At 43.5% G+C, this 144,179-nt stretch overlaps 4 protein-coding genes across 4 annotated transcripts in view; 2 read left to right on the top strand and 2 right to left on the bottom strand.

Moving 5' to 3' along the window:
• The window catches only part of ZBTB25 (zinc finger and BTB domain containing 25), a 9,159-nt gene extending 1,944 nt beyond the window's left edge, over positions 1 to 7,215 (top strand). The window contains exons 2-3 of the mRNA XM_034770553.1: positions 1,433 to 1,612; positions 4,390 to 7,215. Coding sequence (XP_034626444.1) covers positions 1,433 to 1,612; positions 4,390 to 5,515 — 1,306 coding nt within the window. The 3' untranslated portion in view covers positions 5,516 to 7,215. The remainder of the gene's footprint in view (positions 1 to 1,432; positions 1,613 to 4,389) is intronic.
• Positions 7,216 to 23,214: 15,999 nt separating this feature from the next.
• Positions 23,215 to 30,070, bottom strand: AKAP5 (A-kinase anchoring protein 5). The gene is made up of 2 exons (XM_034770042.1): positions 29,992 to 30,070; positions 23,215 to 26,325 (listed from the first exon to the last, which is right to left on the bottom strand). Exon 2 carries the CDS (start codon positions 25,681 to 25,683, stop codon positions 24,190 to 24,192), a length of 1,494 nt encoding a protein of 497 aa, XP_034625933.1. The 5' UTR covers positions 25,684 to 26,325; positions 29,992 to 30,070; the 3' UTR covers positions 23,215 to 24,189.
• Positions 30,071 to 33,179: 3,109 nt separating this feature from the next.
• Positions 33,180 to 103,403, bottom strand: MTHFD1 (methylenetetrahydrofolate dehydrogenase, cyclohydrolase and formyltetrahydrofolate synthetase 1). Its single transcript, XM_034768052.1, has 28 exons — positions 103,247 to 103,403; positions 90,401 to 90,485; positions 82,582 to 82,641; positions 80,472 to 80,525; positions 79,967 to 80,103; positions 79,644 to 79,744; positions 79,105 to 79,241; positions 77,548 to 77,659; positions 72,912 to 73,039; positions 70,768 to 70,865; positions 69,589 to 69,762; positions 68,728 to 68,864; positions 68,317 to 68,363; positions 66,295 to 66,402; positions 66,114 to 66,188; positions 64,155 to 64,257; positions 59,920 to 59,996; positions 59,014 to 59,154; positions 55,113 to 55,181; positions 50,514 to 50,625; positions 50,254 to 50,393; positions 49,046 to 49,087; positions 47,932 to 48,032; positions 46,855 to 47,032; positions 44,677 to 44,784; positions 43,619 to 43,771; positions 34,416 to 34,524; positions 33,180 to 34,209 (listed from the first exon to the last, which is right to left on the bottom strand). The coding sequence occupies exons 1-27, from the start codon at positions 103,285 to 103,287 to the stop codon at positions 34,435 to 34,437; spliced, it is 2,808 nt and encodes a 935-aa protein (XP_034623943.1). The 5' UTR covers positions 103,288 to 103,403; the 3' UTR covers positions 33,180 to 34,209; positions 34,416 to 34,434.
• Positions 103,404 to 135,699: 32,296 nt separating this feature from the next.
• The window catches only part of LOC117876997 (coiled-coil domain-containing protein 170-like), a 12,397-nt gene continuing 3,917 nt past the window's right edge, over positions 135,700 to 144,179 (top strand). Inside the window, exons 1-4 of the mRNA XM_034769657.1 lie at positions 135,700 to 136,036; positions 137,082 to 137,267; positions 138,085 to 138,402; positions 142,773 to 142,973. Of these exons, the coding sequence (XP_034625548.1) occupies positions 135,893 to 136,036; positions 137,082 to 137,267; positions 138,085 to 138,402; positions 142,773 to 142,973 (849 nt within the window). The 5' untranslated portion in view covers positions 135,700 to 135,892. The remainder of the gene's footprint in view (positions 136,037 to 137,081; positions 137,268 to 138,084; positions 138,403 to 142,772; positions 142,974 to 144,179) is intronic.

Here is a 144,179-nt window from a genome sequence, read left to right as displayed (position 1 = left end):
TGTAGACAGCGCAAGGTTAACAGGAGAATTCTCCCGTCAACCTAGCTACCGCCTCTCGGGGAGATGGATTACCAATTCCAATAGGAGAATCCCTCCTGTGAATGTAGACAGCATCTTCACTGACATGGCACAGCTGCAGCCGTACCTCTGCTGTGTTTAAAATATAGACAAGCCCTTAGATTGGGGGGGTTAGAAGGTCGCCATCCCCATTCATCAGGCTATTGTGAACCGCTGTGGGTTCAGTGCAATTCCCAGCATCTGGTCAAATTCCTTGTAAAAGGCAGGATGACAGAAGTGCAGTTTTCATCCCTGGTTTTCCAATAGTCTGTCTTGAGCCATGCGATCCGCCCCTCTGCTTCAATCCATTGAATCCCCAACACAGCTGACTTATCCAATATTTCATGGTACACATGGTCATTTCTGGTACTCTTCCAGAAATCAAATGTCTTGTTTGTCTCAAACGAGAGATTTACCAGAATCTGACTATGGTCCCATGACCATTGTGCTCAGCAAAGGACCACTTCTTCTCACTGGTCATAACTAATGCAGGGAGGGAACAGTTAACTCTGTTCAGTTCAGAATGAAATGGAAGGGTTAAACACTGAGCAGCTGTGAAGGTGGGGAGGGAGGTTGCGTTTGTTTCCTGGGAGTTGATTGGCTAATCTTGGGATAGAAAGGCAAGAAACACTGGCCCAGGGGATTGTGAGGTACTGTTTGTCGGACTCTCAGAGCACAAGTCTGGAGATCTGGCCTGGAGCTGCGTCCACACTGAAAAATGATAAAGTTTGGACCCGACTTGCAGTGGGACCCTGCCCTCCAGCCAGGGCCTGGGTACTGAAGGCTCACTGGTCTGGAGTCAGCCCAATTTGTGTGTGGACAGATGGGGGTTTGTGCTTAAATCTGAATCTGAGCCCAGGCTTACATTGTAGTGTAGACATACTCTTAGTGGAAGTTTTGGTTCCACAGAGAATGCAGCATTAGACCTTCAGTGAATAGAGGTCACTGACTTGGATAAATGGTTTTCTTATTCTATAGTAGTTTCAGTTCTGGGGGAAAGGTCAGAAGTCAAGCAGAGTCCATTTGACATTAAGGTTTGGTAACTTTAGACTGTTTAGATGAAGCATGTTCTTTTTAACAAAAAAATCTGGAGTTTCTACCCAGCACAAAGGAAAATAGAGGATCATTTTTCAATTTCAGTAGACTGTTTGGGGCATTCCTAATGATATCAGTGGGAGAAGTTACTAAATTGTGGTGTACATACCACCTGGCAGATGTTAACATACTGCACTGTCAGAGAACCTCGTTAGGTTTTGTATGACCTCCACACTATGCGCCTTTATAACTTCCTTAGTGAAATAAACTGGTCTTTGATACTACTTACAATTATCTTCACTTCACCAAGAACTCAAATTTTGTCCTCTTTTGCCTTTAGAAACGCCATGGATACAGCTAGTCACAGTCTAGTCCTCCTGCAGCAGTTGAATATGCAGCGTGAGTTTGGTTTTCTCTGTGACTGTACAGTTGCAATAGGAGATGTTTACTTCAAGGCCCACAGAGCAGTGCTAGCTGCTTTTTCAAACTACTTTAAGATGATATTTATTCACCAGACAAGGTAAGAACATACATCTTTTTCTGCATTTAAGGCAACTTTTAAAATTTATTCTTCAAAGGGAATTAAATTCTGAAGGAACATTAGCAAGGGATTAGATGACTTGGGGTTGGTTACATAAAACAATTATGGAGTTGTAACCTTCTAAAACCAGTTCATTTCCAGCCTAGAATGTAGTGTCAGAAAGTCCTTTTGATCTTACTTGTTTAATCAGCATAAGCCAAAGTTCAGGTCCAACATCTGGCATTGCTGCACATTTAAAGAGGGATGAACAGAGAAACAAAAGTTGAAGAAGTATCACAGCTTTCTTAAGCGGCAAATGCCTAGAATTTTTCACTGAAGTTGTGTGTACATAGAAATAAATACAATACTTTGGCTTACCATTTGGACCAACGTTGAAGTTTTAAAAATAAAATTGAGTTCAGAGTTTGTGTTTACTGTTGACCTGTAAGGCCTGGGAACTAACTTTGTATTTATCTACAGAGTACACAGAGCATGCCTGGTGGCTGGACAAGCTTCCTCCCACACTGTCACCAAATGGCTCTGGGGAGACCAGTGTAGTCCAGTTTCCAAACTCACTCAGTTCATGTCCTTGCTGTTGCAACTACTAGCAAGGGTGACAGTGCAATATTGTGCTGCAGACACTTAGAGTTAACAGACTGCACTGAGACCATCAATTCATTTCAAGTGTCGTAGAGCCTTGTATATCAGCAGGACCGGCTCCAGGGTTTTGGCTGCCCCAAGCAGCCATAAAAAAAAAAAAAAAAAAAAAGCTGCGATCGCGATCTGTGGCGGCAATTCGGTGGGAGGTCCTTTGCCCCCAGCGGGAGTGAGGGACCGTCCGCCGAATTGCCGCCGAATACCTGGACGTGCCGCCCCTCTCCGGAGCGGCCGCCCCAAGCACCTGCTTGCCAGGCTGGTGCCTGGAGCTGGCCCTGTATATCAGTCACCTCATGGTGACATTCAGATGCTGCACCGCAGTTGGGTACAAAGTGGTCAGATTTTGTAGTTACACGGGATAGCTCCTGAGTTCTAATCCTGCCTCTGACATGGAGTTGCTGTCTACAGATTTGGTCTCTGTCTGTGTGCTCAGTTTCCTATCTGCAATTACTCCTTCAGCGATGTTGAAGTCTCTGTGATTAAAATTTGGAAATTGGAAAGTGCTTTGATGGCTGGGAGTGAGAGATTAGTGCTGGGTATTCATTATAATCAATACCATTTAATGACATTGGGACATAAAGCTGATAAAATATATACCTAATGTAATGCAGAGTGGATAAAAATCAATGATTTTTAACAATATATATATATATATATATATATATATATATATTATTTAAACTAAACACAGGTTTATTTTAAAAGAAACCTATGCAAAATTAGTTTTGAATTTATGACAACCTATTTTAATGCTTAACTTACTATAATCTATTAAGGCCAATTAAATACAATAAAAAAATATTAAGCAGTACATATTTGCTGCCATGTTTTAAAGTCAAACCACTGAACTGGTAGAAGTCACTCTCTAAGCATCTGGACCCAGAGTTTGCTGAAGTGCTACACTAGCTTTTGACAACAGAAGCCTCCTCTGCAGGTGCAGAGAGAATATTTTCTTCATTTCAGTTTATTCAAGTCGCTCAGTTCAATGACTAGTTCATTCAAAGTTAAGAAAAACAGGAAATACCATCTTCATTTTCTAAACTATGAATAAAAACTAGGTGTTTAAGGATGAGATCTACTTGTTCTAAAATTTGAAGGACATGGTGACCAGAAACAATCCGTTCAAGTCACTAACTACAGAAATTTCTTCCTTTGTTTAATAAATTAGCAAGTTTTTAATATAAAATATGTTTTGCTAATTTTAATGCACTTTTTTCGTATGTATCCAGCACATTTAAAGTAGTTGTATTTAATTAAATTTTTAAAATGTTGTTTATGTGCATTTTTAATTGAATTTGAATATCCATCCAAATAGAGCTTGACACAAATCACAAGTAATCATCTAGTAAATAGGAAATGCATCATTCACCACGTTCTAACATAATAAATGTAATAATCAAAAATCTGAATAAATGCAAGTTAATCTATCTAATTGCTTAAATAAATGTGTATAGATATAGTGTATCCTCCTGGTTATCAAAAAAAATAATGACACTTAGTGAAAAGGCTATATTTAGTTGCAAATCAACATGTTTTAATGGTTGCCAAGCAATGAAAATTAACCTTCCTTTGGGAAAATAGCTAAAAAGTACAAATGCAAACCATGTTTAAAATTGATGATTTACATCAAAGTTTCCTCTTTGCTAATTTAAATCATGCTTAAGATTGATGGTTTAAATCACTTTGATTTAAATCAGTCCACCTCGTTGAATTCATTATTTAATTATTGAATTTAATAATGAATTATTATTTAAATATATAGCAATAGACTTAGGTCCAGATTTTCAGAATCACACACAATATGTGAATTCATAATTTGCAAACAATTACCGCAGTGGCATGCAAAGTTACACTGCATATACAAATGAGTGAGTGTATGGCTAACTGGTCACATTCGTGCCCAATTAATACAGTTATGCACGCAGTCACTATAATTGCACATGTAAATTATGCCCATGTCCGTCTCTTTGTGCATGTGTCAGATTTATTCTGAATCTGGGAAAGGTAGCTAATGTGTGTTCTCTCAAAGTAAATGATGGGCCACATGAATGCTTAAATAATGGCCAGAATTATCGTTTGGAGAAACAGATATATTTAATCATGTGTTTTGTTTTAAACAGTGAATGCATAAAGATTCAGCCTACAGATATCCAACCAGACATATTCAGCTACTTGTTGCACATCATGTACACTGGAAAAGGTCCAAAGCAGACAGTCAACCCCAGCCGGCTGGAGGAGGGCATTCGATTTCTCCATGCAGACTACCTTTCCCATATTGCAATTAAAATGAACCAGATACTTTCCCCAGAGACGATGCAGTCTTCAAACTTATATGGAATTCAGATCTCAACTGCACACAAAGCAACAAAGGAAGGTCTTGGAGCAAAAGAAAATCTGACAAATGCCAGCAACAGGTCTGCTAACCAGGGCGATCACCCACAGTTACAGCTCTCACTTGCTATTGGACTAGATGATGGTACCCTCGAACAACAGATCACCCATCCTTCCACCCAAGCAGCTGTCAAACCAGTGGAGGAGCTTCAGAAATCATCTGTGTCTATAAAGCAGGAGAAATGTGACCCCGAGCCAGTGGTGTCCCAAAGTCACACGTCGCCCTCTCCAGATGTTTCTAAAACTAATCTCAAAATGCATTTATGTCATTACTGTGGGGAGCGTTTTGATTCCCGTGGCAATTTGCGGGAACACCTGCACACTCACGTCTCTGGCTCACTTCCCTTTGGCGTCCCAGCCTCCATCCTGGAGAGCAATGACCTTGGTGAAGTGCAGCCTATTACTGAAAAGGGGGAAGCTATTGAAAGTCACCGGCTCGGTGCCTTCCTACTGAAAGAGAATGAGCATCCGTCAGAACATCCAAGCCATAGTAACACAGAGCCGTTACAGTATGGCCAGTTGTCGCTAATCTCCAAAGACACTGAGCCTGTGGAGTTAAACTGCAACTTCTCTTTTTCAAGAAAGAGAAAAATCAGTTGCACAGTCTGTGGCCACAAATTTCTCCGAAAGAGCCAGTTGCTAGAACACATGTACACACACAAAGGGAAACAATACAAATACAACCGATGCCAAAGGTTTGGTAACCCAGTAGCCCACAGGTTTCATCCTTATTGTGACAGTTGGTCTGATTGTACAGTAAAAAGTTCCAGGCTCTCTCAAGATCACCTAGATTCATCATGTGCATTGGAGTCTGATCTTGCTCCAGAAAATGTTGATGCAATCCTCGTAGAATAGCTTTGTATGTTGCCTCTGATGAGCTGAAAGCGTGAATGCTTCAATTTGTTTGTGTCCTTCATTTTGCTGAATGTTCTGGGTACTCTTCTGAAGTTTTCTCTTCACCTAACAGCTCTGTCTTCAGCGAGATGAGACTGTAACAATTATGTATACCCTTTTACTTGGATATTTAAACCTTAAAATCCAAGTTGATTAGAGAACAAGCTATTTGTCGGCGGTGTCCAGATAACTTAGATCCATCTTTCATAAATGACCACTTAATTGACCTGTGTGTTACCCAAGATGAGATTGTAGAAGTTAGTGAGTGTGGGGTTTAAGCATCTAGTATACTGAGCAGAACTTTAGGACTGAGTGTGTGTCCTTAGAATTATTCTGAAACCAAAGTGGGTGGAATGTGTTCAGAGGATATTGCTTTTCTTGATTAGTTTTTTTTTTTTTTTTTTTTTAGGTTAATATAATTCCCTAGAAAGAGAGAATAACCCAAAGTACAGAGGACATGTGGGAAATGAACAAGCTACAGCACATAAACCTCAGGCTGTTCCCTTTTCCTGGTAATCCCAGGGGTTGATGTAGAGACAGTGGCCCTGGTTCAGCAAGCATTTGCAGTCCCATTGACTTGGAATACATTCTTTAAGTGCGGCATCTACTTAAGTGCTTTGCTTCAGGAGGACTAATGTGCATCCTTCCCCATTCCAAGCCCAGCAGGCCTCCCCCTGCTTGATCAGTCCCCTCCACAAATGTGGAACCAAATCCTACTGAAGCTCTTCAAAGGGTCCCATTAATGAGACCCTGTAAGATGGAATGAGATCCAGGTGAAGAGTCTCCTCCAAGAGGATCTAGGGTAGGAGTCTGCGGACTCCCTGCCCTTTCAAGGGGGCCGCAGCCCCCGCAGCTGAAGCCCCGATCCGTGGCACCCCCTACTGGGCTGAAGCCGGGGGAGGTGCAGGACTGAAGCCCCGATTCATGGCCCGTGACCCCTACCAGGCTGAAGCCAGGAGGCGTGGGGCTGAATCCCCAAGCCCTGGTGCTCCCTGTGGAGCAGAAACACTGAACCCATGGTGGGCAGAGTTGGGGACATGGAGGGCATTGTCCCCTCCCCCCCCACAAACTGCAGCCCAAGATCAAGGCAGTCCTGGGGGCACCTCCACATGTCCCCCGAGTCCCCCCTCATCTCCTCTTCCCACCCCCGGGCCAGGTTGGAGGTGGGAAGCCGGAGCCGGGCAGTGCGGGGCAGCTGCGGCTCTGGCTGGTGCCATGGAGCAGGCAGCTGCAGCGTTCCTTCCTCTCCTGCTCATGCCCCAGGTTGAAGCTGCTCATCAACTCCCAGCCCCCTTTGCTCCTGCAGAGGCAGCCAGTAAGGGAAGGGTGGGAAGACCCAGCTCCGTGGCTGTCAGACCCCTCCAGGAACAGGGACAGCAGGGGAGTCCTCCCAGCACACAGCCACTAATACTCCTCTCCCTACACCCTGAGTCCCTAGTGCCCCTCTCCCTGCCTGCACACAGCCCCTAATACTCCTCTCCCTACACCCTGAGCCCCTAGTGCCCCTCTCCCTGCCCACGCACAGCCCCTAATACTCCTCTCCCTAGACCCTGAGCCCCTAGTGCCCCTCTCCCTGCCTGCACACAGCCCCTAATACTCCTCTCCCTACACCCTGAGCCCTAGTGCCCCTCTCCCTGCCCACACACAGCCCCTAGCTACCACCTGCCTGCACTCTAAGCTGTTTTCAAACTTTTTGAGCTAAGCCCCCCACCTTTGAGTTATAATTTAAATATATAAACTCCCTCCCCCCCTCCCTGGACCCCACCATGCAGAGGTTGCTTGAGCCCCAATGACCCCTGACTCCCCAAATAGAAGTCAAACTACACCTTTTCCCAAGGCCCCTGTCCCGAGGCACCCCCCTGCCCCTGCTGGGCCCTGGAGTTTTTATAGCCTGTTGAGGGGGGCCTCAGAGAGAAAAAGGTTGAGAACCCCCTCATCTAGGGGACCCCATCTCTTAAAAAAAAATCCTTTTCCCTACTGCAAGTTATTTCTATATATGAACAACTTTGAATCATATGCTCCTAACTACTAGGGTGATGTGAACATGAAAAACCCATAGATGAGGAACATTGTCTCTTCTACAACCGTAATACTGTTTAAATAGAAGTTTTTTATGCCTTTGTTATCATGTCCTGCATATCTCAAAAATGTATTCTTCCAAGTCAGTTACAAATGTGCATTCACATTCATTCTGACCTCAGGTTAATATTTTGCTCTTCTATAGCGTTATTTCATCTGAGCATCACAAACCACTTCCTGCAATGCGGGGTATAAAGAGCGCCCAAAGAAGTGTACCTTTGCGGGGGAGGGGGAGGGAGAGGGGAATCGGCCAACAGCGAAATGGAGTAATTCTGATATAAAGAACAGTTTTTGTATATGTACTGAATAGATGCTGCGAGCTGCTCCACTCTGCTGCTCAAAAAATGTGTTAGGCACTTTTCCAAAAATGTGCGTTAAGACTAGCAATGAAAGCCTTTGCCCGTCCGTTACCATGGGATTGCGTCACTAGGATGCACAGTGATGGGGAAAATCTTTGAACAATGGTGAGAAAAATGCCTGCCAAAATTCCTGGTCCAAATCTCTTTTGAAGTCAGTAGATTTCACCTCTCTCTACTGAGATGGGATCAGGCCCAGAAAAAAATCTGAAATCAAAACATTTTTGAACTACCAAAGCGTCATATGCTAATTATTTTTAGGACTGAGCTCATCTTGATTTGATTTCTTTATATTATACTCAGTAGAGAAGCCAAGAGCTGCATGGACAGAGGCTTGACTTTTCTTAGAGGGGGTCTCTGCACACCAGAGTTGAAGCACCTTCCTAAGGTGATACAGGGATGCTCACGCAGCTGTTTCTTGTTGGTTGAGCCTCTTTCGCAAACACTGACGCTTAGAAAAAAATGACTCTGAATGGGCAGCCAAGCCAATTTCTGCTTTGTTCCCCAGTGTAACTTCAACCTAGGAAAAAAGGTGTGGTTTTAACATGTTCGTTAATATGCGCTAAAATCCTACTGTAGACAAGGCAAATTACCTGGTCATGCTGAACCTTAGACTAGGGTTTACCTCAACTAGTTAATGTGTTTTAAACAGCAGACCATGAAAACAAAACCAAGGATTGATGACAGTAGGACATACAGACACAACATGCTACAGGAAAGAACAAATTAGGATATACATTGTGGTCTTTAGTTGTGCTAAGTGTAATTTTTTTAAAACATTGCCAGAAGGATACTTAAATGGGAACAATGAAACTGAGCAGAAGTCACATCTGCATGAGTTATTAGCTAGCTGTGATGTTTTTATATAATAGTAGTGACTATATCATATTGAATGTGAAGAGGAATTTACTTTCTGAAATTGGTAAATAACTGTTTTGTGTTCATGCGTATCTTTTAAAACTAGTGAGCATAAAAACTTAAATGTTCTTCTTCAAGTGCTTGCTCATGTCCATTCCATTGTAGGTGTGCGTGCGCTGACATGCGCGGTCGTCGGAGACTTTTGCCTTAGCGGTATCCATAGGGCCGGCTGTGGTGCCCTCTGGAGTGCTGCACTCATGCCACGGTACATCAGGTGCCGCCGTCCCTGCGCCCTCTCAGTTCCTTCTTACTGCCTGTGGTGGTCAGTCGGAGCACCTCTGTCCCTTTCTTGCAAGCAGCCAGCGGTTTCCCTTCTACCTTAGCCTTGTGCTTCTAGCTGTAAATAGTTAATTGTTTGTTAGTTAGTTGTGAAGTACCTGTTAAGTGTTCTGTTCTCTGCAGGACAGGGACAAGAGCTCCCCGTCAGACACCTTCCTCATTCTGTGGTGGGGAGCGCTGATGTACGCCTTCCTGCCGGTGCCATTGATCCATGAGGTCTTGCTAAAGGTGAAGCAAGACAAAGCGGCCATCATCCTCATAGCCCCAGCGTGGCCTCGGCAACAGTGGTTCGGCACGCTGCTGAGTCTGTCGGCAGCCACCCCGTTGCAGCCACCTCTTCGGCCGGATCTCCTGTCCCAGAACCATGGCAATCTGCTGCAGCCGAACCTGGCAATGCTGCACTTGACAGCCTGGCTACTGCGTGGCTGAGTGGGGATGAGTAGCGGTGTTCCACTGGTGTCCAGCAAGTCCTGCTGGTAGCAGAAAACCCTCCACCAGGCTGCATATGTGGCAAAGTGGAAGCGGTTCACGTGTTGGGCCGCAGATTGTCACACTTGTGCGGCGGAAGCCCTGCTGCAGGACATCCTGGACTATTTTGCTGCACCTTAACCTCCAGGGCTTGTCGCTTTCTTCAGTCAAGGCACACCTGGCAGCCATTTCAGCATTCCACCCTCCGTTTCAAGGCAGGTCAGTCTTCACCCATCCCATGACGGCATGGTTCCTGAAAGGCCTGGAGCGCCTTTACCCGCATATCCAGGAGTGGTTCCCCCTTGGGACCTGAACCTGGTGCTGTCAAGGCTCATGGGTCTCCCCTTCGAGCCTTTGGCTTCCTGCTCCCTTTTGCTTCTCTCCTGGAAGGTCTCCTTCCTAGTCACTATAACTTCGGCCCAGAGGTGTTCAGGGTGTTCACATCGGAACTGCCTTATACAATCTTCTATAAGGACAAGGTCCAGCTGCATCCACGCCCGGCCTTTCTGCCCAAGGTCGTCTCCCAGTTCCATACTGGTTGAGACATGTATTTACCGGTCTTCTGCCCTAAGCCTCATGCATCGGATGAGGAACGCAGGCTGTATACCCTGGATGTCAGGCGGGTACTGGCCTTCTACACAGATAGAATGAAGCCGTTCCGTAAGTCAGCGCAGTTGTTTGTTGCTGTCACAGACAGACTGAAGGGTTGCCCAGTGTCTACCCAGAGAATATCATCGTGGCTCACTGACTGAATCTGCTACTGTTATGAGCTGGCGAAGGTGCCCCCGCTGGCAATCATAATGGCTCGTTCAACTAGGGCGCAGGCATACCCGGCATCCTTCCTCGCTCAGGTGCCGATCCAAGAAATTGTCGCTGCGACCTGGTTGTCCGTCCACACATTCACTTCACACTAGGCGTTGATCCAGCAAGCCCAAAATGACGCTGGTTTCAGCAGAGCTGTGCTCCAATCTGCAAGACTGTGAACTCTGAGTCCACCTCCAAGGGCACTGTTTGTGAGTCCCCTAGAATGGAATCGACATGAGCAAGCACTCAAAGAAGAAAAACGGTTACCCACCTTTTTGTAACTCTTGTTCTTCAAGACATGTTGCTCATGGCCATTCTATTACCCACCCTCCTGCCCCTCTGTCGGAGTTGTATGCAAGACGGAACTGAGAGAGCATAGGGCTGGTGGCATCTGATATACCGTGGCATGAACGCGGCACTCCAGAGGACGCCACAGCTGGCCCTATGAGTACCGCTAACACAAGAGTCTCCAATGACTACGCATGTGGGTGCGCGCTCTACAATAGAATGGGCATGAGCAACACATCTCGAAGAACAACAGTTACAAAAGATAGGTAATCGTTCCTTATTTTCTGAAGGGCTTACTAGTGTGTTCTCCAGTTAACCTTCCTGGTACAGTCATCTGTGACTTGAATACATTTCACGTCTTTGAAATGCTATATACTTTACAAAAGGGTTTCCCTTGAGTATTTCTATAGAATGTCTTTTATATACCACCGTGAGTCATGCAGCATGTGTAACAATCGATTTAAAAAATAATTTTAAAAATTGTAATTGGATTTTTCTTTTAATTAAATTCACATTTGTTTTTTTAAAAAATCTATTTACAATTTGAATTTGACAACCTATATTAACTTGTAAACTTATAATTATTAAAACTGTTTAAATTAAATAAAAAATATTAAGCAGTACATATTTGCTGTCAGATTGTAAACAAAGTCAAACCACTGAACTGGTGAAAGTCACTGGCCAAGCGTCTGGGTCCAGAGTTTGCTGAAGTGCTAAACCAGCTTTTGACAGCAGTAGCCTCTTTTGCAGGTACAGAGAAAATATTTTCTTCATTTCAGTTTATTCAACTAATAATAGTGCACTGGTTCCCAAACTTTTTACCTCGTGCCCCCCGTTACCCCTGTCTCCACCCCCAGGAGTGGGGCCATGGCTTCAGGAGGTGGGGACGCAGACACGAGTAAGGGGGGCCAAGGCTGGGGCCATAGCTGAGGGCAGGGGCAGGAGCAGTGTCTCGGTCAGGGGCCAAGGCCAGCAGCTGGGGCCCTGGGTGTGGGGCCAGCAGCTGCGGCCAGCAGCCGGGACCCCGGTCACGGGGTCAGCAGCCGGGTGGCGCTCCCTCCCCGCCCACTGTGGGGGCTGGCCCAGGCCCCAGCTGCGCTTCCCCCGAACATTCCTTCATGCCCCCCCAGAGGGGTGCATCCCATAGATCAGGGACCTCTGTAATAGTGACTGAACTGAATTAGCTGAATAAAGTGAAATGAAGAAAATATTCTCCCTGCACCTGCAAAAGAGGCTACTGTTGTCAAAAGCTGGTTTAGCACTTCAGCAAACTCTGGAGGCAGTAAAGCACCATTTTTAGTATAAAGTCTATATTTACTTGCTAATCAACATGTTTTGGTTACCAAGCAATGAGAATCTTTCTTTACCAAAATAACTGAAAAGTACAAAACCATTGATTTCAATGCTTCCTGATACCTATCATGATTAAAAGGGGTGATTTAAATTGCAGCGATAGAAATCAGTCCACCCTGGATGAATGCAGCTGAAAAAAGCTAGCGAGACAGAAGTACTGTCAAATCTAAATAGGGTTAACTGGAGCCACTACTAAAAATATCTTAATTATAAAAAATTTTCAGAATAAAATGCAAATCTTGGAAAAAAGCGACATTTCCAAGTAATGACAGTAGGCATGACAGCCACTCATGGCTATGTATCAATATACTTTTTATTATTGTATTATAAAATATTCGGAGGAATGTATGTTTGAATTTATGTGTACCCTATTCTTTTAAAAAAAGAACCTGTGTAGGCTCTACAATTGAACTGAAAGCAATGCATTTCATGTATTTTATTGATAGAAATAAAATCACTTGACACAATAAGCAGAGGAACTGGGTACCGTTAATTACTCCTAAATATCTGAAGTTATTTGATCAACACAAAAACAGATCAATTCAGAGAGCTGAAAAAATGGTCTGTAATATGAACTGAGGACACTGAAAACTTTTATAAAAAAATAAGGGAAAAGTTTTAAAAAAAATATCATTACCCTTTTCAGTGAAGCCTTCTTTGAAATACTGGTATGTAACCTTTCCAGTTTTCTGAGCTGGGGTAGTGATTGAGGTTATAATTTTGCAATTTAGTACGTTAAAACTAGTGGTGACTGGCCAGTGCAGGTACTTGTTATGGCAGGGATCCAGATAGTGGATAAAAATGGCTTGGAAAAAGATTTGAAAGCCAGCATTCCTTAAGGGAGCTGAGGAAGGGGTGTTTGAGGCACCAATGTCTGGTATGGGGGAGCTGACTGTACTGGACATCCACCACCAGTTTTAAGTACTAAATCGCAACATTGTAAGTTATAACCTAAATCCCTGTCCCAGTCCATTGGGTCCCAGACCTGTGGTGGGGAAGGCCAAAAAAAAAAAAAAAAAAAAAGAAACCACCCACCCCTCCCCACCTGGCCTTGGCCAAGGTGGTGGTGAGGGAAAATATATTTCTTTTATATCCCTTTATATGAGGGGAGAGTGATAGCAAGGGACTGGCTGGGAGAAGGTTGCCGATTATGTGGCACTGATTAAGGAATGAAGATGAGGTGCACTATACAATTTATTGCTGGGTACCTTCAGATATTTGTAGGTGACTAAAGTTGTGGCCTAATTAAAACAAATTAATTGCCTCCTATCTTCTGGAGTGGCCCAACAAGTGCCTGGCTCGCTTCAGTTCCCAAAGCCTCTTTCATGTGTTCGGCATAAAACAAAAAACTAGGACTGGTGTTCCTGTCAAAGGCAGGCACCAGGAAAAACACTTAGCGCAATAAAAACTTGGAGACAAATGTAATGAAGCTAGACTATGGCCTGACCTTCTTAGGTACTGAGCTTGTAGCCATCCCCACGTCCTCCCTCTAAGCCCCACATTTTGTCCCATCTTAAAATTAATGCCACCTTGAAGCTGGGGGATGACCCAGACAAGGGTAAATGTACTGCTTTGGCAACTTTGCCTGTGTGAGGACTTGGTTGGCCAGAAGGTGGTACTGATGCACAACTTGACAAGTTTCTCCCTTGCCTGAGCTAAATTAACTGTTCAGGCTCCGCTTAGCTGGGATCTCTGACTTGGGTTTCACTATTATCGTCCCTCAGCAGTGAAGAGATCTGAGTGCAGCTGTCATCCTGCTTTTCCAGCTTGAACACGGTCAAACAAGCCTGTTACAGATTTCACATGCACATGCATTATCTTGGCATCTGGCTAGGTCAAGGCTTTAAACACAGACAGCTTCCTAAGATTTCTTCTAGATTGGGAATGGGGGTGGGGTAAGCAAGTGATGTTTCCAGCAAAACTGGGTCTTTCCACTTCAGAGACGCAGCACACATACCCAAAGATGTTAAATAAAATGTGCAACAAACATACTCTTTCAGAAGGGACAATATTAGTTTTACCAACATGGAGTGACCTGAAATTATTGACCCATAAAATTGAACTAGCAAACCATTAAAAACAAAAAACATCTTGAAATGTACAGAAATGCTGTGATGTGGAGGCTGACTGCAATTATCTAACATCACTGTGGATACAGACTTGCAAAACCTACCTAAACATTCTTTCAGCTGTGTGTGTGTGTGTATCTACAATTTAAAAAAAGTCTTCTGGTGAGCAACCACCAATTACAGCCTTTTCCCTGTCCTGAATCTTCAGCCAGCAATAAACCTTGCCAGTCAGAAATTAAACTCCTATTTCCTTTTACAGGGAACCTGAAAGCGATAACGTCAATCACACAACTCCAATTTGATTTTTCAATCAAAAGAACACCATTCCTGCTCTGAAGCTGGCTGTGTCAGAAGGGCCTGTTACTGACTGGTGTTCCTGTCAAAGGCAGGCACCAGGAAAACCACTTAGCGCAATAAAAACTTGGAGACAAATGTAATGAAGCTAGACTATGGTCTGACCTTCTTAATAGCTGGCGGTTTATGAACGACAACAAGCCAGAGCTTAAAGCACCGAAATGTAATTACATCATTTATAAGGCTCTGATGTGTTTCCACTGAGCAGATAAACAGCCAATGGCCCAGCTTCAAAGATGCAGAAAGCCTCTCCTAATTGTGAAATTGCTGTTTCCGCTGCACAGTGTAACCAGCCGAATGGCTCCTCGACGTAAAGGGGATGAGCGAGGGGCCTAGTTTTTCGTTTTATGCCGAACACATGAAAGAGGCTTTGGGAACTGAAGCGAGCCAGGCATCATGCCTGCCCCACAGAATGGGGGTTACTCAGCTTTATGGGCAAATCTTTCTCTAGACACCTGTTGAGCAATTACTTGAACAACAGTTCCTGCATTAGGGACAGGTTGTGGTCCATGCAGGGGAGGGAGGTGGGATGTAAGGCCTGCCCCCAAACTCCCCTATACTTGACCCCTGCATTGTGTGTGAAGCCCCTATTCCAGCCTCCCCCGGCACAACCACAGACAGTATGGTGGCCACTGGCCACTGCAGTTATAGCAACACGCTCCGGGAAGCAAGCTGTGCTAGGCATAGAGCTGGGGCCGATTGTGCCCCCTCTTGCCCCCCCAGACGCCAAAGCAAAGGAGGAACAGCAAACCAGATTGTAAAATCTTTTATGAGGGAACACCCCTGTCCAACCCTATATTTATTAACAGGTTTTTCCCAGCAATGGTCAGATTATTAATTTTCCTCGTGTGCCTGTGATAAAGGCCTCCTTGCCCTCACTGGCAAGTCGAGCCTAAATTCAGCAGCACACGTCGGCGTGCCTGCCTCACTGCCCTTCTCCACCAGCCCTGATTCTGGCAGCCTGTTATGGCAGACACCCTGACTCATTGATAGTTCTGCGGCAACTTCAGGTCGATACAAGAAGAGAGGCTTGCATTGCGTTCAGCGTGCCCTGAATAGTACAGTCAATTCAGCGTTTCTTGGGCTATTGATTTGGATATTTAATTCAATGAAATTTTAATTTCAGAATGTTTCTCCATCATTTCGCCTGCCGCCAACCTGTTCAGATTTCAATGCACGATGGCAATGAGCCACCGCTGCTTTAGAGAAGCTGTCAAGGGAAAAGTGGGCGCTGTAGGCACTCAGAAAAAAAGCAGGGGGCTGAGTTTTTGTAGCAACAGGGAGATGATGCATGCTTCCCTCTCCCTTGTGGGCAGGAATGGAGATGATCTGAAATGGGGGGGGGAAGGGGTTGAACATTTCACTTCTCCTCCCCCCCCACCTGCCACTCAGCAATATCTCCTGCTACAGATCTATCATTGCTGAGCACAGTGACAGACACGCACCTCATCTAGAGCTTTCTGCACACCCATTAGCAGCGAGTGTTCAAATTTTGACATGTAAATTGTCAGATTTCAAGGTTAACATTCTGAGATCCACTGTTGCCCTTAGCTAATGTGCGCACAACTTCCAATGTGCGTCCGCTGAAAGAATTCGGCACCAGTGCTAGCTCCACAGGGGGATTTAGGCACCTAACCCAACATTTAGATTCTCAAAGCTGTGCTCAGCTGCTGCCCAACCCTGTAGGTGCCTAAACTCCCTAGGCACCTGAGTTTCCATCCGTAAAGTCCCCGAGGGGGCTCCATTTCTGCTGGTGTGCACTTACAAAACTGCTCACATCCTGATGGTGCTGAGAAGCTGAGCACCTCACTCATTCACAGCAGAAACCTCAACCCCTCTGCCTTGCTCAACTGCAGGCCCAGGCCAATGGGTATTCGCAGCGTGTGCCTAGAAGTGGTGGGGGTAGGGCCACCTTACACCAAAAGCACTCCCCTCGGATGTGGGAGAACCAGGTTCAAAGTCCTTCTCTGCCTGATGTGGAGCAGGGACCTAAAGAGAGGTATCATCCCCTCCCAGGGAAGTGCCCTAATCACTGTGCTGTAGGGTATGCTGGGGTGGGTTTCTCTCACTCTCTGCTGTTGAAGGGGTCAGGTCCCAGTCCCTGCTCCCATTAATATTTCATACAAAGTGGAACATACAAATTTGAAACCGGGTCTCCCACATTTCAAGTGAACGCTCTAATCACTGGGCTCTTGGGTAGGAAGGGGATGCCAGCTGTATCATCTCTTCTTCCATTCTTTGCAAGAAAGGAAAGACCTGGCTTAGGTGCCCAACTCCAGGAGAGGGTTCACAGCAGTGAAGCAGAAATACAGGCCTCCTCCCCAGCCCAAAATGAGGCACCTTTGAGAGTGGGGCATAGCTCCTGCCCCTCTCTTAGCCAGTAGAAAAGGCCAAAGTTCAGCAACTCCCTGCTCAGCGTGCTGGCTTCTATGAATCCCTTCCTTAGGCACCTAGTTCTCCCCACACCCAAGGGCCTAACTTGTGGCTGAGGATTCCAGTAGGTGAAAGGGGGCCTAAAACTGGCTCTTTAGTGCCTCCTTTGTGGATCTAACCCTTGGTTTAGGTGACCTGCAAACTTAGGCTGACAGTATTGCATTAGTTGGTGTTGAGGGTTGTCTTTGCAACCATGTGGTCTAGAAATGGGGGGGGGGGGGGGAGAGGGGAAGCAGGGGGGGAAGTTGAATTAAAGCTTATATTCTTCAGTGGGAATGGATTCTACAACTAATTGCACAACCCCAGAATTGTGGAAAATGTGCCTACTATAAAACATTACGTGCTCCCCCTGAAATACTCAGACCCCTTACACAGCTCGCAGAGGGCTGGGTGGGAGGCGGTGAAGTCTCGTACCAGCTAATAAAGTTTAGCTTGGGACTTTTGGGGAAACTTCATTATATCAGCTTGCCCAAGGTTATTCTTGTCTTAACACGTCTATTAGACAGGTAATACCAACAGTGACTGAGTGGTGACTAATACGGTCAATGAGGGGTCATGTTTTAAAGCCCTAACCACACCAGAAGCCAGTGTAACACCAAGGACACAAGAAACTTTAGGATACACTGGTCATTGACTAGTTTCAGAGTGGTAGCCATGTTAGTCTGTATCAGCAAAAACGAGGAGTCCTTGTGGCACCTCCGAGACTAACAAATTTATTTGGGCATAAGCTTTCGGGGGCTATTATTGAGTGGCTTGCCTGTTTTTTCCATGCTTTTCAAGCCCAGTTCAAGTTCTCTCCCCCCTTTGTACAAGTTGTGCTGTACACACCTTAGAGCTTATGTGCTCACTGATTTTCCAGGAGCGATGGCTTGTTCACCAGCAGTATTGCCCTGCTGTTGACTTCTGCAGCAGCATCTCTAGAGGCCTCCTAAGAACATGGTGAGTAGCTAGCCCAGATAGGTGCCTGGACACTGGTGCCCAGCTCGGACAATGAGATATGGCTGCAGCTAAATTCTAGGATTCAGAACTGGACTGTGACTCTCAGAACTGCCCACCTTTGCTTTCACAAGCTGCACGGAAACTATCAGTGGCCTAGACACACCGCAACAGTGCTTCCCGAGCCTACAGCCCTGTCCCACATGTGACTCCTTTCTTGGGGTATTAGGGATAGGGCAGCGGCATGGGGCTTCCTTCTCTGCCCCAGGAGTGACAGCAGGTCCTCTCCCACCCTCTGTGGGACCAGCAAGGACCTGCACTTCTCTTTCCCTCTCACCCCATGAGAGAAGGGGGCGGTACTTACCTCAGTAACCAAGCTGAGGCTGCTTAGGTGAGTGGGCCAGGCCTACCGCACTTTGCTTCTGCCACACGGTTCTTTGCTGGGGTGGTGTCCGCAGGTCCCCCAGAGCAGTGGGTCTTCGAGTTGCCTGCGGCAGCTCACACCTGTCAGTGCTATTGCCTCAGGCGCTCTGCAGACATGACTGCATCGGTTACTTGCTTTTATTAAAATGAAAGGTGAGATTCTGATATAATCACATGACTCCAACGGCTGGGGCCCTTGGCACAGGCAAACACTTCCTATGTCTTAATCCAGCCCTGTTCATGAAGCAGCACTCCTATTGTAATATGTAACCAGAGAGCAGCTATTAATTTATAAATTATGAATGGTCCCAATCATCTCCCCCTTAAAATTCAAATTATTGTTATGAAAAGCCAAGAGAATCCAGCAAAAAATAAATAAGAATCACAGTTTGAAGATGAATACAGATGATTTCAAGATGCAGTACACCCCAGCTTCCCTGACTCACACTGGCGGTCAGAAGTAATTACAATAACCTAAGGATTACAATAGCAGAGAATTGTTTCAATGAAAATACGCCTTCCTTCTGTCACGGTTGGGTTTGAAACAAACAAAGGGAAACTAGAATTCCCAAATAGCTGGCTAGTGTAAAACTGATGTAGCGCCTCGCTCTACTGAGAATCTGTCCACATCTTTTCTCTAGAAAAGATTTCAGACATCACCTAGTTCCGTGTCATTTTGCTACCTACCTGCCTGTGTCTTAAATCTGTCCCGCCCGATAAAGCCACACAACCCTCTGAATCAGAACTACCGCGCACAAAAGTGTAATGACAAAGGGCAATCTGGAAGTTTGTGTTAAAGAGTTATGCTATGTTACCTACACTAAGTTTTATAAAAACCGATGATTATTTTGAGGAAAACATAACTGCTGGAAAGTGAGTTTTTGGATCCATCAATTAGGTCAATTTTCCATTTAGCTTAAATACCTACCCTCCCCCCCCCCCCCACACACACACACTTTCTCCTGGATTAGACAGTTTGATTAATTTACTTTGTGCATTTGTGAAACAGTTCTTGCACTTTCATAAAAATGATCAACAATGTCCAACTAGCTCTGTGGACTTCAGTGGTGCTACATGGATTTATAACAGCTGGGGACCTGGCCCCACACAGTTCATTCATTTTAGTGGCCTACTTGTTGAACCCTTTACTAGCAGTTTTCACAAGGATCATTTAAATTAACACAGTTGCTTTCTGCTCACTATTACCACAATACAATTGTGCTAGGATGGTGAATTGTTCTAAAAGCTCTTTAAGTTTGTATTAAAAAATGTATTTAAATACTCTTCCTTCTTTGTTGCTTATATTAAAAAAAGCTGTGAGAAAATAAAATATTCAACATGACATTGCAAAGTACGAATGGGCAAGAAAGAGGAGTTGTCCCTGCCAAGGGTCATGCTGGAAATGTCAGGGGAGAGAAGTAGGAAGGAATGCAGAGTGACTGGGGGGGGGGGGGGGGGAGGAAAAAAAAAAAAAAAAAAAACATTCATTCAGACAAACGCCAGGCAGAAACCACTTCCACAATTCAAAGAGGCAGCAGACTTCTGAATCAGAAGCAAGATGGCTGGAGAAGAAAGTAACATACGTGCTCAAAGTCAGATTGTAAGCATTAGAGGTTAACTAGCATACTAATTTCTTTTAACCACCAGTGAGAAAACAGTTTTAAAAAACCTTCCACAATACCTTACATCTGCAGCTTTTGCATAGCCAGGCAATATTATGCTTATGGGTTTCATAGACGAGTTACACCCACACAACTATAAAACAAACTTACTATTCTTTATTCAAGAGGCTACCATTCTCTCTCTTAGTAGAGAACTAATAACCCTTATGTCTGGTCTGAACAGAGGGAGGCTCTGAGGCGTAATTAATTCATGTTTATAAAGTTCTATGTTCTTTGTGATGTCCTGTGATAAAAGTGCAATGAATGAAAGTAAAGAAAAATTACAAATATTTACTATTACACACTGTAAAATACTTATATGAAAGATGCTAAATAAAGGAAGAAGGGTGCTAAGGTTTGTTTGATCTAGAACACAAATTAATCTCATTTGCTACTGTTAGCACTACAAAAAGTCTGAAACATATAAGAACAGTGAGCCAAACGCAGGTCTGTGTAAATGGGTGTAATTCGACTGACTTCACTGGAGTTGCACCTTCTTACACCAGGACTGAACTTGGCCTAGTATGTCTGAAACCCACACAGCCTAGTGAAATTATTCGTCAAAATGAAGCCACACTAATTATATCTAACATGTTAAAAATGGGTGACACTTGCTTTGGCGCACAGTAATCAAAGTTAAAACTTAGTGAAAAGGACACATTTGCTTAGATAGTCTCAAAAGTTCTAGCAATGTCTATAAAACCTGTTTCTACTCACCGTATGGATGGATGCCTGAGTGGCTAGAAGTATTCAAATCTGGACAGGTGATCTTTATTGTAGATTAGTCTTTCAATGTAAAAATCTCTGTTTCCTGCATAGCCACCCAATCAATCACAATGCAAGAAAACAACAGGTGTATTCATTTTTAATGAAGTGCTTGTTAGTTATGTAGCCAGTTATAATGGAAGGAAAAGCTAGCTACAGCGCAAAAGGATGGCTAACACAAACCTGAGCATATCTCAGTAGTGAACACCTATAGGCCCATGGTTGGAGCACAAGTGTATTTTTGTCACTCTCTAATTTCCTAATCACAAGTTTTGTATCATTTTCTTCTAAATATCTACACTGGCCAATTCCTCAGCTGGTGTACATCAACATGAAAGCCACCTGAAATTGATCTCAGTGGAGCTATGCTGACTCACACAAGCTGTCCCACTACAGGAGTAAACTTTTATCCATTTCACAGAACACATGACATTCTCTTCCACAGCCAACAGACCTTCCAGAATTACATTGTGCTGCAGGGGGGAGGGATAGCTCAGTGGCTTGAGCATTGGCCTGCTAATCCCAGGACTGCAAATTCAATCCTTGGGGGGGCCATTTAGGGAACCGGGGTAAAAATCTGTCTGGGGTTAGGGTCCTGCTTTGAGCAGGGGGTTGGACTAGATGACCTCCTGAGGTCCCTTCCAACCCTGAGATTCTTTGATTCTCCTCCATCCAGCAATGATCTATCAAGACATATAGTGCAAGTCCATTAGCTCAAACAAGCCTCTTCCTGCATGTCTATGTTGTGCCTGAGAACACTGCAGGAGTTCCAAAGTTGCATAAAGTCCTGAAGGGTCATCATTTTTAAATTATGCCACAATGTTTACAGCAAACGGTATAAAGCACTAATTCATTAATATTACATATCCTGGATCAGTGATACTCTGATCCAAACTACAGTTGAGCAAATATATTCATAGAAAAGAAAGTTTTCACACCTCTAGATTTAAGGCTGGAGTTCTACACATATACGCAGAAGCGTGTTCATTGCTCATTTTCAGTGTGTGCCATTGAGTGTGTACTCTGCTCGGATTCTCTACCTCCAATGTTTAAAATGTGACTGAGTTCTAGTTCCTAGGAAAAACTATAGCCTTTGTATTTTAACACAGGATCCATATGCTGTCCTGGGGAAGAAAAAAAGATTCCCAAAATTGCAAATGGTCAATGCACAATTGCCAAGTGAGGTTGCTATTTCTGCATCAGCTCAGAAATATGCACAAGAATACATGTTTTCAGGAGAATATGGTCGTTTATTTGGCTGCTGCACATAAATCATAGCCCCATGACCCACATTCATTCGTTACAGATTACAATCAAAAGGCTTCTTTTTAAAGAGCTGGTAATGAACAGGGCAAATGATACACACACACTTATTGTATATATTATACAATATACACAAAAACTAACAAAGCATTTGATATTTTCTGTCAATGACAAACCTGTTTCAGGATTCAACTATGGCAGGTGTTTAGGGCCTAATCTGAGGTTTTTCTGATTACTTCAATGGGAGCAGGACTGGGCCATTCCAGCTCAAAGCAGCAGTACCCAGCAGTTAAGAACATAAGAAAGGCCATACTGGGTCAGACCAAGGGTCCATCTAGCCCAGTATCCTGTCTTCCGACAGTGGCCAGGTGCCCCAGAGGGAATGAACAGAACAAGTGATCCATTCCCTGTCGCTCATTCCCAGCTTCTGGCAAACAGAGGCTAAGGACATCATCCGTGCCCATCCTGGCTAATAGCCATTGATGGACCTATCCTCCATGAATTTATCTAGTTCTTTTTTGAACCCTGTTATGGTCTTGGCCTTCACAACATCCTCTGGCAAGGAATTCCACAGGTTGACTGTGCGTTGTGTGAAGAAATACTTCCTTTTGTTTGTTTTAAACCTGCTGCCTATTAATTTCATTTGGTGACCCCTAGTTCTTGTGTTATGAGACGGAGTAAACACTTCCTTATCTACTTTCTTTATACCCATCATGATTTTACAGTTCAGAATACGATGCCAATGATAGTGTAATTCAAATGAAACTGCAAGGAGAAATTAAGTGGCATAATGCAGTTACACACTGGTGGGATGGATTTGTTTGCTGAAGTTTGGAAGAGCTGTGAAGCAGAGGGAAAAACCCTAAGACATATTAAAAAAAAAATGCTGGCTATAGTCAAAGGTATTAGCAATAATTAAACATAAATGCTCAAGTTAAAACAGACTGATTGGAAACCATTGCAATTGCAGGAACTATGTTAACCCTGGGGAAATATTTCACCACTAGAGCTCTAGCAGCTCATTACTATTTATAGTACACACTACATATTAAAAGTGTGCTAAAGCAAAGAGTTGGCCTCAGCACTACAATGTTATAAAAACAAAGGAAGGTGTCAGGAGACGAGAATACAGACGCTCCCCAAGTTACGGAAACCCGACGTACGCAAATCTGAGTTTGCGGAAAAAGTTTTGTAAGCTAGAAATAGGAGGGTTTTTTTTTTTTTTTTTTTTTTTTTGGAGTAATGGTCGGAGATACGTTTCCGACTTGCGCAAAATTCGAGTTATGCAAGGCATTCCAGAACGGAATGCTTGCGTAAGTCAGGGAGCATTTGTATCAGTAACTTGTTCACTTAGGCCCAAACCTGCAGTACTGATGTAACTGGAAGTTTTACCATTGACTTGAATGGATCAGGGCAGGCCCTTCAACAAGTTAAGTGGCACCATTTTCTTGGCAACCCCATGGCCGTGAGTCAGATACACTTGTGCTTAGTGCATGACTTCAACGCGGTCTGAGATGTACAAGACATTCTGGGCAATGGAATAGGCCAAATGACATGCTGCCCTCTATATACCTGCCTCATTTTATACAATAATAGCATTGCCATGAAAGTTTGAGATTGTAGTAGTTTTTAAAACAGTATGTGCATCTTGAGACATTGACCCAATCCTGCAAGGTTCTGAACATGCTCAACCTGCACTGAAGTCCAATGGGCCCAATCTTGTTGCCATTGAAATCAATGGCAAAACTCCAACTGATTATGACGAGTAGAGGACCAGGCCCAATACAGTTGAGAGTGCTCAGTAACCCCTGAGGCCTTTGACAGATACTGTATAATAAATAAAATGTAAACAATAGGAAAAAAATCTAAAATATAGAGTGACATAATAGAGCCCCCAAACTGCAAGAGAGAAACTGAAATACAACAACTTACCTTTTCCACAGCTATCAACAATCACAATGTTTTAAAGCCCAATCCCATGAGCCTGTCAACACTTTGCAGGACTGAGTCCTTATTCTTGGATCTATTTTACAGACACACAATGGCATACCCAGCATGCAGAAATACACTACACACAGACCCCAAATACCTAAGGAGTTAAGACTGTTTCTAGCCTTTCATCTTGGTGCTAAACAATTTTAAATTGCTGCTGTTGAGTCATACTATATTTTGGGGCATTCTTGTCATTACAGAACACTGTTATGTTTACTATGGTCCAAAGCCATTTCATTAACCAGCTGTTCTATAGATGACTGAATCGCTGCCTTAACAAGTGAAGCAGCAGTTTCTATCAGAAGCAGTTCATACTGTTCTGAAGTGCCGTGCTCCTGATCACTGAGACCATTGGGTGACCGAGCAGGAGAACAGACTTTAGCCTCTCTCCTGTGGCCACTGCCTGCTACTATGCCCTCTTTGCGATTAGAAAGTTGACTGAAATTGAGGTTCCCACTTATTTTTTTATTCCCCTTTTGCTTATGTTCACATGTAATTGAGGACAGCTTGCAGTCCAGGTTTGACTCCTCTTCATCAGGCTCATCGTCTGCTTCAGTAATTGTAATCACAATGCTCACTCCGCTAGTGTCCTTGTTTTCTTCTAATTTCAATTGTTCACTTGAACAGCTCTGCACGCTTACTGCATCATCTTTAAATGCTGACTGATTGAAACTCATTATTCTCTCTCTGGATTGACAGTCTTCACTAGCATTTATGTTCCTTCCAGACTCTTTATATTCAAGCCCTGCATCATCGAGGTTATTTGTTTCTTGTACCTCTGTGGCTTCAGCTACATTATCTGGTAGGTCCTTAGAAACATTAGCACTAAGGCTGGTTTCGAGATCAACTCCCTTGTTTGCTACAGGTGTATGTTCAGGAGTTTCATGTAGGCTCTTCTGGTGTAGCTTTTCCTGGAGCATTATAGCAACTGCCTCTGGATTTGTTATTTCTGACTGAACGATGCACTGTGTGTGTTGATCAGTGTCTGGTCTGGACTCTACCAAAAGCGCATTCTTCCCAGTGGAATTAAGTGAGTTCCTGTCACTTTTTTCAGAGGCTTGGCTGAAGGATTGATCCATGCTAGATTTGACTGTTACTGCCAAATCCTCTGGTTCACTGTTAGCTTTATTCAAAATGCCCATCAGTTCATTTGCTTTAACACTGCAATCTGATTCTTCTGTTATTTCAGAATGGCTGGGTTTTTTCTTGCCTCTTGAGAACCGTATACAGGGAATTTTAAGCCCAGAACTAACCCGATTCTTTGGAAAACTCTGCAAGCCAGGATCCTCGGTATTTATCTCCAGTTGCACTTGAGAATCCGAGTGTGTCTGCTTCCTTGAAGATTTTGACCGTCTCTTAGGTGTCACTAGACGTTTTATAGTTGCCCAGGCTCCCCTTGATGACTGAGATTGGTTGGAAACTTCCCCTTCTCCAGGGGCTGAATTGATGGATTGGCTTGTATGTTTCAAGGTTACAGAGTCTTCTTCACAGACACCTTTCATCTCCAATGTCTTCTTACATGACTTCTTTCTTTTCTTAAAACAAAACATTGTGAGTTTTTCTTCCTGTTCTTCAGTTGAAGGGCACAGTTTTGCTGCACTAGGATTTTCTGATTGTCCTGTGTTTTCCACTTGAATTTCTTTAGCTGCCTTCTCCATATTTGTGGTCCTGCCTTCTAATTTCTTCATATATTTTTCTTTTCTATTAACCCATCAGATAAATTAATTGCAGATAAGTTCAGAGTGCAGTTCTTTGAAATTTCATCCAAAAACATGAAATTACTTTTGTGAACAGATGAGGTGTTATGCAAAGAAATGTTCTGTAGTGTAACAAGTCAATCATTTATATTTCCACTATGATTTATTATTTTTTTTCTTGCCTATCCTGAGAGAAAGGCTGACTGGATAGATTTTAAGAACACACTATCCTGTATTTTATTGAATAGGTTCAGTTTAATCTCTGGGATAGTCAACCTGAAACACTACTTGATACAATGATATTATTTCAGCAACAGTTTGACATTTTTTTAATGGATGTTAAATCAAATCAAAAATTGACCGTTTTCATTTTATGATGGGCACCAATCAACAACTGCTACTTGCTAATATGTTCATTATTTCACATTCTTTGAGCAATTGGATTGAAGTGATTTTACAAAAAAAGAGCCAGACACACCAAGTGGCCTTATTTTGCCTCCAGTGATAGGGTCAGCTGTTTCTCTGTCTTTCCTTCTTTGCATTTCATTTGCTTTCCATTCATATTGCAAGGTTTGCCATTTATGTTTAAAAATAGGGTATAGGTTTTCATCTCTCGAATTACTTCATATGTATCTGCAACAAAACAAACAAATGATGAAAAACAATGTGGTAAAAATGGAAATACAATTTGTTTTTATAAGAACTGGGTAATTTTTCAGTTTTGTGAATTTCATTTCTAAAATTCCAGATACACCCTTGCAATCAGTGGGAGCAGTGTTTCAATATATGAAGGCAAAACAGGGTTTCAAGAGTGCCACACTAGTTACATAGGAGAACTATCACATGAATCTTGCATATATATGAATTTTTATGTGAGTAGAAAGGGAAGTTTATTTTTATATTTCACTTGTTAGGAAAATATTTTTCCCCTGAGAAACCCTTTCCCCCTCTGACCTATACGCACTGTGACAAAGTTCCTCCTCTATCTTGGTGGGTCCTGGGCTTATTGGCAGATTTTCTTGCCTCAGAGATTCACCATGCCGGTGGGGAACAGCCCAGAGACCTTCCCCTCTGGAAGAACCCACAGTCCAGGTCAATTGGGAGGTTTGGGGGGAACCCAGGACCACCCTCTATTCCAGGTTCCAGCCCAGAGCCCTGTAGACTGCAGCTGTCTATAGTGCCTCCTGTAACAGCTGCATGACAGCTACAACTCCATGGGCTACTTCCCCATGGCCTCCTCCAAACACCTTCCTTATTCTTACCACAGGACCTTCCTCCTGGTGTCTGATAATGCTTGTGCTCTTCAGTCCTCCAGCAGCATACCACCTCACTCCCAACTCCTTGCACCTCTTACTCCCAACTCCTCACACTCCCACCACAAACTGAAGTGAGCTCCTATTAAAACCCAGGTGCCCTGATTAGCCTGCCTTAATTGATTCTAGCAGCTTCTTCTTAATTGGCTCCAGGTGTCCTAATTAGCCTGCCTGCCTTAACTGGTTCTAGCAGGTTCCTGATTACTCTAGTGCAGCCCCTGCTCTGGTCACTCAGGGAACAGAAAACTACTCATCCAGTGACCAGTATATTTGCCCTCTACCAGACTCCTGTACCCCACTGGTCTGGGTCTGTCACAGCGCTCATAATTCCCTTAAGGGAAATTCTAAATTGAGATAGCAGATGTTTTTATTCTTAATGCATAAGATAATATGCAGCTACATGAAACATAAAAAGGAGGGTTTGTGAGTTATAAAAGATAAGCTTCCTTCAGACAGTTTGGTTTATTTACAGTGTGTGCAAGGCTTCCATGGCAACCCCACTCTCACAGAACACATGTTCATCATAAAATGTATGTAACCCTTCAGAACATTCCTGAATATAAAGACGCAAACCCACATTATAGCACACTGACATACTTCTCAGGGAATACCTGGGATCCTCTCTTCTTGGATAACTTTGGGAAATGCTTTATAAATATTTTCTTTTATGTCTTACTTTTTAAAAAACATTATCGTATGTATGTTTTAAAAAACTAAAGTAAATTATTGCATTTAGAAGTTATCTAACATTATTTGCTGTGGCTTAGCAATGCAAGAACATATAAAAATACAAGCAAAGCAATGCACGGATATTTTATTCCATGCAATCAATCTGTATATGGGTAAAAAATAATGTTTTGCTACAATTATTTGTCAATCTTTGCTTTCCTAAACCTTACTCTTGAGATCATGTGTGCTGTGGAAACTATCTGCAATCCAGAATATGGAATCTGTAACTGACACAAACACTGATTTTGGAAATGAGACTCAGACAAGCATTCCTTAATCATCATTAGTTTCCTCCTGCATCGACATCACTGTATTTCTGGCTGGAAAGACAAGGAAATGGATCTGTCTGAAGAAAAGAGCCAAGAGAAGATTCGGTGTCTTCTCTAGTCTCGCTCTCTTCTTTTATTTTTTAAAGCAGGATGCCCTGGGATCACTTCATCACATTGCTCACATCACTGTGCAATTCTAGATCAAATGACACAATAAGCATCACATCTCAGTGCTTTCACCTCTTGTACACTCCATGTCCCTGGCTATTTCTTGAATGGCAGAAAAAATGGATGCTGATTATTAGCAGTCTTCAGGCTAGTGGTGTCTGAAATTGCACAGAATGACAATTACAATGTGCTTAGTACCTTGCTGAATTGAAGCTTTAATCAATAACCCCTTTTCTGAATGAATCTTTCTCAGTTAATGTTTTTAAAATAGAAAATAAAGGAAGTAGAAATGTTTAAATTACAGAAAAAGCCACAGGGTATCCATGCCAGCCAACAGACCAAGTCACGGGCACCCACAATGCACGTTTCTTTATATGGCCTCCAAATCTCTGGAGGTTTCCTAAACTATAGGAAATGGAAACATTTCTGGTAGTCTGCAAACACACCGTTTCCCAACAAATAGATTCACCTTACATAGGACTGATTCTATGGCCAACATTTTCAACAGTGGTGCTAAAAGTTCAGCTCCTACATCATTATTCAGACAACTACATGGGTGGGCTGACTTTCAAAGGTGCCAAACACTCCCAGCTTCCATTGTGATCAATAAGTGTTGTGGGTGCCATTTATTCTGAAAATTATGCCATTTATTTTAGAATCCTAAACATGGATTTATTTCTCTAACTTTAGCCCCATGTTTGAAAATGTTGGCCTTTGTCTTTATGTTGCTACAGTACTCACCAAATCTTCAGCCAAAGCTTGCATCAACAGTGATGTGTTACCCTGCCATACATAGACGGGGAAAGTCTTTCTAGGGAGCGATTGATAATGAAAAGCCTGGATTCCAGCACACCAATGCAAGAGATCCATTAGTAATAATCTGCTACATACTGCAAGTAGGGTATGACAGAGATTGAAAACTTTTGCCTGTAAAGAGATCTATCAGCTCCCTTGTGGGAAGGAAGAGAGGCTGTCGCAATACAAGTCACCTGTCTCCTTCATGTGCCAGGCACTGTAATGAAAAATGAAGCTCGAGACAAAGAAGTAGATGGGGGGCGAAAAAAAACACCATTCTCCCTCCGATTTTCCGTGTGAACAGTTCCATCATCCAGAGCCAGGATCTGAGGCGCACAGGGCTGGCTTGGCAGCAGAGAAGCTGAGCCCCAGTGATTCGTTTCTGGCTTGCCCCGTTTTCAGTCTTCTCCCTTTGTGCCTGTTGCCTTCAGATTTGGCAGGGAGCTGGGCCAGGAAGTGGTGGGCACCGTGAGACGCTCGCACCCTCTCCATCCCGCAGTGGGACATCCACCCCCCTCCCCGCCTTCTGCTCCAGGGACAGTCACACCTGCACCCAACTGATCCAGACCAAGGGAGGGCTGCAAAACCCTGCGCAGCCCCCCCACCCCGCGAAGGTAGATACCCATCCGCTCCCCGGCGGCCAGGGCAGTCCCCTCCCCGTGCCTAGGACTAGGCAGCTCCCTAGACGCTGCCCCCTACGCGGAGGAAGGTACCGCGGCGCTCTCCGGGCGCGGAGCACAGAGGGACCCTCTCTGCACAGGGGCCGGCCGGCTGCTCCGCGACTCCCCGCTAAGCCGGGGGTGCAGCACTAACACAGCCCAGCGCCGGCCAACTTTGCCCCCCAGGCCCGGCGCCCCCAGCACGGGCCGACGCTGCCCCGTTCTGCCCACGCGGAGCGCGAGGTGCACGGTGCCCCCTGCCCCATGGCAGCGTGGCTGGCTCGCTCCCCGCACCCGGGCTGGGCGGCTCCCTGACCCACGCAGGACAGCGGACCCGCCCCAGCCCACGCCCGCTCTCGCTCTCACCTGGCGCCCACTGCCCGCCGGAGAGAGGCGCCTGCTGCCGGATCCGCTCGCTGCTGCTGCGGCTAGTGCAGCCGCGGGGACCCGCCCAGCCGCTAGGCGGGGAGCAGGGAGCCCGGCCCCGGGGCCACGCCCCGCTCCAGTCACGCCCCCTCCCCAGCGCGAGCTGCAGCTGGGGGCGCAGAGCAGCCGCGCGCAGGGGCTCCGGGCTGGGAAGCGCCGGGCAGGACCGTGGCCCGGCCGGGAGAAGCACGGGGGCGCTGCAGCGGCTGCCCGGAGACGCACCTCGGCGGGCAGGCACCTGGCATGCAACCTGCTCCCGCCGGAGCCCGGCTCTCCCCTCGCGCCCAGCCAGAGCCGCAGCTCTCCGCTACGGACTGCGGGGACGGCCCCACCTGCCCCTGGGCTGCACCGCGCCGTGCACACCCTTGGCAGGGCAGCAATACCAACCGCACAGCGAGCTCTGGAAGGCGAGCCAGGCTGGAGTGAGCAGCGGCCGGGCTTGTCCCGGTGGAGCGGAGCCGAAGGGAAGAGCTGCTCTCAGCACACCTCGCAGGGAGAGCTTGCCAGTAACTGCCTACAGTATCGGGCCGGGCTCGGCTGCAGCAGTTTCGGAAGACTGGCTCTCCTGCCTGGCAGCCCTGACCTCTCTGCAAAGGTGCCCGATGGGACAAAGGCTATTTCAGGAGTGAGTGTCAGGACTGTCGCCCAGCCAGGGCTTGGAGTTAGCCAGGACAATCTTCGGCCAGGGCCCCTCCTTTTTGCTGCCTTCTCGTTCTCTAGCATCTAAGTTTCAATTTTATATAGAGCTCCTGCTGGTATGGTTGCATAGACAGCCCTGAAAATTCAAATCAAGTGCAACTGATGCACTACATGAAACTACGTTGGGAGAGCTGTGAACTTCCCCATTCATCTCCATGGGGGCTAACGCTGCTGCCCCCTGATAATTTAAAAAAACTATTTCACTGCTCATTAGAGCACGTAAGAAGGGAGAGGGAGGAGTATAGTTCAAACAGCTGCACAATCTGGGAGGTTGTCTAACGTGGGCAAGGCTTAGAAAAATACCACTTTTTGTTTTGCGCCTGAGGCCCCCAGATTATTATGGAGTAATATTGGCAGGGTTCCCTTCTGGGCCCACTCAGTCCTTGGCTGAGGTGCTCACCAGTACGATCTGGCTGTAAAGCAAGCCTAAAGTGCTCTTGGAATTCCACTTGCCCTTTTCATTCAATACTTTCATCTATGTAGCAATGTACATTTAGCCCAGCAACATCATACGGATCCTGATTTCAAAAACTGTTACTGCTTATGAACAGACTTGAGTTCACACATTTCTTGGGGACTAATACCCTTCCATACCTGTCCTGGGTAGGATATGGGTTCAAATTACAACACAATTCCACTCCCCTGTAGTTTAGCATTGCCTGTCAGTACTAAGGTATAGTGAGTAGGAGGCAAGAACAAGGGAATAGAGAAGGTGAGGCAACAAAGGCAGAGGGTCACTAATTCAGCTACATCACTTCAGGTTCAATGATATAAGTCCTCCTTAAATGAAGTTAAATACCCTGCATTTGGAATACTGTAGGGGAGACAAGATTTTGTTTCTCATGCAGCTTCATCAGAGCAAGATGATAATGCAAGGGAATAATTTGCCAAGGGATCAAAGGCTGCCGTGGATGGGCATGGATTCAACATCGGTTGTTCAAGCTTTCTTGCTTGCATGAGGGTCTTGGTGATGCAATGTGTGGTATAAGCTTCTTTCTGGTTTCACAGTAAGCAAGATGTTGAGGACGTGGGAAGGGAAACTTCAAGCATGCACCCTAACTCAGTGCACACTGCTGGCCATCATTCTGCAAAATTAGGTGACATCCTAGATCCTAGGTCTTGCATCTGAAGAAGTGAGGTTCTTACCCACGAAAGCTTATGCGCCCAGTACTTCTATTAGTCTCAAAGGTGCCACAGGACCCTCTGTTGCTTTTTACAGATTCAGACTAACACGGCTACCCCTCTGATACTTGCCATCCTAGATCATGTTACAGAAGGATCTCTCCATATAGTTACATCATTTAGGTAGCTAAGGACATGATAAAATGTAGTGCTTCGGATCCACAAATGCTCTATGGAGAATGAATGCCTCTATTATTTGTCAGATTAAAGATATTCTTACCAAAAGTTTGCTTTCAGCCAGTCTTTGTCCAAGAAGGACAAGGCAAGCTTTTAGTTTTGAAAGAAAGGCTGTACAAAAGAACTGGAAGGGCATGTTGGGGCCAGGAGAGGAAAGAAAAAGAGAGGCTGAAAGGAACAAGATAAAGTTTGTAGAATGGAAGACTGCAAGAGGGAGATGCCATAAGAAGTGCAGCCACAAGATGAAACAAGTATTAAATGTAGAAACTGACACAAGTTAGTCAGCCTCTAACTATCTATTCTGGCATCCTGGCTCCAGAAGTGGCCTGTCCAGGATGCCTTAGATGAACAAGCTGCTAGGGTGCCTAGCCATGTGCACTATTAAATATGGGGAGAAAATCCTTCCTGACCCCATGCAAGTGGTCTGGCTTATGCCGTGAAGATTAGCTGTTCTCATTGGAATGATATTATATAAAGGAAAATTTAAATGCAGCTCTTACGACAATTTAAGTTACTCTAACTTCACTCTTGTGACAGCCATGTAATTGTTACATAATTATTCTCCTTGCTAGCTTGCTATATATAGCGTATGTGTATTACCAATAAGCCCATGTACTGGAGCATACACCTACATCAACTCTTCTTCCAGTCAGAGCAATTCTTTAACATATGTTAGGTCCAGAACTAACACAAGCATATGGGCCTTGCAGTTTTATGTGGAAAGAATTATCCAAAAATATTTAGCTGCTTGCATAGGCAAGTTATTCTAGTCAATAGATACACTGAAAGAACTGGTGGTCTCATGTCAGATCTCTTACAGTCAACTGTGTACATCCAAATCCACTGAATAATTCAGGTCATTTATTTCCCTACAGATGACATGCAGTACCCAGGAAAGGAAACCGGATTAAATTTGAGAGACCGTGGTGCACTGCAGGCTCGACAGTATTACTGCAATAATCACTTTTACTTGTCAATACTGGGACTGCTGCCCTGTACAGTCCCCAAATTCATCATAAAAATAACTTCTACTTCATTCATCTCAATGCATATATTAAAACCCAGGGAACTCTTGAAGGATTTTAGCAATTTATTTGTGTTAATTACAAGTCTGGCTGTAACTACATTTTCACATTATGAAGTGATTTTTTGGCCTATTACGGCAAACCCTGTTACAGACCATTTGATTCAGTGGTTGTGCTGTCTTTGCTCACCAAAAAAGGGATTTCAACAAAAGTTGTTACGTCATTTACAAATCTCATCCTCGCTCATCAGACATCTTTTAAAAACCACATATGGAACAGCTGCCCGTCCCCAGCCACAGCATGGAGAGCCGGGCTCCAAAAAGGCAAAGTCTATATGCTCCACTTCCATTAACAATTCAGTAGGTAACAACAGAAACACAGATAATCACAGGGCTTTCTTAAGAGAAGACTGGATAGAGTGCAGGCGCCCGCAAGAAAAATTCAAAGCAGAAACTAATGGTCAGAAACATTAGGGGAAGAACAGAAGCATAGAGATTCTTCCCTACTGCCTACTTTTCATTGAATTAGTGCAGTCTGATGGCACATTTTCTCTAGCTAGCAATGGATTATAGAATTAAGTGCATTAGGAAGATACAGTGCTCAGACATTAAGGGATAAGGTGTACCTGTGCTCTAAAACACATTTAGAAACAACCAATTAAGCCCTGGATTGTTGTAAACACTGTACCAATCAAGAAACTGCAATTTTATTGTTACATTTTAATAAGTAAAAATCACAGAGCTAGACAGAGGGTATTAAAAACAGGTTTTGTATTTTGCTCCATCTGCAATTATGAAGGGTAAGAGCAATAGGTTCATGAAGGCAATATAATTAAAAACATCAGAGTATAAGATTTACAAGTTCTTATGCTCACTGAACTAAAAGTTAGCCTGAAATAAAATATTTTTTTAAAAATTTATTCAGATTAAAAAAATAAATGCATGTATTTCATTCGTTTCCAAATGCTCCTTTCTCCCAGTCACTTCATGTATTGCATTTTCTCAGCCATATCTTCTTTTGTCTTAAATCAGGGTATAACTGAGTTTGCATTACTCATCAAGTAATCTTCTGGTAGCTAGAAAGAAAAATGAAAACTTAATTACTAATAAATATATAGATATAGATATCTATCATATCAAAGGCAACTTTTAGGAGGAATTATAACCAAATACCATTTGAAACATATGGCTTCATAGTTAGATGGGAGTAAATCCCTTAACTCAGGAGTTAAAAGTACAACCCAAAGATTTGCAAGGCTCCTAGCCCACGTAAGAGACTTACCTTTGGTTAACATTTCTTTTCAGAACAGCCCATTCACCTGTTCTGACATTGGATCCAAGTCAATATCATAGAAACAGGGGCGAGTAGGAAGTCCTGGCATAGTACTCATCTAGCAGACAGAAGGAAAAGTGTATTAGTGGATAGAGCCTGGGATTGGGAATTATGAGGGCCTGGTTCTGTTTTTGGCTTTTCCATTGACTCAGTGAGACTTTGTACAAACGATTTAGCCCAAGATTCGGCAAAGCACTTAAGCATATGCTGAAATTTAAGCATGTGCGTAGTTCCACTGATTTCAATGGAACGACTCATATGCTGGATGAGGCAATAACGGTGCCACGGTTTCCCTGTTAGTAAGATGGGGATCTCAATACCTCACAGGACTGTTGTGAGGCCTTCAAGTATGTCTGCATGTCGAGCTGGATGTGTAAATTCTAGCTTGTGGTGACACAGCTGCACTAGCTCCGATAGAGCAAGTGGGCTAAAATAATAGAGTACAGCGTGACAGTGTGAGGGGCTAGTCACCGTGAGTACATACCTGTCCAAGACATACTCAGCACAGCTAGCCTCTCTCGCTGCTGCGGCTACATTCTATTTTTAGCACACTAGCTCCGATCATGCTTGCATGGTGATGTCTCCTCAAGCTGGAATTCACACCTCCAGCTCAGTGTAGATATACACATAATGAACACGTCGGAAGTGCTCTGAGAGCCAAGGATTGAAGGCACTACCTAAGTGCCCAGTACTGACTTGAAAAAAAGAGATGGATTTTAAGACAGAAGCTGGGCTTGCACTGAGGAGGGGAGGGGCAACTCACTTTCACTGGATGGAACAGCCAGTCACATAAAACTGTATGGAAGTTCTGAGAGCTGTTTTAAGTCAGGACAGCGGTGCACTGGCCGAACAGAGTGGGAAAGCTTGCACTAAACCTGCCTTACCAAGCTAATGCCCTCGCTTGTTCAGTTGTCAAGCACCAACATTCATAAATCCATAGAGTTTTAAGGCCAGAAGGGGCCATTAGATCATCTAACCTGACCGCCTGTACCTGACAGGCGTAGAACCTCACCCAGTTACCCCTGTGCTGAGCCCAATAACTTGTGTTTGACTAAAGCGTATCATCCAGAAAGGCAACCTGTCTTGACTTGGAGAGCTCAAGAGATGGAGAATCCACCACTCCTTTTGGTAGTTTGTTCCAGTGGTTAATCGTCTTCACTATTAAAAATCTGTGCCTACTTTTTAATTTGAATTTGTCTGTCCTTGGCAGCCAATCGTTGGTTCTTATTACACCATACTCTGCTAAGTTAAAGAGCTCTTTCATGGGAATTAAAAACCGAGTACCAAAGTACTTGTGCACTGTAATCAAGTTACCTCTCAATCTTGTTTTTGCTAAACCAAACAGACTTAGCTGTTTAAATCTTTCTCTGTTCGGCATTTTCTCCAGCCCTCAAGTCATTTTTGTGGCTCTTTTTTGCACCCTTTCCAATCTTTTTTAAAGAGTTAACACCAGAACTGTGTGTACTATTCCAATATCAGTCACACCAATGCCCTATACAGAGGTAAATCACCTCCCTACTTATACTCATTCCTCCTCCTTTTGTACATTCAAGGACAGCATTCGCTCGTTTGGCCACAGCACTGCCCTGGGAGTTAACATTGAGTTGCTTGGCCACTATGGCCCATAAATCCTTTCCAGAGAGCCACTGCTTTCTAGGATACAACCCTCTATGCTGTAGGTATGGCCTGCATTCCTTGTTCCTCGATGTATTACATTGCACTTGGCTGTATTAAAACAGTCTGTTTAAATGAGCCAAGGTTACCAAGCGATATAGACCACTCTGTATGACTGCTCAGTCCTCACCATTATTTATTTTTTTGCCAATATTTATGTCATCTGCAAATTATCAGCAGTGATTTTATACTTACTTCCAGATCACTGATTAAAATGTTGAATAGTGTTGGACCTAGAACTGATCCCTATGGGAACCCACTAGAAACACCCCCATTTGATGATGATTCCCCACTGTTGGATGCTTTTCAAGACTGATCAGTCACCCTATTCTTATTCCATTTAATGTGCACTTTACTGATATTTCATAGTGCTTTAAAAGAAAAAAACAGACTGTCATGCAGTACTAAGTACAGTATCAGAGAGGTAGCCATGTTAGTCTGGATCTGTAAAAAGCAACAGAGAATCCTGTGGCACCTTAAAGACTAACAGATGTATTGGAGCATAAGCTTTCGTCTGACGAAGTGGGCATTCACCCACGAAAGCTTATGCTCCAATACAACTGTTAGTCTTAAAGGTGCCACAGGACTCTCTGTTGCTTTTTACTAAGTACAGTAACTCCTCACTTAACGTTGTAGTTATGTTCCTGAAAAATGCGACTAAGTGAAACGATGTTAAGTGAATCCAATTTCCTCATAAGAATTAATGTAAATAGGAGGGGTTAGGTTCCAGGGAAATTTTTTTCACCAGACAAAAAAATATATATTATATAGACATACACACAGTATATGTTTTAAACAAACAATTTAATACTGTTCACAGCTATGATGATTGTGAAGCTTGGTTGAGATGGTGAAGTTAGAGGGTGGAAGAGGGTGGGATATTTCCCAGAGAATGTCTTACTGCTAAATCAGTGGTTCTCAAACTTTTGTACTGGTGACCCCTTTCACATAGCAAGCCTCTGAGTGCGACCCCCCCATATAAATTAAAAATACTTTTTTATATATTTAACACCATTATAATGCTGGAGGCAAAGCAGGGTTTGGGGTGGAGGCTGACAGCTTGCAACCCCCCAAGTAATAACCTCGTGACCCCCTGAGGGGTCCCCACCCCCAGTTTGAGAACCCCTGTGCTAAATGATGAACTAGCACTCAGCTGAGCCCTCAAGGGTTAACACGTTGTTAATGTAGCCTCACACTCTACAAGGCAGCAGGAATGGAGGGGAGGGGAGATAGCATAGCAGACAGAGACAGACACACACCTTGTGTGTGGGAGAGAGAGTGAAATGCACACTGCCCCTTTAAGTAAGCTGACCCACTCTTAAGTGCATTGTCTTTTTAAGTGGATCAGGAAGTTGAGACAGCAGCTGCTGCCCCAGGCTCTCTATCTCTCTCCCTCCATGTCCCCACCCTGCTCTATATGGAGAAGATGGGGTAAGTGGGATGTAGGAGTGGGGGGGGGACACCCTGACATTAGCCCCCCTCCACAGCAAGCAGGAGGCTCGGGGAGCAGCTCCAAGGCAGAGGGCAGGAGCAGCACATGGCAGTAGGGGGAGGGACACAGCTGAACTGCTGGCAGCTGCTGCACAGGGAACTTAGGGGAGCGGGGAGCCGATAGGGGGCTGCCAGTCCACCCTGGTTCCAAGCCCCCACCAGCTCGCTGCAAGGGGCTGCTCTTCCTGCAAGCAGTGGACAAAGCAGGCGGCTGCCAAACGAAGTTAGAAGGGAGCATTGCGCAGCTTTAAACAAGCATGTTCCCTAATTGATCAGCAACGAAACAACGTTAACCGGGACGACTTTAAGTGAGGAGTTACTGTAAAACACTTTACAAATGTCTAGGTATATTACATCTACACAGTTGTCTTTGATCAATAAGCTTGTAATCTCAAGTAAACACCTCTTGTAAAGGAAAAACAGAAACCCCCCATATACTGTTGAGCATAAAGTTAATCACAGTATTAAACAAAAATTACACTGTATCCTGAACACAACAGCCTGTGAACTGCAAAAACTGTACATCTCCACAGCAAACCATTTTCTCCATCACATGGATTAGCATAGAAAGATGGGAATGCATGCAGGATACCAGCTGCACTTACTTCTGATCTGTGCTTCCTAATATCATAGATCTCATTGGCTTTAAATGATGCCATACACTTGTCCACGTACACTGAACTTTGTAGACAGGGTGGATGACAAGACGGCTCTGAATTAATGGTTTCTTTAGTGTGTGTGACATTAATTGCTCTGTTTCTTCCTTGAGAAGGGCATAAAAATCTTTGAGTGCTGACTCGACACCAGAAGATTTAGAAGATGATTAAACTTTCCTTTCAAAGCTTTGTCCTAGTTTATGATGATGTTAAAAGGGCAGCTTCTTGTTTAATACAATAAATGAAAACACTAAAGGGGTGTTTTAAGAAGGTTACAGATGTGGCAGGGGAAAACATTGGGTCCTTGATCCTGCAATTGACTGTGCCTACATAAACCCCTGGAACGTCACATTGAAGTCAGTGGGGCTCCGCACAAGCAGTTGCAGCATCAGGGCCTAAAATAATTCACGCCCTGATGCTCTAGAATTCAAGTAAATACTGTAGCTAACTTTCAGCATAACAATCATTTGCTATCTCCTAAAAAGGCCTCTTCTAGAACAAAGGTTACTGTATGTCAAATCACTGTTTGTCTACTATTCAGCTTCTTACAAAACTAAATTCACCTTCCAAAATGATATATAAAGAATGTTATGCATCGGCAGTGTCTTAATCCTGAGAAATTTACAAATCCAAGTTTTTTTTTTTTAAAATAGGAGATCCTAGCCTGATTTTGCCATAAAATTCAGCATCTTTTAAGACACTTTGCATCCTTACACAGTATATTGTAATCTCATTTTAAGAGAATGATTATCTCTATGAATGTTCACAATTATTCATACATTTTTATTGTCATTCTGCTGTTCTCAAAACTAGATGTAAATGAGGGTGTGGGGTGTTTTCCTTAATGGAGGCACTGAAAAATTGAAGAATGCAGAGTGATTATCATTGCCTAGTTACGCATGGAGAGGCACTAAATCCACCCACAGGATTAAAAATACAAACAAAAACAAAGAAAGGCCCAACAATCAAGCACCTATTATATATTACAGGCAAAAATTTTCAAAAGCACTTAGTAACCTGTTTTCAAAAGTGACCTAGGCCAGAAGCCAATGTCTCACTGAAAGTCAATGGCACTTTGGCTCCTAAGTCACTTAGGTTCTTTAGAAAATTTCACCCATTTCTAAGTACTTATCAGGCCCAACATTTTATTATCTAAGGCAGTGGTTCCCAAACTTTTTACCTCATGACCCCTCCTTACCTCTGTCCATGCCCCCCCGCACTCCCCAAGCCGCGGTTGGAGCCGGGGCCAGGAGAAGGGCCACAGTTGGGATGGGGAGCTGAGGTTGGGAACCAGAGAGCGAGGCCGGGGATGCCGCTGGGGGGTGGGTCTGTAGCCGGAAGCAGAGCCAGAGCTGGGAGTGGAGTCACGGCTGGGAGCTGGGGTTGGAGCAGAGTTGGGGGCAGAGCAGGGCAAAACAGTCCTCCATGCCTCTCTGGGGGTGGGGCGCACCATACAGTTTGGGGACCATTGATCTAAGGGTATGCCTACACTGCAATTAGACACTTCGGAGCTGTTTAACTGTGATGTAGACATTGGGGTTCAGGCTGGAGCCCGAGCTCTAGGACCCTGCAAGGTGGGAGGGTCCTGAACGTCTACACCAACCCCTTGAGCCCAAGTCAGCTGGCACAGGTCAGCTATGGGTTTTTATCGTAGGGTAGAGACACCATAATGAGCTTAGACAGCAGTCTGAATTCCCCAGAGCTGGATCCTGTAATCATGCCCCTCTAAAGTTGAATGGGCTTGGTGGATACTTTCACAAGTGTGATCTGGTTGCAGGGTCAGGGCCATAATCATAAATCTTCTATTAATCCTGATGTGATTGTGTCTATTAGAGTTAATGTCTTGCCCATAAAAAGTACTTTCGACATTTGGAAAGCAGGACTGACTTTGCAGTACTGACGCTATGGGAGAACAAGCCGGCTCTATTTGGTTTTAATTTCTGAAAACATCCCTCTCTCATACATCTGATCTAAGATACGTAACCCCATGGTTCACCAACATTTAAAACTCTCCAAAAGTCATTGGATTAAATTCTGTGTTGTTTGCAATGAATGTAATTAATGATGGAAAAGGGCTCAATTTCTTTCATTGTGTCCCAAACACAAAGCACTCTTTTTAAAGATGGCTGAGATTATTTAAATGAGACATGACTAATTCCTTCATCATGGGTAATTTAGAAATATTTACACTGCCACGTTCTTCTTGTTCAATCAACGAATGCAGCATTTGGCTCTTGGACAGTTACCACTTGCAGCAAGAAGGGATAACACTCTCCATGCCCTATCCACTCAGAAACTACATTTAATAAGTCTTCTACCGGCATCTGCCCAAACAGCACTAGATTCCTCCCCTCCAGATTTTCTGGCACTCCTTTAACGCTGATGTTATTTCCTTGGACATGATTGTCTGTAGCTCCCTTTCACTCTGCACTGTTTACATCAGCCATTTAGGGTGGTGATCCCATCAGATTTCTCATTGGATCCTGTTCCCACCATGGTCATCTCCAGCTGATGATGCCACTTCCCCACTTCTGTGTGGTTTTTATTGCTCTTTTTTCACCCCCTTCAAACAAACCAACCAATTTGGAGGCAGTGACTGAATCTAATTTAATGAATTAGATGCAGCTCAAGTCTGAGAAAACTAAACACAATGCCTGTGATTTAACTTTGTTCACATGGCACCAAAACTGTTTCCATGTCTGTAAGTAGCGACTATAAGTAGCCACTGGGGATCAATAACCTTCAAGATGCTCTAGGAATCAAATTGTTGAGCGTGCCTGAACCATGAAGAATTATGTGAATTCTCATTAACGACTAAGCACGGAAGGTCTGAGCAATGGTAACAATATTACTCTTTCAGGATACTTAAAACTCATTTTCCATTTTTTTTTGTTTTTTTTCTTTAACTTCAGGGACTGTTTGTTTCTAGTTAAATAGATGCTTTTTTTTTTAAGCATGGATTTTAAAAGGAACATTCAGCCGTTTAGGGAGGCAGGCAATTCCTTGCTCGTCATGACTAACTGACTTTGTTTACTCTTCTATTTGGTGTTAAAAATCAATAATTTAATTTTTTAAGATTTCCTCAAACACAACAAAATCTAGTTACAATGAAGTGATTAAGATTCAAGCCCACAGATCTAAAACACTACTCATCATTTCAACTGTATTAAAGTCAAGTCTAAGAGCACTAGTGTTACATTTGAAAGGGGGATTTCAGTACTCAAGAATAATAGCAGCACCTAAAATTTGGCACAGTGCTGGCAAGCATAACGCAAGTCTCTCTCTACAACTCTAGTAATACACATTCATCCTGACCTTCCCCACCCTAGCTATTCTGGTCTCTACTAACCAGAGTGAATGGACCCTTTTGCCAAATTATATTGTGATTTTACAATGTGGACAAACATCAGATAAAGACCAAATTCATTTCACTTCTGACCCAGGCTAGATTTGAGCTCAGGTCTCTGGAGATGAAACTGCATTAATAGTCTTACTGATATTTGCACAAACAGTACTACTTTGTCAGTGATAGTCCACCTTGACAAAGCAACCCTGGACTTCTGAGCGCATGCACTTTTTTCTTCTTTTAAGTTCATATGGTTTTAGGGTTACAGCAAGCAAGCTGCTGTTGGCTACAGGAAAGAACATAGGAACGGCCATACTGGGCCAGACCAATGATCCAGCAAGCCCAGTATCCTGTCTTATGACAGTGGCCAATGCCGGGTGCTTCAGAGGGAATGAACAGAACAGGCAATCATCGAATGATCTAACCCTCTGTTGTCCAACGAGCCATCTCCTGTTGTTCACTCCCAGCTTCTGACAATACAAGACTCTCAAGTTTTTAAATTAAAAACACTACCAGTTCAAAATGAGGTAAAGCTGTTAAAGACTCTTTCGTCCTACAACCTGTCTTTTCCTATTTATATCTGATAATTGACTTTACAGTAAGGGGCAGTTGAAACGTGCATCTCGCTATCAAATATATTGCTTCCTTAAATTGGGGAGTTGAAATGCTATTGACTTGCCTGTAGCACTTGGACCTTCCCCTTTCAATGAAATGGTTATGAACTTTCCCGATTGATTTTTGTCCTTTATTTGGCAAATGGAGCTTGCTTCCTCATTGCCTTGTGCTCCCCATTTGGTTTACTTCTTAGTATCAGCAGCAGCAATAGAGTATGAATCAACTGTTTACTGCAACGCAGGAGGAGGAGCTTACCTTGCTTTTGATGCATTCAAGTAGTTTTTTAACTAATTCTCTGCAGCTATACAGAGCCTTTAGCTACAGAATTTCAAGGCACTTTACAGTTAGAAACTCCAAGCTACAGAACACGCTTGTGAACTAAGTATTATCCCCATTCTGAAGACAGGGATGCTCAGGGAAGTTAAGTAGCTTGTTCAAGGCCAGTGTTATTCTGGGAGTCTTTGCTGTAATAAACATTCCTTCAATCACATAACAAGGAAAGTAATAAATATCCCATTGCATCACTGACTGTATAGTGCACATTGAGTGCTACTTCTAAACAGACTAAATTACTCTGTAGTATTACGGAAAAGGAGTGACTAGTGTTCTATCAGTGGTATATGCAGGTGCTGTGCTGGACAGACACTAATTACCCAAAGCCCTTTCAACATAAGATGGGACAGATAGCAGGGAATTCTCTGTTAGGGCCCTGAGAACTCAAACCCTGGGGTGCAGATCTGGAGAGGAAGTGTTAGCCTCATGGCAGGTTGTGTGGCCCTCTCTTTTTGCCCTGGCTCATGAAGAAATTGGCACTGGTTAGGGCTAGGTGTGGAACTGGACTTGCCTTCACTACTGGCTGAATCGGTGCCACTGCAATTGATGCAGCAGCATCGATTTAGTGGGTCTGGTGAAAATGCGGTAAGTCGATGGGAGAGCACTCTCCCATCAACATAGTGCGATGTAGACACCACTGTAAGTCTTAACTTAACTAGTGTAAGTTAAATCAACTTACAGTGCTGGTATAGACCAGGCCTCTGGGACCACGCGTAAGGTCAGTTAATCAGCCGCATTTATGTTGCTGCTGGATATTGGAATTATCTGAAGGAACTGAGGGGGTCTGTTTATTTTAGCATATTTTAAAAAAAACTATCAAGGGCATCCAGCGCATTGTACAGACACTCCATTGGGAGCACTACATTGACACATTACTACACTCTGTAAATCTACATTGATAAGGTGTATGGGATGCAGAGTTCCCTCTTGTAGGATACCTGCAAGAAACACTGATTCAAACCACCAACTGGAATGCACATGCTTTTTTTCCAAACATTTTTCCTTTATGGAGCTGATGTTTTAACTATGATCCTTACCGTTCCTACCAATGGATACAGGAATCCAGCACCTACACTGGCCCTGATGTCTCGGATAGGCAAGATAAAGCCTGTAGGCACGCCTTTCTTCTCTGGGTCATGAGACAACGACAGGTGAGTTTTAGCCATGCAAATAGGCAGATTCCCAAATCCCTGGGGAAACAAGAAGGAGAAAAAAATTATCATTTGTAAAGTGCAAAAATAAAACTTTCATCTATGTAATCTGCTTGGTTCTGCCATTCTTTGGATTAACAGACCATCTCATCTCTCAGCAACTGCTTTTCCTACAACCTGAGAGATACAGAACTGATTTGACAGTATCACCTTTCCTCTTCTCTCCAGTCACTAAGGAAAAAACAAACGTTGTCATGGCCAGATCCAATCAGAGAAGAGGTTAATGCTTTTGTAGGAATCCAATATGTAACTGAGCGTTTTTGTGGTTTTTTTTTTTAAATTAATTTTGATTTTAACAGCTCAAAATTAAAGTTCTCAACCCATCTGAAGTCTTTAGATTATCTGATCAATATAATTGCAGGGTGTGAGGAACCAGCAATTACACGGCTATGATATGAATGGTCTGTAGAATATAAAGGGATATGTAAGAAATATGAAAAGGGAGCAGCCATACAAATAATTTCACAAAAGAATGTTCTCCAAAAGAGAAGTCATTCAAAACATGCCAGACACCAAGAAAACACCTAGCATCTGAACAGCACTCAGCTTCCAAACCCTTTACAGACATTAACTCTCATAGCCTCGCTGCAAGGGATGGAATTATCACCAATGCCCTATTACAGAAGGGGAAAGAGAGACCAGTTAGGATGGTGACATGACTTAAAATATTGGGGGAGGCAGTGTTTCAATCTGGGTAAGTTCCTATCCAGAACAACACCCTTTTCCCAGTAGCTGTGCCCAATGGCTCCAGTCTGTAGGTGCATGGTTTGATTAGCACTGACACAGCTCTTCACATATGGAATTCATATTTTAAAAACACAACTGTTTAAAACATCTGCACTAAAGGAGAAAGACAATGGGCAACAGTGATCTGGAGAACTCACCTGCTTAGTGTACACTACAACTTTCTGCTCTGCCTCTGGAGATAGCTCAATGTCCTCTGCCCCATAAATCTGCTGTGCAATAATTCTGATCTTCTCTACAACTGGGAGCTAGAAAAGAGAAACAAGTCAATGATGGCCAGTCTATCAAGGCTGTCACATCACAGAAGCTCTTTAGTCCTGTAATATATCAAGGGATGCGCAACCTGCAGCTATTACAACAATTTCTATTTGCAGATCTATAGAGCTCTACAATAATTTGAGGGTTTTCAAAACAGGTTTCACTTAATCACATTACAGTGGTTTCTTTTGACAGTAGGACAAACAAGACTCATTTAATGTCACCAGAAGCAAGAAAATATGTGTAAACATTCTTTAAGCTGAGCTTACATGTTAACCATCCAACCTGGTTACAACAGTGAAACACTTACGGGGGCGGGGAAGGTATCTTTTGAAAGTCCAAAGCACTTCTAGGTACTCAGGGAAACAAACAGCATGTAAGAGAGGATAAGGAAGGAAAAGCTTGTCTTTCTCACCAACAGAAGTTGGTCCAGTAAAAGATATTACCTCACACACCTTGTCTCTCTGCTATAGAGGAAGTCAGACATGTTCAAGCCAGAACCTGGTGGTTAGCGTTTGACACCAGATTTGGAGAGACTGACTGGAAGATGTATAAGCCAGGCTCATGGAACATTTAGTCACTCTCACTGGAGCACTGTGAAACTTTAGCATGAATATCTGGCACTGGCTTTCAATAAAAGAATCAAACTTTGGCACACCAGTCAAGTTTTTCCAAAAGTGATGAGTGATTTTGGTGCCCAACTCAAGACAGCTTAAGAGGCATGATTTTCATGGGGTTGCTACTTGGCATTTTCTGATAATCAGACCCCTTTAAAGGTGTGTCCGGCTGGGCACGCCAAAAACTGAGGTCAGTGCAGCACCCACTCGCCCACAACAAAGTGGGGGGAGGGACATGTGTACTTTAAATATGAAATTATCATCACATCAGTGTTTCTGGGGTGGCTCTCCAGTGTGTGTGTAAGCATGTCCCCTTACCTTTTCCTTCCTTCTTTCACTTTGTCCCCCATGCCCATGACATACTGACATCCAGGAAGCTACCTTCCTTTTGGCTGAAGAATGCATGGGTCTCTCCTTGGCTAGTAAGTCATTAATTGCAAAGCAAAGCATCAAGGGGAAAATGGGAAATGAAGGATTAAAAGCAAGTAGAACATGGAGATGTCCTCCATATTCTTAGAAGAGATGCAGAAAACTCCAGAATGAGGAAGGTGTGGACGGAAACTGAACTACAAGAGCACATTACATCTGTAACAATCTTAGAATTACTTGAAACATCCATCAACTCTATTTATAAACCACATTTCCAGTTACTTGCAGTATTTTTAACATATCACTTAGCTTCCACGTATTTAGAACAGATGAGTTTCAATCCTTGTGAGACATTAAATGATTATTTGATTACTCTGTGGACTCGAGACAATAGAGTTCAAATCAAATTCGTCCTTGGATATAAAATAAATTGATCACGTATTTGTTCTGTGGTCGGGCAGGCAGATTTCACTGAGCTCCACCCCATGCAAAGCAAGAGGCACATTCTGAAGTTCTAAGAAAGATCATAAATGGAGCAAAACACCTCTCCAGGTCTCTTCATTTCAGTCTATGGCCTGGAAAATGCATCTCAGTCTGAGGAGTAAACACCCCCACTGCCTGATCCATGGTTGCCTACAGTAGATGTGCTTCACACTCTGAGTTCCACTCAGTTGTCCAAAACGCAAGGAAAGAGACTTTACAATTCACTGCCCAGACTCAAAAGATCTAGGATTCAAGGGAAGTCTCAGATTTTAGGGTGATCTTCAGCTACTTAGAGCAGTTGTTTTCAACCTTTTTACATTTGCACATCCCTAAAAAAATTTCAAATGGAGGTGCAGACCCCTTTGGAAATCTTAGTCATAGTATGCGGACCCCCACGGGTCCACAGACCACAGGTTGAAAACCACTGACTTAAGAGCAAATAAATCTAAGCAACTCCAACAAATGGATACAATGCACTTCCGTGAAGTATCACAGACCATAAAGCATGTCTGTAATTCTAATCCGTAATGTCCTCAAACTTTTTTGTTAAAGTCACATAAGCTCTCCCCTGGGGTCAAGGCATGTTCTCACCTCCACATTGTAGAGAAACTTGAAGTTACTCGGTTCCTGCGAGGCTCTCTGAACGGCCCGAGCCAGAGCAACAGCTCCTTTCCCCCCCTCTGCCCAGTGAGTGCACTTCACCGCATCATACGCCCCAGCTTCTTTTGCTAGTTGAATGACCAGTTGCAGCTCAGCCTCTGTATCAGATCTGTAAAGATGACAATGTATACACATGTAGTACTCAGGCGATTTGTTTGTCTGTTTTAAACATACAGCATATATCTTTCCCTCCAAAATATCCTAAAATGCTGAACAAAGCAATCCTAGAAACCAGCAGACCCTCTGTAACAGTCAGGAGAGATTTTCACATAGGCCTCCACTATCTCTGTGAAGGAAGCCAGTCCACAGCAGCCCAGCCCGCTCTCTCCCCAACTCCTGCAGTCTATACAGAAATCTATGACCGACAGAGCAGCATCCTGTATTTTCAGCTGTTCCTGTCCTATATAGAGATCAGCGTCACCAGCATAATTCTCGTGCTAGGACGCAAGAGACTACCATGAAAGCGAATACCATTGTTGGTCTATGGATGGAGATTAGATGGATATAATGCACATCTCTTAGACGCAAAAATGATATTGTGCTACATATCAGAAACTATTCACTTAGGGCGGCAAATCCTTAGCTGATTATTCAGTTTCAGACTGGCTACAATCTGCAACTGGAATCAATTTAATACCAGTTCAAAGCTTTGTTGCTTGTATAAAAAGGGACAATAGCTACAACATAGACTATTATGTACTTAATCTTCAGGACACCAGAAGCATCTTCCGATCACAATCATTTGGCTGGCAAGAATGAAAATTATTGGCTCAATAATTAACAATCCTATTTTATCAAGATTAAAACTAGGGGAAAGAATTTAAGAGACTGACAAAGGAGCTCTCTTAGTAATATTTATCAGACAATTTTGTTCAATGCAAGATATTAGTTGGTAGCAGTTTATACATTAGTTGTATAGAAAGCAAGAAAAAGTAACATTTCAGAATACTGGCACTTCACACTTGTGGAATGGCTGCAAACACAGCTCTGACTACTAGTCTCACTTACTTGAAAGCATTGACAGCCACTACTACGGGAGTGCCAAAGGTCCGGGCATTCTGGATTTGTTTGCCTAAGTTACTACAACCTAGTGCCAAGAGCTGAAGATTCTGTAACGATAAAAGTGAGAAACGAGATACAATTTGTGAGGAGCAGTGAAACTTCGACCAGGAATCTATGACTTTAATGGCAGATGGAACTAATAATGATAAAGGAATGACCATTTCTAACCAGAACAATGAAATCAAAGAATTATTACTAGCTTAACAGCTTAAGATATCTTCAGTTAGTTTCAGCTGCCAACCAAAGGTGGAAGGAATCAAGTCTCTGAAGTCCTTGATTTCCTTTTAATCCATTCCCTGCATAAGCAGAGACAGAAGCTCAATAACTCCTACAGTAAAGCCTCATTTTCATCCATGACACATTCTTGTGAAGTGTTGAATGTCATTAACACTGAATTTCGTGACACTTTGAAGTTTGTGTTAACAGCTTTGGGTTTATGCATATTTACATTTGCAGTGTTTCAGGTTATCAGCATGGGATGCTGGCCATTTGATTACTAGTTGTGCAAAGGGGAATTCACATAGAAGTTCCATAAGCGAAGACGTGAGCCTCAGTATTACACAGGGGCCATGCTAATTAGCCAAGTATACAAATGCATCCATGTAGAGTTATGACTTTAACCTATTTCCCTCCCACACTTGCAAAAACAATATTCCTCTGATGCTAAGAAAGTCTGTGAAAGGAGTAATTACACAGAAACCCTGAATATTTGAAGTGACAGTGTTTCAGCAAGGCAATTAATCTATACACAGCTCCAGCACTGAAGGGGTCATAGGCAGCAGAATGGATATTACCATGAAAAAAAAAACCGAGCACTTGGACAATTACGTGAGCTCAGGAGAAACCAAAAGCTCTGAACACTGACGAGGTCAATTATGATAACTGCTTGAGAGGGCACAGCCAAACTGTCATTATAAAAATGAAACATTACAGGCTAAGATACAAAATACTCTGACAGCAGCAGAAGTGATGCACACTAGTTATTGGTCATGCATTGCAGGACAATTAAAGCAGCTGGTTAGCCAATGGCAACAATTGGATTTATAATGATCAGAATTACCTCTTCAATGTATTCCTTTGGTAAGGGTACCCCAGCAGTGACCTGCAAGAAACCCAAGAGACTCCTATAAATGCTAGCAATTTGCACTGAGATGTATCTCATTCCAGGTTAAGAATTAGACCCTAATCTGCAGTCGCCTTTCTTCATAACACTTGCTCATCTTTTTTTTAAAACAAGGATATTGCAGAGATAACATATCCCGGATGTGACAGAGATGTCCTAGAGTGCAGAGACTTCATTACAATAATAAAACAAGCAGGGCATGCATCTCTAATGTACCAAACAAAATCATGTACAGTCTTCAGGGATACATTATTAACTTTTACTACTGACAGTCTCAAAACAAAACATGCACACGACAGATTGTCCGAAGAGCCAGTGGCACACACAAGAGCTCGTTAGTAAAAGGACATACAACTCTACAGTCCAGGCTGGAAAAACAACACCCAAATGTGATTCACTTTGCTAACAACCATTTTAGCTTCTCAGACCTGGGAAAGCTCCAGGGCGGAGATGAAGCCTACAGGGGATAATGGACTGGGGAAAAGACTATGCGGGAGCAGAAGGAGACACAGGTGGAAGGCAGAAAGGACCAAGAGGGGAGGAGGCAGGCGAGGGCTGACAACTGCAAAATTCTAGATTCGCTACCAATGTGGGTGGAGGTTTCCAGTTCCTAGGAGAACTTTGCTTTGAGAGCTCTTTGGGACAAAGGCTTCATCTCCATACCACAGGGAGAGCACGTACCACAGTGTTATTTGGTAGCGTCCGCAGAAACCATACGGGCAAACAAGACAGTGTAACAGGGATTTGGCCACCAGAGGGAGCCACAGCTGCCAGATTGCTTCACCAACTCAAGTGGTGAGTAGTCTATGGAAGGCCAGAAAACAAAGCCTGACAGAAGGCTTCTCTATTGGAAGTAATTGCAAAGGTGCCCCTCCGCTCAGCACCCGCTGAGGCAGCTGAGTTGTTCTGGAACAGCAGGGCTTAAAAACCCCCACAGAATCAAGTTTGCAAGAGTCAGATACAAAACAAAGTGTGGATTAATGAGCCAGACATATCCCCTGGGGTGAAATCCTGGCCGCAGTGAAATCCATGGGAGTCAGGATCTTAGCCCGCTTTTACCTCTAGCTACACACAGAACTTCAAAAGGATTCATTTATAACAAGAACTGTCCCTTGGGCCTACAGAAAGCATTGCCTAGTACTCACAGTGGGTCCTCCTCCATGCATTTTCAGAGCTCTGACAGTGGCAACCAATACAACCACATGGGGCCGGAGGCCAGAATACCGGCACTTAATGTTGAAAAACTTTTCCATGCCAATGTCTGCTCCAAAACCTGCTTCTGTTACTGTAGATGGAATAAAGAGCGCATTAAAATGGTGGGCAGAGTTGTGGGTTTTTTTCCGTTTTTTTTTTTTTTTTGGAAGTCTCTTTTCCAAGAGGAAAGACAGCAAACATATAAATTTACCAACAAAGCCTTCCTGACCCACGAGCTTCAGTGCAATTTTATCTGCCAGGACAGATGAGTTGCCATGTGCGATGTTGGCAAAAGGTCCAGCGTGAACGAACACTGGAGTCCCCTGGAAGAGAGAGAGGGCAGGAAAACACAAAAAAGAGAAGATTCAGTTACCTTCTGAAACTTTGCAAGGCTAAGGGCCACAGCATTTGAGGTTGAGAAAAATACACTTGTGGCAAACAGCAGTTCTTAAAGCCTTCTGATCAAACGTTCATTCCCAGTAGTAAGAATCTGAAGCAAACAGGATTTTAATAATCTGCAGAAGTGGAGATATTAATCTTCCCAGGAAAGATATGGCTAAATGTATAACAATACTTTGCACTTCTATAGCACCTTCCATCTGAGGCGCTCAAAACGTTTCACAAACATTATATCGTCCAAGTATTATACAGACAGGAAAACTTAGGCAGAGAGAGATTAAGGCCCATGTTTTTAAAGGTATTTAGGTGCTGCTGAGCTCAGGTAAATTCTTACATTTTCCAAACAAAATAACAGTGCGGATTTATTCTGCTCAGGGTTGGGAGACAGAAAGGGTAATGCAGTCTAGTGACTGAAGCAAAGGTCTGGCAAAGGGGACTCCTGGGTTCTAATCCCAGCTGCGCTGCTGACTTGCTGCATGACCTTGGCAAGTCACTAAGGCCCAGATCTGTCGATGGGATTTAGGCTCCTAAGTACCAAATTCCTTTCCGAAACTGATTTAGGCCCCAAAAAAATCTGGGCCTCAGATCATGCAGCATGCTAATCACAGAGCTGGGATTAGAACCCAATGGTATGTCTACATTGCAATTAAAACTCCGTGGCTGGCCAGTGCCAGTTGACTCGGGCTTGCAGGGCTTGGCTTAAGGGGCTGTTTAATTGCAGTGTAGATGTTCGGGCTCAGGGTGGAGCCCAGGCTCTAGGACCCTGCAAAGTGGGAGGGTCCCAGAGCTCAGGCTGTAGCCCAAACCCAAATGTCTACACTGCAATTAAACAGTCTGCGAGCCCAAGCCCTGCGAACCCGAGTCAACTGGCACTGGCCAGCCGCAGGCGTCTAATTGCAGCGTAGACATACCTCAGGAATCCCCATTCCCAGACCAGTGCGTTAGACACTAGACTGGGCTGCATCTTCTATCTCCCAGCTCCAAGCAGCATAAATCTGCACTAGTTTTTGTTTAGAAAATGTAGGAGTTGAACTAGCAAATAGAGAATGCACCATCATGAAGGCTCCTGGTCTCTGGGGGTATGTCTATACTGCAGCTGGGAGCAAGCCTCCCAGCCTCGGTCATGCTAGTGCGCTAAAAATAGATGTGTAGCTATAGTGGCTCAGACTGGCGCTTTGGCTCTTAGGTTCCATCACCACAAGTCTATGGACTTGGGCTCCCAGATGCAATGCAGACACACTCTGTGTACACGTGCATGTGGGTGTAAAGAGGTTGTGTAGGTAAAGGGGAAGAGTGGTAAGGAAATGACTCTTTCTGGGTGATTCAGGCACCATGGTGACTGGCTCTAAAGTCCTCTCCAGCCCCCCCTCACACAGAGAGGTTACTTACCAGTAACTGGAGCTTCTTCAAGATGCGTGGCCCCTATCTTTATTCCATCATGGGTTACACATGTGCACCATGCACCTGGAGAATTTGAAAGCGGTGTCCGTTGGCCCACGCATGTGCCTTGGCTCACCTCGTGCCTCCGACTGAGGGGATAAAGGCTCTAGAGGAGGTGTCCATGGCATAGACCGCATATTGGAGAGCGGTCTTCGCTACCACTTTTCCTTTGTCTATCAATGCCTGAAAACAAGCTCTGTCCTGTTGTGGAAGACTGTCAGTGAACTCCGCCAACTTGGAGCAGTTCAAAAAGTCATATTTGGCCAGTAGTGCCTGATAGTTGGTTATCTTCAACTGGCGGCTAGATGACGGAAAGACCTTTCTCTCCAGTAGATCTAGATATACCTTCTTTGTCAACAGGGGTAGATTGGGGGTATTGCTGTCTAGCCCTTTCGGAAGCTGCTTGGACTACCAAAGAATTGGGAGAGGAGTGAGAAAACAAAAACTCAGACTCTTTGGCTGGCACATAATAGCGTTTTTCAGCCCTCTTGGGGGTGGGAGCGCAGGTAGTGGGTGTGTGCCAAACAACCCTAGCTGACTCCATTATAGTCTCATTAACGGGGAGCGCTATTTTGGTGGATCCAGATGGGTAGAGGATGTCCAGGAGTTTGTGCTGGAATTCCTGAACCTCTTCCACAGGATAATCCTCTTCCAAGATAATCCTGGAACTGCCTGAACTCATCAGGGAGGGGGAGACATAGAGGTTACTGGTTCCTCTGGAAATGATGATGGCAGGCTTGCTGGCTCTGGCGGAACCGCAGCTGAATCTGGTGTCTTGCTCTTCCTCTTCGGAAGAATCCATGGGGGAGGATCTGAGTGCCTCCTTCCAGGGGAGGAAAGGAGCAACTCTCTAGCAGACCTCACCGACTTTGCGGGGAGGGGGGTGCCCGGTTCCAGGGCCCCCAATATAGCCAGTAGGAAGGGTTGAAAGGGTGATGTGCATGCTACCATGTCACAGGGTGCCAGTGGCTCAGAGCGAAATGCGGAAGTTGGTCCCAAGATGGTATAAGTGTTTTGGGTGGCGCAGGAGATGTAGGGTAAGGAAATGAAGGCTCCTCTGGATTGGTGTCTCCCAATGAGGCGAAAACTGATTCCTGTTCTAGAGGCGGTGGTGCTGGAGGGAAGTTGCATCTCGAGGAAGGACCTGGCGATAAACTTCTTCAAGCAGTCAACATCTCTGGAAAGGAATGGGTCTGAGGAGGGGATTCCAGAGTTCACAGGATCCAGCTCTCCCTTGATTGAGAGGGATTGTGTCTCTGTCCAGACTATCAGAGCCGGAGAGGCTGCTGACAACAACGGTGCTGGGATAGTCAGTGAACAGTCTTTGATGGTGCTGACGGATCCAGGGGTTTGGGAGGTACCGACAGATCAGTACCGACAGATCAGTACCAATGGAGCTTGATGTTTATGGGCTTTCTTGTCAAGCCTCTGGGATTTAGGACACACTAAGTTCTCTTGGGCTAAAGTGTTGGGCTTGCTCAGAGCCCAGTCTGACTTCTTCGAAGTGTATTTTGAGGAAGACTTAGTCTCACACATATCCTGAGAAGATCCCACTAGGGGCTTCTATGGAGGCAGATTCTCCGGCACCAGTGTAGCATTTAGCAGCAGGAGGTTCACTCCTTGCTGAGTCAGACCAATGTACAGGGAGGTTCCCCGGCCTGGGTCTGACTGAGGGCTCATGGCTGTTTCCACAAGGTATTTTTGGAGGTGGAGTTCCCACCCTTCTTGGGTATGGATGGGAAAGGAGTGGCAGATACTGAACCTGATTGCAATGTGGTGTTGGTGGTCATCGCTGATCAAGAAGATCGTGGGCATCAAGCGCAGAGTGTGAAGCCTGGAGTCCTGGGACAGTCCAATCCCAGTACAGGGTATGGGGGGGTTCCCCAACGATTAATCTAACACTAGAACTATGAAAACACTAAAACTACGAACTGTACAAAATGCTAAAACTATTTACCAAGCTAAATCATATTTTAAGGGACGAGACTAACGCTACGGATGCAAAGCAGTTCCGACCCGGACCAGGTGGTGATGAGAAGGAACTGGAGAGGCGATCGGTCCACCCTGCCCTGCCCTTTATTCTCTCAATCCAAGGCACGAGGTGAGCCAGGGCACATGCATGGACCAATGGACATGACTTTCAAATTCCCCAGCTCCAAGCACATCCGTAACCCACAGTGGAATACAACAGGACCCATCACTCGAAGAAGAATGCTCAGTTATTTATTTAATCAAACTGTGGATGGGGATGGGGATGGGCGGGGTAAAATGTAGCAAGTGGATGGGGGTGAGAGAAAACATACAGATAAATCATCATCATCTTGCACTCTACTCAGTGGTGAAAGGAGATAGAAACTGAGAGGGGGGCTCTCGGTGCACTAGCTAAGGAGGAGGGGGAGGTGCAGGGGACGCTGCTACTTCCTTGAGCCCTGCCAGGGAAAGAAAAGGGAGCTCCCCATTGCTTTCAGCAAAGGAGAGGAAGCTGCACTTCCTCGATCCCCTTTCTCTAGCCCCCCTTGCTCCACCGTAACAACTAGCAGGTATTCAGATGGGACGTGGGGTCATAGGCCTCACATCTGCTCCTCTCCCCCCCAAACCACAATCCCCTTTATAAAAATCCTGCTGGAGAAACTTGTGCCAAGCATGGGGAGGAGGGAAGAGATTGAGTCACTGAGAGTTGGCATGAGAGTTCCTTCCAGCAGCCCCAAAGCACATGGGGACAAACACCCTCCCCTGGACAAAATCTCCTCCCTTTAAATTAAAAAACAAAACAAAACAAAAAACCCGGAAACACTTTGCATCCCCCAACTGCTGCTTGAAAGAACGAACGGGAGAGGCAGATCCATTTTTACAGGCATCAAAAGAAATTAAAGCTTTGCAATTAAATCAGCTTTTCCCAGGCTTCATTTTGAATTTACCAGTCTAGCGAATGTACATACAGAAGCGGTCAATGAAGGAGTGTTCTGCTCACCTCTAACGTCTGCATGAGGTTTGGCTTAACTGCATCTTTCATTAAGACAGCCAGCGCACCAGTCACTCCCTAAGGGAACAAAGGAGAACAGAACATCAATTCCCAAGGTCTACTAAGGCTGCGTTCGTACCATTCTGAAATTCCTAGTCAACACCCAGGCTCTTCCTCCATCACGGTGATCCTTCAAAGAACAGAGCTAGCAGCACTTACTGATGTACCAGTTTCATGATTCAGTGTGGCTCACTGAAGAATGCTACACGCTCTGGTCATGAAACAGGGGGGAGATCGCTGCAGTATGAATAAGACACTCACGTGGAAACAGTGTATTGTGCTAACTGCCTCAGCTTTCAATAGCAGCATTATCTCCTTTCATTTCATGGTAGCTAATCCCATTGAAGGATTAAAAAGAAAAAACCTCAATGTCTTCACTGTAATTTTTTTTTTCATTTTAGTATCTAAATTTATATTTACTGGTCTCTGCATCCAACTGCCACATTCTGGCCAGGTCTGTCTGGCAGAAACAATTTTTTAAAGTGAATTTTGGTGCTTGTGAGAAGTGCCCAATTGTCCTCACTGGAGACTAAAGTCCTCTATTTATCCACAGAATAGGCTCAGCATGGGCAGCAGTAGCTCACCGTTCCACCCTGGAGCCTCAATGCTTCTGATGCCTGCAAAGGGGGAGTGAGTGATCTTATCTTCATGCACATTATTCCCCATCTACTAGAGCAGGGGTGGGCAAACTTTTTGGCCTGAGGGCCACATCTGGGGGGGGGAGAATTGCATGCAGGGCCATGAATGTAGGGATATGGCAGGGGGTGCGGGGTGCAGGAAGGGGCTCAGGGCAAGGGGTTGAGGTGCAGGAAGTGTGCAGGGTATGGCAGGGGGCTCAAGGCAGGGGATTGGGGTGCAGGAGGGGTGCGGCAGGGGGCTCAAGGCAGGGGCTTGGGGTGCAGGAAGGGTGCGGGGTACGGCAGAGGGCTCAGGGCAGGGGGTTGGGGTGCAGGAGGGGTGCGAGGTGCAGCAGGGGGCTCAGGGCAGAGGTTCGGGGTGTGGGCTCCAGCCTGGTGCCACTTACCTTGAGCAGCTCGGGGTGGCAGCTGTGAGGCAGGCTCCCTGCCTGCCCTGACCCTGCTCCCGGAAGTGGCCGGCACCACATCCCTGCAGCCCCTCGGAAGGGGGTAGGGCGGAGGCAGAAGGCTCCGAACACTGCCCTCGCCTGCGGGTACCTCCCCCGAAGCTCCCCTTGGCCGCAGTTCTCCATTCCCAGCCAATGGGAGCTGCGGGAGGCGGTGCCTGCAGGCGAGGGCAGAATGCAGAGTCCTCTGCCCCCCCACTTCCCCAGAGCCCACAGGTGCCAGCCGCTTCTGGGAGCAGCACGGGGCTGGCAATCCCGTGGGCCGGATCCAAAGCCCTGACGGGCCGGATCCAGCTCGTGGCTGTAGGTTGCCCACCTCTGTATTAGAGTCATTGGAGAGGGCGCTTTTGTGACTGACACCAGTCCACTAGGAACTGAACTGAGACAACTACACAGCCCTGGCAGTAACAATTTTAAGTCACTACCACCAACGACTGGATTTGAACAAGTGAACTAAGATCCACCATCAGTTCCCTGACCTTCCAGGCTCTTTCACTGAGACAATTTTATTCTCAGCTGGATTATAGTATTCAATTATACACAAGGAGAATTTGCAATTATTGAAAAAAAACAACATACTGGTTCATTTAATTCCTGTTTCAATCTCACTCTGAGAGGTTTTGTTCGCATTTAATAGATTAATTTTAATTTTACCCAGCTCCAGAAGAAAATAATGAAAAACTGCAAAACAATATTAATGATACTGGACAGCTATATAATTCAGTGAATCCTTCATCAGTTCTAAGTATTCTTCCAAACCCCTCAACTGTCTTTATAACCTACAAGGAACTTGTAGCTATTAAGTTTTGCTCCAAAATTTCTTCCTAACTTTCTCAGACTTCCAGACAGAACAGTGATATCACTGCTGCTGTCTGTGCCATGTCTGAAGGGCTTGGGCAGACAAGGCTTTCATTGAGTCAGCTAGAGAGTTTTGCCTGTGTAAGGACTACGGAGGGGCATGGGGGGGGGGTTGTCTTTACTGCATTAGCTTGTGAGACTGAGGCTGCCAAATGTATGAGAAAACACTCGAATGGCCAAGAGAAGCAGTGAGTTAGATTTGATGAGATCCCCCTACTCTGCAACAATTAGGTAAAGTACAATTATAATTCAAGACTGATTTTACCCAAACTCCAACCAGTATTAAAGCACCTCCCTGACAAAGTGCTGTCTGCCTGTGTAACAAGAACGTCTGCCTCCCCTCCCTGAGGTTCTGAGCTAGCCAGGCCTGTTTAACTGGGAAGGTCTTGGGGGCAGGAGTTGAGATTTGAAAAGCTGATTAGTGGATTTGTCACACTGCTCCCATTCCTTTCAATGGACACTGTATGGCTAAATGCCCTAGTGGGCTTTGAAAGCCTCAACCAGGGCATTTTCAATAACAGGCCCCCAGTTTTGGAACTTAGGCCTGGTCTACACTGGGGGGTGGGGGGAGGTGTCGATGTAAGATATGCGACATATCTTATTCCGACTTACCTCCCGTCCTCACGGCACGGGATCGACGGCCGCGGCTCCTCCGTTGACTCCGCTACCGCTGCTCGCTGCGGTGGAGTTCTGGAATCGATGGGAAGCGCGTTCGGAGATCGATATATCACGTCTTAACAAGACGCGATATATCGATTCCAGATAAATCGATCGCTACCTGCCGATATGGTGAGTAGTCTGGACGTACCCTTAGCTTAATTGTTCATCTGCAGAGCCCAAATCTGCTGAATTTTTGGTCACCCTGCAAAGTGACCATTCCACCAAGATTTAAAGTGGGGCAGGATGGGTGGGAGAAGCCTTAGTATTGAGATATTTGTGACAGTTTCTAGTTTGGGATATTGGCCCAGTGGGTGGATTTTTTTATTGGTACATTTCATATGGGGGCCCAGTTTTCTGAAAGGGCTCACTCCAAACAAGGTGAAATAAAACACAAACATTTCCGAGCATCTCACTGTTGTGCTGATTGTTGTCTTCGGCAAACGAGGCTTTTGAAAGATATTGTGCCAAATTCAGCAATGACTATGTAGGCTCAGGTGGGTGTCAAAGGGACAGTGTTAGGCAATGGACAGCGAGTGTTCTTTTTAGTGGGAAATAGTGGACTTTTTTTTAATTTTTATTTTTTTCACAAGGCTGTTTTTTGGAGACCCTGTACTCACTTACAAATGGCTGCATTTTTGTAGGATTCACCTGAATCATAGCATTTTTTGCCGTTGCATATTTCCCCATTAATTCTTAGGGCTGAAGCCTCATCTTGACATACAGGATATATCACACACACACACACTCACTCTCTCTCTCTCTCCCCCTCCGCCCCCCAGGATGAAATTTGAGCCTCACTGAAGTCAAAACTCAAATTGAAGTGAATGAGATCAGGATTTCATCCTAGTTTTCAATAGCCTACAATCCCTCCTATGTGGAACCATCTTCTTATTGTTTTACATCAGAGGACTTTTACTTGCAACAGGGAGAGTTTTACATTTAGGGTTGTAGCGATTATATGGCTCTCTTAGGGTATGTCTACACCCAGCCGCTAATTCGACGGCTGGCAATCGAAGTTCTGGGTTCGACTTATCGCGTCTTGTCTGGATGCGATAAGTCGAACCAGGAAGTGCTCGCCGTCGACTGTGGTACTCCAGCTAGACAAGAGGAGTACCGCGGAGTCGACGGGGGAGCCTGCCTGCCGCGTGTGGACCGAGGTAAGTTCGAACTAAGGTACTTCGAACTTCAGCTAAGCTGAAGTTGCGTTCCTTAGTTCGATTTGGGGGTTTAGTGTAGACCAAGCCTTACAAGATCATCTGTAGTCACTGGCTCTCCTTTCTTGCTGGAGGCTACCACCATTTTGCCCAATCGTCTTCTCATATCCGCTAGTCCATCAGTGAGTGCCAAGACTGCCATAATTTCACTTGCCACCGTGATGTCAAACTGGGCCTGTAAAAGACCAAAAAAAACAAACAAAAAAAAAAAAAGAGGAAGTAAAAAAAAGTGTCAGGGCTGCTAAGCAGAAATTTTAGCTGCATTGAATTCTTGGAAATATATTTTTGTCATTTTAAAAGAAACAGATCGATAGTATCACAACTAAGAGTGCTTAAAGTTCACAGTGTTTAATTAGGATTTTTCTGCAGTTTAAAGAAAAATGCACAGGCACCACATTATTCTACTAATATCATATGAAAATGTATTTCTCTAGGCACACAAGCTAGTTAGTAATTTAGCATCAGAAATCAAGTACAAAGTTTCATGCTAGAATGTATTTTAAAGAGCAATCTAAGTAATTGGTCTCAATGCTGCAGCATGTGAAAAAACTCTAGTAGTCTCTATAAGAAACAAAGTCCCTGGAACAGCTGTAAATGGTTATTGCTGCACTAAATACAATATATTTCCGCATGGTTTTGGTTTTAGGTCTCCACTAATCATTCCAGTCCACCATGAAACCAACATTCAGGAAAGGACTTTTTTGGTGACCAAACTTTAAAACCAAATGCAAGAGGGTTTGGGGTGGGAATTTTAACACTGCTAGGGGCTCTGCTTCAAATCCTCTCACCTTCATTTGAACAGGGAGACGGCACAATACATGTTTAATTCCTAGGGGAAGAAACGCTCAGAGAGGTGAACATTACAATTTTATTCAGGGACTGTTTTTCTCTTGCATGCTTCTCAAAGGGTTAAATGGATGAAGAGACAGGAACCAGTTACCGTTCGCGTGAAGCCTTTCTCTGTTGGAGACTGTCCAATAGTGATCTTCCTCAGGAACCTGTCATTTGTGTCCATCACTGCAGGGGGGGATTGCAGAGAGTAAAAAAGAAACCACCACATTAAGCTAATAAGTGTGATTTCAAACTTTGAAATATCCATGCTGTCGCTCAGAACATTGACATCACCACTAGAGAAGGGGTTGTGATGAAAAGGACGATACTCTTTAAACTAAAATACTACTACTACTAAATACACATAACGCTTAAACCCATAGATCTTAAAGCCCTTTTACAAGTTATCACTATATCTTATTTGTATTTTGGTAGCACCTAGAGGTTACAACCGAGATCAGGGGCCCATTGAATTAGGTGCTGTGCAAATACATATTTAGAGACGATCCCCTGCCTATATAGGTTACAATTTACACACACAAAACAAAGGGAACAGCAGTATTATAATCAAATATTAATAAAATCTAGCTCTTACATCGTGCTTTTCATCCCTACATCTCAAAACATTTACAAAGGAGGTCAGTAGAGTCCCCATTTTACACATGGGAAACTGAGGCACGGAGAGGCAAAGTGACTTGTCCATGGTCACCCAGCAAGCCAGTGGCAGAGCCAGGAACAGACATTCAAGTCTCCTGACTACTGGTCCAGTGTTCTATCCACTAGGCAACACTGCCGCCCCATTTTACAGGTGGAAACTGAAGCAGAGAAAGCTAAAGTGATTTGCCCAAGGTTGCACAAAGACTGTGTGGCAGAGCTAGGAATCAAATCCACAATCAAAGTCACAGCCCAGTCCCTTAGCCACAAGACCATCCCTCCTCTCTAAAGGTAGCTTGACATTATCCCTCTGGCTGTCTCATCCCCATTAGGCAACAACAAGAGATTGGGAAAATACTAATGGATAAGAGAGAGAAATAAGAACCCACAAAGAACTGCGTAAAGAAACGCTCAGACACTACAGTTTTAGTATCGGACAGTTCTTTTTTTCTGCATTTTGTAATAGAACTGGGTGTGAGAAATATTCATTCAAATATTTGCTACAGACATCTAATTTCCAGCCAACTGCTTGTAAGTTTAAATGCTTCACAGTATATTGCCAATTATGTTAGTGCCATTAAGTTCTGGGAGCCAGATATGAGAACACATTTCATTATCCTATATCTCTCAGCAATGGGGAATCTCTGGATTCAAATCAAAGAAATCAAAATAAATCAGTCCAATAACTAACTTTTGGTTTGCTTTTGCTAGTAAAATTCTAACCAGCCTGCTGCACAGACCAAAGGGATCATATTTTTAAAGCACTAAGAAAGCACGAACCTCAGTCTGTTGCTGACTACTCAGCTATATTTGCAAAGTGCATTCCTACAATACATCCCAAAGGACTCTATTCCTGACTACAGGGGTTTGGACCGCAAACATGAATTTGGACGCAACCTGGGATCTTTAATCACACTGGTTTTAGAAACATCTCCTATAGAATGGGCATGGATTTGTGAGGTAGGAGGTCCTGAATTTTCATCTTAGCTCCATTGTTCTGCCTTTCTATTTCAATTTCCCCCACCTGTAAAATAAGGACAGTCAGCTACTGCCACTGAAGTTGGGCTAATGGTTATTTCCAGTGAACTCACGGGATAGAGGAAGGGTGCAATATCTGTATAGGGATTTGAAGATGTAAAGTGCTATATAAAAGGGGCAGTGTCGCCTATTGAATAGAGCACCAGACTGGAACTCAGGATACCTGGATTCTATTCCCAGTTCTGCCACTGGCCTGCTGGGAGACTTTGGTCAAGTCATTTCACTTCTTCGTGCCTCAGTTTCCCCATCTGTAAAATAGGAATGAGGATACTGACCTCCTTTGTAAAGCACTTTGAGATGTATGGATGAAAAGTGCTACAGAACAGCTAGGTATTGTTATGTAAATGCTAAGTATGATTATTTTGGGGGATTGAACCAGTGAGTGATTTAAAATTTATTTAAAATTTTGTAAAGCCTTTGTAAAAACTAAATTGAAAATTTGTAATGCAATCTTAATATAAAGTTTATAAGAAAACAACTTATAAATGCATTTTTTAAAAACCTGTCGCTATTGGTAGGGTACCTTATTTGTAGAGTTCATAACTGCCATAGGTAAAAAACCAAAACACTAAAAATTAAATCAGCAAACAAGTACATAGCTCTACTCACACACACTTGGTTGACTTCAAATGACTTGTGTGCTTAAAGTTAAGCAAGTGAATGAAGTGTTTACAACATCAGGGTCTACATTTGTATTTTTATTCAAAACTTTGAGCGGTGTATAATGTTTGTGAACATAAAGCAAAATTGCTTCAGTGTTAAAAAAATGAAAAGTCAATTTAGACTTTCAATACATTGATGCTGTCAAATTTTGGTATATAGATAGGCCAATTTAAAAAAAAAATAGGCTCCTAAATCCATATTTAGGCACCCGAGTGTTGGATTTAAAAAAAAGCAACAAATAAACAACCTATTCAAAGCATTTCAGCTTTCTTAGACTTATGGAAGTTCAATACCTCAGAAAATAGGATAAGGTTGCAAATATAGCACAGGATGTTTGCTTGTCAATTTTGTGATTGAATTTGTACTGTTCTCCCAGTAGGATGTTAATGAGTTTCTGGACTTGCCTTTTTAGCACAGATAATGAAACTTCTTAGTTCCTAACTGCAGTAGAATTTCAGATTTTACATAGACACTATTTCTACCAAGGCCTGATCTACATACAGATTTTTGTTGGTATAACTATTTCAGCTATGGGGGGTATGTGATTTTTGGTTTTTAACCGTGATGGTTATACCAATACAAGCCCTAATGTGGATCCAGTAATACCAGTATAAAGGTACCTTATGTTACTCTAGCTTTTTCCTGTACAAGAAGTGGAATAAAGTAGACTGCTATAAGCATGCTCAGCTAGACCAGTATAGTAAAAGCATTACAACATGTGTGTGTTGACAAGGCCTAATTAAAGAAAAAAGTACAGAAAACACACTTCAGCATTGTAAGGCTATAAAATGGGAAGAAAATAAAGAACTAGAAACACGAAAATTTTAAAAAATCTGATTTTTTAAAAATACGAAAATTTTTAAAATGTTGTAAAAAAACCCAAAGATTTTATAGTTATTTAAATCATGATTTTTATCCACCGTGGTTCGAACGACAATTTAAATGCTCAAGAGACAACATTATTTTCTTAATGGGATGCCACAGCCAGAAGAAGTTTAACATTCACTTCAGAAAAGAGTTATTCAGGCTGAATTACTGTTACTCAAACATTTCTTGCCATAAATAATTAAATACAGAGAGTTAAGCCATCTGTTCCAAGCTATTCTAGAGGGAGTAAAGGTCCAAACAATGCTGTTTCTGACATTAAAAATCACTGTTTTAATTAATCAGATATCATTTCTCGCTGGCAGCTGTAACTGAACCAACTAGGATAGTAGTGAAATCAGCCAATGAAAAGTCTAAAATCTGCTAACAGAATGACCGGATTAAATTCTACCACACAGCTAGCACGGACCAAAGAAGTGAAATTAATGGATTGAGACAGGAAAAATAAGAGGCAGTGGGGCAGCTTCACAGCTGGTTTAGATTACCATAGTGAGCTGAGAACCTGACCCACCCATCGGTAATGCGAAAGCTGAAGCTGAAAGCCCTGTTGGAGTTCCGTAAGGAAGTAATAGTACCATATCTACCCTAGGGACTTACCAGTATAGCATCTGAGAACCTCACAGTCTTTAATGCATTTATCCCCACAACACCCATGTGCAAGACAACTTTGGGAATCTGGCCCCAAGCAACTTGCCCATGGTCACACAGGAAGTTGGTGTCAGAGCACGGAGGTGAACCTGGTTCTCCCAAGTGCCAAGACAGAGCTCTTAAGGACTTCCCTTCTTTTCAGCGTGGGGAAGACTAGACAGCTAACCAAGGCTGCCAATCTTTGTACTCTTTCACTGAGCTACTGGAAAAGTCTGAAATACAGCTTTGTAGCAATTAACTAAATCTCACCTGAGCACATCAAGATTCAAGCCATCTGTGTCAGCTGCTCTAGGACTGAGACTGAAATAAGAGCCCAAAGGATGAATCTAGCCTACTGAGCATGCACAATGTCAGACCCCCACGTTTTGCCAATAAACGCAGCTCTCTGTACGTTTACAACGCCCCTTCTCACACATTTGTCATATCCATCAGTTCAGCTGTCTATTGCTCTAGTACCTCTTTGCCATGTTATGGTGGCTGGATCAATATCCAATCTCACAAATTTTTTTCTCTCTTCATCCGTCAATGTCCCAGGGTCAGTTTTCTCAATACCCAATTTCTGGGGGGAGGAGAGGGGAAAAATAAATAGTCAAAAGGTTGAAGAAAATGAGCCTTTATTAAAATGATGAGCCTTCGCACAGCAGGTCTCCCCATTTTCAGCAATAAAAGGAAGGAGAGGGTGCCTCTCTAGAGCTACTTCTCCCTGCATAAAGCAGCAGTGGAAAATCTGTTTCTGAAGCACAGTGTGCTACTAGGTAATTGCAAATTCTGTCAGAGGGCAATGCATATAATACAGTCCCTCCCATCGGAGCGGGTGTCAAGGTCAACACAGGTACAAGACAGCTAGCAACATTGTAAAGAGGAAGGGAAGCCCCCTCCATCAGCATCCCTAAGAAATCAGGCATAGCTCTACCTTATATGCCAGGTTCTAACCATAAGTCTCATGTGTTTACACTGATTTCTCATTACTTGGCCTGCGGCCACTGCACACTGCCATAAGTATTAAAACACCGCTTCTTCAGCATGCTAGATACAGTGCACAAAGGAGGCATTAAACAATTCAGTCACAAGACGGTCAACATCCCAGAAAGCCCTGCCTGAAGACCAGGAACTTCTTGAAGATGGGCAATTTGCCAAGATGCTTAATTGAGAGAGGCATTATCGCATGGAGCCCAATTCAAGTACAAGCTTAGAAATGAGTGAAGCGATGGAACTGATTTAGGAACAGCAAGCATCTTACAGCCCTACGTGTCCCCAGAAGAGAGGCAAGAGGGACGAGTTCTCCTCTGTCGTCTCCTGAGCACCAGGAGTTCTCAGAGCCAGCAGGACTCTCTTTTTGCCAGTTTTATCATCCCCTTCACACCTCCACATTATAGCCAGCAGCGCTGTGGCAGCAGAGGTCTGGCAAGGGCTCCCTGCAGAGCCTGTCAGTAACACTCCATATAATAGGCCTGAGCGCTTTATGTGACATAGCCCAGCAAAGGAGGAGAGACTGAAACTGGCAATCAAACATGAGTATCACATGGTGGAGACATCACAGCCAGTTCATGATACAAAAATGTAGAGTCCCCACAATCAGATTGTTGTTCTTGTCCCCCCAATGGACACCTGTTCTGGATGTACAATATAAAAGTAGTTGTGCAATTCTGAGTGCCTGAGGCTCTGTTAATAGGAAGGCCAACTGATTAACCAGCAGACAACTCCAATAACTTCCCCTGAACCTACCACCTAGATGATCTTGTCGCTACTGTGAAATGGAATTGCTAGAGACCAGGAAGACACACTGGCCCATGTTTTTTGCTGAGCCCTAGACAAATGATGCCATTTGCATTTCAAATTCTAGTCATTTAAATGATCGTTGAACAGCTGTGTGCCTAGATGAATGCAATTAAATGGAGTATTTTTCCATGAAAAAACTGACACACAGAATGTGAAAATAAAGAACATCTCTCCTTTTTTACTCAGTTTGTATTAAAATGCAATTTCCAGTCGCTCACGTTCAGAAAGCTGTGTTTTTGTGTTCACTGCCACAATAAATACCACAGCAGGAAATGTTCATCTTCAGTCATGACTGTGTATCTGAAGGAAGTCCTTGGGGCAAGGACTATTTATTTCTGACTTATGCTGCATCAAGGACACTGAAACAACAGTAGATTATTTATAAGGGGCCCTTGTTTCTTCCTAACTTCTGTGTAGTTTACTCATTCGCTTAATAGTGTATAAAGTTAGACTGAAACCTCTTAAAGACGTGTCACAGCCCTGTCTTTGAGCTGGATTGTGGGGTAATGCATTTTTGCATGCTGCATAAATAAATACCAACAGACCAATGTAAGGTTTTTGTAATTTATCTTTTCACAGGGTAAAGACGATGCATACAGAACAGCACTAAAAACCTAACAGGCTTGATCAACTCACCTGCAGTCTTCGGATCTGAATATCAGAGAACTTCCTAACGCCATTGATCAAAGGCACCAACCGGGTATAAAGAGCCTTGAAGAATGAGATACAATTAGCAGCTGCAGGGTGTCAAAAAATCTTGGCAAAATAGACTGTGCTCAACACAACACAGAATGGAATCAACCGCGTCATCTTTTACCTGATCAGACTGAGTTTGCTCGTGGAACATACGAGCATCGATAGCTGCAGCTACTAGGTTATTGGCTGCCGTGATGGCGTGGATGTCACCAGTCAGGTGGAGGTTAAACTATAGGAAAAAACGGACATCAGTTATTTCACCCTTCTTTTACTTTTTTTTTGGTAGTTTGTTATAGCCAGATGGAAAGAGAAATATTAATAGCAATGTTACCAGGGGAGCGGCGGGGGGCAATTGCTCTGTGCAATGTGTGGAACAGAAGATGGAATTCATCTACCACAGAAACATGCCACCCCCACATTTATGTCATTTTACAAACTTCCTGAACGAAGTGTTCAAAATGAGTTTCTCATGCAAAAGTCAGTTCCCCCAGCTCTGCCAGGATCATCAAGAGAAGGTTTACACAGACGATGGAAAAACATGGCTATACTGCTTTGTTGATACCTTCATTTCAGACACACGATCTGATTTGTGCAGCATAGTGGGATTAGAGGTTAGGATTTAAATCTGCTTCTTCTGGGCTTGGCATATAAAAATAGAGGCAGGGGAGAAGGGGATGCAGTTAGGGAAATTATGCATAGCAGGAGTGAAATGAAGAAGGGAGATGGTGTTAGAAAAGTCAGAAGGGATGACAGCAAGAGCCATAAAATCTTAATCCCATAGACTTCAGAAACCTCAATTACTAAGGCCTTAAAACGGACAGACAGCTGAAAAACAGAGTAACTGACGTACTAATCACCAGAGCCAATCTTATTCTAATACACAAATATGTGCCATTGCTTATTGCCTTATTTTGTACCTCTTGTTTTAATGTTCTCTACCAGCTAAATTCTTCCTGGGCTGGAAATTGCTTGCAAAAGGTATTCACCAATATCTCTGAGCTGCTACTGTGATAAATAGCTCCACAGACTTGCAAATTTTTTAAAAGAAGATCATGTTTTGATTTATAAAAAGAAAACAAAAAAACACACGATTGGAATTGGTCTTAATACCACAGAGGTCAGAGACAGATCTTACCTATCTAGTCCGTTTTCAAGCCACAGCAGGATTGTTCCTTATTATTGTATATGGGCAAGCATTTTGGCCAGTCTAGTTAAGTGTCCCAAGTGACTGGTCTTCCACAGCTTCCATTGGGAGATTATTTTTCCTTCGTTGAATTCACTAATATACCCCTCAGCTCCGTGCGAATTAAATCTTTGCCCGCCTTCACATTTACACCTTTTGTGGACTGAACACATGAATCTTTCCCTATAGTCCCCTTACCATTTCTGCTGATCTCCCTTGAATGCCCTCCAGTGTGTCACTATACTTCTAGCTCATAGAGCAAATATCATATTCTAGGTGCAGTAACACAAGAGACATTGCCTTCTAACTCCATGCCCTGCGATGCTAGGTGTATGGATGCAGCGTCTCCCTGCCCCCGCCAATAAACAAATCAATCATATTACCTTTGCTGCTGCCATATCACATTGCATATTCCTGTCTAATTTGCTGGCCACTAGCACTGCTACGTCTTGGCCTTACTGCTTTCCAAGTTTCCCTTACCCATTGTATATTAATAATCAGACATAATTATGTAGAAGTAGCACACAGAAATAGTGTGTTCCTGAGAGCGTAAACAGTCATTGACAGTGCTACTCTACGCTCTTCCCCCTTAGATCTAAAAGTGCTTTGCAACGGAGGGCCATTGTTACCCCCACGCTACAGATGGGAAATTGAAGCATATAGAATTAAAATGATTTGCTTATGGTCATGCAGTGAGTCAGTGGTAGAAATGGCAAGGCAACTGAGTTCTCCTTATTCCTAGTCCTATACCCTATCCACTGACCCACGCAGCCTTCCATTTAAAACAATGAAAGATTAACTTCCTCTGTCCTTAAAGTAGCTTTGCTGAAAGGAAGTCAATACCCATTCTCAGACTTCAATCTCACTACAAACAAGAAGATTTCCAAGAAGTTAATGACTACAGCAGCTCTCACCAGGGTTGAGCATTACACAGTCAATAAGGTTTTGTGTCAAAATTACCTCCTCCATGGGGATAACCTGCGAATATCCACCACCTGCAGCTCCGCCTATAAAAAAGCATAAAAGGAAGTAATCAAACCATGCTGACTAATGCCTCCTTAGCTTTGAGCACATTTGCTTAGCCATTTTTAAAATGTCTTTATTATTGAACAAGTATGATTGAAATCCAACACAGCATTTAGCGTGAGTATATCCAAAACTTACTTTCTTTCTAAAGAAATTAGATTCTTCCCCAACATATCTGTGTAACCCTAAATGACCTCAGTGGGGATTATGCACCTCTATACAGAAACAGAAAACTCTCTCTCCTAAGAGTTGAAATTTCTAGAACACCCATCGGCTGAATGTGCCTTCCCTGCTACTCTTCTATCCAGCATGAACGGCTATCAATAGGACACTGCCAAGTCGTACCTTTTATGCCAAAGGTTGGTCCCTGAGAAGGCTGTCGGACGCAGGCAAACACATTCAGGTTGAGATGTGCTCCTAAGGCTTGAGCCAGGCCTATCGTAGTGGTGCTTTTCCCTTCTCCCAGGGGCGTGGGTGTTATGCTGCAATACACAACACCGCACATGCAATGGAATACTTGAGGCCAAGAACTTAGCAAGATTCAAAATGGGATTGGATGTTTAATGGATAACAAAGACTATCCAGAGTTAACACTAACACATATTTTGGAAGGGATATAAGACCTCATGTTTCAGGGCTCAAGACAACCTCTTGTAGTCAGAGTTAGAAGGAGTCCTAGAGCTTGTCTACACTGGTGCAGACTAGAGGGGTGTAAATTTTCATTCACACGAGTGTGTCGTGCACTAACTGGCCTGTGTGCACCCTGCTGGTGAACACTAGAAGTACCTTAGTGTGTATTGACACAGTCCCATTTCAAACAGTACTATGATAACATGCACTAGGGAACTTCTAGTGCTCACCAGCAAGGTGCACACAGGCCAGTTAATTCATACTAGCATGTCACACACTAAAATTTACACCCCTCTGTTGTGGGCAAATGCATGGTGCAGACAAGCCCCAAGTGTGGAGCCAGTTTAATCCTACTGCAGCGGTTTTACACCATCCTTTGAAGCTTCTAGTGCCGGTCACTGTCAGACAGGATACTGAACTAGATGGACTCTGGGTCTGATCCAATTCCTATGAATTGCTCCAAGTTGCCTCCAACATTCTTAAAACTGTAGGGCAAAGCAGCAAGGCTCCAAAACCCTCCCCCAGAAATTCTACACCACGTTTCCCAATATCACCTTTAAGGAAGGAACAACCTACCCTGTTACGACGACATATTTGCCATCTGGCTGGTCCTTCAGGCGTTTGAGAGTCGACAGCAGAACTTTGGCTTTGGTCTGACCGTAGAGCTCCACCTCTTCGGAGAGCAAGCCAACTTCTCTAGCGAGATGACCAATGTGCTTGGGTACGCAGGATCGAGATACCTCAATGTCGCTTAAAGAAAAAAGGAGGTGAATCTAATTTGCTGAAGCATGAAACTGCCTGCTTCCCGACAGGTATAGCCCACAAGCACCCAATGCAGGATTTAAAAACTGAAATCTCTAAGCTTTACAGCCAAAGAAGTCAATCTGCCCAAGGAGATCCTCTCAGCCCATTGTAGTATGGGTAAGGGCATCTCCCAAGTCAGCTTTGCTACTGATGCCTGTTACTTGGGAATTTTCTAGTCTTTCCTGTGACATTTCAAACACTTGCAAGTGTTTGTTATTAACACCGGAGATCTAATTCAACAACTCTTATCTCAAGGTGCTTTTGTTATCTCAGACTTCAGCTCTCCCAAGGCAAAGGAAGGAATCTTGTTACTTGCTGCTTCAGCCATTATGCATCTAAGTGGCCCTAGCAGTCTCTAGCTTTCAAGAGGGCTGAGAAGATTAGCGTTTGTACAGAGCTTTGAGGCCCTGATTCAAGAAAATATTGAAGCACATGCTTAAGTCTCACTGAAGTCCATCAATGTGACCTATCACCATACATAATACTTTGCTGAACTGGGGTCTCCATATGTAAATGGCTATGTAAGTGCTAGTAGTACTGCTCTGTGGCAGCATCATTGCCCTTAAAAGCAGCTTGCCATTATCATACAATTATCCATATTTTAAAAACGACCATGTTGCCGCCTGCATATTGGCCAATACCATAAATTGCATCGTTGTACACAACGAGGCCTCTGTCCTGGAGCATGATGTGTGCCCGTCTGAAGCCCCGATGCCACTGAGGGGGCTCAGACAGGCAAAGGAGCCTGGTCGCACATGGCACTCTGCAGGATTGGACGGGAATGCTTTCCTCTGCAAAACGCTGGGAATTTTAAAAATTAGAATGAACTCACGTAGTTACCCTCCTGCGTACAAACCTGCCATGAGAATTCCCATACACAGCCCCAGAGAAAACAAAGAACAGACACACGACATTACTAGACAGCCAGCGGTAGGTTATTTGAAGTGTTACCTTGGCACAGGAGTCCGTAAGCGGAGCTGGTTGTACTGGATGCTCCATTTCCCAGGTTGGAATTGCTCTAGAAAACGTTGTGCGCTCTCGACTGTGCTCTAAACGTGCATAAAAAGGCTCAGTTTAGTCACAAAGGTTGCATCACGTTGGTTAATAAACACAGGTTCAGAAAGGACTGCCCAGCCCCCTCCCTTCTATCTCAGACAGCGACCAATGCTCTGATTAAAGCCGTTTATCTAAATTTCTCAATGAGACTTTTTAAAATGCTTACACTGGACCTATTTCCTCCCCACCCACCCACATTGCCTCCTCCCTCCCCCAAAGGCAGGCAGGGGCCGCTGTAGCTGTAGGCAAACCGGGCAGCTGCCTAGGGTGGCGGGACCAAACCTGAGCAGCGCTGTGACCCTTTACGCCCGGTTGCAATGTCACTCACTCAAATTTGACCCAGCCACACACCCCTCTCTTGGCAGAGGGGTGGCCAGGCCATATTTAAGTGTCATTGAGACCTGGCACTTGCCCCCCACCATCATAACCACCAAGCCACCAGAAGGCTTGTTGCACTCCCTAGAAAGTCCTACGCCCTCGTTCCCCCCCCCTGCAGCTGAGAATCTCTGTTCTAGGCGGTAGGAGGCGGTAGCCTCCTGAAGTTTTGCCTAGGACGGCTAATTGTCTTGAGCAGCCTCTGAAGGCAGGTGCTGTGCTACTGCTATCTTTCTTGTGCCACCTCATGGCTCGTTTTAAAATTACAGCTAGTGCTCCCTAAGAGCCCCACCAGCGAAGCCTGTTCAGCCCACTTTCCAGGCACTCTGGGTTCCTGGCAGGGCCGGCCCTAGGCCAAATGGCACCCCAGGCAAGGAGCAACTTCAGCACCCCACCCTCCATTTGTTAAAATTTTTTATTGCATTTGTAGCCCATTTCACGACTTTCATGCATGATTTGCACGCGTGATTTATCCGTCATATGATAAATCTGCACACTAGGATCCGTAAATCTGTATTTAGTCATGTCATATATAAGCAAATAAAAGTATTCATTTCCTTTAAGCTTATAGAAACTTTTTCATTTTAAGAATAACTGAAATGTACTAACATGAAGAAATCGAACTGGGCACCATGATCGGGTGGACCAATATTAAATAATGTTACAGTAGGTGACAGCCTTAGAACGTTAACCCTAGTCCTTTAGTTCAAAAGGTCGCTTTTCTTGCCTTTACCCTCGTGAACTGAAGCACAGCTTCCCATTAAATACGTCCTTTATTAGTCGCTGCCTACACTCTTCGAGTTTTAAAACACAAGTACCCTTTCACAATTACACAATAAAATAAGGTTCACAATATTGCAGCTGGGGCTCTCACTTCATTCTTATATCTCACTGACTGGTGACTCCCCGCCCCTTATATACCCATGAGGGCCTGGCTGACAACATTCTACGAGGTTCAAGGAAAGCGTAGTTCTCAGAAAGTCTGGACGGTTCCATGAGATTCTACAAAGGTCTAGAACATTCTAGGTTAGTGAAAAGGGAATCCACATACAGAATACCTGGAACATTTTACTTCAAAATTCTATTTTCCCTTTTGCGTCTAACAAAAACAGCTTCCCGAGCCCGGCGTGCCCCCAAGTCTGGCGCCCCAGGCAGTGACCTGTCTCTAAATCCGGCCCTGTTCCTGGGAGTCATGAGCCATCTCCCAACAAGCTAGAGCTGCAGTCCCCCTGCACTGTTGAAACTCTTCTCTGGAGGCGGGGGGATGATGACTTTCCTCTGCCAGGATTCTAGCGAATTAAGCCCACTGCAAACCTTGATTGCTTTTCACAGCATCAGGAAGAGGGCATGCAAGGCACCAGGCTAGTGACATGGGAAATCACTCAACTCTTGGGACAAACCCCGTTAGGTAACATGATGCGTGTCAGTGAAGTCATAAGCAAAGAGACAGCGAACAAAACCTCAAACACACACAAGGAGCATACACTACAAAGCCGTGTAGGGCATTTCTGTGGGATGTTTGACCAGTGGCACACAGCCTAACTTCTCCCAGGCACTCACCCACCCCCAGAAATGCCCACTGTTATTTACTGTGTGTTAGTTGGCTAGTCATACAAATGCACAAAAAGGGGAGGTAGGACACATTCTGTCTGTGGTTCACATACCTGCATTAGCATGGCCACAGTCATAGGTCCCACACCGCCAGGGACGGGGGTGATGTATGAAGCTCTTTCCTTTGCTGCATTGTAAGCCACATCTCCTACTACCGTTTTCCCACTCGGCTTTGTACTGTCTGGGAGGGGGAGATAAAGTTATGCACAGGGCATTTCACTGAAACAAAAGAGACTGAACTCCCACTGGGACGAGGGCTCGCACACATCGAAATGAAAGTTCAGCCACACAGCAAGCAGCAAAGAGATAAAATGATCAAGCTGGAAAATGTTAGATTTCTTTGTTTCCCGAAGGGTAATTTTAGGGATTGTGAACTCAGACTGGATCAATAGCACTATCTACCCAGAGACCAGGTAGAACACAGGCAGTCTCTACTTCCTTGAGGGTGCTGGGGTTTCCTTAAAGGGACATGAAACCTGGGAAATTTCATAGAAGGCTCCAGATCACATGGTGCTTTTGGGAAGGGAAGGGAAGGGAAGGGACCATGTGCTCACAAAGTCCTGGCTTTGTGGGAGCAGGAGGGGCAGCTGAGGTGTGGAACTAAACCCACCAACTCATTTAGCCCCCCATACTGCTGTTAGAAATTGTCCTGAATTGGAAGTACAGCTTTCAGTCAGACTGGAAGCAGTGAGGGGTGGGGGAGGAACATGTTTTCCAGCAATAAGAAGCTACATTTCCCTTTGCTCTTCATATTTAGGTTAAATTAGATTTCCTGCATTTCAGAGCAAGCCGAGGCTCTGATCTGTTCTGCACTTAAGTGATTACATACTATGAAGTGTGGCACATGACTTGAAAATACGAGATGGAATTAGGTAGAACATTTAATCTTGCCAGCATGCTATAAATAACGAGACAGGAGCTGAAACTGAATACTAATACACCAGTTTATAACACAAGTTACACTTCAACCATTTTGAGCAAGTATCATGCCATACACTGGTTGATTTACACTGAAGAAATTCACCACTCCTTAGAGAGAGGACAGAGTTTCCATTCTCCCCCCAGTTTCTTGCTTTGTTCAAATGGTTGGCCAGCAATACTGCAGTATCACTAGATTAGTGTCCAGTCAAATTAAACTTGAAATACAACTTAATCCCCCTCCTCCATTTAAACATCTTAAATTTCTATTTCTCTAATAAGTCTCTCTTCTCTATTTGGCAAAGGTTAATCACCATCCCCCACCCTTCCCCATAAATAAATGGTCCAGAATGGTCCAGCCAATATGTTTTGGGATTTTTTTAATTCACTGTGCATTAAGTGAGGTTGGCAGGGAGGTTCACCTGTCTGGAAACAGAACTCATTCACCTACTCAGCAGAGGAACTCAATTTTAGGTGTAGCACACCAAAATGGTGGCTTTCACTTTCTCTGCAAGAGTGGTGGATGTTTACTTCAGTGGTTTAGAACGCAGAGGACATTACATGAAGAGGGATGTAAACATCTGATCTGAAAGAAGTTTACACTTCCCAGTTTATCTCAAAGCAAGATATCAGAAATATTTATTTTTTTAATAAACCAGAAAGAAATTTCAATTAAGCAGTATTATAACCAGAGGGACACATTTTGCCCTCGGTTGCTCTTGTGCAGCTCCATGCACTTCAATGTGGCTGTACAACATAAATGTTGGACAGAATATAATCAAAAGCTTTAACATAAATACTATGAAAAAAATATATAAAACAACAGGAGACTGAAAAATTGAAAAGGAAGTCAAAACAAAAGCAACTAAAGTCAACACTAATTCTACAACCACTGTTACTGACAACTAGCAGTTTTGAAGTTTTGCTACATTTGTGTGTTAAGTGACAAGTTTCCTTCTTGTGTTCAAAGCCTGAACCATGTCATGGCTGTTAAATCCTGTTTCTACAGCAACTGTTAGTAATCTGCAAGCTTGCTGCCTGAGCTACAGAATAATTCAGCTTCCCATCCTGAAGCGCAACTTGATTAGGAATGCAAAAGGGAAATAATGTAATTACATTTTCTTCTAAGGATGCCAAGGATGACTACAAATCATACCAGCAACAAAGCCTCAGTCCCTGAGAACAAAAATCAAACAATTGATAAATAATGCACTCAAAACAAAACATCCTAATCTGGGTCTGATAAACAGGCAAGCCAGAGAAGCACATTTTATTCTCTATTGTGAAGCTAAGTCTGCAAGATAATATAAATGAAGAGGAAATGGTGACTATTTGACCAGCTTTAAAATATTTTCCCTCTTGTGGTTCAAGAAGTGGTCAGTTAGAGGATCTTTTATTGTCTGTTCTCCCCCAGTCATCCTCTAACCCACCTCTCCACTATACTTCCCACACACACACACACACACACACTGCATCTTCCTAAACATACAACAGATTTTCTTCACTGCTAAAATATCAGAGGACAAAAAAGTTCAATAGCTAGAGGTCAAAGAAACTAAATGGTGGCATTTTATAGATATGAGACTACAAGGCCCCTTCCCAGAGTACACAGTCAAATCTGCACACCTGAAAGTGAACTGCTCACGTCAGGATAAAAGACTCAACACCTCGAAGGCCAAGGTGGCCGAGGCGATATCTTTTACTGGACCAACTTCTGTTGGTGAAAGAGACAAGCCTTCGAGCTACACAGAGCTCTTCTTCTGAAAGTCAGTTGTAAAGATATTCGCTGTTGGATGCTACTGCTGTACAATTTCACAGGGCCAGACTGATTCCCCAGTGGGTTAGCTCTGCCCAGGGACATGCAAGCATCTACTCAATGTTTCCTTGAAGTTCTTGCTAGCAGGCCAGGGCAGGGTGTTGATTGGTCTTCTCCTTGGCTGCAGCAATCTGCTTGTCCTAAACTCATGGATTCCAAATAGTCTACTGAGGTTCAAGGACACCCAATACAGGGGATCACTGATACACCCCATCTTCCAGCTCTCCCATCCCACACAAATAGAGGCTCCCCAGGACCTAGAACTACCCCTTCAAGGAGGGTTCCAAACTGTGGACAGGAAGCAGTGTAAGCAAGAGTGCCCTGTGGGATTTTTTTGAAAGAGGGCAAAGACTATGCTGATTCTGTGGCCCACCCCCAATACTGCTCTTCTGTCCCCTCTCACAGAGGATTTCTGCAGGGCTGGAACAATGCAGATGAGGTGCCACTCCCCGCATCTCCATCCTTTGGGCCACAATTTGCTGCATCTCAGCCCTCCCCATCTAGGGAGACCAGTTATAATACAATACACAGTGTTGAGGCCAAACAGCTTTCTCTCAATCCCAGAGCTGCAATTCCCATTCTCTGCAGGTACACTACTACCCTGATATAACGCGACCCAATATAACATGAATTCGGATATAACGCGGTAAAGCAGCGCTCCGAGGGGGGCGGGGCTGCGCACGCCGGTGGATCAAAGCAAGTTCGATATAACGCGGTTTCACCTATAACGCAGTAAGATTTTTTGGCTCCCGAGGACAGTGTTATATCGGGGTAGAGGTGTATCTAGCTGGGAACACTTACATCCACTGGAGGCCAGTTTGTGCTACTTTCTACCTAGCATTCAGAGCACAGGAATTCTGTTAATCTCAGACAATGGGCCAGCAGCAGCATACTCTGGGAAGAGCTTTTCTTGGAGAAGCTGACAAAGCAGCCACTGTTTCCCCTCTAGCATCATGATCCTCACGCTGGTTTCCCAAAGGTTCCACAGCATTTCCCAGGGGTTCTTTTAAAGCCTGTGATGAGGAGGGGAGAAGCAGGTGGAAGCTTTGCAAAACTCTGTAGCTTCCAAGACTGAACACTAGTGTTCAATACGGAATATTTCCACAGGATACATTTTAAAGCGCTTTCTGCTAAGCCTCATATCTCCCCAAATGCGCCAGCCTATAGAACTGCCACAGGTGATTCTGCGCTAGGTCCAAACATTTCTAAAGTCAGAAAGACAAAAGTGATCATCAAGGAAATCAGGACCAACTTCTCAGACATACAGTCCAGTCCATTCAAGCTCTTAAACAATGGCAAGACAATGGTATACCGGGAACACAATAGTATTTTTATTTGCAACATGCTAACAGGGGAGGCTGCAATCTGCTTTGTTTTATGCAAATCAAGCATGGCTTTTTGGTTCCTGACAGATTGCCAAAGTTTGGGTGGCCCAGCACAGATATATCAAATAACAACAAACAGCAAGGGCAGTTTTATGTTAAGCAGAGGACTTAATGTTTTCAACTACAAAAACTCAGATGTCATCTGCAAGAGGCAAGACAGCTGAGCTGTAGGCGAGAAATGTCTTTACCTTCCATTAGATAATTACATTGCAACAAAATGACTGATCAATTATAAAGCTACCTTCTTAAAAGCCCTGGGGGCGTAGGTATGATGACAGCTTGACTGTGACTAATTTCCTATATCATGTAATACCTGTAACTTGGATTTAAAATGAGGGGGGAGGGGGAAACTAGAATGAGCCAGACCATCTGTTTCTTCTTTACAAGTGACAAAAAGTAGTTAAATTAAACCCTAGACAAAAATCCATAGCCAGATGATTTTCCGCCAGACCCTCCAGTGGTTTGCAAATTATATTATGCTTCAAGACAATAGTCCTTCAAGTTTAAGTAGAGGTCTCCATCAAGATGCAGCAACGGTGTAATATCCCCCACCCACCCACACATGCTTACCTGGTATATAGTTGATTCCACAGTCTATTACTACGGCACCGGGTTTAATCCATTCCCCTTTTACTATTTCAGGTTTACCAGCCGCAACCACCAGGATATCAGCTTTACTAACCTATCAAAATAACTCTGCGTCACTACAGCAGATACAAAGCAGGTCATTTTTGGTTTAGTTTTAGTCATTTGCATTTTCAAAAAAGCAACAGTGTCCCCAACACAAAACAAAAATCCTCCCTGAAGCCCAGGGATGGGTGGGAAGGAAATATTTCTATGGCTACTTTGAAGACCTTGTGACTGTGAATTCAGAGGCAGGGAGTTAAATTAGGAGCACCTGAAGGTCACCTTTCCACCTCATGCTGACTCTATTTGATCTTTATAACCATTAATCTTTGTTAATGCAGATCAGAGTTCTATCCATTATTATTGTTGGTATTACAATAGCACACAGAAGCTCCAACCAGGAGGGGGACTCCACTGGGCCTGGCACATACACTGTACAGACATATAGTGAGAGAGAGAGTCCCTGCCCTGAAGAGCTTACAACCTAAACAGACAAAGGGGGCAGAACAGAGAAGCTAAATGACATGCTCAAGGTCACATAGCAGGTGAGTGGCAGAGGTGGGAGTAGAATCCATGTGTCCCAACTCCTAGGCAAGGACCCTATGTACCAGCCCATGCTTAACACTATTGTACATTCATTTTCTTTTCCTCAAGTTAACCCATACTGTTTCCTACAGCAGAGCTGTTCTTTTCAGACTAGGTTGGGTGGAGAAACAGCCAGAACATCTCAGAAAGCCATCAGCCATACCTCCTGCACATTCCTCTAAACCAACCAATGTTAGCAACCCAGTCTTCTGGCTCAAATCATTATTATGGATTTATTCTTTTAACATTCAGGAGGTCGTAACACAAAATGCACTGTAATTTGGCATTACCACTCACTTAGACCATATTGATATGACTGGCAGACCTGGTCAAAGCTCTATAGTTAAAGATGCGAACAGAAATCTATTATGAGGGTCATTTCAATACTTACTTTACCCCATCTAGTTTTTCATAGGAAGTTATCTTTTTGATTTTTCTTTATATTAAAAGGGAGAAGATTTATATTTGAGATTTTATTAATACTTTGCACTTAAACCATTAATAAGCCTAACAACAACCCTGTGAGGTTGGGTCAGTTTTGTTATCCCCACTTTAAACACCATAGGAATACCCGAGTTCTGTTTTACAGTATCATAGAGCACTGCAGCTTTTCTGATCTGTGTTACATTCATACACATCCACTCTTTTGCTTCATCACTGAAGCGTGTCAATTGTCTGGAAAAATCCAAGTAGGTGGCAATACAGCCACCACACCATTGCTGTGATTTACTCTTGCTGTTGAGCAGGAAAATGGGACCAGGCTCATGAGCAATTGTAAAGACCTCTGTGAAAAACCTTTTTGGGAGTTAGTCTTAATAGAGGCTTCTAAAGTACAGGCTTTTGCAAACTCATTTGTGGAAAGAGACAGGCATGTGTATATATTGTACAGGGTCTAAATAAACACCCTGTCCTTACCTCCTCAGCCAATGCTGCAGTTTTTGTGTGGCAAGTGGTTACAGTTGCATGGCTCCAGAGAAGAAGGTCATGCATTGGAGCACCGACTATCTTACTGCGTCCAATCACCACTGCTTTTTTACCTGCAATTTGGATGCCTGAAACATAATAAGATTCAGTTTTAGGTTAGCAGTCCAAACAACCTGGGCGCATCCCAGCTGCCAATTAATTCAACTTTATTCTAGAGCCATTAGTCAGCATAGATCCAGCCATGCTCTTAGGAAAGTCACAATTAGTCATCCTGGGCTAGAAAACACAGCTGTCTATGCGATGGGGCTTTGAAGGTCAAGAAGTGGAAGGTGGAGAGTTTTAAGAAATCGCCTTTCCTAGTGGGGTGGAGGGACAGAGGAAAACTAGTGCTTTTAGAAAAGGCTATAATATACTGTATACTAAGCATAATTTTTCAGCTCATCAAGGGACTGACACACAATGTACTCATCAATAATGAGGACAGGTCTAAGGAGAACCATCAGTCCCCCCAATATACTTTAATTACTTACCTGTCTGTCTGATAAGCTCCATGCATCCTTTGGGTGTACAGGGGATGAAGCAGTCTCTAAGGTCACCTCTGGACAGTTTCCCAGCATTGATGCTAGTTAACCTAAAGTATATGAAGGGAGGGGACAATGGTATGTATGTGCCAGGAATAGGATCTTAAAGTTACACTAACTGGGAAATGATCAGTTTCCATAACACCAATATTTATATATTTTAAAGTTATTTGTTAAATTTAGAATCATTACTTTAAGCAGATAGGGTAAAAAAAGAAAGAGAGCAAGTTGTATGCTAAAACAATTACCCTCCAACTGCAAAATCAGCTTACCCATCTACATCCTTTTCAGGTGTAACAGCATTGGTCACTTTCTCTGTACTGATGGGTTTATCTGTATCTAGAGGCAATTGTACTATAAATCCATGAACTGCAGGGTCTTCATTCAAAACAGTGATGCACCTCAGCACCTATATATTTAAGGTGGGACAGGATAAAAACATTAAGAATTATAAATTTAAACACGTCTGGTGCACGTACTTGAATGTTGCATTTTCTGGCTGGATAGAATTTGGGAACACCACACACATACAAAATATTTAGTTCTCCCATATAAAAATGTAAAATTACTTGTGGATTTGTCTTTTCAGAAACCTCTAGATTAAATTCTTTAAAAATTTGCCGCATTTGGTGATCTCTGTTCTTTTTGCATGAGTCACCCCTTAAAGGCAAGTGTTTCTTTATATAAAAACATAGGTCAAAGAAATACATACATCTTATCTTTTTAATACCAAACCAAAATTAAGGGCTTCTTAACGAGACTGACCAAGTCACTTACCTCAGCTTCTGTTGCAGTGTTTGGCAGCTTAATGTGATTGGCATTGATCCCAATCTGCAAAAGAGAGAACTCAGAAGTGATCTGGTTTTCTAACTGACGTAAGAGGCAATATGTAAAAACAGCGTGGCAGTTCTCTCATTCCAGCCCAGGCTTATGATAGAATCCATCATGCTTTCTAGTCTGACCGAGGGACAAGCAATAAAGTCCTGTTACTCGGAAGTACATAAGCCAAAGAGAAGATCAAGATTAGTACCCCACCTAATTAACTTTTCTGTCATTGTTTTTATTGCCCCATATTGTAACATAGGTTACAAAACAAAGAGAATCTTTAGTTATGGGATGTCAATTCAGCCTGATAGCGGCTGCTGTACTAGCAATGACAAAAATGACACTGCTCTGGAATGCTAGCAAAAGGCAACAAGACATCAGCCATCATCTTGGACAACAGGAGCCAATTTCCCCTTCCACAAGGCAGGGTGTACTGTAGCATACAAGTATCATGTTAGTCTGTATCCACAAAAACAATGAGGAGTCCGGTGGCATCTTAAAGACTAACAGATTTATTTGGGCATAAGCTTTCGTGGGTAAAAACCCACTTCTTCAGATGCCTGGAGTGAAAATTACAGATGCAGGCATAAATATACTGACACATGAAGAGAAGGGAGTTACCTTATCAGGAATGGTAACATACAAAAGCCAGTAGGGGAACACTACAATTTTCCTGGACATTCTATAACAGATTTAAAAGTAGCCATACTTGAACAAAAAAGTTCAAAAACAGATTTCAAAGAGAAACTGCAGAGTTACAATTCATTTGAAAATTTAACACCATTAATTTGGGCTTAAATAGGGACTGGGAGTGGCTGGCTCACTACAAAAGCAATTTTCCCTCTCTTTGTATTGACACCTCCTCATCAGTTATTGGGAGTGGACCACATCCACCCTGATAGAATTGGCCCTGTCAACACTGGTAAACTCTGTAAGTGTAGACATACCTCTTGTAAGGTAACTCCCTTCTCTTCACGTGTCAGTATATTTATGCCTGCATCTGTAATTTTCACTCCAGGCATCTGAAGAAGTGGGTTTTTTACCCACGAAAGCTTATGCCCAAATAAATCTGTTAGTCTTTAAGATGCCACCGGACTCCTCATTGTTTTTGGGCAATGAGTTGAAATAAAGCAACTGCAGGTATACACCTTCATGAGGTATAAAGAGCAGGAGTCTAGGGGTTCGCTAGGCCAGAGGACAGAACAGTGCAGTGGGCACATGGAAACTAAGAGCTTGTCTACACTATAAACATTTGCACCAGCTAACTACATTGATATTGCCAGAGTAAGCCACACCAGTGCAAGCCCCAGTTTATATCAGTGCAGCTTGTCTACATTAGGTATAGGTATATGGAGGGCTTTAAAGGCATGTTTTTATTACCTGGTATGTGTGGGGTACCCCGATATAACGCAACCTGATACAACACGAATTCGGATATAACGTGGTAAAGCAGCGCTCTGGGGAGCGGGGTTGCGGGCTCTGGCAGATCAGCGTGTCTGGCTCCGACACGCTGCTCTGAGCGGCATGTTAAGGGTGGGAGACAGGCGGGAGGCAGGTGGGCAAGCAGGATGAGGCGGCGAATGGGGAGGTGAGTGGCAGGCAGGCGAGGGGTGTGGAGGCAGGCAGGCAGGAAGACGGCGAGCAGGAGAGCGGTAGTTGGGCAGGGAGGTGCGCCAGACTGACCATGAGGAGACTAGCGGGGAGGCGAGCTGTGGGCAGGTAGGTGGGGTGAGGAGATGAGCGGTGGCTGGGCGGGCGGGAGCGCTGGGTGGACGGTGAGGAGACTAGCGGGAAGGCTAATTTGTTCCGGACCCCGCACCCTTCTAGGGACGGCTCCGACATGCTGCTCTGAGCGGCGTGTTAAGGGTGCTGGGCTGGGGCTGAGGCATTGGATAAGGGGCAGAGGGTGTCAGGGGGCAGTCAGGGGACAAGGAACCTTCCCTACCCGATATAACGCAGTTTCACCTATAACGCAGTAAGATTTTTTGGCTCCCAAGAACCGCGTTAAATCAGGGTAGAGGTGTATTTACGAAGAAAATTAAAGTTATGACCTAGGCATTACCTCAGCAGCAGCCTTCAGCTTCATACTAATGTAGATATTTGAATCATCCCGATCCCCAACCTAGAGGGTGAAAGGACAGAGACAAATCACAATGGAAAGCAGAGCTACAGACAGACAGAAATATATATCTGAATTTGAATGACTGTTCTTTTGTTCAACTGTAGTTATATTATAGGGATAGCGTGACTCAAGAGTCTTCCTATAGCAAAAGAATACAGCCAGACAGAGCTAATGGGAAATGTCCTTTTAAGTGAAAGATAGAAAACTAGCCAAACTGTTTACCTAAGTAGCAGCCATTTATGGCTTTTGAAAGCCTTTAATATGGTACATTCCAAAGCAGAGAAAACTGCCCAGTCTCTTTCCTGAAAAAGAAAGATCTAAAATGCATTAACGTGACTTGCAAATACAGACATAGCTTTATACCCAATAGCACTCCCAGGATCTTTCAGCCTTATTGATCACTGATCAGAAGACAGCAACTTCCCATATTGCAGAACACACTATGTAGAGTTACTGGCTACGAAGCACAGTTTAAATATAAGAGAGTTTTTGGACTCACGAATTAGAGGCTAGATCTGATGTGAACCACTGCTCTGTATGCAGTGAAACCAACAACAATTCCACACTAAAAGAGTCACCAGATATTTGCTTCCTCTAATTGAGGGTAGAGGTCCTGAGACAGTGAGGAGACAAGAGAAGTCACTCTTGACTTCCTTGTCTGACAGCATACAATACTGATATGTGCTCATGTCAAATTTCCACCAGAGTCAGAGCATGCAGGGAAGAAACCCCACCATCCGAAAAGAGCAAGATTTAAGCTCAGATACTCGGCTTCTACGTCAGTTCAAAGTAGGAGCTCAGATTACATGCACACAATCAAACCTCTGGTCTTCACTTCACTGATGATGCCCCTCTCGATATGGCAAACCTTGTCGCTGCACATATTTAAGCAGCATCTCCCTTGCCTGGCTACTTGTATGCAAAACACACTAATATATCTGCATGTCCTTTAGTGTTGGAGCAATGGCTCAAGATCCGGACTGCACTGCTCCTGGGGGCTTCAGGAGGATGTCCATGCTGGGAGAGATTCACCGCTAGCCGAGTGATCATATATCAATTCTGAATTGAGCTCATTTCATATATGAAACACCCAGTTACTTGATTAAGGCCATTAGGCAAGTTGGGCCTATTTAATATGAACATGAAGTCTAATTATGTGTGTATATTAGGCTGTCAATTAATCGTAGTTAACTCAAGTAATTAATGAAAAACAAATTAAATAGATTAAAAATAGCCATGATTAATCACAGTTTTAATCACACTGTTAAACAATAACAGAATACCAATTTAAATGAATTATAAATATTTTTGGATGTTTTTCTACATATTCAAATATATTGATTTCAATTACAACTCAGAATAAAAGTGTACAGCGCTCATTTTATCTTATAACTTTTGAATACAAATATTTGCACTGTAAAAAAGATCAACAAAAAGAAATAGTGTTTTTAATTCACCTCATTCAAGTACTGTAGTGCAGTAGCTCTGAACCTTTCCAGACTACTGGACCCCTTTCAGGAGTCTGATTGGTCTTGCGCACCCCCAAGTTTCACCTCAATTAAAAACTATTTGCTTACATAAATAAGACATAAAAATATAAAAGTGACACAGCACACTATTACTGAAAAATTGCTTACTTTCTCATTTTTACCAATTATAAAATTAATCAAGTGTACTATAAATATTGTACTTATATTTCAGTGTATAGTATGTAGAGCAGTATAAAATCATTGTCTGTATGACATCTTAATTTGTACGGATTTTGCTAGTGCTTTTTATGTAGCCTGTTGTAAAACTAGGGAAATATTTAAATGAGCTGATGTAACCCCCTGGAAGACCTCTGCGTACCCCCAGGAGTACGTGTACCCCTAGTTGAGAACCACTGCTGTAGTGCAATCTCTTTATTATGAAAGTGCAACTTACCAATGTAGAATTTTTTTTCTATGTAACTGCACTCAAAACCAGAACAATGTAAAACTTTAGAGTCTACAAGTCCACTCAGTCCTGCTTCTTGTTCACCCAATCACTAAACAAACAAGTTTGTTTACATTTACAGGAGATAAATGTAAACAAATCAGAAGCTATCCCCTTCTTATTTACATCACCTGAAAGTGAGAAAAGGCATTTGCATGGCACTGTTGTAGCCGGTGTTGCAAGGTATTTACATGCCAGATGTGCTAAACATTCATATGCCCATTCATGCATTGTAAAAAATATTTTAAAAAAAGTCGAAGCAAATATTTGTAATAAAAAAATAATATAAAGTGAGCACTGCACACTTTGCATCGTGTTGTAATTGAAATCAATATATTTGAAAATATAGAAAAACATCCAAAAATATGTATCATAAATTTAAATTGGTTTTCTATTATTGTTTAATAGTGTGATTAAAACTGCAATTAATCACTACTCTTTTTTTTAATCTTGTGATTGTGATTTTTTAAAATAATTTGACAGCCCTAGTGTATACATCTATATGGGTGCATTTTTATGGATTTTCAAAGGCATATATGGCAGCAAGGTGCCCCAAGCTAATGGGTATTGGGCATTTTATGCCGCTTGTTTCTTTCAAAATTTCCACTGACAGTTTTCCAACATCATCGTGCTGTAAATAACCAAAGCCGAGCACAGAATGTAAGAGAAAGTGACGTGAGACACAAGCTTGTAATTCTTGGTATCAGGTCATTACAGTGCTGCCAGGCTTCAGAAAGCAGGATGCATACTCCAGCCTAATTTGTCAAAGAAAGACTCCCTGTAGCAAGCATAATATCAGGGAGAGCTGGCAAGACTCCAGTGGACAACAGGGTGAACTCCAGAAATGCTGCTGCCTAATGATAGGATTACAGATGGCTAACTCTGCTCCCCACATAAAACTGTAACAGGCAATAATTATTACTTGTATTACTGGAGCAAAACCTGGCAGCCCTATACAAAGACAGTGTCCCTGCTTGGAAGAGCCTGCTGCCTAAAGAAAGGTGGGGGGGCACGGAAACAAGGAAAATGGCCATGGTGATGAGTGGCACTTGTCTTGATTTTTATCAAACTATATCCCCAACTCCCACAGCTGGCTAATTTCTTGTAGAGAAGCTACATCAGCAATGGATCTTAAGAAGTGTAATTGTTTGGGGAGCAGCTTTGCAGACCAGCTTATTAAGGGCATTTCCACGTAGGGGCAGAAGGGAAGAAAATGTGGCGGTGGTAGTGGGAGACATGAAGAAATAGAAAACGCCTATTTTTAGTGCAGGAAAGAGAATATTCAAATTCTACTTTCAGTGTAAAGCCTGAGATTTTGTTCATGAACAAAAATGGTCATGTATAGTATCCAATATAACCTAATAAAATGGAGATAAATACATGAGAATCTACACAGATCAGGAAGAATTTCCCTGCCCACCTGCAATTAATCCCCCTGCACTGTTAAATCAAACAGCTGCAAGACAGATGGCTCAGGAGATTATTAATAGATATGGGGTTTTGCAGCTGTAAAATGCCGTTTGCTAGTCTATATGAAACAGGTTGGTGGCACCAGTCTAGTAAACCTACCATAGAAACCACCATCACATCTGGCATCCTTGTAAGTCTCAGCGAGGCCAAGGACTGAATGGACTATGAGGGCTGAATTTCTCCGAGACAATGCAGGGCTGAGGTACATCAGTAGGGAATTCTTCACTAACGGGCGTGTGGCAATTCTCCATAAAGGGCCATATGTTTAATGTATCCACTCTACACACACCCACATCATATGTCATTTGAAATCTTATTTTCTGTATGTTTAGATGAGATAAAATGTGGAGCTGTTAAATGGTGCCCTAAACCTATAGGCAAAGTGAAACAATGGTCCCCAAAATAAAGTATCATTTTTTGCAGTTTCAAATACACTGCAACATTACTGACCACAGATTTTTACGTTTAAGTTAATTTGAACACCTTAATGTGGTGTTTATTGCTCAAAGCTATCAAATGACAATGTATTAAAAAGACTTTCATTGGCATTGCATAGGCAAGTTTTTTTTCCCCAGAAATGAGGATGCTGTTTAGCATGTGGCAAAAATGGCAAATATCAACATTTTGCAATATATTAAGATGACATGTTTTCACATTGCATATTCTTAGCTGTCAAAGTATCTCCCAAGGGATTAGAATAGTTTTCTATATTTTCAATTGAAATTTGCTGACCAGATCAATCTCACACCGTAGGCTGAGCACCAGCAGTAGATTGCATGCCCACAGTTTGTACTGCATAGTGGGTAGATATAAAGGTATGTGAATTCCTGGTAATGCTTCTCCAGCTGTAAGCTTTTGTATACACAACATAGCAGCTAATCTGCCTGGTAGAAGGTTTTCATTAGTAATTGCCTATGCATACAGTACTAGCATTTGAAATAGTATAGAAACTAGTTTTTTAATTAGTGTCACTTATTCACAGGTCAGTATCAGTGTTAGAGATGACAATACACAGCTTCATATTGGGCTTTAATAAAAGTGCTTGATGAACAAAAATGGCATTTTTGATACTAACATAGATCTAATTTGTATCTAATTTAGCACAAGTCTTATACTTGTACAAAATGAAAAATGGTGGTAATAACGTTAACAATATACTTGGCGATTTTACCTCTACAGAGAAGTTAGAGTATATGAAGACATGGAGGATACAAGCCGTTTAAGGCTTACATCAAAAAGAAAAAAAAAAAAAAAAGTGAAAAATGTGTGATTTGTCAATAAATTCAAAAGAATGCAAAACTGTCAAAAGCCACCAGAGCTGGACAGAAGTCTGTGATGCTGGCAGCAGAAGCCAGGAGAGATGAATTGTACTGGTGGCTACTGGATGAGTTTTCTAGTTTAGATGATGTGCCATCAACACTCTAACATAGGAGTTGCTTTCAGAAATACACAATATGAATTTAGCACGTCACAGTTGTGCTGAACCCAAGAAAGAAAACAGACTCTGAACCTGATCAGAGAGCATCATGGTCACCTGCTTCTATAGCCACCAGAGCAAGCATGCCCTCCAACTACTGGTTCTGTTGTACTGTTTGCTTGAAAAAAAAAAAAAAAAACACACAAAATATAAGACAACACTTCTAAAAATAGAAACATTTGAGTAAGCAACCAATCTAAGAGATGCAGCACTTCAACAAGGAGATGATGACATGTTGCGCAGACATCTGTGGAAGACTTGATTGGCAAGGATGCAGCTTACCACTCAACATGCCTTTCTTCCTACTCGAGTAAAACAAATCTTAAAGCAAAACCATCTAGTTACACTCCAACAATACGGCCACCTTATGACACTGCATTTTATCAGCTGATTGAAGAGATAGAGAATTATCCTATGTATAACAAAGAAGCTCTTCTCTCGGCCAAGCTGCTACAAAAATATAAAGCCCTACTTCATTCAGATATAGAAACTACAAGCTATTCCAGTAGCAAATTACTGGCAAGCTTAGAAAACACTATGGCCTGCAATTTCTTACCATGCACAGCATGGACAAGGCTAGTCTATCAGTGTGCTATGCAGTGCAGTAACACTAGCTGATGCTATCCAAGCTGCTAATAATCTGAAGAATGAACTTAAATCTTCCAGATGTTTTGGGGATGTTCTTCTGGCGAGTGAGCCTGATAAATAACTTTCAAACTAACAAGTGGTTTTGTACAATTCTGCTTCAATCCTTCAGTCTGGAGCAGCCAAAATGAAAGCGTCGGGACGTTATCTGAAGCCAGGTGATTGCAGTGTACAGAGGTCAGCTACTTTTGTGCCCCAGTTGTGAAGAGGTTTGTACTTTGATTGATACATAAAGATAAAGAGGCAGATAATTCAGCCACTCTCAGTAGGGCTTTATATTGCCCCCTCAGCAAGTTTGCAGTTGACACTAAGCTGGTGGGAGAGGTAGATACGCTGGAGGGTAGGGATCGGATACAGAGGGACCTAGATGAATTGGAGGACTGGCCCGAAAGAAATCTGATAAGGTTCAACAAGGACAAGTGCAGAGTCCTGCACTTAGGACGGAAGAATCCCAGGCACTGCTACAGACTAGGGACCGAATGGCTAGGCAGCAGTTCTGCAGAAAAGGTCCTAGGGGTTACAGTGGACAAGAAGCTGGATATGTGTCAACAGTGTGGCCTTGTTGCCAAGAAGGCAAACGGCATTTGGGCTGTATAAGTAGGGGCATTGCCAGCAGATCGAGGGACGTGATCATTCCCCTTTATTCGACATTGGTGAGGCCTCATCTGGAGTACTGTGTCCTGTTTTGGGCCCCACACTACAAGAAGGATGTGGAAAAATTGGAAAGAGTCCAGAGGAGGGCAACAAAAATGATTAGGGGGCTGGAGCACATGATTTGTGAGGAGAGGCTGAGGGAACTGGGATTATTTAGTCTACAGAAGAGAAAAATGAGGGGGATTTGATAGCTGCTTTCAACTACCTGAAAGGGGGTTCCAAAGAGGATGGATCTAGACTGTTCTCAGTGGTTGCAGATGACAGAACAAGGAGTAATGGTCTCAAGTTGCAAGTGGGGGAGGTTTAGGTTGGATATTAGGAAAAACTTTTTCACTAGGAGGGTGGTGAAGCACTGGAATGGGTTACCTAGGGAGGTGGTGGAATCTCCTTCCTTAGAGGTTTTTAAGGTCAGGCTTGACAAAGCCCTGGCTGGGATGATTTAGTTAGGGATTGGTTCTGCTTTGAGCAGGGAATTGGACTAGATGACCTCCTGAGGTCCCTTCCAACCCTGATATTCTATGATTTCTAATAGAAAGGACTGAAGTTCTTCATACATAACATTTAAGATCCTTATCAGGTCCTTGGAGTGAAAGAGAAGAGCATTCTGTGTACAGTGTGTGCAACATAACAGTCTGATTGCTAGAACTGACAGACAATGGCAGAGGAGGGCTCTTCAAGAGATAAATGAGGATGGACAAGGACAGAGACCACTTCTGTAAGCATTCATTTCAAATCCCATCAATTATCTCCACCCACAACGTTTATTCCTGCGACATGACAGCTGCTCTTTATGCTACTCAATTTGAGATTGAAAAATGCTTCTGACCAGACAACTTTAATTTTTCACAAGGGCAACAGAAGACACTGCATTCTGCCAAATATATAGGCCTGTACTTTTACTCATGCTAATATTCCCATTTGGGGTTGCAGGATGGCTTTTATGTTTGGGTGGGTGCCATGGAAAAGCCAGACTACAGCTTGCAGAATTTTGTTGCATTCACAGTAACTGAACTTTTTCATGTTAGATTCTCTTTCACATTCCCTAGCAGCAAGAACTGAGTCAATCACCCAAATACTCTTCACATCATTAAGTTGATTTCTGATGCAACAACCTATGTTTGTGGGAATTACAAGAACTGGTGTACATTGGGCGTCATATAAGGTAAAAAGACATGATACAGAGTCTACTAGCGAGGTTTGCTGTTAGTAGATAATACAGGGATTGTGTAGCAGTCTATACTTGTGAAGTGTTTCCACATTAAAAGAAGGATAATGAAAACAAATCAAGCCAGATTGTGGGGGAAGGTCAGAGGGGCTTGGGGGGGGGGGGGGGGGAACAACTTTTCTTGGGCACCAGTAACAGACACACAGATAATCACATTGCTATATTGTGTTCACTGGGAATTTTTGTTTTAAAGCATTATTTTGCTGAGTAGTTTCAGGTGAAGACAATCAGTTTTCCATGGTCTTACAATTAGCATTAGAACAAAAGAGATTTTTCATTTTTTTTTGTTTTGTTTTTAAAGAAGGCAACAATACCTGCAAAATTGCAAGCCCTGGTCTGAATCCAGGGACTTTCTCCTTCATCTGAGCAACTTGAGTCTTCAGGCTCTCTCTTATTTGCCTGGGGTAAGAGGGGGAAAAAAAAAAAACAGAAATTAACCAAGAAATTGGGCTTTTGAAAATCCCACCCTATACTTCTACGTTCTCTCACCCTCACAGCAGTTGCATGGCACTCAAAAGACACAGGAAAAATAAAAGGTTTAAAGCATGTAATTGAAATTGCAGACAGTCACCAGGGCAATGTTGACTCCCTAACCCAAAATGTACGATCACACCTGTCTGCAGCCCACTCCATTCAGTACCTTACCAACCTGTTTCATGGGAGAGAATGATCAGAATAGTCTAAAGCAAGTCAAAATATAAGGAGGTTTCTAAGGCCCAGACCCTCAAAGGTATTCAGATAACTAACTTAGACAGAAATCAATGGGAATTAGGTGAGTATCTGGCCTAAGTGTACAGCTACTGGTAATAAGGATGAGTACCCCAGTTACTCATGACTGCCAAGCTACCAAGACCAACAACAAACTTCATGGCCTAGGAATTTAGTCCTTCATCCAGATGCTGGGGAAAAAATTTAAGGTTTCAGTTTGCAGCTGATTCACGTGGTATACTCAGGGTTTTGCTAGGCCTGCCTAGTAACTACTTCTCGCCAAGTATACGTTTATGATCAATCCACAGTTTTCCCATGAGGGAGGTCTGTGCGGGCGCCAAACATCTGATGGGTTAAACACACAGAACTCCATTCTAGATGTGTCTACGGCCACGGATATGATACTGGACAGAAGAATGCTGCTGCAGTTCCCAAACTAGCACCAGCACTTCCCTAGCTGACAGGGCTGTTGCGAGAGTCAGTTGGTTTATGTCTGTGAAGTGCTCAGATACCATGGTGATGGGTGTTACAGGAAAAACACTAACTAAAATAATCAGGGACCAGGTCACCATTAAGAGGAACCCTGCTAAGTCTCAGACACATGATCATGTAGGGCCAGAGCCTGAGCCACTGCTCCAGCTCCAATGCCCCACTTCCATGACAGAAATGGACAGGAGCTCATTCAATATGGCAGCATGGGATTCCTGCTGCAGAAGGGAATTCCAGGGTGATGTAAAGCCAGCACTATGCCACCAGCTTAGCCCCAACCAAAGGGGTGCCAGAGGCAAGAAGAGTCATGACCAGAGTGTACTGCACTCCTGCAACTTGGGCTGGTTGGAATCACCCTTAAGTTCTAACTTGCACCAGAGGGGAACAAATCAGCCTGATGTTGCCTCTGAGATCAAGCAGAGAGTGGAAAAGTTGCAGGAGCTCAGGTGCACCCAAGGGTCTGGCTGAATTTAAGAACATAAGAATGGCCATACTGGGTCAGACCAAAGCTCCATCTAGCCCAGTATCCTGTCTACCAACAGTGGCCAATGCCAGGTGCCCCAGAGGGAATGAACAGAACAGGTAATTATCCAGTGATCCATCCCGTTGCCCATTCCCAGCTTCTGGCAAACAGAGGGTAGGGGCACCATCCCAGCTAATAGCCATTGATGAACTTATCCTCTATGAACTTATCTAGTTCTTTTTTGATCCCTGTTATAGTCTTGGCCTTCACGACATCCTCTGGCAAGGAGTTCCACAGGTTGACTGGGTGTTGTGTGAAAAAATAATTCCTTTTGTTTGTTTGCTGCCTATTAAATTCATTTGGTGACCCCTAGTTCTTGTATTATTAGGAGTAAATAACACTTCCTTATTTACTTTCTTCACACCAGTCATGATTTTATAGACCTCTATCATATCCCACGAGTCCTGTCTTTTCCAAGAAGAAAAGTCCCAGTCTTATTAATCTCTCCTCATATGGAAGCTGTTCCATACCCCTAATCATTTTTGTTACCCTTTTCTTAAACTTTTCCAATTCCAATATATCCTTGAGATGGGGCGACCACATCTGCACGTAGTATTCAAGATGTGGGCATACCATGGATTTATATAGAGGCAATATGATATTATCTGCCTTATTATCTATCCCTTTCTTAATGATTCCCATTCTGTTCACTTTTTTGACTGCCGCTGTACATTTCTGGCTGAACTCTTCAAAGTCTCTCAACAGGAGACTTTAGTATGAGAGTTTTTTCATTCCACTTTTAAAATAATTGTTCTAGGACCTGGCTTTCATGCAGGTCTCAACACAGCCTCCATTACCAATTGTGATGCTTACAAAACACCCAACAACGATTAGGTACCGGTCTGCTGTGCCAGTTTTTCAGGCTGATCAGTATCATCTTATTTCCTTGTGCTTCATCTGTTTGAGCCCCCGTTGCCTATATGTACACTGAGACTGTAGGCTCTTTGGGGCAGGCAATGTCTCTTGTTTATGCCAGGACAGTGCCTAGCACAACTGGGCCCTGGTCTCTAGGTGCTATGATAGTAACGAAAATGCTGCTGGCACAATTACACTTGAAATTGCACTTATTTAGATGCCTGTTCCCCTGATTGTGGGTGCCCTGAGATCCAGGTGCCATGAGTTGTGTCCACAGAATGAAAAGCTGATTTTAGAAAGGCTGAGGTTTAGAGTCACTCAGATCCTCCAGTGATGGGTGGCAATATAAAATCCTAAGAAAATCAAAATGAACATTCATCCCCACTCTGGGGATGTTATACATGAGAATGTTTGCAGGTACGGATTATGAACCTTTAAAGATGCTATAACAACTATAAGGCTAAGATTATACAAGCAACCAGCCACTCTAATCTAATAAGGCAGTGTGTCCCAGTGGATCGTGTACTAGACTGGGACATTCAGGAGACCTGGGTTCTATTCCTGGCTTAAGCACTGGCCTGGTTGGTGACCTTGGGCAAGTCACTTCACCACTCCGTGCCTCAGTTTCCCCATCTGGATAAAAAGCCAGACCCCCTTTGAGTGCTTTGAGATCTACTGATTAAAAAAATGTTATCTAAGAGCTATGCTTTCTTATAATCCCATTTTAGCTTTATAAAGCAGCTAAATATTGCATAATCAGCTTACTACTGATAAATATGAAAGTATTTTAAAGATACACGCTTGTTAAAGGAAACACCCCTGAAATTACTTTTCTTGGAAACAAAATGTGTGTATGATACCGATGAACCCCGAAATGCTCTGAAAGTCATGAAGCTAACACAGGATGTGGTAAATTACTGATCTGGCAAACAGCTCGGGTCCTGATCCTGCAAAAATGCAAGAGCTTAATTTTGCACATCCAAGTAGTCATTCAAATTGGATTACTCATACATACAGTTAAGCATGTGCCTAAGCATGTGACGAACCAGGATCTAAACTGTAAAATATACTGTACTTTAGAAGTCTTCAGTGCAGATCTGTCAACTTTGTAAAGTTAGGACCCAATCCAACACTCAATGAAAACTTAGTGAATATTGTGATATTCATTCATTCAATACAGAATCAGGAGCCATGACTTATCTCAACTCATACTGTATTCATTAAAAATAATAAAGATTAGCTCCATTTTCCTCTATAGCAAGAAAGTAACATGAGAAAACTCAATTGAGTGCCAGTTCCTACTGCTCTCTAAGCACACACACACACACACACACAAAGTAATTTGTTAGGCGGCCATCTAGTGTTTGCTAAAAAGCAACTGCATTGTTTTGGTTGCAAGCAAAAGTAAAAACCACACATACTGAAGTTTATTTAAGAAAGAAAACGATAAGGATCAGCTGTAAGAAATTTGGAAATACAAATAAATACATTTTAAAAAAATATTTGGAAAAAACAGCTCTTGTCGACTGAGGGCTCTATTTTGAAATATATTATTATTTATGTGGAATTATTTTGCTTTTAAAAACAAAAACCAAGACACTCTGCAGTTCACTTTGAACTAGAGATATTTTGCAGTAGCCTTACTACTTTGGCATTAAGAGCCATATACTATGTCCACTTCACAAGCTCACTCCCATATCGCATGTGTCAAGGGCACACACAAGTCAAGGACAGGATATAGCCCTAAGTATATATGCTCAAAGTATTCCGCTCCAAAGTGACTGCCAGAAAAACCGAAGGGAATGGGTGAGAGTGCTTTTAAAAATCTTTTGAAGAGGAGGAAAATAATTCACTAAAATTAGGAGATGCTTATACAAACCTCACATCACCACGATACTGTAAGAGTAGCTAGGCTAGGTAGTGAGGGAGCAGAGGTTACAGGATCATCGAGATTTTGATAACTCAGTGCTGTATGTTTGTATCTTTCAAGTCAGATAACACAGTTAAGAACCTTTCCTGGTGTTTGTGTGAAAATTGGCACATGTATGACAGCAAGACAGCTAAGGCCCGTCCAGAGAGAGTAGAGGTGCTGTTTCTTTCCCCAATCCTCCAGAAGTTGCCTACCCACTCTAATTGAGAGTTTTTGCTCACTAACTGGGGATCTGATTGGATTCCCCAATTACTGTTGATTATCAGGTTTCAGAAGTGGTTGGGAGGGCTTCTTTATCATTCTGTCTGACCAGGAAATTGCAACTCTCTCTTTTGGAGGCACATCTCGTAATGGTAATTCACATCATTGCCACCTTGAGATCTGACTGCTGCAAAGTGCTCTATGCTTGGGGTTAGCTCTTAAATGAATTTGAGCACTGAAACAGCTGCAGAATGGAGAAGCCTGCTTATTAAACAGGGCATCCACCAGCAAGCACATTGCACTGGTGCTTTGTGATCTGGTACTGGCTGCCTGTGGGTTTCCAGGAGGAATTTTAGATGTTGATTTTTACCTGTAAAACCCTAAATGGCCTGTGTCCTGCCTAGCTAAGAGGCCATTACACCATGCCACACTGCATCAGGCGCGATCAGTGGAAGCACTCAGGCTAGTAGTTCTCAGACAGAGGGAGAGCACTAACCCAGGGGACAGAACCTGGGACTAGAACAGAGGTCAGCAACCTCTGGCACCCAGCCCGTCAGGGTAAAGCCGCTGGCGGGCCAGGCCGGTTTGTTTATCTGGAGAGTCCGCAGGCACGGAGCCCTGCAGCCCACGTCCCTCAGCCCATGCCACTTCCCGCAGCTCCCATTGGCCAGGAACGGCGAACCATGCCCATGCCGCTTCCTGCAGCTCCCATTGTCCGGGAACAGTGAACCGCAGCCAGTGGGAGTTGCGGGGCTCCGTGCATGCGGACGCTCCAGATAAACAAACCGGCCCGGCCCACCAACGGCTTTACCCCAATTCACTATGTGATCTTGGGCATGTCACTAAAGATACGTCTACACTACCCGCCAGATCGGTGGGGAGCGATCAATCCAGCGGGGATTGATTTATTGCGTCTAGTCTAGACGCGATAAATCGACCCCCGAGCCCTCTCCCATCGACTCCTGTACTCCAGCGCTGCGAGAGGCACAGGCAGAGTCAACAGGGGAGCGGCAGCAGTTGAATCACCGTGGTGAAGACACCACGTAAGTCGACTTCAGCTATGTCATTCACGTAGCTGAAGTTGCGTAACTTAGATTGATCTCCCCCAGTGTAGACCAGGGCTTAGTTACTCTTCAGGAGGGGCTGTTCACTTCTAAAAGGCCTGATTGCTGTTCAGTTCGGAGCATAGCTTTCAGCCCGGTCTATGTTTAAAAAGGTTTGCCAGCATAGCTATGTTGGTTAGGAGTGTGATTTTTTGCCGGCACATCCATGCTGGCAAAAATCCTAAGGTAGATTCAAATATACCAGCAAAGAAGTTAATTTGCCTGTATCGCTTATTTTGCTCAGGGAACTAGTATATACCACCAAAAGGACTTTTCTGCCAGTAAAGCTGCATATACATTAGGAGGGTTTGCCAGCATAACAAGCCTTCGAATGCAGACATGGCCTTGAATGTCTTCAGAAGTTATAACTGAGACTGGCTCAAATTATCATAGTTGTGCTGTGCATGGGAACAGTGCCTGCAAGGTTTTCTGCTGGACTATGGAACCATGATTGATTTAATCTGTCCCACCACAGGAAGCATGAAAAATTTTAACTCTACGGACCAAATGGCACCTTGGAGGGGAAGTTCATGTACTGGGTTGAAAAGGCTGAGAAATCAAACTAATTTCAAGATGATTTCTACACCACAGGGGAGGGGTCAGGAACCACATTCCTTCAGCTAGGGCTTTCTGCTGTGGAAACAAGACTACAAGTATCAAAAACCTGAGGAAAACAGGGAGGTAGACGGCAAGATGCAAAAGCCGAAAATAAGAAACCCAACCTCCTGAAATGTTTGGGGCCTTCCATACTATAAAAATGACAGTACTAACACAGCTTAGATGCCATCGGTTTACCTTGTCATATCCCTACAAAGACAAGACTAAAGCATGGTGTTTTAAAAGAACAAAACAAACGAAAACAAAGTTATACCCAGGGTGAAATCCTGGCCCCACTGAACTAAATGGGAGTTTTGCAATCTGGCCAGTATTTCACTCGCAGCGTACACATGTCTGCACAGGTGGAACTAAACAGTTACAACACAGTTTGTTCCAAAGCTGTGTTAACACCACCACCCTTTAGCACAGTCAGTTTTGTAGTGCGCAGCTTGAATCACACTAGCCAGAGTAGTCTTCAAAAATGGTTGCTGAGCACATCACGGCAAAACTGTATTGTTTAACTACTGCATGGTTGTAACAGTGTTAGGTGTGGACTCAAACTGTATTTGTGTTACAGATGTATTAGACAGTAATCTAGGCCTGATTTACACCTGGCCTTTTCTGAAGATTCCCCCATTGTTGTTCGGAATACAAGCATAGAACAACCACTTGTGATTTTACCACCGTGTCACTTAGACCTACTCCGAACAGGACTAAACATGATGCAGTGATAAAAATGCTGTCTGGCGGTATAGGTAGCACATGTAGGAGATTTTCAAAATAAGCTCAGTGTAGATAAAGCTTGAGTTTTGAAGTGATTTCAAACTCAAATGATGAGCCCTAGTCCGGAGTGATCCCAAGAGAAAATGATTAAGGAAATTAGTTCTGAGCATTTGTTTTGAATTACATTCAGAGCACCTTCATTCCAGGGAAGTATTTCAATACACCTACTAAAAACGTTGTTAGTTACTATTCCCAGATGTTTTTAAAACATTATCCCTGCCCTTCTCGTTAGCCATCAATAATTTATTGTTTAAAGTAGGGCCATTTTACAGCCCATCTGTCCCTCCTCCACATCCTGCAGTAAAACCTAGCACTGAATTTGAAATGGGGCAGTCATACCTAACTAAGGGTTGGTCCACACTAATCCCCCACTTCGAACTAAGATACGCAACTTCAGCTACGTGAATAACGTAGCTGAAGTTGAAGTATCTTAGTTCGAACTTACCGCGGGTCCACACGCGTCAGGCAGGCTCCCCCGTCGACTCCGCGTACTCCTCTCGCGGAGCGGGAGTACCGGCGTCGACGGTGAGCACTTCCAGGATCGATCCCAGAAGATCGATTGCTTACCGCCGGACCCGGAGGTAAGTATAGACGTACCCTAAGAACAGCCATACTGGGTCAGACAAATGGTCCATCTAGCCTAGTATCGTGTCTTCCAACAGTGGCCCATGCCAGATGCTTCAGAGGGAATGAACTAGACACAGAAATTTCAGACAAATGTCTCCACCGTTAGTGCAAAACAATACTTCACACACAACCCTGGGCATTAAAGCCTATTTTATTGGGAGAGGGCCAGAAATAGTCAGGTAATCTTTCAGGGGGATTTTTAACTTAAATAACTGTTCCCTCCTCTACCCCCCCCCCCCACTGCCTGAATTTTTCCACTTACTATGGTTTTACAAACAACACCTAAAATTACTGAACCTAACAGATAGATTAATTAATTTCCTTTGTGCTTTTGCCAGCACGTTGAGAACAGTTAGATTCACTACCGCCCCATAAAATTGGTTTCCCCTGGTGGTTGTATGGGGTCTTTCACACAGCAACCAAGCAGATAAAGACATTTCAAAAGAAGAAAATTTTATTCTAAAACCAAAATAATTGGAAGGGAGATTGCAGGGCAGGTGTAATACCTGAAACTACTTTGATTTTTTCAAAAACTGAGTTGAGTGTCCTTTTGACTTTCAGCTCACCTTTTTCACATTCACTGTACTTAGGAACTTCCATTAAAAACAGAATTGTGTAGCTGTCATCTGATTCTCCTAGTCTGTAAATATTTGAATGACCTCCAAACGGACTCTTTCCCTGATAAAAGGGTAAAGCCACGACATTACAAAAACTAAGTGATTATTGCTCACACATCACTATACACAATCCTGACTTTGCAAGCTGTGGTAGAAGTTCCCTATACATAAACAATCATTGCCTCTTGTAAAAAATCCTGGAAAAACACCCACCCACACACCTTCTTCTATTGACAGACCTTTACTAGACCTGAGATTACATGTTTTTGATTGCCGCAAGACACTTCTATTCCTGAACTTTGTCCCATCTCAAGAGTGATCAGAATCCTTTGATATAGCATTTCTCTATAGGATCCAGAGGAGAAAGAGAACGTTAAAAGATACAGAGTCACTTCCCTCAATCTCCTTCATTTGAAAAATTCTAGCTAAAATCTGGTCCCTTCCATCCCGGAATGTATTCTACTGGTTTTGCTACATTTGACCAAACTCCTGACAGGAGCAGGGGAATTGGGAGGGAGGAGAGATGTTTGCATGTACAACTGCAATTATTTTCCATACTGCTCCTGGAAAATCAATTAGGCTGGAAGCCCATTTATAAAGTGTGGCAGGGTAATTTGCGCTTTTCATTCTTTTCCCAGGCTGGTTAAGAGGACCAGTTGCCCCATATACATGTAGCTTTAAACCTAGACAAAATAAAAGAAAGAAAGGCACTTCATTTTTTAAATGAACAGTAAGAGTGGCTGACAGTGTTGTTGTAGCCATACTGGTCCCAGGCGGGTGAGGTAATATCTTCTGAAGTTTGTCCAATAAAATACATTATCTTACCCTCCTTATCTCTCTACTAAGAGTGATTAACCACTGGAACAAATTACTAAGGGAAGTAGTATATTCTCCATCTCTGATGCCTTCTAATCAAGACTGGATGCCTTTCTGGAAAATACAGTCTAGCCAAACACAAGTCATGCTGTAGACAAGCACAAAATACTGGGCAACACAAAATAAATGGGTAACTAGATGAAATTCCACGGCCTATGATATACAGGTCAAATCAGATCTAATGGTTCCTTCAGGCCTTACAATCTGTGAAACACTGCTGATAGCTCAGTTAGGACAAGTGACTTGGTCATTTGCTGCAAACAGTCAGGACTTTTCACATCTCTCCTCTGAACTGTCAGCACTCACCTCTTACTGTGGAGTGGAGCTGTGCTACAGGGGGTAACTGTATTTTCTTAGATAGCTACTCTTGTGCATCAAAATAGAACAAAAGGCAATGATATAAAGCAGCCTCTTTTGATCGCAAAATACAAAGAAGAATTCAATAGCAGCCATGTGCTTAGTGAGATCAATACCTCACAATGGAAGCTCTCAATTTTGTCTTACTGTACTAACAGCCTACAGGAGCACACAGTTTAAGCTATGACAAAAAGGGCTGATGGTCTTTTTTTGGCATAGGTTGGAAGGGTAGGTCCTGTGGTAAGGCACTGGGCAGGAATTCAGGAGAGCTACATTAATTTCCCAGCTCTGCTACAGATGTCCAGTATAACCTTTGGCAAGTCATTTAGACTTACTATGATTTCATTTACCATCTGTAAAATGGGAATAATTCTTTCTACCACTCTTGTCTGCCTTTTTTATTTAGATTATAAGCTCTTCAGGGAAGAAACTGCCTCTTACTAAGTATTGGGACAGCACCTGGCACAGTGGGGTCCCAATCTCAGTTTAGTTGCTACTGTAATACAAATAACATGTAGTAATCAAAGTTTTTCTAGCAGATTTATCAACTTAAGGTACATGACAAGTGCAAAACATATTGCTAATAAAATTAGCAGGTTTGATCTTTCAGATGAATATTATGATCATTTTAGTAAGGCACACAGGGCAAAAAAGTACCCACTGTATCAAACTAGACACCAGCAGAATTATTTTAAGTACTCCACTCTTTTCAGAGACATATAAATCAGTTTATATCTGCAACAACTATGGCCCATGAGGATCTGCTACAATTCAGGACACGTTTCTGTGCCAAAGGTAAGAGAAGTCTGCAGCAGTAACAACATGCAAACTTCTCCAGTTTTACCAGTAGATTCTGCAGGCATTAAGTGTAAAATTCTCAGAACGCTGACTTTCAGAGTGCCATTACCATGATGCAGCATGGCGTAATGGACTGCACAAGAGACTAAGAAACTGGAACTCCAGAGTTCCAATTCTGCCACTAACTCACTTGGATATGTTTCAGAGTAGCAGCCATGCTCGTCTGTATCCGCAAAAAGAACAGGAGTACTTGTGGCACCTTAGAGACTAACAAATTTATTAGAGCATAAGCTTTCGTGGGCTACTGCCCACTTCATCGGATGCATGTAGTGGAAAATACAGTAGGAAGATATATATATATATACACACACAGAGTGATATATATATATATACACAGAGAGAACATGAAACAATGGGTGTTACCATACACACTCTAAGGAGACTGATCAGTTAAGGTGAGCTATTATCAGGAGGAGAGAAAAAGAACTGTTGGTAGTGGTAATGAAAATGGCCCATTTCCAGCAATTGACAAGGAGATGTGAGGAATGGGGGGGGGGGGGAATAAGCATGGGGAAATAGTTTTACTTTGTGTAATGGTCCATCCATTCCCCGTCTTTATTCAAGCCTAATTTAATTGGACACCACTAGTATTTCTGGAGAATGTTAAACAGAAGATACTAAAGTTAGACATCTTTAAATCAGAAGACCCAAATAACTTGCATGCAAGAGTTTTTATTAATGTTGCTTTTTTTGTTCAATAAGTCTTGGAGCACTGGAGAAATTCCAGAAGACCGGAAGAAAGCTAATGTACCAATTTTTAAAAAGGGAAACGGGATGACCTGGGTAATTATAGGCCTGTCAGCTTGACATCGATCCTGGGCAAGATAACGGAGCAGCTGATATGGTACTCGATTAATAACAAATTAAAAGATTGTTAATGCAATTAATGCATATCAGCATGGGTTTATGGAAAATAGATCCTGTCAAACTAACTTGATATGTTTTTTGATGAAATTACAAGTTTGGTTGATAACATTAATAGTGTTGATTAATGTCCTTAAACTTCTGTAATGTCCTTAAACTTCTTTGACTGCAAAACATTTTGATTAAAAAATCAGAACTATATAAAATTAACATGACATACATTAAATGGATTAAAAACTGGCTAACTGATAGGTCTCAAAAATGTAACTGTAAATGGGGAATCATTATCGAGCAAGTCTGTTTCCAGTGGGGTCCCACAGTGTGTGGTTCCTGGCCCTATCCTATTCAACATTTTTATCAATGATCTGGAAGAAAACATGAAATCATCACGGATAAAGTTTGCAGATGACAAAAAAATTGGGGAAGTGGTAAATAATGAAGAGACTGATCAATGATTCAGAGCTATCTAGATTGCTTAGTAAACTGGACACAAACAAAGTGTTCTAATACAGGTAAATCCATACATCTAGGAACAAAGAATGTAGGCCAGACCTACAGGATGGGGGATTCTATCCTGGGAAGCAATGACTCTGAAAAAGACATGGTGGCCATGGTGGATAATCAACTGAACGTGAGCTTCCAGTGTGATGCTGTGGCCAAAAGAGCTAATGTGATCCTGGGATCCATAAACAGGGGAATCTCAAGTAGGAGTAGGTAAAAAAATATGCTCCAGGAATTATTTTGGGGAAGTTCTATGGACTGTGCTATACGAGAGATCAGTCCCTTCTGGCCTTACTATTTATGAATCTATGGATCCTACTAGACAACACCAGGTTGGACCCATCAAGATTATTATATGAATTGCAATAGCACTTCTAGACCCCATTGTGCTAGGCACTGTACACACGTAACACATACAGTGGGCATATGGTCCCCACCCTAGAACACATGCAATCTAAATACATTATGAAAGACAACAGACGGATGGAACCAACATTTGGGGGGGAGAAGAGCACAAGGTAACAGTGACTGTCACAGTGTTAGGAGAAACATAAGCAGTGGTTGCAGCACAGCAGCCGCCAAGCCAAGAGAGACAGGCAGTGGGGGCGTGACTGGCAGGGGAATTTACCAGAAACCATCCTGTCTATGCAGGGACCCATCCTGGCACTGAAAGGCTCAAGACTGGCCAACATTAAAAAAAAAAAATCCCATGTAATAGTGTTTGCTCTTGTACATCACACTTCATGGGACGATAACAAAGCATACCCCACCCCCACCCACATCTAACCCTGCCAAAAAAACAACCCCAAACACGCGGAAGCGAGTCAGAGCCGGGGTCAACCGAGTTAGCTGGCAGGGCTGGGGCACGGGGCTGGAAGTAACAGTGGCGCGGGTCCCGCTCGAGCCCGGGTTCTGGGACCCGGCGAAATAGCAGCTCCCCGGCGGGGTCCGTTTTCCCAGGGCCAGTCCAGCGGCTGGGCCAGGCTGGGTTTCGTCCCGCCCTGCCAGTCTCCCGTCCCCCACAGCGTGCACGGCTGTGCGCGGAGGGTACCCAGCAGGCACCCGCCGGCAGCACGCACCGCACCGCACCCCCGGGGAGCCGGGCGGAGAGGTAGCAATGCCCTGCTGGCCTGGCCGGGCTGCAGCGGGCAAACCCAGGCGTGCCCCAGGGGCGCTGCCAGGCTGCAGCAGGGACTCGCGGCCGCCGGCCGGCCTGGCCCGCGCGCCGCAGGGCTCGCCCCGTGCGCCCCAGCCCCGGCCGGGGTACGTACGCGGAGGCGGCTTTGCCGCAGATGACCTGTGCAGAAGCCATGGTGACTGCTCGCGCGCCCGCCGCTCCTGCGCTCCCAGAGGCTCCGATGGTGTGTGCGCGAGCGAGCGAACCCGGCCGCCTGCCCGCACCCACGTGGCCCGAGCTTCGGCGCCAGCCGGGAACCCCCGCCCCTACGCCGGCATGGGGGGCGGGATCCTCCGGCTGCGCTGGGCTCGCTCATAGGCCTCCCGAGGCCAAGCGCCCTCCCCCGCTGCTGCTGGCTGGCGTGGCCGGCGGCCGCCTCCAGGGTCCGCTACACGGGCCTCCCCACGGGGAGCAAACGGGAGCCCGCAGCTCTCTCGGGGTCTCTGTGCCCCACCGCTGTGTGTCTGCCCTGCGCGGGGTGTGAGGTGTCAGTGGCCGCCCTGACACTTGCCCCCTGAAATACTTAATTAACTTTAGGAAAAACATTTACATCTGCAGATTCACATCCAAATAATTGTAATGTATATTTGTAGGGTTTTTTGGCAGACTCAATAACACAAATAATGCGGCCTCCCAGAGCAGGGTGGGAAGGGTTGTGCCTGAGACAGTCTGACCATCCATGTCAGACACAGCCCTTCTGGTAGCGAAGAGGTCACTGCGCGGCCGGACCCCAGATTGGAGCCAGGAGCCAACGCCTGCTGCCATGCAGCTAGAACCAGGGGCCGGAGGCTGAAGCCGTGCAGCTGGAGGCCAGGGCCGCGTGGCCAGAGCCGGCTGGGTCAGTACCTACTGCCCCGTGGTCGGCGCCTGGGGCTGCACGGCCAGGTTCCTGAAATCCCACTGCTGGATAGGGTTACCATACGTCCGGATTTTCCCGCACATGTCCGGCTTTTTGGTCCTCAAATCCCCGTCCGGGGGGAATTGCCAAAAAGCCGAACATGTCCGCGAAAATACTCCCCGATTTGTTTTGTCGGCATCCCTGCCCCAGTCCTCTGCTTACCTTAGAGCGGCTCTGGCAGGCTGCGAGCTGCAGGTGGATTCCCCCGCGGCGGTGGTGGCGGCTGCTGCTGCTCCCCCCAGACACCTCAGCTTTGTGTAGCTGAAGAGCCGAGCTGCCCGAGAGCTACCGGCTTCACTGTTTGCCGGGCAGACCTCCAGACCCTGCGACCCCGGCCAGGCACTTCCCCTCCCGGGCTCCGGCTGCGCTGGGGAAGCTCCCAGCCGGGGGCGCAGGGTCTGGAGGTCTGGGGGCTGCCCGGCAAACCGTGAAGCCGGTAGCGCTCAGGCAGCTGTTTCGCATGGCTGGAAGGGAGGAGGGGAAATGCGGGGCGCTCAGGGGAGGGGGTGGAGTTGGGGCAAGGAAGGGGCGGAGTTGGGGCAGGGGCGGGGCCAGGACCCCATGGAGTGTCCTCTTTTTTTAATGTTTAAATATGGTAACCCTACTGCTGGAGCTACTGCCCAATCCCCCTTCCCCCCAAGGTGGGTCAAGAATTCCCCTTGCTCTTGCAGCGTTGTGCCCCACCTCTCTCCAGAGACAGTGCAGGGCAGCGTATCCAGGAGCAACAAGGAAGGAGGGTGAGGGGCCAATGCTTCCCTCTCCCATCACCACCCACGGTGCCCAGGAGGCGGTCGTGGCTGCACAAAAAGCCCCTCGTGGCTGCATCTGGCCATGGTGGCCGCATCTGAGAAACGTTGTGATATCGGGAAGAAATTTTTCCCCAGGTCAGAGTGGCAGAGACCCTGGAAATGTTTTGCCTTTCTCTGTAGTGTGGGGTACAGGTCACATGCTGGTTTGAACTAGAATAAGTGCTGGATTCTCTGTAACTTGAAGTCTTTAAATCAAGATTTGAGGACTTCAGTAACTCAGCCAGACGTAATGGGCCTACTACAGGAGTGGGTGGGTGAGATTCTGTGGCCTGCAATGTGTAGGAGGTCAGACTAGAGGATCACGATGGTCCCTCTGGCCTTAAAAGTCTATGAGTCCATGAGGGTAGTTAAGCTCTGGAAGAAGCTTCCAAGAGAGGTTGTAGAATCCCCGTCATTGGAGGTTTTTAAGAACAGGTTAGACAAACACCTGTCAGGGATGGTCTAAGTTTACTTGGTCGTGCCACAGCACAGGGGGCTGGACTTGATGACCTCTCAAAGTCCCTTCCAGCCCTACTTTTCTAGGATTTTCTGATTATTTGTATTACCTTAGTGTGTAGGAGCCCCGTCCAGTGGATCAGGACCCCTTTGTACTAGGCACTGTACAAACAAATACTGAGAGTTGACAAGACTGGATTAGTATCCGCTGATTCTGAAGGCAGTGGTTGCTGCAGCAGCACTCTCCTAGATACGTGACCGGAAACATTTTTTTATAAGAGATTTGTGCTTCTTTTCTTTTTGATGTGTGAGGAAAGGCCTGAATGTTTTTGTTTTGTTTAATCCTGCTTGGTTTTTTTACACTAGCAATTTTAGGAATGCCAAGTTTGGAGTTCCCTGGTTTCGCTGACAGACGGGTTGTCTCAGATGTTTTTTGTGAGCTTTCTCAGCCTTCGTTGAAGGAGTGGGGTGTGTTCAATCTTTTTTACAAAGCCATATTCTCTCCCAATTGTTCATTCGGGCATTTAAGTTAGAGATATCAACAAAAGCAAACAAGACAAAATTTTAAGTAAGCTGGGGAAAAAATCATTTCTCTCACTTAAATGGTTTTAATTGTATAATCCCACCAGATTTCTGTAGGGACATCCAGGGGAAAAACAGGGTACCTGAATTTCTAATGGAGAGTAGGGAACTCTTAAAGAATGAAAGAGAAAGCTCTTGTAAGCCTTTATGTATCATATAGAAGCAAAAAAGGGAATGACTCAATTTATTCCTCTCCCTGGCAGGTCATCTTTAAAGGGAAGCGTCTGGGCTTTAACACTGTAATTACAATGTATTATGAAAGGTTTCAGAGTAGCAGCCGTGTTAGTCTGTATCCGCAAAAAGAACAGGAGTACTTGTGGCACCTTAGAGACTAACAAATTTATTAGAGCATAAGCTTTCGTGGACTACAGCCCACTATAGTCTATATGCATCCGAAGAAGTGGGCTGTAGCCCACGAAAGCTTATGCTCTAATAAATTTGTTAGTCTCTAAGGTGCCACAAGTACTCCTGTTCTTTTTAATGTATTATGAAGTTAATGTTGTTTCTTTCTTAGTGAAATTATTTTATGGGTCAAGAGATATGAAGTTTTCACCCAGTACAAAGCAAAGCAAAGCATGAAAGAGATTGTCCAGCTGATTGCAGGGAAAAAACAAAAGCAGGGAAGACACACTCCCAGATAAGTAGCTTTTCACCCATTAAACTAGTCACTGGTTTTACTCCACTATTTGTCAGTTATTATGGCATCCTGAGGTTAACAGAGAATATGAAGGCCTAATCCTGGTTTAGCCCATACTCACATGAAATGCCTCATTGGTTTGAATAGCAGATATATCCGGAGTTTACTTCATCCATCTCTTGCCCTATGAATGTGGTACATGTCTCTCTGAGAAGAGCAAACAATTGTGCACAATATGCCTAGACAATGATTATTTCACTCACCACTGAAATACAGCCCCCTCTATTGTGGAATGTGGCTGCTGTTTAATAGAACACAGCAGCAACAATATACCTCAGTAAGGTAATCTTGTGCCACATTTTACCATACTGCACTGTGAGGCTTCCAGTGAGAGTTGGTGGCCGCGTGCTGAGGCCACCAAAAAATTTGTTGCGAGAACCCCTGAGATAGACCCTGAGCATGTGGGTGAGACCCATCAGGAAGATACCTGAGAAAGAATTCTCTGTAGTAACTCAGAGCCCTCCCGTATAGTGTCCCATCTCCAGCCATTTGAGATATTTGCTAATAACAGTTGCAATGGGCCATATGCCATTTTAGGCAACCTCATTATACCATCCATCCCCATAAACTTATCAAGTTCAGTCTTGAAACAGGTTAGTTTTTTTGCCCCCACTGCTCCGTTTGGAAGGCTGTTCCAGAACATCACACCTCTGGTGGTTAGAACCTTTATCTAATTTCAAACCTAAACTTTTTGATGACCAGTTTATATCCATTTGTTCTTGTGGCAACATTGGTTAACTTAAACATCAGTGAGGGAGAGGAGTTATTTATCTGTCTGATGTATTTATAGACAGCAATCATGGCTCCCTTCAGCCTTTGTTTTGTTCAGCTAAACAAGCCAAGCTCCTTAAGTCTCCTCTAGTAAGGTAGGGTTTCCCTTCTTCTGATCATTCTAGTAGCCCTTCTCTGCACCCATTCTGGTTTGACTTAATCTTTCTTAAATATGGGAGACCAGAATTGCACACAGTATTTTGGATGAGGTCTCACCATTGTCTTGTATAACAGTAATAACACTTCCCTATCGCTACTGAAAATACTTCGCGTGATGCATCTAAGGATTGCATTAACCTTTTTCACTGCTGCATCACATTGGCCTTATAGTTAGAAAGCTTTCCCAAATATCTAACCTAAATCTCCCGTACTGCAGATTAAGACTATTACATCTTGTCCTACCTTCAGTGGACATGGAGAACAATTGATCATCATCCTCTTTATAAGAGCCCTGTTTGAAGACTTTTCAGGTCCCCCCCCGCAATCTTCCCTGCTCAAAACTAAACATAACCAGTTTTTGTAACCTTTCCTCAGAGGTCAGATTTTCTTAAACCTTTTATCATTTTTGTTGCTCACCTCTAGATTCTCTCCAATTTTTCCACATCTTTCTTAAAACATGGTGCCCAACACTGGGTACAGTACTGCAGCTGAGGTCTCACCCATGCCAAGTAGAGTGGGACAGTTACCTTCCATGTCTTACATACAACACTCCTGTTGATACACCTTAGAATGATATTAGCCATTTTGGCAACTGCATCGCATTGTTGGCTCATATTCAAATTGTGATCCACTATAACCCCCAGATGCTTTTCCAGCAGTACAGCCACTTAGCCAGTTATTCCACATTTTGTAGTTGTGCATTTGATTTTTCCTTGCAAAGTGTAGAACTTTGCACTTGTCTTTACTGAATTTCATCTTGTTGAATTCAGACCAATTCTGAAATTTGTCAAGGTCATTTTGAATTCTAATTCTGTCCTCTAAAGTGCTTGTAATCCCTCCCAGCTTGGTGTTACCTGTAAATTTTATAAGCATACTCTCCACTCCATTATCCAAATCATTAATGAAAAGGTTGAATAATAAATAATACTTCTAATATGCTTTATTTACCCATTTTAGTATGAATAATTAGAAGAGTGTTAGAGCTCTGAAGACAGTGGACAAATCTGAACATGGTAATTGTCATACCGGGGCAGATTTTTATAAACTCAGCATCACTCAAGATGTGGATGGAGGCAACTTCATCCAACTGGGATTTAAAGTTTTCACTGAGAGTTTATTGCTTTGATCTTGTGTGTTGCCACAGTGTTGTTGCTTTGCTTCTGCTCTGTTAGCCTCCCACGCAATCCAGGGTTTAACTAGGCAGCACCCCAAAGTTTGATTGTTTAACAACACATCCACTGCCTCTTACACAAGATGTCAAAAGTCATAGATATTGCTTTTTTAAAAGCCACGAAATTCACAAAATCCATGAAAGACCTGCAGCTTCAGCGATACTGGTGAGTTAATAGCTAAGCCCATGTTTGCAGTTCGTCCCAGTAGGTGCATCATGATTTCATGAAAAATTGACCTCTTATTGGCTCAGGATTTGTGGAGAGGAACTAAGGGATTTCTCCATCCATTTAGGTAGACAGTTAAGATAAACCCTTACTCCCTTAGAGCATCTCTATATGAGGAGAAGGACAAATAAAAAAGTGAGGTTTGTCCAATGGGCTGTGCTAAAGAAACTGAGATGGGGAATGGCCATTCTGTGCAGTATGCAGTGTTGTTGTAGCCGTGTTGGTCCCAGGATATTAGAGAGACAAGTTTTCAAGCTTAACTTGTCTCTCTCACCAACAGAGGTTGGTCTAATAAAAGATATTACCTCACCCACTTTGTTCACTGCAGCGCAGGAGTGGAGAACCAGTACTGGGCCCTGATCCCACAAGAATTTATGAGCGTAAATAACTTTTTGCACATGACAAGCCCCATTGAACACAGCATGATTGCTCAAATATGTAAAGTTACACCATAGGAGCCGACTCCGTGGGTGCTCCGGGGCTTGAGCACCCATGGGGAAAAATTGGTGGGTGCTCTGCACCCACTGGCAGCCAAGCTCCTTGCCCCGCGTCACCTCACCTTCACCTCCACGTCCTCCCGTGAGCAAGCCGCGTCCCCGCTCCTCCGCCTACCTCCCAGCGCTTGCTGCCGCCAAACAGCTGTAGCAAGCTCCGGGAGGGAGCGGGGAGGAGCGGGAACGTGGCGCACTCAGGGGAGGAGGTGGGTCGGGGCGGGGATTTGTGGAAGGAGTTGGAATAGGGGCAGGGAGGGGGCGGAGTTGGGACTTTGAGGAAGGGGTTGGAATGGGGGCAGGAGGGGGCAGGGCAGGGGTGGAGTCGGGGCGGGGCCGGGGGCAGAGGGGAGTTGAACACCCACTGGCGCCAGTAGAAGTCGGCGCCTATGAGTTACACATGCTTAAGTCTTTGTAAGATTGTATCCCTAGAGCAGTGATACTCAGACTGAGGCTTGGGAGCCGCAAGTGGCTCTTTAATGTTTCTCCTCTGGCTCTTTATGGCACATAATATTAAAACACTGTGATTTAATTAGCCAATCAGGATGCTTCTACTGCATTATTAGACAATTGTAGTTGATAAAATAATATTTGGTCAGTCATTTTGCTGTGAGAATTTATATATATATTTCCCGGTCATACTGTTTAAATATTAATATATAGTACTATAGTAAATGAAAATGAATTCACACTACTGTGTTTCTTTTGGGTACTGTTGATCACTAATTGGGCTCCTGAACCACTGAGGCCTGAGTATCACTGCCCTAGAGAATGACTGACTTACAGAGTTTGTCTGTAGAGGGGAAATGCATCGTGTTAGAAAATGGGTTAGCTCACATGTTAAACACTTTTTAACCTCTTGTGTGGACAATGACAGTCATGTTTAGCTGGTCCTGGTTATCCCTAGCCTCACTCAGAAGATGATAAAACCCTAACCTACGGCTAACCTCAATCAGTTAACATACTTTTTAAAACGACTGTCATCCACACTAAAGGCTAAGATGTGGTTCATAGCACGTTAGATAATGTGCTAGTTGTCACCGTTTCTATCACAATGCATTTTCACAGTATAAATATACCATTATTTGTTGGGCACTGTAGTTTGGAGGATTGAGCATGAAACTGGAATCCAGAAATCCTGAGTTTGACTCCTGGCTCTGCCTCTTTCTTGCTAGTTAGATGAGTTACTTAACTTTTTGGTATATCAGTTTCCTCCTCTGTAAAGTACACCACTTGCTTATCTCATAGTGATGTTGTGTATAGTTAAAGTTTGTACAGAACACTGAAGACTAAAACAACTAGGTTTTATCTTCTGCTCTCCCATTAGAGTTTCTAGGATCAGTGATAAATACTTGTAAATAATTTAGTTTAATGTATTTTCCATTGATTGTTTTTTGTTGGTTTCTTTTTCTGTTCCTTTAGATGGTTGGCTTGTTTGTCTTTTTATTGTACCATTGTTTGATCAACCTCCCTGTAAATAAATCACTTACTTCTAATATAATAATCTTCTTCTTCACCTGCTAAGGTACCTCTTAGGCATCATGCAGAAGAAAAATATTTGTTAACAGTTTTAGCGTATCTTACATTGTACTTGATACTATTTGGAATAATGCCAGAGACCTCAAGATACACCAGGCCCCAGGTCATCCTGACTCTTTAAAGAAGAGAGATAATTCAGAGCAAACAAGACGTTTCTAATTGTAATTTTTCCCAAGTAATAATCATTATCTCAATTTTTTAGAGGAGATAACTGAGGAAGAAAAATTGAGGCTCAGATTCTCATAGTTGAAATCAATGGGAGTTAGACCCCTAAATACTTTTGAGGACAAAGTGATTGCCTAAAGCCACACACTGAAGTCAGGGGTAGAGCTGGGCTTAGAACTCAGGGATCTGACTCCTAACTCCCTGTTCACTTCTTTAGGCCAGTGATCCTAAAGCAATGGCTTGTGGCCACATGGTGCTGTTTCTTCTTGTTTCCAACTGCTAAGTTGCATTGAAAAATATATTTAAATACATTCCCAATATTAATTTTCACAAAATTCATTCCCAAATGTAAGCAGGTGCTGCCATGATGTTGTGCAGTTGTGGACAGGAGGTGCGGTGGTTTGCATGATCATGAATAGGAGGGGAATGGTCCCTAAGATAATCTTGCTTTTAAGATTTGATCTACACTGAAGGAATTTGAGAATGCCTAGTTTAGGCCATGCTATCATTTAAAAATTGGTTACCTGGCATCTTGGAAGGAAAGTTTATACAGGCTTAGGCTAGGTCTATACTACCCGCCTGAATCGGCGGGTAGAAATCGACCTCTCGGGGATCGATTTATCGCGTCCCGTTGGGACGCGACAATCGATCCCCGAATCGGTGCTCTTACTCCACCAGCGGAGGTGGTAGTAAGAGCCGCCGACGGGAAGCCGCAGAGGTCGATTTTGCCGCCGTCCTCACAAGGGGGTAAGTCGGCTGCGATACGCCGAATTCAGCTACGCTATTCACGTAGCTGAATTTGCGTATCTTAAATCGACTCCCCCCTGTAGTGTAGATGTACCCTTAGAGTACTCAATTTCCCACCCCCCATCCCAGGGAATTCCATTAACACAGGTTGCACCCTGGCAGGTGCAAGTTAGCATAGCTAGCTCTCTGTTACTCACACAAGAACAAACCTGCCCTTGCCTCCACATAGGGAGTGTGTCAGGGTGTTCCTGGGGAAATGGGGGCATGGTCTGGGTTTTTTCTTACCCCAGCTACTCACAGCTGCCATAATGGACCTTGGGGGCTGTAGGCAGCTGGGCACAGGTTACCGCAGCATGAGGGGCCCTGAATGGGCCCAATTTAGGAGAGGCACAAAGAAGCATGAAGCCACAGACAATAAATTCAGCCCCCTCTTTTTCTTTTTACGTAACTGCCTCTGAAAGGCAATTGGGAGCTGCATGCAGTTGGCTAGTGTGTTCTACCTCCCTGGGTGGTAGAAGATGTGTAAAGGAAGATCTAGGACAGCATGAATAGCCCTATCAAAGCTTGGAGTTTCAAGTCGATACCTCTCCCTCATCCTATCTGTATAAAGAAAAGATGTCTTAGTGGTTCCCCAAATAATTTGAGTAGATCCCTGGAGGAGACTTCTTGGCTTATTGGAGAGACTGTGAGTCTGTTGATTATACTGTTCATAGAAATAGGTTTGTTATAAGGACCAAGGATCATGTTTTTAATTGAATTTTCCCTGTTTAAAAATATTTTCCCACCTATAAAGTGAATATATATTTCCCCCATTTTCATTACCCCTGAGCTGAGCTGAGATGCTGGTCAGTTAACTGGGATCTGTAGCGAGATTTGTCGTAATTCAGCAGGGAAAATGTTTGTTCGCACACATAGGTGGAGCCGAACAAAAGAAGGATTTTCTGTGCCACCTTGAGGATATTTGGGAACTTTGTTTCACTCAAGGAGGCATAAAGCTTGTCCAGTTTTTCTGAATTGTACTTTTCCTTCAAGGTGGAATCGCACTGGAGATCAATGAGCTCCAGCCGTAATTCTTGCGGGGCTTTCTCGTAGTCAAATGACAGTGGGCATGACACCAGCTCCAGTGTCTTCTCTATCTTCTCAAAGTCAGAGAATCAATGAGAAAATTTTCCATGCAAGTCACTCAAAATGTTGCTGTACTTTTCTGTCTGCTTTGGCGACACTTTCAAGTATTTCAGTGTTGGAAAGTGAGTGAAAATTTTGTCCTTCATTTATTTTGAAAACAAGACTAACTTGGCTTTGAAAGCTGTCATACTAGGAAGGAACAATCAGTTGCACACATACAAAATGGGAAATTACTGCCTAGGATGGAGTAGTTTGGAAAGCGATCTGGAGGTGATGGTAAATTACAAGCTAAATATGAGTGAACAGTGTAAAACTATTGCAAAAAAAGCAAACATCATTCTGGGATGTATTAGCAGGAGTGTTGTAAGCAAGATACGAGAAGTAATTCTTCCGCTCCGAGTACTGTGTTCAGATCTGGGCATCACATTTCAATAAAGATGTGGACAAGTTGGAGAAAGTCCAAAGAAGAGCAACAAAAATGATTAAAGGTCTAGAAAACATGACCTACGAGGGAAGATTGAAAAAAATTGGGTTTGTTTAGTCTGGAGAAGAGAAGACTGAGAAGGGGACATGATAACAGGTTTCAAGTACATAAAAGGTTGTTACAAGGAGGAGGGAGAAAATTTGTTCTCCTAAAGCTCTGAGGCTAGGACAAGAAGCAATGGAATTAAATTGCAGCAAGGGAGGTTTAGGTTGGACATTAGGAAAAACTTCCTGTCAGAGTGGTTAAGCACTGGAATAAATTGCCTACAGAGGTTGTGGAATCTCCATCATTGAAGATTTTTAAGAGCAGGTTAGACAAACGCCTGTCAGGGATGGTCTAGAAAATCACAGGAACACCACTGCAATCCATAAAGCCTGAATCAGGCACTTAAGCTCCTATACAATGAATGGGGAAAGAGAGGCACCTAAGAACACAATCTGCAAAAGCCAGCATGCTAGGTGGGGAGCTGCCTAAGATACCCAGTGGGAACTGCAGACAACCAGGGAGTGTGCTAAGCTGCCCTCCCCCCTTCTCGGAGATGGGTGCCTATCTCTGCTTAGCAACCCACAAATGGAATCCCACTCCCTACAGTCAGGTGGCTTAGGTACCTAAGTTGTTCCTTGTGAGAATGAGCTAGGCACCTGCTTCACTCCCCACAAAACAGTCAGAGGCAGTTCTGCTATCACCTGCTTTATAACTTCCTTGTGGCTAAAGCACTCATACGGGGTGTGGGAGATCTAGGTTCAATTCTCCCTTCAGGCAGAAGAAAAGGAAAGGTTTTGAACAGGGCTCTCCACTTCTCAGGGAGGTGCTCTCACTACTGAGCTGTGATTGCAGTGGGGGAGCCATAGCCCCATCACTCTCTACCGGCTGTAAGGGTGAGTGACAGGAGGAAGGGGGTAGAGAGGAGTAAGTGGGAGGCAGTGTCTTGGGGAAAAGAGGTGGTGGGAGGGCAGGACCTCAGGGGGAATGGGCAGCACAAGGCAGGGGCTTGGGGAGAAGGGCCAGTGCAAGGACAGGACCTCGAGTGGTGCAGGGGGGGGCAGGGTGCTGGTGCCCCCCACTTTTAGGGAGATTCTGCCACTCCTACATTGCGGGGCTCCCGGAGTCTCTCCTGTTGAAGCTGTTCCACTGTGGCTAGATAATGAAAGAGTGATTGAAGCAGGGGAACTAGACCCTGGATCTCCCAATCCCAGCTGGTTGCCCGAACAATTGGACTGTAGAGTCATTCTCTCTCTGGCCCAATGGCTGTTCCACTGTGTGTAAATACTGAAATAGTCATCAGATCAGAGAGGGAGTTGTTGTATTGTACTGAGGTTTAAAAACAATTTCGCTTTCTGAATATTTTATGTATTTATTTAATATGATCAATTTACTGGTGAACATTAGTAAATGGAATAACAGCTTGCTAGGATCAGAGACTGAAAAGGATAATATGGATGGTGCTAAGTGGTGTTAATTGCTCAATTTATCATATCCTGGTTAAAAAAAATCTCTTCCATGTATTAATTATTATTTTTTACCTAGCAGCCCCAGTCAGGGGTCAGGGCCAATTTTGCTAGGCACTGTGCACTCACATAACAAAAAGGTGTTCTCTTCCCTGAAGCGCTCACAATCTAAATATTTGGGATTGAGCTTCAGCCTATATCGTAGACTGGATTTAAAAGAAATTAAACAAGACTCCACTGCATTCAAACAATTCAGAACTCTCGTTCTACACTATAAACAGAGTGTCACTGTAACCGAGATCATTGTAAGCATATTCCATTCTAGTTCCTAAACTTAACGAAGAAAAAGGACCAATGAACTAAATAGAAACATTCTTGATCATAGCTGATACATTTGTATCAAGTTTAGGATTTCCAAGCCTCATGTCCTTTGCCCATTAGTCACTTGTATCCAAAAGGTTAATATGTTTCCATTTGCAGTGATCATGTTCATGTTGATTTCTATTAAGAGCTTCTGTATGGCTAATTTGGGATTCCAAATTAATTACTGTACCCTTTGTAAATGATGCAGAGTCTGGCAGAGTATGTTATAGCAGAAAAAGACTTGGCTCCAGATTCTATGAAAGGCTATTAAAGTATGGGTTGCAAGCAGCCATAGAATTAGAGGCTGTGCCCTTGTCAGCTTTCACACACTAAACAGGCTCAGAGGTCAGTTCTTGGATGGGAGGCCTGCAGAGAAAACATAGGGTATTGAAGAAGTAGTGTTGGATATTCATTAGGTGGCAATTCTCCATATGCTTTTAGGAGGCACTGTATTGCAAAGATGTCACCTTTTAATGGAGATATAAAACGAAGATCCTGACTACATGACATTTTAAAAGTGAGGATTCCCCCTGATTTTTTCATCCACATTTTTACAAAGAAGTGAAGTTTCCATAGGTGAACTTGATATTGCAATATCACGCTAGAGAACCATAAAGTGAAAACGAAGCTGACTTGAAGCCCAAATGAAATTGCCTACTCTGTTAATAATATAAGATGTTGTTAGTAGCACCAGTAAGGAAATCTTTTGTTTTTTTTTAAGCACATGTGACTATTAATCTTAGTGTATAGTGAAGTTAGATCTTAACTCCATGGCATGCTGTCCGGACTATGGGGGTGTGAACTGTAGAGTGTTCTAATGTGCTGCTCTCTAAGGGTATGTCTACACTACCGCCAGATTGGCGGGCAGCGACCGACCTACCAGGGATTGATTTATCGTGTCTAGTCTAGACACGTGATAAATCGACCCCCGAACTCTCTCCCGTCGACTCCTGTACTCCAGCGCCACGAGAGGCAAAGCAGAGTCGACGGGGGAGCGGCAGCAGTCGACTCACCGGTACGTATTCACATAGCTGAAGTTGCGTAACTTAGATCGATCCCCCCTCCTCCCCGAGTGTAGACCAGGGCTAAGTGTCCCATGTAGACCCTGCAGGCATGAACTAAAAGGCACTTAGTTCACATTGATGTAGCCCTGTTTCAAACAGGACCATGTTAATGTACACTAGATAACTTTTACGTTTTACCAACAGTATCTACATGGGGCACTTAGGCCAGGTCTACACTACCACTTACTTTGGCATAATTTACATTGTTCAGGGGTGTGCATAAGTCATTCACCTCCCCCCACCCTCCACAAGCAATGTAAGGGCTTGGCTACACTTACATTTTATAGCGCTCTAACTTGCTGGCTCAGGGGGGTAAAAAATCACAGCAAGTCAGAGCATTTTAAAGCGCTAGCGTAGACAGGCTCCAAGCGCTGGTAGTCGTGCTCCCAGAATTTTGAGCTAATCCCCTCATGGAGGTAGATTACCAGGAGTGCTGGGAGAGCTCTCTCCCAGTGCTTGTGCGCGACCACACTCGCATTTCAAAGCGCTGCCGCAGGAGCGTTCCTGCAACAATGCTTTGAAGTTTCCAGTGTAGCCATGCCCTAAGTTACACTGACCTAAGCACCAGTGTGGACAGCACTCCATTGACAGGATAAGCTTTCCCCCGACAGAGCTACTGCCTCTCATGGAGGTAGAGTCTCTCTCCCATCGGCTTAGAGCATCTTCACCAGATGCGCTGCAGTGGTGCATCTGTGCTTCTAGTGTAGACTAGCCCTTAGAGTGCTCTATGCTTCAGACCGTCATGGGCCAGACTGTGGGGCTGTGTAGACAAACCCTGAGAGATAACAAAATGTAAGAGAGCAGTACCACAAACCTTGCCCTTTCACCTCCTGCTGTTGTGATTTCATAAGTAAGTTCTTTTTTACTTTATTTCCTGATTAAAATATATGCAGGGATACATTTTTACAGAGAAGCATTTAATTTGTTTTAATGTTCATAGCTCCCTACAGATTCTCCTTTCAGAAAAGATTGAAGGAGACTGAGTTATGTGATAACTGAAAGTGAAATCACTTGACCAAGAAGCACAAGACCTTTCAATCCTACAGTTCCTGGAGGGCTCCCAGTAAAGTCAGCCAGTTTCTGAGATTACTTTATAGTATTATGTAAAAGATGCTTTAAAAGTGTTAATGGGTCTGGAAAAAGGTTTTGTACTGACAAGAGATACTTTGAAAATACATAATTAGAATCATAGACCTCTGTGGCCATGAGTTTTTTCTAATGAGATTTCTCAAAAAGTACAAATGCATTATGGGCAGCTCACTAGGCTGATAAAGCTGTATGAAAAATGGGGCTTCATTATTAATTATAATCACATTTTACATTTATACTGTGCCTTTTATCTAGGGATCGCTAAGCACTTTAGAAATAGTAATTAAGCCTCACCACACCTCTGTGAAGTAGGTAAAAATTATTTCCACTTTACAGATTGGGACATTACAGAACAGGGATTTATCTAATGAGACACAGCAAGTCCATGGGAGAGCCAAGACTAGAATCCAGAACTCCTGAGTCTCAGTCTCATGTTCTAACCACTAGACAATACTCCCATGTAAGTAAATGTCATGTACAGCTGTGTCCATGCATTATTTTAAATACCTAGCGACTGGATTCCATTGCAGTCTCTGCACTGTGCTGCAGTGGATTGCAGTGAAGTTGGGTTTTTGTTTGTTTGTTGGTTTGAAGTGTTGACATTCTAACTGGAGTGTGGAGTTCAGTAAAACCTGCCGTAGAGACCACCTCTGAAGAGAGACCACCAGTCACAAGTGACTACTTGCAGAGGACATGGAACATTACCGCTCTCTGATCTGCAAACCTTTGAAGAGAGACCACCTCTTAAGAACGACCTTATTGCTAACTCCTAGGAGTGGTTGCACTTGGCAGGTTTTACTGTACTTCCGGTCGGACATGCCAAGTACTGGATGTGGTAGCACTGGATATGTGTTTTCCCCCCACAAACCTTGGGCAGCAAATCAATATTGGGCCAGGGACTGTCTTTTTGTTCTGTGTTTGAACAGCACCTAGTACAATGGGATCCTGATGCATGACTGAGGTGCCTATGCACTACAATAGGACCTACGTTCCCTCTAAGCTGGGCAGCCATGCAGCAGGCTATCAGGGGCTGCACAGGAGGGGAGAGGTGCCTCTCCCCCAGCCCCAGAACTGCTGTGGCCGCAACCCCGAAGCTGCCCCAGTGGGGAGAGGCGCTTTCCCCTGGCCCCGAGCTGCTGTGGAAAGAGAGGGCTGGGGGAAGTCCTCTCATCCCTCCGCAGCCCCGGGGCAGCCTGAACTCCTCATCCCCGGCCCCTCCCCAGAGCCCACACTCCCAGCCAGAGGCCCCCCACACCCTTCTGCTCTAGTCCTGAGCCCCCTTCCACATCCCAAACCCCACATCCCCAGCCCCTAGTACAATGCGATTGTAGTGTGAGCTCACACTCGCAGCAAGAGCCCTCACCACCCCGAATCTCAACTGTCCCCCAGCCCTGAACCCCCTCCCACACTCCAAACCCTTTGGCCCCACCCCAGCCACACATCACCTCCATATTGGTGTACATAACAAAATTAAGGACAAGGACATGGACATGGATGTAAAAAAGTAGAGGGAACATTGAATAGGACAAATCATAAATAATCAACTAATTTTCATAAAATATATGTAAAGTGCTACCTAACAGTTATTGTTAAAGAGTCCCTGAAGCTTGGAGGAGCAGAAAGCAACCCAGCACAGGGGAGAATGAGCATCCCTCCTTATATCGTAGCTTAGTGCTTTCCATATTTTTAAGGGGGTGGCTTTGGGTGGAGGGGAAGGAGAGTCTCATGAACTATAAGATGGCAGGGACTGGGGCAGAGGGGAATGATTGGAAGAAGCATTTTCTGCAGAGAGAAAAGTAGATTTAAAAAGAAAATGAGAAAGAGATTGATTCTCATTCTTAATGTTGCATATATGTGCTCTATCTCCCCTCTCCCCGCCAAAAACAAACAAACAAACAAAAAAAAAACAGTAAAAAGTAGAAGATACTTTTTTGTTAACTTAGTAATAACCATATTCAGGGTTAATGAACTTTGTGAGGCCAATTTGCTCTAGTAATCTTGACCTTTGGTCTTGGACTTTATTCAGCCCAAGAGATATAGCAAAGTTATTGCTTTGTAAGCAGGAAGTACCCTCAAGTTTTCATGGGAATATAGCTACAGATTATCTACCAGATGCCCTTCTCTACCCAATCAGTGTACATCACAGTGAAAGAGTGAAAATACAAACATGAGCATCCTAGTTGCATTAAATTCTTTACTTCTGTGCCGTAGCTGTTTGAGTGTTGAGTTGTAACTCCTACAGGTACGAAACCATTAGATTGTGTGGGACACAACATTAGGATCCGTGTACGGATCACTCCGTCTGCATGAAGAAAGGGGTCAGTTGTCTCTGCAGAACTGTGTTCCCCCTCTTCTATCACTCCACCAAGGCCTCACAGCTTTTCTAAGGGAATGGTGGGCTGGATGGGAGGCAGTTTCCTGAACCTGGTGGAAAAAACAGGAAAACCAATACAGCCAGAGGCTGTATTCACTGCCCTATCAAAACCCCTCCTCATTGAGGAACACCCTTAAATAGGGGGGTCCCTGCTCCTCCACTGACTTCCTGCATGACTTTGGGTAAGTCACTTAGTTTCCTTGTGTCTCAGTTCCCTATCTGTACCATTGGGGTAACAGCACTTCCCTAGGAGAAATACACTGAAGATTGTGAAGTGCTCAGATACTGTGGTAATGGGGTGGGGGCTATAGAATTACCTTAGGTAGAGTGCCTTTTTTCTCAGGTGAAAATACAGTGGAAGTTGCCTACAATGAATTTGGATACAGTGAAAGGCCATTATAGTGAAGGAAAATGAAAGTTACAGACCATTTCAGCACTGTAATGTGCAACTGGCCATTCCAGTTATAATGACATTCTGTGAAAAAGTGACTTCACTGTAAGAAGATTCCACTTTATGTTAGGAAAGACACTACGGACCTATCCCTAGCAATACACCAGGGCCACAGTGCCACCCTGGATAAAACTGTGGCTATGAGGCATGTCCAGCACAAGAGAAATCCTGCTGCCCCAGGCAGGAAGGAGCACCATGTACCAGCTTAGCACACTCTGAGGTTTCTCCTGTATAAGCACAACAAAGTTATTATTAGTCATAGGGCAACATGTCTGCTCAGATTTTGAATATACCCTGTTGCTTTTGATTACAGTGCACCTCTTGCTATGGAAGTCAGATGAACCTGCTAGTGCACGTTTGTAAATCATGGCAGGAGACCTTCAGGTTTTCACATGTTGCTGCTGCTTGAACATAATGAGCTGTGGCTGCAGACAGAAAGACAGGCATCACAGAAGGGATGAAACCCAAATCCTTTCCCACCAAAACCACAAACCTTTGCTACCTGAACTAAAGGAGAAACTTGTTGAAAGGTGATTAAGCAGGATGCTGTTACAGTTGCTGGAACCCGCCACTAGAGAGAGACATGATCACACGAACTAGATAAAGATTTGTGGTTGTTTATACATTTTTCCTCTTTGAGCACCTTCAGAGAGGTGGGCAGGATTTAGCCCTGAATATGCAATTGATACATTTGTAAATAAGCAGTTTGGACCTGTTGTTGTGCAACACCATTTAGAAGGAAGATCATTGCCTATGTTTAAGTGACTGGTAACTACAACAGTTAGGAATTCAGTACAGTGTATTTGTGGTCTCTTTAGAAACAAGTCACACCCTGTCCATAATATCACAGAGTCAATGCACCTCTAACAGTTTCTCTAAGAAACTTGGTAGGCAGTGACAATCTGGCAGAAGACCATCGAGCAAAATTTATATATAACTGTTGTTCCTCTAGACATGGCTTGAAATCTTGCACACTTTGAGTTGCCAGAAGAATGTAACTTGTATTATCACAAATTTAGTTTTGTGCTTCCTGAGTCATGTCAGATCTTCTCGAGTTTTTAAACTACTCAAATTCAGGAGCCCTCCTGAATGCCAACGAAGGCAAAGGGCTACGTGAGGATGGCCAACCAGCAAATGGATCTCAGTCTTTTTGTCAAAGTATTTCAGAGGGGAGAGACTCCAGGGATTTATGTGTGAGTACCAGAATGACTAAGAATCCTTTTCCAGTTTTATAGTTATATGAGTGGCTGCTTTAGAATCATAAACTTTGTAACACTGTATTTTCATGACACGCTAAAGTGGTCTTTGCATTGCTTTTAGTTTGTTGTGCTGTGTTCTGACAAGGGTGAGAAATGGAAAAAGACCAAGAGGCTAAAGCCACCCTACTTCCCAAGCCATGATATTTTTAATCAATAATTTGCCACACACAAAAAAGCATAGCAGAGGCCTCTCAAAGGCAAAGTGGGACCTAAAGCCGTTCCTGCTAGGAATAGTGCTCTGTCAAGTAGGACTATGCACTGGCAGGTCAGAAGAAGGTAGCTGAACTTTCATGAGGGCACAGGGTAAAAGTCCTCCTCAGTAACTGTGCCACAACCACAAAATTGTGTGGTCTACCCAGGGAGTAGTGGGCCTTGAATAGCTCTTTAATGGAGGGTCAAGAAATCAACAAGTGGATGGAGGGGCTGGGCATTATAAGGAATGTCAACTGTAGGCTCACTACCCATTCTGAAATCAACATTGGATCCAAAATTACAGGACAAATAAAGTCCATAATTTGTTCTCAGTTTCACAACGTCATGCCACTGTGTCACAATGCAGTGTCAGGGTGCACTGCTGTTATGCCTTGATGCTGTGACTTTGCCTATATAGTATAGTATGGCTGAAATCTTGGCCCATTGAAGCCAATGGGAGTTTTGCCATTGACTTCGACGAGACTAGAATTTTGCCCTGTGATTGTGTGTCAGCGACCAATGTTGTCACAGTTGATGCAACAGCGTGGCATGAAGACACAAATGTCACAGTGTGGATATTTGGCCTCCACTATGAAAGCAAACAGCAACCCTAGCAGCCAGCCAAGAAAAACAAAGAGTTGGCAGAAGATGACAGGGTGCTCCTAACTTGTTACAACTGTTCAAAATGCTTTGAATACAAACTACATTTCTGTGCTTATGGATGATTGTCTCGTGGCCTGGAAGTGGAATCTGAAAATACTTTTAAAAGATTGAAAGGCTACGTCGGGCACAGCAATAGCCCTCAGTAAATCACAGCGGATATCCTTACAACTCCAACAGAAAGTGGTGTGGGAGGGACTATGTTTCCTTTCTTCTTTTGCCGTGCAGGAACACCCGTGTTACAAAAGATTCTTGTAAAAGCATTGGCTCTGCATCAGATATTACATGGAGAGATACTGGAGTATCAGAAACTATGGTAATGGGTGAAGCATAAGAAACTGTATAGAATAGAATAGACCTCTTACAAACAAACTGCATTTAATAGGAGTCATTCTCTCCACCCCACAACAACAACCCTATATTTAAATAATCCTGATTGAGTAACTTGATCTGGCATCATCACTGTTGCTAGCTTCCCCAAATGGGGGTGTGGAGTGGAGGTTGGGGATGAAGTCTTGCCCCTTCCTCATCAGTGAGAGCACATGCTGTACCAATCTACAGAGCAACAGAGCTTCAGCTGATGCGTGCACTCCTGTGAGCCTCAAGAGAGTGTCTAAGAGAGTCAAAATTTCTTCTAGGTCTTCAGCTGCAGCACAGTCTTTGCTGCATTTCCTGATTGTGGGGCTCACTCCCTTTTATAGAGTAGAGCTATGACATCACTGTTACACAAGATCTCTTGTGCTCCCACCTCTCAAGAAACATGGTCTGTCAAGGCACTTCTGCACCTCAACACCAAGATCCCACAAGTGGGAATAGACAGAGGCATCTCTAGAAGAAGAATCCTAGATTTTGTAACCTCACTGGATATATGAACAAACAAAAGTTTTCATTGACAGCTGGAAAAAGTCAGGACTACATATCGGGCTAAACTGTGTGGCCCTATTACATGTCAGTGAGCACTTTTCCCATGTACAGTCCCACAGAGGTCTATGCTGTTCACCAACATGGGTAAGAGTTGCACAGTCTAACTTTTTGAGTTTCAGAGGGTCCTGTGGCACCTTTAAGACTAACAGAAGTATTGGGAGCATAAGCTTTCGTGGGTAAGAACCTCACTTCTTCAGATGCAAGACTTCTTATGCTTATGCTCCCAATACTTCTGTTAGTCTTAAAGGTGCCACAGGACCCTCTGATGCTTTTTACAGATTCAGACTAACACGGCTACCCCTCTGATACTTGACTTTTGAGTTCTGACACTTATGACTTTGGAGCCCTGGGATCCAAACTTTCCTGGTATAACCCAAATAGAAATAAATGGCGGTAATGGGAATTTGTCTCCTATGATTAATGCATCTTTCAATGGTCATTTATGCTACACATGTAGACTATAGTCTCCATATTATTGTTAAATCATCTGCATTTATATTCCTCTTCAGAAAGTATGGTATAGTTGTAAAATCAGAAAATATGCTACACGCTGTGGACTCACTTCTCATCTGATTTATCCCAGCTTTGTTGTAACACCATTGACTTCAATGGGTATACTGCTGATTTACATTAGTGTGAGGAGAACCAGGCCCAGAGTGTGCAGATTTACAGCTAAAGCAGTCAAGTATCAGGGGGTAGCCGTGTTAGTCTGTATCTACAAAAACAACAAGGAGTCTGGTGGCACCTTAAAGACTAACAGATTTATTTGGGCATAAGCTTTCGTGAGTAAAAACCTCACTTCTTCGGATGCTAAAGCAGTGCTACTCTCAACTTCAACAACAGGGGGAGCTCTGTACCAAAGAAAAAGAAGCTGAGAGTAGAAGTGGGCTGTAGTCCACGAAAGCTTATGCTCTAATAAATTTGTTAGTCTCTAAGGTGCCACAAGTACTCCTGTTCTTCTTTTTGCGGATACAGACTAACACAGCTGTAACTCTGAAAGCTGAGAGTGTGTTTTTATGAAAGGAGTCAGGGCAAGAGAGACAATAAGGCAGGGAATGGTTTAAGGTTAGACTCATGCGCTTAAGCTGTAAACCTCACACATTTGATTAATTTGGTTGAAGAAAGAACACTTGCTGAAGAGTCAACTAAAGTTCATGCAATCAGCAACACAATAGGAAATAGGTGTTTATTACTGACCTTCAGCCTGGTAAACTGCTAATCTGTGTGGGTTTTCCTGATCATGAAATTACAGCCACAGTTATGTTTGGATTGGTAAGAATCATTTTCACTTCAACATACAGCACAGCTGCCTTCATGCATGTACAACAAATAACATAGTTAAAAGAGAGAAAAAATCATGCCTTCACATGAATAAAAAACACTCAGATGTTTTCGCCTTGCATTTTACTTGTATAAAGAAGAGAGAACTAAACTATAGAGCCACTCATTCCATCCACTTGTCCTATGGACAGGGATGAAAGGAGTGGAAAAGTTACAGCTTTGGCTCAAATTTTGTTATGGGGAGAGTCACTCGATACAGGATCATTCATCACTTTGTCCAACCCTGTACAAGACCCTCCATGTGCTCTGTAACCAGGGGCATGCGCAGGAATTTAAATTGGATCCCTTTTGGAGGGGCATATTCTGTGCCCCTGCCGCAGCCCTGGGGCTGGAGGAGCTCTCTCTCCCTGCCATGGCCCCAGGGCCAGAGGAGCTTGCTCTCTCCACCGCAGCCCCAGGGGCAGAGGAGTTCTGTGTCCCTGCTGATTATTGGGGAGGCCCGGCAGTGCCCATGCTTGCCCCTCCTTGTACACACCCCTGTTTGTAGCATTGGGACTGTGCAGTTTTGGGAGACCAGAGCTGGGGCAGAGAAAGGTAGGGCTTAGGTACAGCCATTCCTCACATCATCATCCCCCTCTGAACGCATGGAAATTTCCTCATGTAAAATAATTCTGATGTTCTCATGTGGGCTCCCACTATAGACCCTCAACTGTCCAACCCTCAAAAGTGGTTTTGGCCCAGACACAGAAAGCCATTGAGACCATAGCTTCCCCTTAGCCAGGCTGCTATGGAGGAAGTGGCGGATGGGGAAGTAGCATGGAAGACCTTCTGTGACTTTCTTCAGAGCCAGAATATTCTCCCATTTGTGAGTCAGGTACACGACATCTCCTCTACAATCCCTGTGGCTCAACCCTTTGCCACAGTGCCATGATTTGAAAGAAATTCCCTGGCCTTGATGTTGTGGAAATTTCCACCTAGCTTTTGCTCTCCTGGAAGTTTTCACATGGAATGGCATAATTTGTCTTATAGCTTGTTTCTATAAAAAAATCCTTTGAGCTTTTGTACAGGACGTGCATGGTATGGTCAACTGCAATAAACCTGTGGACTGCCAATAATTTTGTAACAGGAACATTATATTTATGCACAGAATCATCCAGTGCTTAGTTCACTTTTATTGTATGCCTAATATGCTCAGTTTTTTCCATATATAACTGCAACACTCAAGCCTTTCTCTTGAATAAGTATCAGAGGGGTAGCCATGTTAGTCTGAATCTGTAAAAAGCAACAGAGGGTCCTGTGGCACCTTTGAGACTAACAGAAGTACTGGGAGCATAAGCTTTCGTGGGTAAGAACCTCACTTCTTCAGATTCAAGACTTGCATTTGAAGAAGTGAGGTTCTTACCCACGAAAGCTTATGCTCCCAATACTTCTGTTAGGGTACATCTACACTACAGCGGGGAGTCGATTTAAGATACGCAAATTCAGCTACGTGAATAGCGTAGCTGAATTCGACGTATTACAGCCGACTTACCCCGTTGTGAGGACGGCGGCAAAATCGACTTCTGCCGCTTTTTGTCGGCGGCGCTTACTACCACCTCCGCTGGTGGAGTTAGAGCGCCGATTCGGGGATCGATTGTCGCGTCCCGACGGGACGCGATAAATCGATCCCCGAGAGGTCGATTTCTACCCGCCGATTCAGGCGGGTAGTATAGACCAGGCCTTAGTCTCAAAGGTGCCACAGGACCCTCTGTTGCTTTTTACTGTCTCTTGAATAATTTTCACTAAGATGCAAGTGATAAAGTACCTTATATGCCTTTCCAGGTTTCTCTGGGCCCATTGCTAGAAGCAGATGCCTCCAGATACCAGCTGATTCGCTACAGAAAAGCAGCTGATATAGCACATTGTGAATATGCAGCTCTGCTGGTGAAAAACAGCAGCCTTCAAACTGAGGTGCAGAATAAATAAACTGTATTACTGTATCCTGTGGCTGTGTTTCAGTCACTGTGAAAAACAAAACAGTATTAATCTGGGGTTTTGTGAGTTTAGTTTTATTGCTGGCAGCTAAAGCGCTGATCACTAATCGTTAATTTGGATTGGTCTAAATCAGTGGTTCTCAAACTTATTTGATCGGTTCCGCCTTCCTTATGTCTGTAGTCATTTACGCCCCCTCCACAAGTATCTCTACCGCCACCCAGCTCTGAAGGCAGAATGGAGAGCAGCGGCTGCTGGCTGGGCACCTAGCTCTGAAGGCAGCACCGTGCCAGCAGTAGCACAGAAGTAAGGGTGGCAATGTGAAAAGTGATATTCATCAATAGCACTTTTCACAGCAGACTTAGCGCCCCACTGCCACATTTACTTCTGCGCTGCTGCTGCCATCCCGGAGCCCCGCCACCTCCAGGTGAGGGATTGGGGGGGGGGGAACATGAGCCTGAGTGGCAGGGCTCCAGCTATCATCTTTATCCCCACCTCCTGGGTGTACAGAGCACTTCTGCGTGAGCCCCAGTCACCCAGGGCTGACAGCCAGAACTCTTAAAAAAAAAAAAAAAAAAGCACAAAACTTGTGTTTCCCTTGACACATTCCCATTCCTCCTTTGGGAGGCCCACCCCATAGCTTGAGAACCGCAGGTATAAATTTTTCTGCCAAAGAAGGGCCTTCTAAAGCATGCATGTTGAATGGTGGCCTTCATCTGACTCTGGGATAAAAAGCAGCATGGTGAAATTGTTTGCTTGCTTGCAGCCAAAATTATAATTTATTAACTTAATATTTCATGTTTGTATTTAGCAAGAAGAGCACAATTAATAAAAAAGCTACCTGTTAGATTTCGTGGATAGAAAAGCCAATCTTGTACAAAAAGAATTTTATTATCAATTAAGGTACTTTCATGGCCTTTCTCTAGACTCGGGGAAATGTACAGTTTGGATAAAGAGTGATATGTAGGACATGAACACAAGGTTAGGCAGAAAACTCATTTACAACTAGATGGCTGTTCACTTACAGGTTTCTCAACTACTGTCATCTTGATAGTAGAGCTGGCTCAGATTTGAAGAAAACCCCCCACAATTTGTATCCATTGCCTTCAAAGTCTTTTTCTGGCTGTGGTTATCAATTTTCTCCCTGCATCTGAGAATCAAAACTTCTTAGTGTCTAGCTTCTCAGCTGAGTTAGAATTTTGACATTACTTGCTCTGTCAGACCATGAGCTTTCTTATACTCTGGTATTTCTAATATTCAAAGGGTACCTTGTGATACCTTTGTTAATGTCCAGAAACACCTTACTCCTCTGTTGTCCCACTGAAATCAATGGGATCACTCTAGGAATGAGGTATTACTCAATGTGAGTAAGGGTATCACAATCTGGGCCAAAGATTTCTGGCTCTGGAAAACACATCCAGGACCTGAAATCAGCAATTAGTCATGCCTGTGTTATGAGCTGGTGAAAGCTTGTTATGTGTTGAGTTAAAACCTCACTGAGACTGGTAGGTGTGAACTCACCCTTTAGTTAACATAACTGTAAGCATAAGCCCCACCCAAGACAAAAGGGGTGGGTGGGGATGTGTGTGAAGAGAGATCTGCCAAACTTAGGTCAGACAAGAACAGATGGAGTAAGAGAGGCAGCCTGAAGGAGCAGCTAAAAGCATCAGGCTAACTCTGAAGAAACCTAGAGGAGAGGTTTTTGTGTCACGGGTGCAGGCTGAAAACAATGCTCTTGGTGCTGTGAGCAAAAGAATCTGTTTCCTACTATTTTGTGCCATCTGTGTTCAGAGACACAGTACTTTGTACATTCTTTATAAATGAGCAAAATTGCATCAAAGAAATACCGAATTACCAACATTTTCTATGCCCCAATGGAACACCCACCAAGCCCCAAACTTTGACTAGCCACTCAGGTCAAAAGCGGGAAACAACTACTTGTTTAATTAGCACTGTTTTCACTGTAGGAATCTTTGCCACCGTCTTGCTTTGGGCATACAACCTTTTTTCCAAATATGCCTCCATGGTGTATCGTGTAGCATCTAGGCAGTTGATTTACATGGTAAGTGCATCAGAACTTCCCCTTTGGGTACAGTTCCCTGTATTTTGTCCATTTTAGCTCTCTGCATTTCAAGTAATTTACAGACACTGACCACCTGTGTCTTGAGACGATACTGAGGAGGTCAAATCAGGGTCCTCTGGCTCCTGTTACAGAGAGTGGAGGAATATTCAGGGAGTTAGATATTCACTTCCCTTCCCTCCCCTCCCTCTCACCCCCCCGCCCCCGACTCTTTGGCATTATTGCACTATTGATATTGACTAGGAATTATTTTGGGGAAGTTTTATGGCCTGTGTTATACAGACTAGATGATCATAATGGATCCATCTGGCCTTGGAATCTATTAGTCTATATACTCTTGATAGTTAAGAAGCTGTAGTAAAATCAAATAGCCCATTTCAAGCCTCTAGGTCTCATATAATACGTTTATATTTCAGTGCTGGAATCAGAGCGTCACAGGTTTTCATTGTTGCTGCTTCATAGTGGTTAGATTGCACCATCATCTGATCAATTTATTTTAAGTGACCAATCACAGTAGCAGATTTCTTTTAAAAATTGTAACCCTGAGAGGCCACTGATTACTCTTCATGCCAAAGTTAACATGGGTCACTTGTAGCTACTTGTCATTCCTGTAATGAGCATGATATTTTGACAGTGACTATACCCAGCTTGGCTAAAGTCTTGTTCAGTTGACCCACACATGACTCAAAAATACTAGATAATCTATTACTTCTAGTAGAAAGTGTTGCATACTCTGCCTATATATGACAATGATTAATGCTATATAAATACCTTAGACAGATAGAAAATAATTGGAAAGACCAGGTAGGTGAGGTAATATCTAACAGAAGCAACAGAGGGTCCTGTGGCACCTTTGAGACTAACAGAAGTATTGGGAGCATAAGCTTTCGTGGGTAAGAACCTCACTTCTTCAGTTGGTCCAGTATAAGATATTACCTTGCCTACCTGGTCTCTCTAATATCCTGGGACCAACATGGCTACAACAACAGAAAATAATTAGGAACATGTAGCTGTACATAATTCTGACTCACACACATAATTTCAGTTTTAAAATGAGTATTGTGAAAGCAGGCATCTTGGTATTTGGGGCAGGTACCAAGCATGCAAAACAAATTGGGGCTTGTTGGCCCTTACCCAAATTACTGCACTGACAAAAGGGCAAAGAAATAATAGTAGGTAAAACATCTGCCAGAAGCTGGATTGCCAAAAAAAAAAAAGGACGCATGAGTATAAATAATCACTGTTAAAAAGGATTTTTTTTTTAAACCGTGATCAGTTTAAGGCACAGACACCTGTTTCCATGAGAACAGGAGCTGTATCCAGAAACCAAGTCCTCAGAACTCTTGTCAATTGCACAGAGCTAACTCAGGAGGCTACAAATACTGCACATAGGGATGTTAGGACCAGACAGAAGTCAACAATGGGTTATCTGGTGTGTGTGGGGGGAGGGAGGGAAGGCAGATTTTATGATAACATTTTAAAAGCTCTTAATATTTTTGAAAGAAGAGGAACCTTTTAGTTCATGCTGATTTTTTTTAAATAGAATGTTAACATTTATTTTAAACATATTTTGAAATGTTCATCAAGAAGTAAATTTATTCTGGAAAACTGCATCTTTTGAGTGGCTAAAGACATGAGGCCAAACCTCAAGCACATGGATATTCAGGATAACTCCTCGTTATCTTCGTCCTGTAGAGCTGTTCCCACAATTGATTTACATTCACATATCTTTTCCTTCAGGATCTTCCACATGTGAGACTCTCCATCACATACTGTTTTAGTATATGGTAGCACAAGTTCTTTGTGACTGCAGATGAGTTACACATTTTGGGTAAGTTATACATAGGGCCCTACCAATATCATGTCCATGAAAAACACATCATGGAATAAGCCCTTCCCTGTGAAATCCAATGTTCCCTTGTTCCTAGACGCGCCCTAGTAAAGGGGGCTCCTAACTCTGGCTGGGCTGGAGAGGGACAGGACTTGTCCATTCACTCCACAGCTGCTTGGGGGTGGGAGGGAGAGGAGACCAGATCCACCTCTGGGCGCCTCCCCCTGCTGCAGGACTCTCTGGGACTGGGCAGCAGCCCCAGAAGTTCCTGCAGCTGGAGGAGGCTTGTGGAGTTGGATCCAATCTTTCCTGTGCTGCTGGGAGCACCCCAGCAAAGGGGACTCCTAGCTGCTAGTCCGAGCAGGGCTGGGGCAGGACAGGACTTGCTCTTTCCCTGCAGGGCTGCTCTTGGGTATCTCTCCAGGCTGCAGATAGCTCTGCACCCTCTCATCCCCACAGCTCTGAAGGCAGCACAGAAGTGAGGGTGGCAATCTCATGACCCCCCTACAACAGATTTGCAACACCCTCCCCCATCCCCTTTTGGGTCAGGACCCCCCACAGTTACAACACCATGAAATTTCAGATTTAAACATCTGAAAATGTGAAAATTTACCAATTTCCAAATCCTATGGCTGTGAAATTGACTATCATGGACTGTGAATTTGGTAGGGCCCTAGTTACACAAGAAAGTCTTTTTACATCAGGTTTCCATATAATTTGCACAAATATTACCCAGGACTTAATGTGTTTGCAATAGAAAGCTGAGGGTTCATGTTTTCTATATTGAAAAATAAGTGTCCTTAATACATTATACGTTCACTATCCATTTATATATTTCAAATGTGACCATCATCACGGCATGTGGCTCCATTAGTTTGAAAATACAGTAAATAGCCATCCCTGGGTATACATGGGGAACTATACATGCTGCATGGGGAATTATGTGCATGTATGAGTGGGAGACCTCTAGGGAAACAGAGGAGCTGAAGAAATTAATGCTGGCGGTTCAGTGGGTGACATTCTTCATGCTGAATAAAGCTCCCAATGTTACGTAGCACTGTACTCCTTGAGAAGCTGTCTTTCAGATGAAATGTAAAAGTCAGGGCTGAACACTTGTCTGGTGATTTTAAAAATATCAATTTTGGCTAAAGTAGCAATCTAACCCTAATTCCAGGGGTGGCAATTACCAGAGATCTGAACAATTTTTGCATTAAAATCCCACACCAGACAAAACTCATCTGATTTAAAGTTTCATTGTGAAAGATGAACTAAGTGGCTTGCACAAACTCTACCCCAGGTTTGCAAAACTTTTAGAATATCTGGGCAGCCCTGGACTACCTAGGAAACCCCACTTCCCCGACCATGTCCCTTCTTTTCCCCACACAATCTCCTTTCTCCTGAAGGATCTAGGGTCCTTCTTTCACCCAGGAGTTGGCTGAACAGGGCCCTGCTCCCTAACTTCCTCTTTTATGTGTCATTTGGTGGCTTCCTGGCCTCTATTCATTCCTGTCTCAAAGTCTTTCTGAAGCACAGGGCTGATTTGCTCTCCGCAGATCAGCTGTCTCCTGGCTGCCACAGTAGAAAGGAAAACCATTCCATTCCTGATACCGCACCTGAACTCAAGCAAGGGCCTGAGACATCACACACAGCTCTACTACAAAAGTTTAGACAGTGTTTTAACAAGAACAATGAGGAGTCCAGTGGCCCCTTAAAGACTAACAGATTTATTTGGGAATAAGCTTTTGTGGTGCCCAAATAAATCTGTTAGTCTTTAAGGTGCCATTGGACTCCTCGTTGTTTTTGTGGATACAGACTAACAACGCTACCCCTCTGATACTTGTTTAATAAGATTGCTTGACGCTGCAGGGTTAAATAAACCCCAAACTCCAGGCAAACTTCAATTATAAATCCTTAATATTTATAATGTAAGTCACTGTGCAGTAAAATAACTGCCCAAGAACCATCACACCATGTTTCTCCCTAGATATGGCTGTACTGTAAATATAGTACTCAATTGTGCAGTCCTTACTCATTGGACTAGTCCTGCTGAAGTCAATGCTTTTACACATGTGAGCAAGGGATACAGGTTCAAGTTTAAAAAGCCCTTTGCAGCTGGAAGAAAGGTGCTGTATAATGTAAAATTAATATCCTTAACCCTCTTGCAGAGCAAGTTGACAATATATTGTACTTGAATGCAAAATATTCTGCTAATTGTATTAATATTACCTCATGGCAACTTTAGAAAAAATATTTTGTTAAAAAAGGAAAAATCCACAACGAAACTAGAAGCAAAAAACTCAGGTTGCAGGTAACTGGTGTGCATGTTGCTTTTGCAGAGTGATCATACGACTTGTAATTGATGCAATTTCTTGCAATAACAAAATGTTCCTGACCTTTTGCTGGTTACAAAGCAAATGTACTTTTACTATGTCAAGTAAAATCAAATCTCTCTCCTTTCCACTTCCTGCTAGTTCTCAAGGATGCAGTTATATTCTATCCAGCTTAATAAGAAATTTGAACTAAGTCGATTAGATTAGAACATAATAGTTTAAGATGTTGATGGCCACCAAAATGCTACCTCAATTTTCCTTCTTCAGTACTTTTCCTACATCTATTCGGATACAAGGAAGCAGAGAGTGAATGAGTGAGAGAGAGGGTTTTGAGTATGGCACTAAAGAATCTAGTGGTTTTATTAAATGTAAAGTCAGGAAATAAAATGTGGGTCATGGTCATTTTCCTCTGCTGATCGGTAGGTAGTTCTTGCATTAGACACTGATGATCCCTATCAAAACATCATGCTGCCACAGAAAGAATTCAGTATATTACTCCATATGTTGGAGCCATAGGCAGGCAGGCAGGCTCTTGTCCTTCCTGGAAGTATTAGCTTAGCAAAGTCCCACTCTACTGTACAGAATGCAGAGGGCTGAATCCTCATCTGTAATAGAGCAAAGCTCAGCATAGCTGAGGGAAGAGGGAAGTGGCTCTAAGACACTTTGCTGTTGTTCCGTGCACCCTAAAGCTGGCTGTGGACCAAACTACCCCCCAGTGTGTGGCCCCCTACGGGCCACTACACTGACAAACAAGGATCACCAGAGTGCACTGTTCTCCTGCCTTGCCCTTGAAATGCCCCCAACATGCCCATTATGCTGGAGAGGAGGGACAGGAAAGATCTGGCATGGAGCTGGCTAGGACATCTTTATGCTGGACAGGGATTACTTAACATGGATCTGGCAGCCCAAAGTATTTTACTTTCTTTGCAGAGATTCCAGAATTAAAGAGTTAATTAATTCATGTTTATAAAACACTTTGCGAAAGGTGCTATATGAATACAAGGTATTTTTATTTTTATATCTCATATTAGCCAATGGTGTGGTGTGCAGCTTGGGACCCTGTGACAAGCTTATGAGGGTCCTGAAAACCCTAGATTTTGCTTGCTAACTTATTCAGGTCACTGAATTTTAGCCAGCCTAGAAGAGGGTGCTGAGTCTCGTAGCTATCATATACCATCATGGGTTGTTTTTACTTCTGACGTATGCAGTTAACATTACCACAAACGTTACAGCAAAATCCAGCAGAAAAGGCTTTCACTTCGGAGTATAAAATCTTCACTTTTCCCAAGTTACTAATAACTTGTACTGTGCCAGGTCTCTTGCAAGTACAGATGCTATTATCCTTCTCTTCTTCTTCTTAAGATCCAGCAGCTCCAAAGCCAACTGGTAACAAAAGAAGCTTCTTTGCAAGAGATGAAGTCAGAGTTAGAAATCTACGAAGAAAATAATGCTCGACAGTCCTCGAAAATTCAGACCCTAAAAGCTCAGGTCAAGGAGCTGGAAGAAATCGCTACATCTGTAACCAGTGTAAAGTCACAGTCAGGTGCCTATATTTATACTCTCAAAAGGAAGAACCAAGAGTTAAGTGAAAGAGTCTCAGAATTAGAAAAACATCTGAGGTAAGGTTCCAAGTCCCTTTCAAAAGTGTCAGTTTTACCGGACACCAGGTGTGTTAACAATTTGACTGTAATAGCCTAATGCATGATACGCTCAAAGAAAGAGAAACATTATTGTCTCTCAATATCCAGTGCACCTCTGTTACCCACCACAATGAGTCTCTATGTACTGAATGAAAAGAGGGCATTTAGGAGCTATTGGGTCAGATTCTGACTTGAATTACATCAGTGTTAGTCCTGAGTAGCTACATTGAATCAGTGGAATTACTCAGGAATTACATTAATATGAGTTCAGAATTTTGCTCAAAATACTGCGTTTAAGTGTCAGAGGGGTAGCCGTGTTAGTCTGGATCTGTAAAAAGTGACAAAGAGTTCTGTGGCACCTTATAGACTAACAGACGTTTTGGAGCATAAGCTTTTGTGGGTGAATACTCACTTCGTCAGATGCATGACGGATACTCATGCATCTGACGAAGTGAGTATTCACCCACAAAAGCTTATGCTCCAAAACATCTGTTAGTCTATAAGGTGCCACAGGACTCTTTGTCACTTGCATTTAAGTTATTACTTTGCTTGCTGTTTCCTTAATTTTAATTCATGTCCCTCACTCCTGGGGTTCGCTAGATTAAAGAGTTTATCTAGGCCTGCTTCTACAATCCCATTTGAAGTCTTAAACTTCAATTATATTCCACTGTTCAGCTGTAATGTGGGAGGGTCAAGGGCCTTGTTGTAAGTGTTAAATGGGAGGGTCTGGAAACTGGGAGATATCTTATCCGCATAGTCCCTCCTGTCAGTCCACTATCTTACCTTGTAGTGATCCCTGGCCTCCTTCCAACCTTAAAATACATTGGGAGCCTGATTGTGCCCATATCTGTTTTGGATCCCATTGGTTGTTTGTACACTCTGGTGTAAAATGGAATCTGGAGTGCTTGTAGCCCTGGAGATCTGGTTCTGATCTAGCCATGGCCTTGTCTACATTAAGATGTTTCCCTTACGGTTACCACGGTTGCTACCATTGATTCAGCTCCACTGGTGGCAATAATAGGGGGAGTACTAAAATACACATGGTAACCACCACATCCTCTACAGCTGCTCTCAGGAGATTTAGACAACACAATGGTTAAAATGCTGTCAGCGGCCTGAAGACCTGTCTTTAGCACTTCCAATTATTTTAATGAAAAGTAATTAGTGTCTTCAGTAATATATAGCATATAGGACCATCTCTATGACAGTCTATCTTTGGGAGTGTTCCTCTATCACCGATACTCAGGCTGCTCTTTAGTTAGTGAAATTATTTTTTTAAATGTATCTCCCTTGATAAATATGGTGGGTTGAAATCACGGGGGGAAATGTTTTCCTAACTTGAACCTGCTTTGCTCACCCAGAGAATCCAAAATATACTCTGAGAGATATGTGAGCCCTCAAACTCCGTGACATTTGCTTATCCCTAGCTATTGCTTTTGACCGTGAGATTTTGGTTTGTGGAATGTTAGTATGTTTTATACAGGATGCTTCTGGTGAGGAGAGAAAAAGCAGAGCAAAAAGTGGCCAGCTTGGAGAAGAAGTTGGCAGAGGTCACAGACAAGTTATCCTCTTCCATGAATATAGATATCAAAGGACAAGAAGATCCTTTGGGATTTTTAGTAATAAAGGTACGAGTACTCTACTCTTCATTTATTTACAGAGATTATGGGGATTGTTGCAGTGACATGCTGTGACAGTTTCTATTGTAAGTTAAATTTTGACTGCCCTGCTTTTCTGAGCACTCTGAAGAATGAAGCTACTGCCTAACATTTTCAATGGTTAGTTTCTGGCCAAGTGAGCCTGTTTGTTTTAAAGGAAGTTTTTTTTGTCCCAGGTCAAATCCAAAACTGGAAGGGACCTTTCCAACTCTCACACAACAGTGTAAATCTCAGGAGAACAGCTGTGTTTGTGGAATTTCTGCCATGTTTGGCACCTCACTATCAGATGGCTACCAGAGCTCCTACCTCAAATACCTGAAGTGCAGCATCTTCCCTCTTGCCCCAGCCACACTATTGGAAGTGGTATAGGCAACAGTGGAATCTGCACCCACAGCACACTTCCTACGGAATACCACTCTTAACATCAGCAGCTCTACTAAGCGAAACAAACAGCATCTCCTCCACAGGCCTGGAGCTTCCACTGTCTCCCTCTATTCATATCTATGGAGATGGAGTTTGGCTGAGAGAGGTATTGTGGAAGAGGTGTCTCCCGCAGGTACTCCAGTGTGATGAAAACAAAGGACTCCAAAAAGATGTGCCATCCCACCTGCAGCCCTTGGCATATTGGGGGAGGGGAATGACAGGATCACCATTTTGCTCCAGCGATCTCCAACTGGTGGAGAGTCCCTGGGAGTCACAGCCAGCTGATGTACATTAGAGCAACCAAAAGCCCTCTCAGATGCAATACTACTACTTGCAGGATTTGCAGTGCATTACTTGTCCATGAGACTGCATGCTTGGTTGGGGACCCCACGGGTACATTAATGAGCAGAAGGGATGGAGTAAATAAAGAAATGAGGCTGCTAAATTTTTCTGTTGAATGAAATTCATGTTCCAATAGCACATTTTAAATTTGTGTCTCTTCAATATTTGTTTTTTATTCCCCGGTTAAACGCATAATAATGGCATCAAATATTGAAGCTGTGTCAGTAGATGGTTTGCTTTTATTATGCAGTTTCCAACGCTCTTGAAGGAACATTCACTAGAAAAGACAAGAATTGCACTTCTTGAAAAAGCCTTGGCCACTCAAGAAATGGAGCTTAAAGCTAGTAGGGAAACAATAGTGAATCTTGTTTCAGAAATGAAAAAGGAGCAAAAAACAGCAGCTGGCCACACTGAACAACTGGCAATACTAAAGAAGGTAAGGACGATACTTCCCATGTATATCTTTTACCAACTATCAGTGATATAGTATAGTGGATAAGGGCCTGGTCATACAAGGGAGAGCAAGACACTCCCTTATTCCTTTGCATTGCCTGCCTGTGTTGTGAGTAACAGTGCAGAGAGCGGAGTAGAGCAGCTTCTGCAGGGCTACTATGTGCCTCCATTGTTCCAGCTAGCATAGCCATGCAGGTGTGCTGGAGGAAGTCCCCTGCACCAGTCGTTGACCTGGTGCAGAGTAGTTTCTATGTTGAGCAAGGTGGAAGGCAGATTGTGACTCTCATTGTCAACAATAGGTAATTTTCCTAGTGTAAACAGACTCTTTGGTGTTGGGCCTTATAACAGAGGCTGACTCATATTAATTTGGGGCCTAATGGATGACTCAGAGAGAGCCCCAAAGCAGACACCACAATGACAAGGACAGTGATCATGCACCGTGCAGGTGTGAGGCTCAAGTAAAAAATGCTAGTGGTGGCCTGACAAAAGGTAGTGAAATATCAAGATTTAAAGACACTCCTTTTCCTATTTTTGGGGTGAACAACTCAGGAGAAAAGGTATGACTTTTTCGCATTTGGCAGGATTGAAATATTTCGTTTGCACAACTATACCTGGCAAAATTGTGTCCATCACAATAAGAAAACAATAACCCTCTTTGAATGCTTTAGCAGCACAGATATTATTTAAAGAGGTTGAAAAACCTATCCTGGATCCTCGTCTGAATGAAACAGGAACCCCTCCAAAGAGGCCATGCTGACAGACTGAGAAATATTGCGTTACTGTAATTTTCTTGCCTTTAGGAGAAGGATGAGGCTGTATTGACCAAGAAGACCTTTGAAAGGAATAACACCATTCTCTTAGAAAGATTGAAAGACAAACAAATAGCTTGGGATAACTGTTGCCAAGAACTGCTCCATAAAGAGAAAAAATTCACTGAGTTAGATAGAGCTCTGCATGCCTCCATGTATGAGACTAAAACTACACAGACCCTATATCAAATCTTCATCAGTCAACTGGCTACACTCCTGAGCAACACCTTTATAACTGTGGCTGGGACAGAGAAAGCTATTAAAGAAAGGATACAAGAAATCTGTGACAGTGAACATTCTTGGAAATCTGTGAGTACAGTACTATCAAAGCTAGCATTTATGAATGCCATTTTGGTAAATCTGTTCTGAGACCTGTGCTGTTCAACATATTCATAAATGATCTGAAAAAGGGGGTAAACAGTGGGGTGGCAAAGTTTGCAGGCAATACAAAATTACTCAAGATATTTAAGTCCAAAGCTGACTGCAAAGAGTTACAAAGGGCTCTCACAAAACTGGGTGACTGGGCAGCAAAATGGCAGATGAAATTCAATGTTGATAAGTACAAAGTAATGCACATTGGAAAACATAAGCCCAACTACACGTACAAAATGAAGGGATCTAAATTAGCTGTTACTACTTAAGAAAAAAATCTTGGCATCATAATGAATCATTCTCTGAAAACATACACTCAATGTGCAGCAGCAGTCAAAAAAGCTAACAGAATGTTAGGAACCATTAAGGAAAGGATAGATAATAAAACAGATATCATAATGCCACTCTATAAATCCATGGTACACTGATACCTTGAATACTGTGTGCAATTTTGTTCACCCTACCCTCCCAACCCTCCCAAAATATTAGAATTTGAAAACGAGCAGAGAAGGGCAACAAAAATTATTATGGATATGGAACAGCTTCCATATGAGGAGAGATTAAAATGACTGGGACTATTCATTTTAGAAAAGAGATGACTACGTGGGGATATGATAGAAGTCTATAAAATCATGAATGGTGTGGAGAAAGTGAATAGGGAAGTGTTATTTACCCTTTCTCATAATACAAGAACCAAGGGTCACACAATGAAATTAATAGGCAGCAGGTTTAAAACAAACACAAGGAAGTAGTTCTTCACACAATGCACAGTCGACCTGTGGAATACATTGCCAATGGATGTTGTGAAGGCCTAAAGTATAACTGGGTTAAAAAAAGAGTTAGATAAGTTCATGGAGGATAGGTCCATCAATGGCTATTAGCCAAGATGATCAGGGATGTAACCCCATGCTCTGGGTGTCCGTAAACCTCTGACCGACAGAAGCTGGGACTGGATGACAGGATGGGTCACTTGATAATTGCCCTGTTCTGCTCATTGCCTCTGAAGCATCTGGTATCGGTTATTGTTGGAAGACAGGATACTGGGCTAGATGGACCATTGGTTTGACCCAGTACGGCCATTCTTATGGTCTTATTTTATTTTGTGAATAAAAACAATGGGACATATTCATCTCTACTGAAACTTTGCTGACTTTAGTGGGATGACAGCAGGAATGGATTTGTTGTATTATTACAACAAAACAATATTATAAAGAAATATACATATATTACTTATATTTTAGGAACAGTTCAAGAAAGCAAACAAATGGATTTCATTATGTAAAACTGAAGGCTGAGAGGTAACATAGTGTTTCAACAATTTTTTACAGCTAGAACAAAATGTTTACCTGTACACTAATTTTGATTCCCACAAATAGTGAGTTGAAGATGTAGAATGCAGAAAACCGCATTTAATTTTTTTGTAAAAGGAGAGAAGGTCTCCTTTTAAAAGCATTCTCTCCTCCACCATGTGATCACTGCAGGAAGACAGCACGTTGTACAATTCCTACACACACCAAAGTGAAATTGTCTCCCTTTGTGCTCAATAAGGGTGAAAATCTATAGCCTTTGTTTTCAGGAGGTCAAACTAGATTGTCATAATGGTCTTAAAAATCTATTAGCTCATTTTTTCCTATGTTGGAGCTTTGCTCAGTGTTTGTGGGGGGCAGAAGGGAATCAGGGAGACAGTTATGAAAAGAAGCCTAACTCCAGTAGCTTCTGTAGAGTTACTCCAGATTTACGCCAGTATAGCAGAGGGTAAATTTGGCCCATTGTGTCTCTTTACTACTAGAACTTATTTTTAGGCCAGAGCTAACTAAAAAATAATGCACGTTAGCAGAAATGCAAGAATTAATTTTATACAAATAGCTTAGCAACACTAACAGTATTATATGCATAAATAAGAATGGAAAGAAAATAACCTTTGGCAATATAAACTCACTCTTACTGAAGCAACAAAGAATCATATGAGCTTGCTTTAAATTACAGATGGATTAATATTTTTATTTTGTGACTAATCCTATACCGACAATGGGCCAGTTTCATTCCTAGTGAAACTTCATTGACTTTAGTTTAATCTGTAGATCACAGATGTACTGAATTTGAAAAGTCAGTCTTAAAACAGCTTGTAGCACTTACCTGTTAACACTTTGGTGTGCTGATACAGCCACTTCGGTCTCCCACTTACAATACTGAGTATTGAGCCGGGGGATTGTCTCACTCATTGTGGCATTGAATAAGATGAGAAAATAATGAACTGCCAATGCTGTATCTGATCATGGAGAAGATCCATCCATTTCTAAATCAAGAGAAATTATTGGAAGAACATTTGCAGTAATAGTTTTAAATATTTCCCCCTCTACATTGTAAAAGAAAGGTAAATGAATATTTTTGTAAATAAATATCAATGAAACTGTCAGTAAATGTAATGATATATTTAGCAACATGTTTGCCATTAGGTCTGTAATATTTAGTCTCTTCCTCAAAAATTTCAAACTCTTAGCCAAGATTCTTCTGTGAAATTGTATAGTAAAATACTCTCCAATATGAATTAGAATAGCATCTGTTGTCACACTATGTAGCTAAATATTCTAAGATTTTGTTCACACATCATGGCCTAAGCAATTGGTTTCAAGAAAGATATTCAGCATACTATTGCTATATGGCATAATGTTTACTCCTGGGGGAATTGTGCATCACTGTGCATCTGCAGAATTCATGGCCCCCACAGATTTCTTTGCTTACCTGCAGAAAAATGACTTCTGACGGGGAAGCAAAGGGAAGCCGCAGGAGCGGTCATGTGTCCACTCCCTGGCAGTGCAGACTGGTTAGTTTGGGTACCCAGAGCAGCCGGTAGAGACGTAAATCACTGCCTGGGTGTGGGAGACACTTGGTAGTCATTGGTGTGAGAGAGAGAGAGACACTCTGTCTCACTTGCTTGCTATTGCAGCACACTCGGCAGGGCAGGGCAGGGCTTTGAGGTATTTCTGAAGAGGTAGGCGTGGGGCAGGTTCTGTTCTCTCAGGCAGAAGAGAAGGTAGCAGCCTGCCTGCTTAGTGAATTGTTCCTATTGTTCTTAGTGGATTCCCCCAAGAGTATAAAACGGGTGTAAAAATTTTAAGGCTCCTTTACATTGCCAGAGTGGTGTAAAGGAAACTTATTGTAAAGGACAGTATGACCTTATAAAGGCTTATGGTATTTTAGTGATTAGAACTGGTCTAAATTTTTGGACTGAAAAAAATTTCCTATCGAAATTTGCTCCATGAACTGTTTGCAACAGACCTTTTTGGAGCTAGTCAGTAGCCAGTATAAATTGTGAGTTTGAGTCCCCAGCGCTCACTTGCTCTTCAGTTGTTTATGATGTAACACTGAGCATATGGCTGCATATATTTTTTGACTAATAATTAGAAGTAAAGGGTCAATACTAGCTACATTACTATTAGACAGAGGGGTTTGGTGATTTCCTCCAATGCTCCCCACTCCCATTCTCCATCCATTGTACTGTAGTTTAAATTACCAAATAATTGAAACTAGCTGGATTTTATTGCATTAGTTTGACAAAAAATATGCAGAATTTTAAAATATTATGTGCAGAATTTTTGTTTTTTTTTGGTGCAGAATTTTTAATTTTTTGGCACAGAATTCCCCCAGGAGTAAATGTTGCACAATTGGCCTGAAGCATTATGGAGGATTTCATCTCCTCAAATACATCAGATATTGGCTATTGCTGTAGGCAGGATACTACACTAGATGGACCATTGATCCCTTCCAATATGGCAGTCCAATGTTCTTAAACTAACTTGGATTGGACAAAATAGCATTGGCTTTATTATGATGTTTGTGACAATATATAGTCCAAATTTTGCACTGTGCTGCATGAGTGCATTAGGAGAGGTAACCTCTTTCTTCCAGTTCTTTAGCAGGGCAGCATTCCTACCTAGCCTACAACAGAGGGCTTGGGAGGGGGTGGACTCCTATCATGAAAAATGTTCCAAAATGGGGCATAATTGGCTGACTAGGGGATATGGACAGTCCCTCAGCAGTCAGTGCACATTCTGCCATTGGAAGCATGCAGTAGCCTCAGATATACATTGGTCCTTTTCAAAAGAGCAGCCTGCATCCTGGAATGTTGCATAGGATGGCTGAGCACACACTGGGTTGTGTTTCTGGTTACCCTCACAGTGCTGGCAGGGATTTCGCCCTAAGAAGAGTAGTTCTGAAACTCTCTTGAAGGTGGATGTATCAGAACATAAGGATGCCAGGAAGTAACAAGTATGTCAAAGTGTCAAATTGCTGTCTTTTACCCATAGAAAACTGATGAGCTGCAGCAGAAAGTTCTGTCACTAACCAGTCAGCTAGAGCAGCAGCGTGATCTATATCATGAGGCCCTGAGTAAATCCTACAAAGCTGAAGAAGTGCTTCAAAAACAAAAGGGATCCCTAAAGCGCGTGGAAAAAAAGCTTGCTGCAGAAGATTTGCTCTTAGAGAGATTTATTTCTGAAAGGAAGAAAGTAAGGAGACTTCTTTAAAGTTCACACCGATTTCTCGCAACAGAAACACTGACCCTGCAGAGTCAAACTGCATTGAGCCCTGATTGTGCAGAGGAACTGGGTAAAAAGCAGGGAGGGCCCAGTCTTGCAAGGTGTTGACACAGCCCTCAACTTTCATGGACTTTCATTGGCATTGAAGGTGCTCAGCACTTTGCAGGAGGCATGCACAGGTTCTGCAAGGACAGACTCCAGGAAAAAGGCCCAGTGTGGAAATGTATTGGCCGATTTCCAGTGCTAGTGGCCAGTGAGGGATTAGAGTCCTGTGAGAGATACAAACAACATACACTTCTTTCTTACAACTGTACAGAATTTCTTTTCTTTTTACCTTCCATGTTATCCCACTCTCTTCTTCACATCATCGTTCTTCTTTTTACACTCTCATCTCTTCCCGTCTGTCCCCTTACCATTTGCTCTCATGCTTTCTCAGATGGATCTCTACATTTTCCTCCTCCTCCATCATCTCTCTTTTCTTCCCATCATCCCTGCATAGCTCCTTCCCTTTCCCAGCTTTCCAATGTTGTGCGTGGCAGCACCCCCTGTCTTGAAATGGTTTCCATTATATGCAGGGTTTACTATTTTGTTCAATGGCTTTCAGCACCCCCACTCTAAAAATTGTTCCAGTGCCATTGCAACCAGGCAGTGTTTGTATGGAAGGTTTGCCATGGGGGAAAGGGAAGCCAACAGCACAACCTCCCCGCTTTTCACTGGTTTCAGGGCCTTCTATCCTTTCTCCCCCTTTTTGCTCCTCCTGCTGTTAGGTAGCATCTAGCTTATAATACATCTAGGCAGATGACTCTCTAGCCTGCTTTAACTGATTGTGACTAACAAACACCCCCATAATGCGCCAGCTGAATAAGTATGGGGAGAAACTTAAAAACTGTAGCAGTAGGTATGTCATTTTGTATTATGGAATACAATTTAAAGAGTCTTTATGTACTATAGCAGGGCGCACTTTGCTCCTGGTCCTGGTCTAGCACTACAGATGCTGTTCAGACTTCACTGGTTAGGTTTTCACCCTGTGCAATTTATTTAAGTTCCCTCCATCAATATCTTTACAGTTCATGCAACAATACTACTTAAAACATCCCTTGTACCATCAGCCCTTTCACCCAGAGCCCAAGAGGAGAAGTCTCCCTTCCTTGTGTGCTCTCTAGGGCCTGATCTACT

This window comes from Trachemys scripta, chromosome 4 (genome assembly GCF_013100865.1).
Source record: "Trachemys scripta elegans isolate TJP31775 chromosome 4, CAS_Tse_1.0, whole genome shotgun sequence".
Taxonomy (NCBI): domain Eukaryota; kingdom Metazoa; phylum Chordata; order Testudines; family Emydidae; genus Trachemys; species Trachemys scripta.
This window is presented reverse-complemented; position numbering and strand designations above follow the sequence as displayed.

Coding starts and splice junctions, on each gene's coding strand:
- AKAP5 (XM_034770042.1), bottom strand. CDS start 25,683: ATGAAGAAATTAGAAGGCAGGACCACAAATATGGAGAAGGCAGCTAAA.
- MTHFD1 (XM_034768052.1), bottom strand. CDS start 103,287: ATGGCTTCTGCACAGGTCATCTGCGGCAAAGCCGCCTCCGC. Junction 68,364..68,727: donor ACCAACCTTTGGCATAAAAG/GTACGACTTGGC, acceptor GCTTTTTTATAG/GCGGAGCTGCAGGTGGTGGA. Junction 59,997..64,154: donor CACCATAACATGGCAAAGAG/GTACTAGAGCAA, acceptor CCCCCCCTGCAG/TGATGGACACAAATGACAGG.